The sequence below is a fragment of the Xiphias gladius genome, chromosome 12, assembly GCF_016859285.1.
Source record: "Xiphias gladius isolate SHS-SW01 ecotype Sanya breed wild chromosome 12, ASM1685928v1, whole genome shotgun sequence".
NCBI lineage: Eukaryota > Metazoa > Chordata > Actinopteri > Istiophoriformes > Xiphiidae > Xiphias > Xiphias gladius.
The window spans coordinates 10,525,218-10,669,396 of NC_053411.1; the positions used below are offsets into that span (position 1 = coordinate 10,525,218).

General features: G+C 40.3%; 4 protein-coding genes and 1 long non-coding RNA gene across 8 annotated transcripts; 4 read left to right on the forward strand and 1 right to left on the reverse strand.

Moving 5' to 3' along the window:
• The first annotated feature begins 1,278 nt into the window (after positions 1-1,278).
• LOC120797658 (regulator of G-protein signaling 12-like) lies at positions 1,279-29,505 on the forward strand. Its single transcript, XM_040141505.1, has 16 exons — positions 1,279-1,574; positions 13,114-13,135; positions 15,220-15,389; positions 16,330-16,422; positions 16,952-17,095; positions 17,723-17,905; positions 18,017-18,164; positions 19,038-19,135; positions 19,405-19,596; positions 19,960-20,033; positions 20,147-20,273; positions 20,749-20,845; positions 21,107-21,165; positions 21,656-21,767; positions 21,995-22,555; positions 28,313-29,505. Exons 1-16 carry the CDS (start codon positions 1,548-1,550, stop codon positions 28,597-28,599), a joined length of 2,394 nt encoding a protein of 797 aa, XP_039997439.1. The 5' UTR covers positions 1,279-1,547; the 3' UTR covers positions 28,600-29,505.
• A 1,366-nt stretch (positions 29,506-30,871) lies between these two features.
• LOC120797119 (hepatocyte growth factor activator) lies at positions 30,872-43,380 on the forward strand. Of its 3 annotated transcripts, XM_040140421.1 has the most exons (14): positions 30,872-31,208; positions 31,312-31,375; positions 31,804-31,897; positions 33,696-33,769; positions 33,899-34,042; positions 35,191-35,322; positions 36,682-36,792; positions 37,372-37,546; positions 38,330-38,427; positions 39,253-39,517; positions 40,492-40,631; positions 41,065-41,205; positions 42,194-42,336; positions 43,055-43,380. In XM_040140421.1, the coding sequence occupies exons 1-14, from the start codon at positions 31,143-31,145 to the stop codon at positions 43,226-43,228; spliced, it is 1,821 nt and encodes a 606-aa protein (XP_039996355.1). In that variant the 5' UTR covers positions 30,872-31,142; the 3' UTR covers positions 43,229-43,380. The 3 variants fall into 3 exon arrangements, with proteins under 3 accessions (XP_039996355.1, XP_039996357.1, XP_039996358.1); XM_040140423.1 differs by lacking the exons at positions 37,372-37,546; positions 38,330-38,427; XM_040140424.1 differs by lacking the exons at positions 33,696-33,769; positions 33,899-34,042.
• A 1,226-nt stretch (positions 43,381-44,606) lies between these two features.
• Positions 44,607-82,376, forward strand: LOC120797618 (protein Dok-7-like). Of its 2 annotated transcripts, XM_040141438.1 has the most exons (13): positions 44,607-44,760; positions 44,861-44,906; positions 46,432-46,662; positions 49,771-49,971; positions 56,903-57,022; positions 61,719-61,817; positions 62,170-62,975; positions 65,734-65,782; positions 65,961-66,554; positions 67,812-67,900; positions 70,289-70,358; positions 77,398-77,577; positions 80,595-82,376. In XM_040141438.1, exons 1-13 carry the CDS (start codon positions 44,707-44,709, stop codon positions 80,729-80,731), a joined length of 2,676 nt encoding a protein of 891 aa, XP_039997372.1. In that variant the 5' UTR covers positions 44,607-44,706; the 3' UTR covers positions 80,732-82,376. The 2 variants fall into 2 exon arrangements, with proteins under 2 accessions (XP_039997372.1, XP_039997373.1); XM_040141439.1 differs by lacking the exons at positions 44,607-44,760; positions 44,861-44,906; positions 46,432-46,662 and having other exon boundaries at positions 49,812-49,971; positions 61,703-61,817.
• On the reverse strand, positions 65,694-83,271 carry LOC120797627. The gene is made up of 3 exons (XR_005708554.1): positions 83,218-83,271; positions 66,360-66,421; positions 65,694-66,094 (listed from the first exon to the last, which is right to left on the reverse strand). It is a non-coding gene; the product is annotated as an uncharacterized LOC120797627 (long non-coding RNA).
• Positions 83,272-107,515: 24,244 nt separating this feature from the next.
• LOC120797621 (alpha-2 adrenergic receptor) lies at positions 107,516-116,846 on the forward strand. The gene is made up of 2 exons (XM_040141444.1): positions 107,516-107,573; positions 115,555-116,846. Exons 1-2 carry the CDS (start codon positions 107,516-107,518, stop codon positions 116,844-116,846), a joined length of 1,350 nt encoding a protein of 449 aa, XP_039997378.1.
• The last annotated feature ends 27,333 nt before the right edge of the window (positions 116,847-144,179 follow it).

Here is a 144,179-nt window from a genome sequence, read left to right on the forward strand (position 1 = left end):
ACAGGCTAGAAACTAGAGCATGAGAACTTATTTTTTCTGTTGAAGGCTGTGCTCCACTTCTGAGAGAATACAGATACTGAATGATCAACCTATCAAGGTAAACTGTTGACCTTAAATGACTCCTTGCTTATACATATTCAGTAATAGTGCAGGTACAAACTTTAGGGCTTGAAGTGTTTGGTTTTTGCAGCACTTTCTAACTTGTGAGTTACTGTGAAGGATGTTCCTAAGGACCTTTCTCATGGCAAGTTTTGCAAAAAATACGTGATAAGCTCTCAGTCTGTCCATGCATCTGGACTCACAAGGACACCGTGAGACTATTTTTGAGTTCACCATCATTGCTCGGGGCAGACCCTTGTGGATAACCCCTGTATGTGGCCTCGCTGCATGTTGTAGACAAGCCCAGAACAATTTGGACGCGTGGTGCCGTGTTGCTTTTTCCATGGTCGGCAGTGTGCGTCACAGTGGCTAGTGCAGGAATGAGCAAATGCTTGTTATGTTTCTTCGCATTACAAAGACTCTAACACGTAGCTTTTGCAACCCACGCACCGAGTCAGAATAGCATAAATATACTCTCATGCTTTTCGACACGTTTTGATGTGTTGCCTTTCTGGTTCAGTAGAGGGAGAAACTGCTTTCTATGTTTGTGTTTATGCTGATTCGTTTGCCCTGCATCTTATGATGAAGAGTGTTTTGATGCATGCTGAGCTTCTGTTTTCAGATCCCCTTATGATTTGGCATGTTGAAGAATGTGCTGCTTTGTATCTCCATGTCTTACATCTATGCAATACATGTCAGAGCCCCACTGCAAATGCCCCCACATCCCACCACTCAGTTCCACCACTATGAGCCGATTTCTTCTTCATCACGGACTCATTGTTTCTTGCTCCAAACAGATTATTTGAGTCTGTGTCGCTCGGCAGATGAAAGTGTGTTCAACTTTACGGAGATGACACCATTAGCAGGCTGCTGTGCCTGTGTTCACACTGACTCTGTCTTCTGATGTGTTGCTACATGTGAAAACATCTGTTAATGTGAGTCCTTAGCATATGCACACTGTTTTATTCATGTATTCAGGTATTCTAGATGCCTGCCAGGAAATTTGGGGCACCTCTTTCGCTGTGTGAAGTTTCTTCTTTTAGGTGTTGAGACATTAGCGGCTCTTGTTTGCACGCCTGCGGGTAATAGATCTATCCTGTGGGCGTAGCAGAAACCAAGAGAAGGCATAAAGACACAGAGACAGGGAGAGAGGTAAACAGAGAGGGAAAGCGAAGGAATTTAAAGCAATGAGAAAGGAGGGAGGGAGAGGGTAGGAGAGCGAGGAACCGGCAGCAGAGGAAGAGAGGGAGCTTTTGAACTCCCAGTAGCTGTCAGGATTTTCGGCTCTCCTGCACACTCTCTCCTCCCCCATTGAGCGCTGTCTCTCTGCACTGCAAACACTGACTCACACACACATCGCGGAGCTCTAGCGGATGGCCTCGTTTACACACACCAGGTGTGTGGAGCAGCGCTGAAGACGAGCCAAACACACTCACACAGCGCCATACATGGAGCAAACTTTAACTCTCAACTCTGTAAGTCTCGTTGTGAAATCTTGAAGTCTTCATTATTTTGTGTGTCTTTTCCTCTATTTGGTATGCCATCTTCATCTTTCACACTAGTTGTATCTTCCCTGCTACCGTTACTTTTCCTTCTTTGGGCTCTTTGTAGCTCCTGTTGTAGCCTTTGAGCGGCATACAGTGGTTAGCTTGTGTGGTCTGTCAGAGGAATGTTTTGAGGAGTGCCAGCTGAATTCTCATGTTCTGTATGGTACACACAGCGCTGCTGTATACAGCGAAATGTGGTCTAGTGTCTATATCAGGATGAATGATGACTTTAAATTAAATTTTGAAGTGACCCAGGATTATTCTTGTAAACTGCATGGGCCTTTGAAAGAGTGTGCTCTGTTGCACTCGCCGTTAGAAGTGACCCCTTTTGCAGTCAACTGGTGGCACATTGCTGTGAGAGAAACAGATCAGAGGTTGTTGTTGTCAGATAGAATTAACTATCAGTCTATATATTTATCAGTGAATGTTCAGTAACACATTGTTTGAGGTGGTCATGTTAGAGCAACAGTTAAGTTATTTAGTTTGAACTTGAAATGGTTCCCTGGCTTTGTGTGGGCATGTCGCTACTCTGATTCACTGGTCTTTTTAGTCGCTTATCTGAAAGCAAGCTTTGCTAAAATACATCCTCTTTTTTTACACTGCATGATCTTTGTTGCTCATTCAATATTTCAGGAAGGAAATAATAAATATTATATGCAAGCAACAGTCAAGTTGTTTTATTATTAATATAGTAATAGTTGCTAAAATTAGATGCCATACTTAATTATCTCCTTATTTTTGATGTGGGTGTTATGACTTGAGAAAATGAGCAGGAATAGTTTGTTCCTGGGGGTCAGCAGTAGAGGCAAGAGATCACAACGCACTTTCATCTCAGTGACATCACATGTCCAGCTCTGGAGTGTGGATGGACAGTTGCGCTCACAAAATGTGTCCTCAGGCTACCATTATAGGATGCAAAGACTAAGCAGCCTGACATTTTCTAAATGTCTCCACTATGATCCCTTTTCTTCTTTCCTCCTCCTGCAAGACATTTTATTACAATTACATAGACTGTTCTCTCCAAACCCACCAACTAGAAAAACAGTACATTAACACAACAAAAGTTGAGAAGAAGTTATTTAACTATCCAGCTGCTGCTTGCTGTATGAATATGCAACAGCCAATAACCAGATGACCAGATGTGGCTGTGGTTGCTGAGTTTGCTGTTTGACCAAGCTGTAACCACGGAAAATACCCGCTGCCTCGCCATCTCTGGACAGAGATGCACTGCAGTTCCACTCTTGGCTGTTGTGACACTAACGCTATGACATCATCTATTGACATTCATGATTATGATATATCTTTTTAGTTAACCACAGAGCTCTTCAACATCCCCTGTTGATTGGCTATAGGAAAAGCTGTCTGAACCAGGATTTCTATGGATTTAATACACAACATTTGCAAATGATTCATTTCCCACTCACTGTTTACCTTCCCCAATCGTACTATTATTAAATCCCTCTGCTTTACTGAAAGGGAATCTACTGCCAAGGGCGTGGAGGTTACTCAACAAGGAACGGCCTTAGAACTGCCAATGTCTTTTATCACCTCCCTAGTAACAGTTTAGACATGTCTGGGATAGAGTGGGCTGCTCATCATGTTCGACTCCTTACCTCACACCTGTTGCTCAGATGACACGGGTGCATTTGCTTCAGGTCTGAGACATTGAGCAAGAGATCCTGTCTCGTTTTAACTGGAGAGCATTGCAGGAAGGCTCAAGAACTGAATGTAGTTGGTATCGTTTTGGCCTTGTGTTGTTATAAGATGCCGTAGAATCAGTCCAAGGTCTTGTCTACTTCGCACTGTGGAAGTCATAAACATGGAGGCTTGGGGCTGCCAAGTTACTCTCCCTGTGATATTGTGAGGATCTGGCTTGGCGCTCTACTTTGGCAGCGTAAACACTAACTTTTCCTCAAGAAGTATTTCTCTAAACATCTTCATCCTGTGGTCAACGTAAAGAAATATTATATTTCTGTCTATATGGCTTGGTAATCGCATGACCTCCTCGAGTAAAATGCCACATGTTTATGTTGTGTCCTGCATCATGTGTCATGGTTCTTCCAAAGAAGTAAATGAAAAGGTTGCCCTGAAATGCAAATTGTGTATTGCTAGATGATCGTTATACTGTGGTATATACTGTATGCTTAAGCAAACGGGCCCAGCAGAGCTATTTTATATATGACAGAAATACATAAGTGTATTTTAGGAGGGATGTATGTGTAGACAAGGCATCACACTCAAGTCTCAAATTGCTTTTTTTTTTAAAACTTTTTTAACACTGTGAACATTTCCATGATATATTTTCCATGTCAAATAACAATAGAGGCTCAATGCCAGCCTATAACCCTTAGTCTAGAGGGATAAACTTAAGACAAACTTGCCATCACCTCTTTGCCAGTCTCACTCAACCAGCTCAGGTTCCTTAAATGATCAAAAGGACCTCATACCATGTAAGGTCCATAAGACTTGCACAGGAAGTAAACAATTGTGGCAGTTCCTTGTCACTGGCAAAATATAGCCTTGTACACTCCCAGGAGATAGATATTCATTCATATCTTGGCCTTATCATCACACAACAAATGTGCCCAGGCACCCAGACTTTTCAAAACAGTGTACACTAAGCTTTCGTGTAAGTTAGCTTGGTGGAAAAGCGGGGGGGCTCATGGGTCTAATTATAAGTGTCAGGTTTCAGGTTGGAAAGTCCATTTCTGGTGGTTTTTCTTGAAAAGAAGGAGAGCAGTAGGAGGGTGTGGTGGCATCTTATGTGGTTTACTCAACTAAAGCCCTCCAGGCTCATGTGAGCAAAGCCCTTTCTCTATGATAATAAATTGAGATGGGAGGGGTCTTGGTCACTGGTTTTTAGTTTCCCTCTCTCAAGTTTTTTTTTTTTTTGTGGGATTCAGTTGTGCCATGTAAATCAAATTTATTTTATTTGTCACTCATTTTGTATGTAGCATTTCCTCCAACCAGCCAAACAGTGACATGCGAATAGCCAATAGTTTGTTACTTCAACACAACAAATTGAGTTAATGTCATGTTTTCATGCATGCTTTTGGGCTTCACAGTTGTAGTGAATGAGTAGTAGTGACTCCGATGCAATGAATTGAGGTTCAGTCAGAGTTAAAATCGGTTAAGACCAGAATTTACATTGTTATAAGATGGGAAAAACAAATTCTGATATTGGTTAAAGCGCCATATTCCTGACCCTGCAAGAAGTAGGGCAGCAAAAGGAAAGAGGTAAAAAACTTCATTCAGAGGAAAGCTAGCACACTGTGTCGGCTTTTTTTATCAGCAGCAAGTGGGTAACACACAGACGCACACACATCGGTGGCACTGCACAAATCATAGTAATGCCACTTTAATCCAGACAGTAGCAGAGCCATACCCATCTGCTGTGGCCAACCGGTTAGAATTGGGGAACAGGCAATAGATTACTGCCGATCAAGGGGATTAAGAGATGAAAAGCACTGTGACGGTGGTCTCTGTTTGCATGCAAATCACTCGTGTCTTTAATGACATCAAGAGCAACTCATTTGTTTATTGAGCGGATTACATTTAAAAGCTGCCTCGACACAAGTCTGGACTCTTTACATGCCTCAAGACCTAGGGCCAGACGTGCATCCACCCAGCATCATTATAATGTCTGAGGTAGGATCCTTATCTGTTTGTTAACTGAAAAACCTTTTATTAGATTTGTTTTTTAATAAAACTCCTCAGAGATCAACATGATTAAATCACAACTAAAATGTTTGCTTCCCTCTCACGTCCTAGCATGTAGTTTCAAACCTATACACACATAACATGAGGAGTTTTACATCTGAATTTGTTACCTGCCGAAGCTAAGTAGTTATTTAAAGTAAATTTTCTCATTTTTTCTTTTTATGTAAATCTTTTCCTTAAAAAAGTGAATAGACCTGCCAGTAGGGTGAGATTACGACTGTGACAAAGAGATTCAAAGGATGCTTTTTTCACCCCTGTATCTTATAGTCTGCTTGTTGGTAAAATGTAAAGGTTATATGCATATATGGCTTAAATTTGGGGGGAACCCAGTCTTTTTTGCAGTAACTATTATGATATATTCATAACTGCAAAGCCACACATCTAGAACTACCATTTTAGATGCAAAACACCATTGTATTTCATCTAATATTCAAATCCAGGATAATTTGAGCAGTGTTGATGGAGGTTTTTGCCATTATCACATGATACTATGTAAAAACTAAAACAGTTTCAATATTTAAATTGACTTCAGTATTAGGGTCATTTTGACAAGTAAAAGTGGATCATTTCTGAGGCTCTTGTTACAAAATTAGGATTTCTCAATGGAACATGACAGCTCTTCATTTGCTGAGTGCAAATCCTGAAAATATGTTGTTGTGTGAAGTAAATCAATACAGTTTCACAGGGACCTGAAGGGATGCTAATGCGTTCATGCTGTTTACCATTCCTGGTCCCTTAGCATCACATAAGCATGCTGACCTCATCAGATCCTTGCTAATGTGGTAGAGTGTCTGGCAGATTTTTGGTCACAAACAAGATTTCCCACAATAAAAACACTGGATTCAACTTCTTAACCTCCAAAAATCGAGTTGTCTTTAGTCCGTCTAAACTATCTTCACTTACAGATATTTTCAGAGAAGTTTCATAATTCTCTACATCAAGTCTGTCTCCCGCTCTCTCCCACAGTCCTTGGTTGGTTGGGAAAGAAATGTCTCTTCCATCTTATCAGTCACCCCACCCTCTCCCTCCCTCCCTCAAAAGGAAGTTGCCTTCATGCAAGGCTCTTTCTTGATGTTATTTTCAGGGAATTGTTTGTCGTCTGCCACAGATAGCAGGTCTAGATTATTTTCCGTCTTCGGTCATGATTGCCTGGTGTAGAACTTGACATGCAATTATTTAGGTCTTATGACAAGAAGTGCTCATTGTTCCTGTAAAGCCTGTCTAGAAATGTTTTACAAATTGATTAAATCAAGGCTCAGAGCTCACGTGAAGCCTTTTTACTTTGTGGCAACAGACTCAATATCTTCAGTTAGCTACACTAAAGCAAGGAACAGAAAAATGCTTTTCCTGCAGGCATTTTTTGAAAAGTTCCAACAAGCTTTGCTCTTGTTATGTGCTTATAGATGTGCTCACCTGGCCGTACTGAACATTCTGCCTTAGGGGTGTCAAAGGGCAAAAGTAGACATGAAGGGCTGAAGTAGACTGTTCTCTGTCCTGTGATTTTGTGACCACAGTTATGGATGACTCAGCTCAGCACCACGAATAGCTTCTAATTACTGCATGGCTGATTTTATCTGCACATGAAGGCATACACATTCTTTCTGTGTTGCAGTTCTGCAATATACCATAAAGTATAAACTATGTAGTCAAATACACAGTAAAGTTTTAAATGAACACCATTTTGTACTAACAGGAAATGATATAATATATGTTCTGATGAACATCAAACTGTGAGTTTGGAAAGCTATTGCCAGTTCAAATTTGGAAAGAGAAAGCAAGATTCTCCAGAAATGTAATACTTTATTTAATATTTTTGAGATGTTCCTGGAGCTTTATCAACGCTGTGTGCAAATTAGTTTTAATTTTTCCAGCTGTGAGTAGATCGTCTATTTCTTTTTTGCTTTGCATTGTGGGACAGTAATGTCCTTTAAAAGCACACTCAGAGATGAAATAAATTGATTCTACTCTGATCATTTTGTCCCTTTTTCTGTATGAATGCAGTATGCATCAAATGAGGTGCTCATTGTATCATCTATGTCCATGTTCAGACTGACTTTAGCCCTACATGAAACATGCAGCTATCTAATTCATTTCAGTAGGCTCCATTGACGCGGCGGGTCTGCTGACGTGGAAAGCTTCAGCAAAAAAATTAGGGTATTGGCAAAAGAGGTGAAGCTCAACTTATGCTGCAAATAGGGATTCACAGATCCAACTTTTTCAGTCCTGATACCGATACTGATAAGCGGGCTTTGGGTATCGGCCAAGTACCGATTTATACAACATGCGATTGCAAGTAGTCGTAGAACGTGTTGACAAAGGAAGAGAAAACAAGAAGCACCTCAAAACAGCTGACGCTTCGTTTTTAGCTCCCTCCATGCTATGTTAGCTCTCCTTCCAGTGAAATGTACGGGTCTACACCCATGTAGATGTAACCATAGAATAACATAGAATTGAATTGAATATAATGGCACCATAGACGGGCCCTATTGTCACTGAAACCCGATCCAGCTATCTGAGTCAGTATCCAATATCATAATCAGATCGGTGCATCCCTAGCTGCAACGCAATGTGATGTCATCAGGCAAGGCATTGTGATGATACATACAAGCACATACCCCTGGGGAATTGATTTGCAACGTGAATGCGAAATTTCTTCTGTTTACCTTGATATCATTGCAACAACAGACAAATGATGTGTCATCATGATTACTTTCCCTAATTTGAAAAATTCTCCCTCGTAATATAATCATAATGGCTGTGCAGTATTTTGGCATCTAAAAAGCCCTCAAATTCATGGATCTGTTAATAAAAGTGGACTTTGTGTATCATATTTCATTGCCTCACCAGTATCTAAAGCAACACGCCCCCAGCAACACAGCCCTCTAATTTTTTTTTTTTTTTTTTTTTTTTTGAACGCAGTTATCAGTCTGAACATACATTAAGAGACCTTGAAACCTTTGTTCTGGCAGTAGAATTGGGAGGCTTTGTCAGTAACTTATAATATCCAAATTTTGAGGACCACACTCACTTCATACAGTGATTGATCGGGTGTGTGGAGGTGTGAAAGTAAGCAGGTTTGAGTGCTTTTCTCAACCTCTCTTTTTTCAATCTTCATACAACTTCGTCTCTTACTTTCAGGTACAACATATGAAAGCCTTTGAGGAGAGACTGTCCAACAGTGTGCATCGTTATTTATGCGCATTTGTACATTTCAGTGCCGATAGACATACCATACAACCTAGTGCATTTAACTATACTAAGACCTTTTCTCTCAATCCTGCCTCATGTGTCCTTTCTCTTTCATGTATTTACATACATGAACACATAGCTCTCCTGTGGGAATTAAGATGTAACCTGTGATCACCCCCTGCAAACCATCAACAAAGACAGGCACATATTACAAACATCAAATTTCCAAAGTGATAGACCATGTCAAATGGAATGAAAAAGAAGAAATCTACCATTAAAAGCAGGCTGTTAATTAACACTGTATCTAATCCATTATTTACGGCAAAATTAAGTCCAAAAATGCTAGCTCATTTGCCACGGGAAAAACCTCAGAATGAGCCACCCATGCTTTAAGAATAATAGTTGGTTCAAAACAGTCGGCATGCTGATTGTAGAGATTTGTCAGATATGTGGAGGCACAGTACTGCAGCAGAGACAAGGAATGATGCCAGAATAAAAAAAAACAATTTTCCTTTTTCTGGTACATGACTTAAATTGCTAGCAGAAAACACCAATTGACACGATTACCGTTGGGGGCGTAAGAATGGTGCTCTGTGACAGCAGATAATGAAGCTCAGAGTTCAGTTCGTGGGCTACCAAACTTTTATTTTGATTAAACAAAATTCATCTGGTTTCAATTTAAACGGACTATTTTTTTCTCTCTTTCAAGTAAAGAGAGAGTGCCCCGACTGGAAACAAAAGAGGGGGGAAGGCCAGTGTGGTTTTGACATAGTGAGTGTGTGTTTTTGTGGTGGGGGGGTTGATTCATCTGATTCCTTCATGCCACTTTGGCACAGGATTTATGTATTGTCGGGTGGGTTGCCATGGCAACAGCTGCAGAGTAAGGAAATCTTTCTTTCCTTCTTTGTGCACCCCTCCTCCTCCTTTTTCTCTCTTTCTATCCAGTACTTTGTCAAATTTCTGCCTCTTTCTCCCTCCCTCTCTTTCCCTCTCTCTGACTTGTACAGACATGGTTTGCAGAGTTTTGGGTGGGGAATGTTCAGGTATGCATTCACACACACACACACACACACATATTCTGTCTGTGTGCTACTGGTGTACCAGACCAGGGAACAATGAGTCTCAAAAAGAGACTTTCCTTCAAGAGGACCTGGAACTTCAGCACTGTAAGTAAACTGTGGTTTGCCAACCGAGACTCCTCTTCCTCCTCTGTATGAAGCGAGGAGACTCCTTTTGTTCAATCAGCTGTTTTTCTCATTAATCTCCCTCTTTGTCGCTCGTCTCTCTCCCAGTCAGAACAGCTGTTTGAAGTGGCGAGGCCTCATGGTTGTTTATTTGCGGGGTGCTAGAATCAGCCTTGACTTGTGTAAAACTTTCAAAGAGGTTTTTTTTTGTTTTCTTTTTTTTTTAAATCTGAGTTTGATAAAATGTTGAACTGGGTACATCTCAACCCAGTTTTTGAAGGCAGGAACACGCTGAAACTAGCCGAAAAGATAAAAGAACTCACTTTTAAAACATCTGAAATTCACTTTGTCAGAGGAGTTAAAGGGTCACACTAACATTCGTGTGAATGCAGTTTATCTTTCAAATGATTTACCACTAACGAAAGTGTTTTTTAGTTGTGATGTCTCACTTCAGATCATGCAAATCATCGGTGTGATCATCTGCGTTCCTTCAGCATGTGGTGTCTCGAGATGCCAGACTGTACGGCGTAGGGGCTGTACCACAGTAAATTGGAAGAGCATTTTCCGACTGGAGAGCCAAATCGGGCTCTCTTCGGGGCCAGGGTACTCACTGTGACTTGAATTCTGATTTTGTTCATTTGGTTGATAACGACCTAAAATGGACAGCATTCCAGCTGGGAAATAGGTTATTTACAGCTTAGCCTTATATGAAAGAGATCAAAGAGGGCCTGTAGCACTGCAGAGCCACCCACAGTGGACCAGATTGTCACCAGAGGTGTCAACAGAGGTGATGGTGTGTCTGGGTCATCACTTCGGCCTCATTGAAGCGGACTTGTGGGTGAGGAAGCAATAACAAGTTGAAAAACACACAGTGGTGTGTGTGGTCTAACCCCTGCGGCCTCATACATACAAACATACACACACCACCCTCTTTATGTTTGCCAGCCCTGTCTGGTCAGCTTTTACAAGTAGGATGTGTAATAATGTCGTATTTGAGAGAAGTACTTAAACAATCAGTCAATCAATTTATTAGTTGATCTACAGATTATTAACAAACAATAATTTATCATTTAGGTCATTTATGAAGCTAACCAGCCAAACATTTGTTGTCCCCAGTCTCTCAAATGTGAGGATTTACTAGTTTTCTCTGTTTTATATCATTGTCAACTGAATATCTTTGGGTTTCGGACCGTTGGTAGGACAAAACAAGCCATTTGAACATGTTACCCTGGGCTCTGGGAACTTGCGACATGCATTTTTTTGTCACAATTTACTGTCATTTTCAGAGAGCAAACAATCAATCTGTTATTGGAAAAAAAATTTAAAAATCAGTTGAAAGTGAAAATAATTGTTAGTGTCCTCATTTGAGAATGCAAGTAGAATTTGTTAGTAGAATTTGAATGAAGTCTAATAAATTATGTGATGCACTTGCTCAGATAAGTTGCAGGGTTTTGCAATATTTCATTCATTGATTAAATACTTAAGCATGCTTATGCAACTTATGGCATATTTGTCATCGACATAATTATCCTCTGACACAAACGTGGCTTAAAAGATGAGACATTTCATCAATTGTGTGTGCAATGAGAGCATTCATTATGATTTATTTTAACTTTCCCACTCTTAGTGTACATGACACTCCTTACACTCCTGTAAGTTCCACTCCTACAAGAGGTAGATATTTATCATATTTGTCATCTAAGAACTAAAATCTCTCCATATATAGGCTTTGAAAGTAGTATTGGCTCCTAAAGCATTGATAAATACTGAAAACAACAATTCAGAATTTCAAAGTTTCAGCCTGGAGACCTCTTGTTTGTTCAAAAACAAAATTTACATCAGAGTGTGTGATGTCAATCTTGTCCTTTTAATTGAACCATAGTCGCAATGCTCTATATATTTAAGAGGTTTAGCTGTTTTTAGATCCAAAGGGACAGACAGATGGAGTGGGTGTTCTCTCTTTTCTCTCTCCTCTGTTTTGGCTTCATCTTGGTCTTTATTCTACCCACCTATGATTACTGTACATATGCTGGCCACTATAGAAGGGGTGGCTTTTGGGTGTTGACTATATGGGGTTGGACTCAGCAGCAGCAAAGTTGTAAAGAGGCTGTGATGGACAATTAGTGGTTTAGTGGTCTATGTCTGATAGAGCTTTTACATGTGGTCACTCCCAAAATGGAACAAAGTGTCACGTAAGTGCACTTCCCCTGCCTTCAGTTGGCCAGTTGAATAGGCTGGTCCACTATATGTCTGGACTAGTTCTGAGGCTGATTGATCAAGCTGAAAACTACTCATTAAATCAAAACTCACAGCCACTTGGAAATTCTACTATGAATAAAGTCAGACTGGAAAAAGAAAATACTACCTAATGTTTCACTCTCAAAACTAGCCTCTTCAGCATCCATCATTTTTGTTATGTCTACGATATTGCAGCTCTACAATCCAGTATTATGCAATTTAACTAAAGTGCGAACTGTATGTACTACTCACACCAAAGCTCAAGCCTGGATATAAGAGCCTTGTTTAGATGTATTATCAGCCTTGAATATTCACACTTTGAAGTGGCAGCTCAGAAAACACTCTTCTGGAAATAGTCTCCCTTTTCAAATGAATCTTCCAATGCACTGCTTTTTTGAGTGTTCTTGGACCAAGCCCTAAGATGTGCCTCTCATATCCTCCCCTAAATTTAAATGTATTTACAACAGCTTCACAGTTTGGGCATTAAAACTCTCTTTATTAGCCTAACCAAAATTATGCAGTGTTACAGAAGCCAAATGCTGAGGCAGTGTTTACTAATTGAAGAATTGCAAGTAAATATTTGTTGAGACATGGGTGGTGTTTTATCGAGCATTATTCCTTGGCTATAATTACACCTAGTTATGAAAAGTGGTCACCCAGTGAAATTCCATGCCCACTAGGAGTTCTTGTGCTGTTTTCCCTTCAGTCAGGAACATCTACACACGCATAAACCACTCATTCCCTGAATTAGCAAGTGAAACGAGGACCATTACAGCCAGTGATGGCCTCTCAAGTAGCTCTGCATTGATGAGCTCTGATCTTTGTGACCACAGTTAGCAGGAATGCACACATTCAAGGATGTGAGTGTGAGGCTAATATAAAATGAGGGGTGGGTCCTGGTGTGGAGGTGTGAACAGCTGTGTGTGGTAGCAGCCAGGGGTCCACCCACTTACAAATTGATGTTTCACAGTAGCACACACACGCACTCACGTAGAAACCACAAAGACACACACCTCAGAACTACTGATCGGATGTGTGGAGAGACACCGCTATCAGCACAGTCCTCAGTCTCTTGTCTCAGCACAGGAGGTCATGAGAGCAGCCTTTCACTCATGTCTCTCTTTGTTCTCTTTCAGTCTGCTGCTTCTTCAGATGGTGGTGAGTACCATTCCTTTATTACTACGTTTAAAACACTATTCTCCACAAAAATATAATCACTAAACATGAAGCCTTGATATTAAAAGCGGAAGAGAATTCTTGCTATGCTATGGAGTATTTGTGATCTTAAATTTGAAATAAATAAAAGGTGTTAAGATTTTTAAGCTTTTCCTTAATCATCCCTTTTTACTAACATAGTGAAACTTTTTCATCTTGTCTAGCTAGCAGTGCTTTGTCCATTTTTCTCATTGTATGTATTTTTATTTCTAATTTTCTTCTCCACCCTCAACACAGAACTTTCTAGTTGCTTAATAAAATGGTCTCATAAAAAGACTTTTAATGAGGATGATGCATTCACTGTAGGCAGCATGCCTCATTAACAAAGCATGTTTGTTGAGCGTGTTTTGGGTCACAGTCGGTGCTAGTATGCATGCTGTCTGGTCCGCCTTTTCATAGCAGTTTTAATAACATTTGCTAACAGGCTGACCTAGGCTGGGTTGTGGAGTGCAGCTCAGCTCCTTTCTCTGTGGATGTGGATCAGACATGCACAGTTTGCTTTTTAAAGCCAGCTCATTAACTGAGCTGCACAGAGTGTGGTAAACATGGATCCCAAAGCCTCAGTCCTAATACATTAGACCAAGTCTAAACAAATGGCTTTGCAGTAGCTATAGACAGAAGCTATAAGTTACACAGGGAAAGCGGTGATTTGGCCTTTTAACAAAAAACACAATTCACTGTTCGTAAAGTTGTCACATTTAACCTAAAGCCTGTGCAATTTTAAGGGCACATCCACTGATTCAGTTGAACTAAATGCTAAGAAAGAAGGATAAACTAAATTCTGAAAGGTTGCGTAGAGGCCACATTAGTCATAATCTGAAAAACCTAACTGTAAGGCTTCTATATATCTGTAACCAATCCTACTTTGATCCTTTTGTTTTTGTGTTTTTACTGTGCACTCCTTTCTTGGTTCGACGTGCAGCTCTAAAGTGGCCATCTGCTGCCATAATAGCAGGTACTGCGCAGGCTCAGGCCCCCACTTTAGTTGACCAACAGCTCCTGGATCCTCACTCACTCTCCCTCCATGTCTCCCTTTAATCAACCGTGTCTCCTCTCTTTCTTCTTCTCTCATTCTTCACCCTCTTTTCTCATCTTTTATCAGCTGGGTGACATCTGTAATTTTCTTCATGGAATGCAATCAGATCTGTTAATCCTGTGCGCCACATGTTCCCCATAAGATGTTTGAACTTTGCAGTTCACTTATTGTGTAACATTTTCCAGTGAAAGGTGTAGCAAAGGGAACAGTTCAGAGCCATTTGCTTCCCTTTCAAATCCCGTGGCATTGACATTATAGTCTAATCCATGTTCTATTTATAATTTTGTATGGTGCAGTTATAGGGCATGTTTTGATTCTCCATTGTGTCAAAATAGTTTCACGAAAGGTTCTTCCCTTTTTTAACTCCAGTAGGATCAAGACTGTGATTAAACTGCGGGGAAATTATGTGTCTGTTCATTTAGCTACAATTTCCTTAAGTTAAACCTATACTCTTAAGAAAATTGTTGAAAAGACTGTAGTGAGCTTTAAGTGAAGTATTTGAGCTTGTAACATTAGCACAAAACCAGAATCTCATACTGTTCGGACAAAAAACTGTGCTTTTTATTGTTTTGCCTGAGGCATCTTATTTGTATTTTCACAAAAAAAATCATAGACAGACTTTTGTGGGGGCCCTTTGAAAATGTGTTTTTATATGTGTGTGTGTGTGTGTGTGTGTGTGTGTGTGTGTGTGTGTGTGTGTGTGTGTGTGTGTGTGTGTGTGTATGTGTATAATTTTTTTGTGTGTGTCTTTGACAAAGTATAGGAAAATATATTGGAGCTCAATTAAGGCATTACTCCAGATTGCCCTCTCAAAAATCCAGATGCATAAACAAATTTAATGAAATTAAAAAGTGCCAAAATCCAAATATCCACAGGAGTATTAAAAGGTACAAGAGGGCAAACTGGATGATAACTCTAATATTCCCCCTGACTGGCATTACCCTTTAACATCAGAGCTTTCTAACCTTGCATTGCTCTTCCCATCTTGTAGACTATGGTGGAGTTCAGCTGCAGGGATGCTGCAGCCAGAGCAGCCTGAACAGCAATGGCAGTCTTCCAGGAGCAGGAAGCCATCGAGGGGTTCCGGAGCAGCGCGTGGCCAGCTGGGCTGCCTGCTTTGAGCGTCTCCTCCAGGATCCAGTGGGCGTGCGCTACTTCTCGGTAAGCTGATGAAAAATTTCTCAAGTTGATTGAATCCCTACTGACCAAAGGTTTTGTCAAAAAAGGGCGATATGAGGTGTCTTGCTATGTCAGAATTAAGATATAAGAGTAAAACAGAGTTGGTCCCATCATGGTTGTCTGTCGTTAGGATTTTATTGATTCTATATATTGATTCTGTTTCTTACTGAACCTTTTTTTGAATCAAGGTATGTTATTTGAGTAGGAAAGGAAACTTAAATATGTTGGAAGCAAAACCATCCTTAAGAATAAAAATATTCTTTCGAGTTTAAAATTTGTTTTTACTTGTGCCAGGTGCTTTTGCATTTTCTAATGGTTTGTCATTATGACTGTTATGACTGCAATTAGGGGCTGCGTTAGTATACAATGCTAGAGTAAATGTTTTGTCATATTAGACCACCCTCTTTCATGCATTCAATTAGTTTCATGCAGTTGTTACATTTCGCTATAAAACTAATTTTTGATGAATCTTTGCCAAACTTTTAAGTGTTGCCCTATGTATGATAGCTAATATTGATTGAAATACAGCTGTTGAAGTGCATTTCTTAACAAGTCCTAGGTTTGTATCACTTTGGAGTAGGTTCAAGTTCAGAACCAATTCTCAATATCGAGCTTAGTGAGTACAAGCATCTCATTTATGTTACCATACCTCCCACATAAAATATGTGCCTTCACAACACTCAACATTAAGTTCTGTCGTCCCAGAACCACCTCCCTCCTCACCTTCCCTTAGGACTGATCAGAGCTGCACTTGCCTACACCATTCTGCGCCTACACTTACACCAATCTTGTTCACAGCATAACACCCAATTAATTTCTTTCCTCACTACTGGTCTCAACAACAGCAACAGTACTGGGAAGAAGACAAAGCGATCACCAGTTTGAGATCTTATAGAAACATTTGGACTGTGTGTTTCCACAGGAATTTCTAAAGAAAGAATTCAGTGAGGAGAATATCTTGTTCTGGCAGGCCTGTGAATACTTCAGTCATGTTCCTGCAACTGACAAAAAGCAGGTAAGTCCACAATATGCAACTACAGGTACGGAAAGGGCTTTGCGCCTTCCATACAATGGTCCGGTGTGAACTGGCAGATCATGACATTGTTAAAAAAACATGGTGTACACTGATTAAATTACAGCACTGGTTCCAACTTAAAACACAATAAAAATATATGTGCAACCCCTCATAACCAGTTTAAAATGAGTCAGTTGTTTCATTTGAATAATTTGAGATGCCCAAAGGGATCTAGAAAAAAAGGAATGATTAAAGAAACAATAAACATACTTTTCTGTAGAAGAAATATGTTTTGACTTTCTCCTCTCCCCTTAATCATTTCTGATCCCTAATATTTATTTTGTCATCCCATTAGTGGGTCCCGACCCCCAGGTTTAGAACCACTGCTTTGGAGCACAGTAATATAAACACTAATGGGGCTAAAAGCAAAGGATCAACCCACAACAGATGACATCTTTAAGCCCAATTAGATTAGAGTAGATTAGAAGCTGTTTTTGTAATTCTATATTTCCAAACATCTTTCTTGCAGCTGTCCCAGAGAGCAGGGGAGATCTACAACAGTTTCCTGTCCAGCAAGGCCACCATGCCCGTCAACATTGACAGCCAAGCCCAGCTGGCTGATGACGTCCTCACCTCCCCGCGGCCCGACATGTTCAAGACCCAGCAGCTACAGGTACAGACAGCAGTCAAGTTCATTATTTGAGATACCACAGTCTGCTGGTTGATAAATAATGTGGTGTTTCTGCAATTATTCCAATATTTCATGTCTTTGATGTAGGCCTCCTTTCGTTTTAATTATTAAGTTGTTCCATGTGAAAACTGGAGATGAAGCATTTTTTCTAGACAGAATTATTTGGAAGAATTCTGTGTGCAGTGGGGGGGTTTGGTCTCACCTAGCCTTTAGTCACTTTGCACAAGCATATTGGGTTTTTTGGAGGCCATCTGGGTTTGTTTACAGAAGGGCTCTGACACTTTACCAGAGAGATAAACACAAACTGGCATACACCCACAGAGTCTAGAGCATACTGTACACACAGGAACATAGACATGCAGTCAAGGATCTGTATATTTTCAACTTGCACATAAGCATGATAAAATGTTAAGACACCTATCATAACATGAGCTGTAACCATATGTTAACAGTAGTAGTTATCTCACTCTTGTTTCTGCATGTTTATTTCCTTTTTGTGCATCTTCCTCTCATTTTCTTTGTCTCACTTTCACTAACCCTCTTTCCTTATGTCGAATCATCACTGATTTTTTTACTTTCAATCACCCCCGTCTTTCTCCATGTCTCCAGATCTTCAACCTGATGAAGTTTGACAGCTATTCAAGATTCCTCAAGTCCTCCCTTTACCAGGAGTGTATGCGTGCTGAGGTTGATGGTCAGCCCTTGCCTGACCCCTACCAGATCCCCTGCAGTCCTGCGCCATCCAAACACAGTGCCAGCTCTGACCGCTCAACCCTTTCCACTCCGAAAAAGGTGCCACTAGAGATGTAGACTGTTTGAAAGGGATTAGTGATAGAAATATATGGGTCATCATCAGTTCAATGCGGCAGGTTAAGTACTTATTATTTGTCTTCCATCCCACAGGAGGCCAGAAAGCAGAGGTCAGGGAGGTCACTGAATGAAGACAGCAGAGATGAAAGCGCTGACAAGAAACGTGGGATCTTCTCATGGTCCCGTAACAGGAGCTTTGGAAAAGGTCCAAAGAAGAAGGAAATTGGAGACATTAACCTTGGTGAGAAATTAATTACCAAGCATGTTGTTGCCTTTTGGTTACAAATATCCTCGCTTTTAAACCTTTTGCAACAAACAAAAGACACAGAATTGCTGCCAGCTCCGGGGTTGCTGTGAGCTACATGCAGGGGAGGCATGTAGATACACAGCTGCCCTGCAGTGTTCCACACACACACCGCTGGTACACTGGCAAAAACACACTTGTTGCAACTGTTGCATTTTGACAAAGTTAAGAGAGTATTACCAACAAAGAGCCAGCGTTTTAAAGGTGGCAAAATATTAACATATGGTCAATATGGTGATGTGAAACTTTTGTTTCAATTTTGATTATTATAATACCATAATAAACTTTAATTCTGTCTTATTTTAAAAGCTGGAATTGACTAAAACGTAATTTTCAGATTTTGTTTAGACTTTTAAGCTTTGTGAGATACATTAGTTATGACCACTCTTCATGTTTGTAAATATCCTCTGAAAGCACAAGGAGTCATACAGGTATACAAAATATTGTATATATCACGCTTTTTAGTCAAAAATTCAGCTTAAAAAGTCAAAAATTAAGCTACTACACATTTCACACTGGTGCTTTAACATAGACGTCTCTCTTTGAATGTAGTTGCACTTAAATTTAAGTGAACATCCTCTGTTTACTCACATATCTTGTTTGATGAAATACACCTTCTTGCCTGCCAAGATTTTGTGGTGGCAAACTATATATATATACTATATATATAAAAATCAAAAATGTTGTTATTAGTCATGCTATAGCTTGACTAATAACAATGGTGTAACATACTGTAAGGGTCACTTAATGTGAGTAGTGTGCTCATATTTCTTATCTGCATCGGCTCATCCTCTGTGCTGTTTTGTGCAGACTACTGGGGCAGTAATGGGCGGAGGGAGTCCCAGGGCTCCTTGTCATCCGGCACCAGTCTAGAGATGGCCACTTCCTGCTCTGCTGGCAAGATTGAGGTAAGATTCCTCTGGGCAGATCACCATGGCAACACAGAGCCCAGTTTCTGCTGAAGCCATCATAATAGGCCAGAGTTGTTTTCCCTTTTTTTTTTCTTTTTTCTTTTTACTTGTCAGCCCACTCTTTTTTGTTATAGATGGAATAAATCAGAGGGTAAAGAAAAACTGTAGCTACAGTTGCAACTGAATTTATGTAATTCTTAAAACCTTAACCCTTTCCTTTTTGCTAAATTAACCCTTTGAATCTTTTCTTAACCTTCTATCATCAGTCTGATAATCGCCACTCAGTCGGAGTCTGGGAACGCTCTTCTAAACATTGCAGTGTGATTCTGCCCAGCGGTTCCTGCTCTTCTATAACTCTTCGGCCCGGCGCCTCCATTAGAGATCTCCTCCACGATCTTTGTCACAACATTAGCGTCAACATTGCAGCCGTCGACCTCTTCCTGGTGGGAGGAGAGAAGGTGAGGGAGGCAAACATTACCAACAAATTACTGTCAAATGCTAAGAACATCTGCTGCTAATAGATCAAATGGCAGAGCACTGCTTCAAGAATCTCTTGAATGAATTGACTCAACTCTGTTCATTATAGATCGAACTTTGGTAAATACGGTATGACTGCACTTCTTTTGCACTTATTTTGTGAGGAGTCATTGTGAGAACTTAAGTGATAAAATCTTTTATCAAATTGAAATGATTACAGATGATTTAAGTGGAGAATGTGTCTGAGCTACTGTATAAAGATATTATGGTATGCAGTTTTCTGGGTTTGTTACTGGGGATTTATGTGTTGCTAATGCGTAGTTTTATGCTTTTTTTTCTCATAGCCTTTGGTGTTGGACCAAGACTGCATGACCCTCAGCTCACGAGACCTAAGACTGGAAAAGCGGACCTTGTTTAGGTACCAACAATCAATCAAACTTTGACTGGATCTGTCAGTTTCCTTCGAAGTCCACATTTTTTCCTATGCTTTTAATGCTGTGATATTTACTTTTGCTCTTTTTCTGCTCTTAGATTGGATCTGGTACCCATTAACCGCTCCGTGGGCCTGAAAGCCAAACCTACCAAACCAGTCACTGAGGTCCTACGTCCCGTGGTGGCCAAATATGGCCTCCACCTCAGCGATCTTGTGGCCAAAATAGTAAGTCGACCCCACTGTCTACAATGCCTTAATGTGTTTGAATCTCCTGTGTGTCCAGACAGCAGCCTGTGCAGTGTGTGATCGTGCCACAGGGTGGAGTATGATGGTTAGGGGAGGGAAGCGACCGCATCCTTTTCCATCTCTACACGGTGGTTAGCACTCTGACTCAGCCCAGCCTCTGAAGATGGAGCACCAGGACTATAATTAAGAATGACGACATTCCTCAAACATGCCGACTCTTTTCTCCTCCCCTAAACCCCTGCCAGATGATTTATTTTAGTCCTGTGGGTTTCCAGGCATTATATCTTTATTATATAGTGAACCAGAGCTGAAAGACAGTTTATAAATTAAGCAAATTCTCATGCACTTAAATAGTAACCATATTCTAAGATGTATTAAAAAGCAACATATGTAGACTTCTGCAAAATTGGTGAAGATACTGACACGTTGACCATCTAATTTCGATTTGTGTTAGAGCGGAGAAACTGAGCCTTTGGATCTGGGTGCCCCCATATCCAGTTTGGATGGCCTACGAGTTGTGTTGGAGCGAACAGACCCAGCTTCAGGGAAAGGTAAGACCATGTTACACAGTGTAAACTATATATATTATCAAATATTCCAAACTGACAAAAAATAAAAACTTCCAGAAGTATAACTGCCAATTGTAAATCACGTCCACCTCTGTTATTCCACTGATTAACACATTCAAGTTTTGCAGAACATGTCTCTTATGTCTAAAGTGTCCTCTCCTCCCCTCTATCCCACTCTCTCCTCGTCTGGTTCTCAACCTGATTAATTTTTCATGTTTATCTCTCTGTGTCTCTTTCAAATAGACAAATCCAAGTCTTCCTCCCTAAAAAGCCACCCTCCTACCAGGAGTTTCTCTGCAACGGTAAGTACTCATGTCATCTTTGTTCTCATTTAACATTGTGCTAAAAAGTCCAGATGTGGTGTTTTGTCCCTTTCTCTTGCTGTGCTGCTTCTGCAACGTTCATTATCATTTAATAGTGGCCCACATTGACCTTTATTAACATTTAGCCAATGCTAAACCATCAGTTGGTGTTTATTTCTTTTTTTTTTGTATTCTTCGCCCTAACACTGCCTGTGGCTGACTCACCCACTCATATTTTTCCGTGCTTGAGTTATTGCACCATATGTAGGCAGATCATACTTGGTCTAGATGCTAGCAAGGTCAGTAAAGACACAGAGCCAACAGATGGACCAGTCTCATCTTTACTTGAAGGTCTCAGTAAATCTGGACACTCTGCTCAGTAGGGTGCTTGGCAGCTCATGCTTAGCCTCCCCCTTACGACCCCCCCCCCCATCCCCATCCCCATCCCTCCATCCCCTAACAGACTGCATTGTTATTGTTGCATCTGCAGGGAGATGAGAGGTCAACACCAAAGGACTTTTCTGTGAGAGCAAGTGGACCAGACTCAGCACTTCCAGGGGAAAAGAGAAAACAGAAAAAGATTAATATAGATGAAGCTGAAGGTAAATCCCCCTTTTCCGTCTTTCTCTCTCTTTTTTTTCTTTTACTTGTGGTGGATTTCTTATCTTTGCTTTGCCTCAGGACTAACTGATATCTCAGCTCTAGAGCATTATTTTAGGTCAGTTCTGAGGCTGCTACGCTGCATGTTAAATCCAACTAATTATTTTCTTCCAGGTGCTCACCTAGTTGGAAAGTTTAAGTGAGAGAAGTTGTTTGATCTGTTTTGCAGAATTCTTTGAGCTGCTGAGCCGGGCACAGAGCACCCGAGCCAACGACCAGCGGGGACTCCTGAGCAAAGAAGACCTGGTGCTTCCCGACTTCCTGCGTCTGACCCCATCCACCTCCTCCTCCTTCATCTCCGACTTGGCCTGCTCCACTCCTGAATCCCTAAAACAGAGCCGAGAGAACGGCATCTCTTCACGGGGTCCCCTCACCTCCAGCCTTCGTTCGGAAAGCCTGGACTCCTCCCCCAGCTCCAGTGCCAATGGACACTCCGGAACCAGGCGGTGCCTGCTGCCCCCTCCTCGCCACCCATCTTTCGGCACCCACCTGTCCCCCATCCCCCGGCCCTCAGACACCCGGCCAAGCCTCCGCACCGTGGAGGAGGACACCCACACTGACCTGACACTTGTGGGTGAGGGCGACATCAGCAGCCCCAACAGCACATTGCTGCCTCCGTCACCATCCCCCATGCCGTCCTTCGAGAGTAGCCTGCCTGAAGCCAACTTCACCCCACCACCAACCTGCTCCCAGTCTCAAGACACAGGTGGAGAAGGAAAGTCAAGTTCAGGTATTTCTACAGTGTAATAAACCAGTTCTCCGTGTGTTTGCGTGTGTGTCGTATGTGCATGTGTGCGCTCTTTCCGGTGGTCTAAACCCGACCACCTTCATGATAAAACTCCCTCTACACTGACTCTGATGCACTTTAATGACAAATTGATATTGACTCTTTCTCAGTTTGACAATCATTTAAACTGATGTGTTTTATTATACATTGCAAAGCATGTGTGTGATTGATCTTAATTACACTCAGATCATGGTGTAAATAGTGATGTGTATATTTTGTTCAGTGAGTAACGTTTACTTGGATGTCACTTCCCACACCACAAATTCTTGGGCTCACCATATGACTGGAATTAGTTTATTCCAGTTAAATATTTTAGAATTGATTTTGTAGGTTTGGGTGCATGAGAATGCTGATGTAACTGACTGCAGAGCTTATGAATATTAATAGTATATGCATAATGCATACAGATTAATGATCAATATTTGACAGTACTGTAGTCAGTAAATGTTGTACTGAGGATTATAATTCAGAGCACCTAATCAATCGAAAGTCAGGACATTAGCAGCTGTGTTTCCAGGCATTATGGGCTCATCGTGTACAATTACATCGCAGGAAGCCAGACCCATGGAATTGTTTAACAGTGTTGGACATGCGAATGCTAAACAGTCATTACAAAACAAATACTGTATTCCTCTCCATCCCACCACCTTTAGTTAAGTGCAATTCAACAATGTCAGTGTCAAAAAGCTTTTTTTTTTTCTTACGCAACTCTCTACAACTGGTGAGTCATTAAATGGTGTCAGCTCCTGCTGTAACAATTTGAGCAATGGTGAAAATAATTAGTCACTGAAGGACAAGAGCTTCTGAGAACTGGTGACATTGTTGAATTGCCTGTCATTCTTTATCCTGGTCATTCACTCCCTTTCTAGATGTCTGTTGTAGAGAATCACTGCCAATAAACTCTGTACCTGTGATTGAGTAGATCTAATAAATGTTAGAATTGGAAATCACTCTCGTCTGTCTTTTTACACGTTTGTGAGCTTAGTTCTCTCGCCCCCCTCCTCCCACACCGCCTCTCCTCCTCTCCGCCTCTGCATGCCTTCTCCTGTTCTCCTTTAGCTCGGTCTCATTTTGTCTTATGGCTTCCTGCTCTCATCAGCTCCCAGTTCTCCGTGTACTTTTCTGTGTGCGCTCGTTTCAGAGTGCCGCTGCTCTCTGTGTGTTTTCTGCTCAGATTGTTCAATGTGGCGTGTTTGTGCAGTCTTGTCAAACATTGCTTGGTGTACCTGCTTGGTGATTCATGTTGTTTTTTCTTATGGGGTCGCTGCTCCATCGTGTGTAGCTTTAGTGTGGAATTGTGGAACTCTTTAGTCTGTCTTCTGCCAAACTTGTGTTTTTGAAGCATTTTTGAGGGTTACTTCATGGTGTATGAAGTGCAAGCTCAAAATCCTCTCCTGCAGATGGATTTCATTTTCTATTTCCCGCATTGACTTGTCATTTTTCCCACTCCTCCACTGTGCTTGGGATTTTAAGGTAAACAATCAAGTGGTGAAGGGATTCGTAATGGCATTGATTCATAATGCACTTGTGTGTCTGTGTGTTCAGATATCCAATTAGCGACAACACGTATTGATACTGGCTTTAAAGAAAATCCCTGGAAGCCACTTTTGAAACTCTACAAAAAAAGAAGATAATCACGCTCAACATGTTTCCCAACAGCAATGCCTGCTCTTTTGCTGAGTCTTCAAAGCACTCAATTGAAGGGGCACGGACATGTTCACTCTGACCTTACTGTCTTGTGTTAATAGCTAGGCTTTAATGACAAGTGATATATGCACAGGATAATGAGGAAGGATCGAAGCCTTTCAGCTCCTCTACAGACTCGCTCCTCTTTTCTGGCTGCCGAGTACATGAGCCTGATTCTTCCCACCACCAGGCGCCATGGTAACCTTATCCACAAGCTGACTGAGCTACAGATAGAAACTGTCACTACTGGTTTACATCTATCTCCCAGTCTATTTGTGTCTGTCTCTCTCCTTCTCCAACTGGCTAAAATAGAAACATAGCTATGATTCAATACAGCCAAATTTTTTAATACTGTTTGCGACCTCTGTATGGCAGGACCTGCTGGGATTTGCAAACGTGGAAATGCAGCTACGCCTCCATATCACCACTGTTTAGTGACTTAATGAGGTTGTCACATTTGAATTTGAGGGGAAAGCCATGCTCACAGGCACAATGATATGTTCAAAAGACAAACACCCACTGAATAAGGATAAATCCATCAGTCCAAACAAGTCCAGTTATATATGGGTTAACAGCGTTTTCTCCTCTTTTACTCTCAGTCTGCTTGATTCAGTCACTGCAGACCCTCTCCAGTTTGTGTATTACTATTAGACTTACGCCCTCTGCTGTTCCAAGGGAATAGATATAATTGCTGCTGAGGTGGATCAACATGGCCCTGAATTCAGTTTTATTCAGACCTTACAAAACAGGTTTTCACAATACCAGAAGGTGTATATTACCGTATTAGAGAACAGGTTCGTGCCAAGTGTTGTGACTGTTCGTCATATGTGGGATTGTACGGATGACTAAGTATAAACATTTGCATCTAAAACAGGCAAGTACCAAGAGTCTTTCTGGCCCAAAGGTAGTTTACTGCATTTACTTGGCATATAAATTGTAAATTACCCCCCTGATTAGACTGTAAAAATAAAAAACAGAAGGGCTCTGGTCTGTATCCAATTGACCAAAACTGCCGCACTATGTTACCACAATCATTTCTTAATCGTGGTTGTAATCACTTCTCCCTGCCGGGCAAGCATCGGGTCTGTAGGGATTAGGACGTCCACTAGGGGGCGACATCACACAGCGTAACTCAATTCATACGAAACTGATTTGAACCCAGTACATGGGGTATTTGGTTGAGTTGACAATAAGGCTGACCTCTTCATAAACTAGAGCTAGATGCAGTGTTTATCGCCTTTGGATAAATAATAACAGTAAATTTGTAGCAAAGATTATACTGAGATTGTGTTTCCTTTCCCTCTTAACGGTCAAGGTCGGAAGTTAGTTGTTTGGATTTTCTTTCAGAGGAAAGGTTTGGCCCATACAGACAAGATTAAAGGATTCCTTAGTGTCCATGGGACATCTATCTCAGGACCAGGGTATCACCAAAAAGTGCTCTGCAATTACTCTGTTTCACCCAAGGCAGCACATGGCTCATTTTTCCCCCAGGCCCGCTTCACTGTCTCCGTCCCGGTGTGTCTGCATCAGCTCTCGAAGCTGCTAGCTGCTGACCCTGGGCCAGCCTTATCATCCATCTGGCGGTCCGAGGAGGACTCGATCCAGATCTTTGGCAGGCAGCCTCAGAGAGGACTGTAGCTGGGGCCGCTCCAGTCTGGCTTTGTCTGTCTCAGCGCTCTGCTGCTCACCCACAGGAGACACGGCCATGTAGAGTGAATGTGTCAGGGAGTCATTTTTACACATCGCAGCAGAGTCAGCAAGTCTGAAAGCCGAAAACATGCATTAGAAAAATCTATAGTTACATAACGGAGACCTGACGGGAAACACATCTATTCACGTGAGGTGCTGGCTTGCAGATAAGGGAGGAAATATGGAAACTTTGATTAATTGATTAATCGATTAGTCAATCCACAGAAAATTAATCCCAAACTATTGATCGAGTAGTCGTTTTAGTCATTTTTCAAGCAAAAATGCCAAAATTCTGTAATTCCAGCTTCTCAGTTTTGAGGATTTGCTGCATTTCTTTATCTCGTGATCCTAAACTGTGCATCTTTGGGCTTTGGACTGTTGGTCAGAAAAAAATGAGATTTAAAGACATCACCTTTGGGTTTGGGAACTTAAGACTTTGAAAAGATTGTAGTGTTTTTTTTCTGACATTTAGACTAAACATTTAATCAAGAGAGTTACTGTCAGATTAATTGATTATGGAAAAAAATAGTTGCAGTCCAACTATTTAACTTGTGATTCCATAGTTTTATGAGTTTTATGAGCATTTGAAGCAAAAAGTAATTTTTAACTTATAATATTGATTTTTAATACGTTTTGTAAGCCTGAAGAGATAAAACCATCCAGGATTTCACATGAAAATAGCAATTATAAAGTAATTTTAGGTGATAAAGGATATTATCATCTCTCTTAAATTATTAATCATCTTGTGAACCCTTAGGGGGTCCCGACGCCCAGGTTGGGATTCACTGGCATAGTGAATGGACAAGCGTGGCATGGAGGATGTATAAATTCATGGATTTGGAAGTACAGTGTTTTTTATTTTTTATTTAATTCAATAATTCCCAAATCGACATTAGCTCTACATACCAACATCAACACATCACATCCTGCGGAAAGCCCTGTGACGCAGTTTTGTTGTTACTCAATGGCGTGACTTTGTCCCAAAACACAAATCAGCATTGTGTCCTTCAACTTGAGAAACAACCTCGGCAGTTGTGAAGTCCTTGTATTTGCAGCTCTTGGTTCAATTTGGTCGTTCACCCTGTACTTTGCTACAAGTCAGTCGTTGCGCCGAGGGTCTGTGTAAGGTCAGCTGTTCGAGCTCACAGGCTGTGTTTACGTATGCCCTGGACAGCAGTGAATCACAGCCAGCGGAGTTAGGAGAGTCTATCCCTTTCAAGTGTTGTGTTTGAGTCACTCGGGCCTCGGTGTTTAGAGTCTGTGGGCCGACAGGGTTCACATGACAAGTAGAGAGTTTATCACTCATCATATCTGTAATGCCAGCATCCCGGAAACTTTGGCTTTTAGCCCCTCAGGACAGGTCGGTGTTAGAGCCCCCATGTCCGACACGCCCTCTTTAAATTTGGTTTTAATGTTTAACAAGCTGTGGCCAGGGCCTTCTGATGAGGTCATGCAGCTCTGAACAGTTCCAAGTACAGATGGTAATGCTGAAATATACAACAAGGCAGGGAATTAATACATTTCATCCTGGTTTAGTTTCATTAAGTTCTTTCCCATGAATTGGCAAGCGAGTTCAGCAAGTTTGAGCAAAAGCAGTTATGTCATCGAGTTTTTCATGACAACAGCTGTCCAGATTACACAACCTTACAGTTGTCGGATCATACAAACACATTAAAATGATGTGTTCAATCAAGTGATGCAGAGTTAAAAATGTAAGTGCACCCACGCGATGGGTGAAAAAGTTTCCATTTCTTAGGCCCTCTGAAGATATAATGGAGTCATGCACAGCATCTGGTCATCAGGCAGTGTAATGTGAAGTCAATGCTCAGTCGCCTGCGGGTCCACGTGAGTCAGAGATGCACAGAGATGACGCCGAAGTACGTTTGGGCTATTTGTATCTCTGTTTAGTTGCTGTTATTTATTTAGCAGCTAAAGAGCCAGATATTTTTGTAAGGAATCGGTGGAGGACAAAACTGAGCTTACAGTAGAGTGAATATTGGATTTTCATTTGGCAGGTGGACAAAACCACATAAACTCCACAATGAACGATATAACGATGTTTATATCTGCTGAAGATAGGTGAAGATGCTAGGTAACAATTTGCTAATGTGTTTGGTAATAATGTGATAATCTGTAAATGCTGTGTTTAGCTCTTTCTGCTGGCCCCAAGTGGCCAAAAAAAAAAAAAAAATCAATGAATGCAGCTTTAAGTCTTTGGTTGTTTTTCACAACCACCGTCGCAAAAATTCAAACAGACATCTTGGCTATCCATAACACGTCAGCTGATCTTAAATCTTCTGTGACTTTCTGTGCTCCAATCCACAGAAGGAAGAACAGAAACAACTCCCAACATCAATTCACCCGCCGCCCGAGCCGAGGCCGCACCGAGGGTTCAGGAGGTGATGGATGTGGAGGGAGTGCATCTAGAGGAGGGAACACCGGAGACATCCCAGGGAGAGGATCCTGAACTCAGCCTGAGCTTCCAGGGCTATGTCGCCGAGCTGCGGCAGTGCCAGAGCAAGATGAGGAACGCCCAGATGCCCCCGAATGGGCGCAATCCACCAGAGGACAAGGACTGCAATACTGACCTTTTCAAGGCCACGATTGTCTGAAGGGAATCCCCACTGCTGCACTTTTTAAGCCCGAGGCACTGTCTTTAGAAAGAGACTTGGTCTAACGATGGGCTGCATGTAAAAAGCTGTCATTTTCCACTCCAAAATAACAACATTATGGTGATAGATATTGTATATTTCTTATGAATTCCCTACATCTTCCTGTTGATTCTTAGTACTGGTCGTAATTTTGGGACAGTGACACATTTTTGTTATGGTATAGTTTAATAATAATTAAGCACAGAGCAGTTCTATTATGAGCCACGTTAGATCGAGGAAAACCATGGAAGAAGCTTGAAACACACTTTTGGGTACCGTTTTCAAATGAGGCATACATTACCAATTGTTCATAAGTTGTAATTAATGGGTTTATTATAAGCCATTGCCTGCATATAGGCCTCTACTCCGTTACATCATTGAACAATATGTATCGGCCAAAGGGATTAACCATTAACTAAGCTATTTATTACAATTTGTAGACATGTCATAAAGTTTGACAAAAAGATCTGAACTCAGTGTCCACTTACTTGATTTTTCCACCAGCCTTCTGCTAAGGAAGACTGTGAGATGCAGTGAAAAGCTCCAGAAAAAGCTAGTAAATGTTCCTTTATTTACTAATTATCTCTAAAGCATTACTTAATGATTTGTTAACCATGAATTAATTTATTAGTTACAATTAATTAAGCTATAAATTGCTTTATAAAGTGTGCCCTATTACAAAGTGGTACCCACTGTTGTTGGACCATATGTCAGGCAGGACCCTGTTTATAGGATCAAATGGGAGGCAGATCACAATTTTCTTTGGATATTTAACATTTTCCTGTTTATATCTTCTTCCTTATGTTTTACACATAAAACATGAGAGTGACTTTATTGCCTGTACTTCCTACTTCTGTGGTTTTGAGGTTGTCCAAATGTCGACTGATTAAAAAAGCTTTGATGGCTGTAATTTCAAGAAAACTCTTTTGTACATTGCATATGACTAATCCTGGTATTTCTGACAGCAAGGAAATCCTCTCCATCCCACTCTGACCTCAAGCTCACTTTGTAAAAAAAAAAACAAAACAAAACCATAAATTCTCCTCTGTCGTAGTTTATAACCCAACGTCTTACGTAAGACATTCATAGTCTTGAATTGACCTTCTTGGCATATTTGGCCAGCTAAATGCGTCTGCTACGCCAGCATTGTCAATAATTAACGGTATAGTTGTCTTAGTAGAACATTTCCTCTGAGAAACCGAAACAGACTACCCTCACCTGGGGACTGGTTACCCATATGGACGTTCTCTTTAGTCGTCCGGCCTCCTCTTTGTATTTTTAGCTCAGCATCTGGAGAAGGGATTATTACAGCTGGTGAAAATTGGAGGTTAGATTATGGGGACCGGGGAGTTCACCTTGACACAGCATGTCACTGCTGGAATGCTGACTACACATGGAGCCCACAGGGTTAGGCTCCTCATCTGCATTCTTCCCTGATTTCGAAGCTACTGTCAGTATTGAATTCCTCATCAGAACAGTAACTTTCCACACCTCCGGATCCTCGGTACTCCCCCAAATGGGGCTTTTTTCTTTATCTTGAAAAATTTCAGAATAACTTAGTCAGCCCTCTGTGAAGGTTTTGATGTCTGGACTGCTTCCACCCTCTGCTATTCTGCCAATTCCCATGTCAGCTGCTTTGGCGCTGTGTATGTCGGGACGCTTATTTTGAAGGGCAGGCACACCTGTATTTCTTCAGTCACATTTTGCAACAATTACCCAAACTTACCCACCCTGATGTGGTGGATGTCCTAGTCACTTGCAGCTAGTGCGAGATACATTTCGACCAGAACAAAGAAGAGGGCGAACAGCACAATTACAACAAAGAGGACTTAAAGTGACATTGTAAAAGGGTAATAATTCAATACATTAGCTCAGTAAGACAATGTTACAGTCTTCAGGCATCACCTCTGGTATTCTAATGTTAGTGTCATGTCCTCTTGTTTCTGTTCAAATTAAACTGCTCGGTTGTTGGAGCTCCCCGACTGACAGAAATGGACTTCGGTGCCAGCTTCTTGTCAAAACCTAACCGACAACATACACCATCACAGACAGTGAAACAAAAGTTGGTATTAAGTGACCCGGGCCGAAAGTAACTTCCCACCGAGTGACGACCCACAAGGTGCCCCGGGGGCCCGGCCGGGGAGAGGAGGGGGGGCGGTCTCCCGGCCCACGCCCCTGCCTCAGCCTCTGGAAAATGTCGGTCTCCCGTCTCCCTCCCGTCGACAGCTCGCTATGATACACCCCTTGACGTCTGCAGAGAAGGTGTCGGGGGGAACACCAGCCGCCAGGTTACCTCGCATCGACGAGCCCGCAATGACGCAACGGATTTACTCAACACAGCCCCAATGCTGTGAGGGACGGGAGAACACTTGCCGGGTTTCCCACGTTTCCTATGACCAAAAGCGGGCCGAGGACTCTGAAACTGACAGATATAACGTGACTGACACGCGGACCCGCTTCCGATTTCAGGAAGCCAGCCTCTGCGGACACCAGGGGAGAAGCCGATGCAAACTTTGAGGATGGCATACATGACATTGCTCTTCCTACCTTGTGTTCTCAGTGCACGGGTGGTAAGTTTTGACCACGCTGCTCACTTCTGCGCGTCTCCTCTATCCACGGTGCGTGCGTAAAAAGCGAGAAGACAGTCAAGTAACCCACCTTCCTTGTTTTCAGCGCATATTCGTCCCTGGATATGAGACAGCCATCTCCAGAGAGCCATACAGGGAGAGCCGGGCAGGTACGTTTCTCCGCAGTCCTGTGTTTAATTTAGAGGACAAAGAGGGAGGGAAGGGGGGGGGGGATGCACGTTGAACTGGGGGTGAATCTGATATATTTTCAGCCGCAGTCACTGATTAAGTTGCTGGCGCAACGTAAATCTAAAACGTGCGGGAGTTAGTGCCTGTGTCTGTTTACCTGTCATTTGACAGCATGATCTCACTGTCTGAAGAGAGGATCAAGGGTTTAATGCCCCTGCCCAGAAAGCCGTGGACAAAGTGAGAGCAGTTTTTTTTGTGTGTCAGATGTACAGAGGGAAACTGCACAAATGTTTTTTTTTTTTTTTGAGACAGTTTCTGATTTCACCGTTTTTGTGTCTCGCCCAATCTGTGTTCAGTGAAAGTCACTAACCAACAGTTGTTTTTTTTTCTTTTTTTGCTCCGCTGCCAGTTCTTACTACGACGGGCAAGGAATGTAAATTCCCATTTCGCATGGGTGGAAGGCTTCACCATCACTGCATCACCATCCTGTCCTCAAGACCGTGGTGAGTCCTCATCCGCCCCGCCTGTCTGGATTGCCACTGTTTTGGCTACACCAACAATCACTAATGCTGCGTGTGGTCACCCAAAGTTACCACACGCTTGGATTGAACAGAGGCGGCAACTCGACACCTGTAGAAGTGCCGCCTCGTCAAATTTGGTTCACACTCACAAACCAAAGAGCTTCTCTTCATCGCTCTCACAGGTTTTTTTTTTTTTGTGTCTGATTTTTCCTGAGGTGGCATAACCCTAAATGAACAGAGACGCTGGTATTTTCCATCATACAGTGCACGATTGGCCGATGCAGTGTGTAATTGGGGTGTGTAGTCGCACCTAATTACAGCTCGCAGCGATGATGGATTTTTGCAACAGTGTCAACAGGGAACATAATGCAATTTTTAACGAGGTAATGAGGTGACTGGCTTTAATGAAATGCTCACTATTGAATCATTTGTTGGCGTTGTACTGATTTATGTGTCACGACTAGCACGTCAACATGCAGCTTTTAAAGGTGGCGTAAAAATTAAACGTAGAAACTTCCTCTAAAACTGTGACCATAGAGGAAGTTTTTAACACATTCACTGCTTCATACAGTTTATCCTAAGGGTGTGTGAACAGCTGTCACAGTGAAACCATCATGGGGGGCGTTTTGTTTTTTTTAATCGCCTCTGCTTTTGACACAGCAGCCAAAAAAAAAAAAAAAAAAAAGACATTTTTTAATTAGATGTTTATTTTGGGGGGAAAAAAAGTGAAAGAAAGAAAAACAACCGACTTGCTGAAGGGCTTTCCCCGTCATCGCTCTTTAGAGCTGAGACAGGAAGAGGGTGGGTGCCAGCAAGTTGGAGCAACATGGATGCAGTTATTGTATATGTGCAATATGACCCGACGTGTTCTTGCGATGTGCTCGTGAGATTAACGTCGAGATAGGTTTACCAGGCGCAGGATTATGCTGACGTAACTTCACTCGCGTTAAAGGAGTGGATGATTGACAGAGTTAGTCAGTATTGGTTGATTATTGCAGAGAGTGTGATTTTTTTTTCTTCTTCTTCTTCTTCTTCCATTTTTAAACTTGCTGGCTGCTAAAAGTGCATCACAGAGAGGTTGTTAAAACATGGGGTAAATACAGTGTAATACATTGTCAGAAAAATCAATTGAGAAACAGTTAATGGATGAAAGAACCAGATATGAACGTCTGCTTTTGTCTGCAAAAACACTAAGAGTCAAGACTAAGAGTCTACATCCCTGATGGCAGCTCTGTGAGGCTGGACCTAGGCACAGAGGTACTTTGGGCTGGATTGTCACATGCTCACAGGGACAATGCTACCATGCTGACTTTTTTTTTTAGCAGGTTTAGTGTTTGCAATCTTGGTTTGGCTTGCTAGCGTGCTACAATGTGCTAAGTAGCACTGAGCAGTATAGCTGCAGCTGATGGGAATGATGGGACACCATGAAGGTGCAAGATAAAAAAAAAAAAAAAAAAAAAAAAAAATCATCCAGTCGTTTTTGTCATATTTCAGTCTGGACTAACAGTGGTGAACGGGCACTACGGCCATATTGCTACCTCGGCCAAAAATGTTCTCGTTGACTTGAAAAAATTGCCCACAATGACCTATTACAGGCAGAGATGTTAAAGGGAGAGATAAGGGACTATAGCATTATCTCTGGCCGTTGACAAATTTGTATCGTGCTGCAGTACCTATCATCATTTTGCCCAACCCTGATTTCACTTTAAATTTTTCCTTGAGCTTGTAATCCAGGTGACGTGCCAGTGACTGTACTATGTGTCTGCTTCCTCTCTCTCAGGTGCTCTCTTACTCATAATTTTGATCGGGACTGGCAGGGAGGCTTCTGTGCACCAGAGAAAACTCAGCCAAACGGTCGGTGGACTGAAAACCCCCCGGTTCATCCAAAAGCAGAAAAATATATTCTTTTGTCATCATCGGAAATGCCCCGTGTTGCCGTATTTCATCCTCCGATTGTGGTTTTTCCTCTCTGGTGTGTTTCAGTTTTTGTCCACACGTCTCGCAGAATCACCGATCCGTGTCGAGTGAATCCGTGTCAGAATGGAGGCCTCTGCACGCTGATCCCACAAAGAGGCACATTTGAGTGCTCCTGCCCTGAGAGCTTCTCAGGGAGACTGTGTGAGCAGAGTAGGTAGACTTTGGCGATTACTGTTATTTTAGGAGTTAAGAGTATAATGCCTCTGTTTTTTATGTTTAGCCTTTATTCAGTCTTTGTGCAATATTAGCAACAAGTATGATCATAGCTGCCCAAACTAGGCGATCCATTTCTGTACACATGAAGTCTTGAATTCGGTTTTTTGTCAGATTGTCTTCGCTCTCTACTCCCTGAGTTGAGGGTTTTCATATCAGTGCGCACAATAGGCTGCTGACAGTCACAGGAGGAAACACAAGTCTTTGCCAGGAAATAGTCCCTCAAAACATGTCACATTTTACACATTTTATCATCATGTTCGTGTTGTTTAAAGGAAACATGTTAACGGGGTTAAGAGTTAATCTACTCGCGATTTCACTCCATTTACTCATTATTTCTTATTTTTCTTATTTTTAGACGTGATGAAAAATGACACTAGTTTGGCAAAATAGCTTTTACATAAGACCCACTTACTTGCTTTTTCCAGTTCTTTTCACCACATATCATGGTCTTCATCAAGGAACAGAGTTTGCTTAGTTGTCATGGAGACAGACAATATATGACCCCCTGTTGTCATGATGATAACTGAAACAACTGGATGACTACTGAGCAAACTCAATTGACTGATTAAGGCCGTGAGATTGGTTAAAAGCCCTGGAAAAACCTAATAAGTGGACCTTGAGATTATTTGGTTGAAAAATGGTGGAAAAGTTTATGTATACTGTTTTAAAAATGTATTTCATATGACATGCTTTGCATAATACTAGAAGGTATAGTGGTTACATTTAAATTGTGTCTTGTTAAAGATCAAGAATCCTATTTCACACTCCACTTCCTCTTTCACTTATCTCTGTTAAAGGGATTTCATCTTTAGTTCCAGACATGCCAAAGTAAAATGGAAAAATTGGTTATGACTCATATGCATGTAGGTTTCCCTTTGCATATGAAGTCATTTAAATTTCTCACACTACGAAAACAGTAAAACATAAACATAGCAACAACACTCTGCATCCACATGCTTCCACTCTGAAAACATCTCACACAGCTCAGCCATCCAACTTTGCCCTGCACGGTCCACTGAGCTCTTCAGTCTCCTCTCACATTTCAACCTATTGTCTTTTATGTGTTGTGTCGGCTTTTTCAGAGAAGTGCTTTGAAACTATACACCTGCGCCATTATGACATCGGGGAGTCTTGGGGACGAATTCACCTCCGTAATGTGGAACAGTGCACATGTGTGGCAGGGGAAATCACGTGTGAAAGAGTTCGCTACACAAGTAAGACGTCAACTTTTGTTCTTCTGCTCCAACTGTGTCTAGTTTTTGCTCTGGGGTCAGCTCTTGTTCCTTTTGTTATTCACTTTCACAACCTATTGAACTGAAATGTGAACTAGGACTGGGATAAATTTCCAGCAGACACTTTACATTTTTTTTAAAGTAGTTTACACATCATGTACATCTGATCCCCCAAACCTTAAAGTAAAGATGGAGAAAAACACGACCTCCAAAAACTGATTTTTTTGGTTTCGCAACTTTTTCATGCTTCAAAAAAGTAAAAAAAAAAAAAAAAGGATCAAAAGAAATCCTTTTTTCTCCCTCCAAAATCACCCCCTAGCAGAAGATATGAAAGACACGTCCTACCCCTTCTTTGATCACAGAGTAACCTGGCCATGAAAGAAAAGACAAATTATATGACTCACTGTGACTCAGGAATGGTGTGTTTGGACACACCCATGGGTCCACGAGGTGCTTTCATTTTAACAGATTCCCTTGCATAATGGAGCGAGCAGCAGTGAGGGGGTTTCATGCTCCCTTAACCAAAACTGTTTGCAGTCATGATGGTAGGGGCTAATCTTGCAGCGGTCATGGAAAAAAATCCTTCCTTTTAGATAAATGAAGCTGAATGTGCTTTGACTTCATTTTCAGCTGATACTGGACGGTATTTTTATTTTTCTGTGCGGAGATCAGCTTTATCCGTTGGTTTATTTGAACTACTTTAGATGGACCCAATGCAGATGTGGCATCACTGTTCTGTGGTATATTTTTACCTGCATTAATTAGTTTTTTTGGCCACTTGGGGGCAGCACAAAAAGCTGTATACACAATATTGACAAATAATTACCTTATAAAGTTGTTATGGTGCATGTTTTAGTAAATAGTTGCGTACTTACACGTCCAACAGACACACATCATTAACATTCATCTTTTTTTTTTTTTAATATTTTGCCTTCACCAAACTCCTGATGGAAATATCTGGCTCTTTAGCCGCTAAATGCTCCACTGTGTTCACGAGCTAGTCGCTGAGGGGAACTGCAGAGTTGTGTAATAATTCTCTCTGGGTTTGTCGTTACGAGCGACCCCCGTGACACTTCACACCATTTTTCGGTCCGTCATTAACATAAAAATGTCGATGAGTGCAGCTTTAAATACAGCGAGCTCCGAAACAAAATAATAATGTAGCGATGCTGAAATAGAATTATTGATTAATAAATTTATGACACTAAAACCTTTGTTGAGCCTGCAATTTAAACTCATGAAAACATATGAAAAGAACTAGTGAATGCTGGACACACAAGAAACATATGGTTTGCAATTGACGGTGTTAAGATGTCACGTTGCGTGTCTTGATGTGTCCAGTGTGCCGACTGAACCCTTGTCACAATGATGGAACATGTCGACTGATCACAGCCACGGGCAAGGAAGTGTGCAGCTGCAGGCGCGGCTACAGCGGACCGCACTGTAGCCTCGGTGAGTAAAAGCAAGACCGTATGATGCTGTTTCCCTCATTCAATTAGAAATGCAAAGTTTGCTCTGACTAAATATCACCGATATGATCACATAATGCTGACATCGGGCTGAAAATAGGACGATAGGATTCACATTTTGTACTGGCCGCAGGGTCTGGATCATCAGGGCAGTTCTCCAATGTATTTATCAGGCAGTTGAATGACATTCTTTATCTGTTCCCTTTTGAGTATTTGTCGCGTTCATACAGTGCATGCGTGTTCATGCATGTGTGCGTGTGAAAAGGGTCTGATTAATGGTGGCAGGTGAAGACATGAGCAAGCTGCTAAACTTGTCCTCAGTTGTTGTAACTGTTAATGCATACAGAGAGGGTTTTTTTTTTTTTTTTTGAAGACTTGTTCTGACTGATTACAGAGTGAGGGAAAGTGATCTGTCACCGGGCAGATACTCATCTGCATCCGGAAACAGTCCGGTTGCATTCCTGTTGTTTACGTACCTGTGTTATGCTGCGGAATCGAGACCCGATTGAGATCGCTCTTGTGTGCTGCTGCCTGTGGTTTGTGTGTACGCATGTGTGCGCAGAGCCGGAGACAGAGTGCTATAACAGCAGGGGCAAGGGTTACCGGGGGCTGGTGAGCATCACGGCGTCTGGCGCCCGGTGTCTGCCGTGGAACTCAGACCTGCTGCATGACGAGCTCCATGTGGGCACGGTGGTTGCATCGTCCCTCAGGGGCCTCGGCGAGCATTCCTACTGCAGGTGCGTGTGTGTCGAGACTGCTGCTGTAGAATTCTGGAAGCGTCGTGGCAAATGAAAGACGCATCTAATTATGGTTTTATAATTATTATTATGACTTATTTGCAAAGCCAGATTTCTTTATACTTTAACTGTAAGATCTATTTTAAGGCTGAAATATCCAATTTTTTTACCCTGTGCTACCAAAGCTGTTTGCAAGTCCTACTCATCTGTCAAGTTCATGTGCCAACACTTGTCACTCATATGCATGAGCCCTCAAATGACCTCTACTCAGCGGCAACCAGCAACCATAAAAATCACCACAAGCTTTAAAGAAGCACATAGTGAGTCCAGGCTGTGTATGATAAGACATTTTTTTTTTTTAAACGGGTCTTATCTCTGGCACATTCGCTCCTCTTCCATTTCTTAATGCTACCAGTTGTTGTTGTTGCTATGACTACCCGGCCGCCATATAGCACGCCCACAGCAAATGGTATGGGCCCTAAAATGCCCCTAACATCAAATAAAAGCCCATTTCTCGGGGCTTCGTATAAGTGAAAGCAAAAATTGATGTGTGAGTGTGAGACTTGGACAGAGATCAAAACCAGCTTCCACCAGTTGACAGTGAACAGTGAAGGAGTGCCTGTGAGCCATTTAGCTACTGTTTTGTACCGAGTAATGCTTGGTGTTGAAAACAGCGGTGCCACACCTACACACACTCTGTCCTCTGTGCTTGTGTGTGTGCTTGTGTGTGTGTGCGTGTGTGTGTGTGTGTGTGTGTGTGTGTGTGTGTGTGTGCGTGTGCAGGAACCCAGATGGGGACAAGATGCCTTGGTGCTACACACTATATGATGGTGCCATCTCCTGGGAGTACTGTGACATCCCCTCCTGTGTGATGCCTCAGTGTGAGTTAAAAAGGGCAAAGGAAAGTTTTGTAGTCTTTTTTTGTTGCCAGCGGGTCAGCGATTTTTCAGGAAAACCTGTTTTTGAACTTAATAGCATCTGTAATTCACTGGCTATTCATGCCATTTAGTTAAGGCGTCACATGTAAGTATGTAAAGTATGAAAAGGACTTTTCATGAAGTCCACTTGCTGCATCTTTCCATGTCTTCATTGTCTCAGCCTTGATTAAATGACACAGCTTAACACCTCATTAAATAATAACGGAAAATCACGAAACATAAAGCTAATCTCTCCCGAGCCTCGCTGCTCTGAAAAAGCTGAATTCAGCCGAGTGGACTTGTTTGGTGGCGGAGCATTTTTTTTTTTTTTTTTTTTTAAATGTTGGCTAGATGAGATCGGGGGGTGATAAGGCATGAGTCAGAGTGAATCAGCTCTGTCGTGTCAGGTGGAGCCAAATGTTTATATGGTGACTTGGGATTTGGCACAGATGGCCGTCTGTCAGGATGCCGGGGGTTTGCAATGTGTCCACAAGCTGGTTCCATCTGTTGTGTCCTCCTCTACATATGATTTGCAGCATGAAGATGCTCTGTTGCCCTGACATCTTTAGCCTATAGAAGAGCTTTTTTCCTTCTTGCAGGAGGGAATCAGCCAGCAGCAAAATCGAAAATATTCAGGAGAGCTATTGAGGATTTGTGCTGGCAAAACATCCTAGGTGTTAGACCGATGTGTGGTGATTTCGTTTGCTTTTGTTCTAGTTCTTGTTAGAAAAATTGTAGTTTATAGTAATATTTAGTAATGCATAATCACACACTTGTTTCCTTGTGCAGATTCTTCTCGGAGGATTATCCAATTTAATAACCTGCCCGGCATTAAAAAACCGAACCGCCACAAGCCAGCCAAAAAGCCTGTGTGTGGGAAAAAGCACAAGAAGAGGCTGTCGATAGCCAGGGGGCGGATAATGGGTGGCAACTCAGCTCTGCCAGGGACTCACCCCTGGATGGCAGCAATTTACATCGGACAGTCTGACTTCTGCGCCGGCACCCTCATCTCCTCTTGCTGGGTCGCCTCTGCAGCGCACTGCTTCTTCCGCAAGTATGTCATGGATGCATTTCAGCTGCAATGGATGTTTTATATTTATGTCACTGCGGAATGAGTAACGGTTTTGTAGGACTTCTTAGTCAACATACCGCACGTAATGTCATTGTTTTATCAAAATGTGAAAAAAATGTCTCCAAGTGCCTCAGAAACTTTGAGGGAATAGACATTTTGTGCCCTCGGGAGCCATTTTCAGTCCTTGTCTGGAGGGCTGAGAGCTCACTTTGAGTCAGCGATGTAAAAAACATCATCGTTCAGAAAACATTTTTTGTTCGGAGCGGGGGCATTGTTCTCTCCAAACGGTTTTCTGAGCGCTGTAGTTGAAGGAGCGGTCACAGTTCGAAAGGCACGTCATTTAACGACTCCGACCCCTCAGCTTCACAGCTTTGTGGACATACTATATATAGAGCAGCGTCCAGTTCGAGGAAAAACTAAAAACATCACGTGCACAGATGCTATTTACAAGAACATGCGTACATTTGCTCCTGATGTCAACAAACAGGCATCTGTTGTCAATGTTCAAGTTCAAAGATCTTTTATTTAAAGCATTAAATCATTAAATTGGACAGCAGAGTGCAAAAAGCCATTTTATCTTCCGAAAACCGCAGTTTAAAAGGGGTATATTCAAGGCTTTCTTTTAAATATACATTCACTGAATCAAACAAGAATCCACAAAGTTCATTACATGCCAAAGTGCAAACCCTCTGGGCAGTATAACTGTACTAGATACATTTTTGGTGTTCTACCTGTTGGATTTCAGTGTTTCCTTACAAACGTGGAATAGACGCCTTTTGCAAACGGTGGTGGTAAAAGAGAGAGAGAGGCCAGGGCATGTCAGGACTCACCGTATGGAGACAGTTCACAGGAAACTCCAAGGAAACTCCAGCCAGCAGTTGTTGACTTAACCTGGCTCTGGACCAAACTGGTGGACAGAGAGACAGCATAATGAGTGCAAATTTTTTTTCTTACAGCCCACTGAAGTCTCAGCTTCGCGTGGTGCTCGGCCAGCAGAGTTTCAACGTAACCGGTCCCAACACCCGGACGTTCGGAGTGGAGGAGTACATCTTTCCAAAACAGTTCTCAGTGTTTAATCCAACACTACATGACATTGGTAATCACTAATTGCACGCGCGCGCACACACACACACACACACACGCACACGCACACCCACACCCACACCCACACCCACACGCACACGCACACACACACACACACACAAACAAGATACACAAATACCAGTGACTAACATAAACTAAAAGACCTCCTTTCCCCATTCAGAAACACACAAACTCACCCAAGACCTCAGTGTGTGTACACAGCTGTGCGTCACTAAACAGCTGTGTCCCTGTGCCCTCCCCAGCCCCCGCCCCCGCCCCCGCCTCCGCATGAACACATTCACAACCTCGCAGACACATACACACTCACCTACAGCTGGGTGTGGGGGTTTCGTTGGGCAGCGGCGTCTCCAAGTTTGCCATCACTTTAACTACACTTCTCAAAGTCGCTTCGCCTGCTTCATAACGTCGCTTTTTCTGTTTGGCAGTTCTGGTCAAACTGAAGAAGCAGGACGGGCGGTGTGTGAAGAGGACCCCGTTCATCAGGCCCATCTGTCTCCCAGACAAAAGCATGACGTTCCCCGACGGCTACTGCTGTACTATTAGCGGCTGGGGACACATGCATGAGAGTGAGTGATGAGGTGCAACGCCAGTAAATGATTAACTCGTTTGTATGTGGAACTGTCAGAGCAGAGTTTTGTCTTCAGTGTCGTTGTAGTTCAGTGTTAGAAAGATTGTCAGTCAAGGCCCGGGATTGGGTTGCGCCAGCTATTCGCAAATCCGTGACCAAGTTTGTGTGTAAAGTTCTTCCAAGGTTATTAGAAATTACAAGCTTGTTTTGAACTAGTGATTTTCTAAACCAGGTTGTACCATTAAAACTTAAGAAACGTCTTAGCTAGTGCAGACTCAAGTCATGTGTAATTCGGTCACTAGAATATTTTTATTTAAAAGCATTCCACAATGTAAACAGGAAGTGACTATCATCATCAAGCATCACAAGCTGTAACGTAAGGTAACTTGGATTTTTTCGGGGAAATTGGGGATTTTAGCAAACCTTTGCCTTCATCCTGGGAAATAATGTGGAAACACATTTTATGGGTCTGTAACTTCCCAGTAAGTCTCTCGGAAAGAGCAACATAATTCGGCACTAATTATAGGGCAGCTATTCTAGTTAGATTGTAGTTAGTTATGTCGAATTTATACGCAGTTGTTGATTTTTCACTACGAGGCCCTGCACACCCACACAGCTCCTTTCAATTGTTCTGGCTAATTAGACCTCTAGACGGGTTGAAAATTGGGTGCAGCTATGTTAGAAAACAATGCGTCATCAAACTAATAAGATGACAAGGTAAATTGTCCTTCCTTGACGGCTGACGACAAAGCTAGCAGCAGAGTGAGGGAGATGTCAATCGAGCCCAGTCTGGACACATCCCACACAGTCCTGAGAAGAGTTGAATCCGGCAACCGAAGTGCAAACGCTTGTTTGGGTGGACCGTGGGTGTGTCGGAGCCTTGAATACAACTTGTAGACAATATCACTGAACACCTAACTGACAAATCCAAATAACAGTACACTTTACAGCTTTCTTTTTGGTGCTATTTGTGCTGTATTTTACAGAGGCAGACAGGTACTCCAGTCTACAGGAGGCTGGAGTCAGACTGATTCCTCATGACGCCTGTAGGAAGCCAGAAGTCTTCGGCAACCATGTCACCGCTGACATGATCTGCGCGGGGCTCAACGGCTGCGTCGACGCATGCCAGGTGGGAAAGCCTTTCAAGGCCCAGTGCGATTCTTAAATCTGACACTGCCGCGTGGAAGCTTATGTCCCAGCACAGAGTCCAAGTAGAAGCGGCTCTAAAACTAAAATTGAAAATCAAGTTTGCTATGTAACAGTTACACCTGGCAGTTAATAGGTGTAAATACTCAGTATGAACTAAGCTTTACGCCTGAACAAGTTCATTTTTAATTTAGTGTTGCGTAATTCTAACTTAGCTAACTACTTGTTTTTTTCTTTAACTCTTATCGCTCTGGGGAGGAGTACTGGAAATTGTGACTGATCAAGAAGTGTATAAGAAAATATACTCCCAGAGCTTATCTAGTTGTTGACCTCGCTCGGCTCTGCGCGGGTCGACATCAGACAGAAAGTTGCTCCAAGGAATAAGAGTAATGGAGCAGCACCTAAGATGGCAACAGGGATTCCCCTGAGTGAAGGGCTCCCGGGGGGGGGGGGTTGGTGAGGGTCTGAAGTCTGCACAGAGGTCCGCAGTGCAGGACTACCCACACAACCTGCTGTGTAAAATGGTAAAGCTCCTTCCTCTTAAGTTAAATGTCAGAGTTAACTGTTTACCTCGTGGGTAGAGTGCAATTTCTAGCAACACATTAGGAGGAAGTGTGTGACTCAACTGTTTACGCGGCTGCGCTTTGTGCACGTATGTTTATACACGCGGACTGTATCTACTTACGCGTGTGTTTCCCCAGGGCGACTCCGGGGGCCCTCTGGCTTGTGCGAGGAATGATGTCAGCTTCCTGTATGGGATCATCAGCTGGGGAGAGGGCTGCGGCCGCTCCGGAAAACCTGGCGTTTACACTAGAGTGGTGAACTATATCGACTGGATCAATTCAGTGATCAGACGCAAACCCAAGGCTTCATAAATGAAAAATCAACTGGACACTGGCTTTGATATGAAATATTGTACTGTATTATATTGTAACTGTTTTTTTAAAAATGTTTTTTATTATAATGCTTGTGGAAGTTTATAGGTTATCTTTTAACTGTGAAACATTTTGTGACTGAATAAACCTTTACTGACTTGATAAAGCTTTGAGTGCCTTTGAGACTAATTAGATTACTATTTAAGGCGTATCAAGTACTTTGACAAAAGAATCGAAATTCAAGGTGCAGTTACACCCCCCCCCCCCAAGCTTTCAACTGTATGACATGGTCTTTTTCATTAGATGGACTTTGAGATGGATTTGCTGAGATGTGAGCTCAGTAGCTGTAATATATATATTTTTTTAAAGTTAAGCATCAAAGTTCTTTTTTGACCTTGGACACGGTCGTTGGACAAAACAATCCGAGCTCAAGGTCCACTTACTGTCCTTTTCAGGAGCTTTCAACTGTTGTTCAATGAAGAATCTAAGGGCAAAACTTAAAAATGATGCATTTTCACAACTGGACAAAATATATTTCTCAAACTCATACTTAAGATTATCTGCAGATACATTTTTAAATATACAAAAAGGAGTAAATAAAATACATTATTGAACACAAAGCTCTGACATCAAAACTTTAGAATATAAAAAAGGGGAAAATGATTTTTAGTGCCCTAGATTTATCTCACATACTTACAGTTGATTTTTTACTTTTATTTTCTATCTCAGCAAATCATACAATTTGACGTGGCTTTACCATGTTTTACTTCCTTCAGTTTCCTGCTGCCAGCTACAAATACTTTGAAATAATAAAAAAAAAAAACACCACCACCCCCAAAACATGAATTAGAAAAAAAAAAAGAGGGCGAAGGTGTAATGTGTGCACAGGGGTGTTTGATAAGGGGGGGGGGTGAAGGCATGAGAGCAGTTAAAGAGAGTGTAGGATGGGCTGAATCTTATTGCATTAACATGGTCATTAAATGCCTCTACCCGTTTATATTAGAGACTTTTCGGAACTCAGTGAATGTCATGAGCTGGATCCATTTCTTGTACGAGGCAGGTTCAGGTTTCACATATTTTCACTCAGTTTTCTAAATGAATGTTCTCTCTCTTTTTTTTAAAAAATATGTATAGCAGGTGAAAGTAAATGCTGCGTAACGCTCAGAGGTCTTCACGAAAAGTGTCATCCGTGGTATGAGAACCGTGCGGGTGCTGCCTCCAGGAGTTCTCCCCTGCCAAGGGCAGGTGGTGTGGAGGGGCCCAGGTGGCAGCAGCATGGCCGGCCGGCCGGCCGGCTGGCTGGCTTGCAGGCTTGCAGGCTGGCTGGCTGGCTGGCTGCACAGACGCCGGTCGTGCCATTTACCATGTGTCTTGCTGGGGGGCGAGTTTGCGCCCCACGAGCGGCGAGAGCAGCTATTTTGAAAGTGACCCCCTCATTCAGGCAGCGACTCTGCAGCTGTCAGGAAGTATGACTGAAGATGACGGATTCGGTTGTCGTGGAGGGATATGCCAGACTCAGAGATGGAAAAAAGGTGCTTTGCTTGACGAAATTTGCGGACGGATGTGGCGGGAGCACTTCGGCGCACCTTTTATCTGTGCTTTAAAAAAAGTTTGTTGTGCTCTCTTTTACAGTGGAAAACTAGGTGGCTCGTTCTTCGCAAGCCGTCGCCAGTAGCAGGTAAAAAAAGAAAAGAAAGAAACCAAAGCAAAACATCGACGTTTACCGGTCGCACTCGCACATTTCGCATCAGTTTCTTCCTACGACTTTTGTGCGAATGTGACAAAGTTTCGCGCGGCGTGTAAAATGAACGAGTGCGCACTTCAGGCTGCGCCACAATGGAGGCAGATACGTTGAAGCGTATCAGGTGCTGCGCTGCCCGCGTTTCCCAGTTGCGTGGACCCTTTTCCAGCCCCTGATGGGGCCCGGGCTGTCTTGGGACACTCAAAACCACGGGCCTCGTCTGCGGGCTCAGCGCCTTCTGAAGCAGCGTTTCCAAAGAATTTCCCCAAACCTGTGGGTGGACACCGGCGCTCAGAAAACCGGGCACAGGGCGCCGCGTTTTTGTGTGGGAGATACCTTGAAAAAGGTCGCGTCCTTCCAGCGGGGCAGCACGAAGACTGTGAGGGGGAAAAAACAAGAGCTGCTTTGGCGAATGTCGGTCAGTTTTTAGCGTAGATTTCGGCCCCGAGCTTCAGTGTCCAGCTTCAGATCTTTACTCAGATGTTCGTCGAGAGCGCTTCTTTTTTCTTTGTGCAAAAGTGTTAGTTTGACAAATATTTTTCTCTACTCACTCACAATCTTGACTTTCTCGTGCAAAGTTTTCATGGTGTGCAAAGGCAGACGTGCGACCTTTTTTCCCCCCTCCAAATTATCTCTGAACATCATTTCACAGGCTTAAAAAAAAAGTCTTACTGACCCGTATTTGATCCCATTACAGATAATGTGCTAAAGACTGATAGTCTGAGCCCCGCTGTATTTTTAGATACGTCGTGAATGTGCACTTAGTGAATCTGGACTTGCTATTGAGTCACATTTAATGAGGAGGCTTCAGGTTGCCTGAAGTAGAGTTTCAGGTTATCTAAACCCTCGAATTAATCAGTTACCTCTGGCCTTTTTGTCTTTCATGAATAAGCAACGGTGGTTCAGAGCGACCAAGTGTCCATATTACATTACACTGTGCCACAGTAAAGTTTCTTTGGATATCTGGTGCTGGACAGCTTAACGTGCTCCACAGGTTAGACCGAGGCTTAGTGCTGCTCCTCCTCCGATCTTTGATGCCAGTGTTATCACAGCTGTCCGTTCTCATCCCGTAGTTATGTGTGTTAAGAGGTGTGTTTGTGTGAAGGAGAGTGATGCGCGCACAGACACACGCACACACACACACACACACACACACACACACAGAGTCTTGTTTTGTCAGTTGACACTGATTGTTTGAAGGTGCCAGAAGACAAGAGGGGACACTATAGCACCTACTGTGTGTCAGCATAGCATCTAATTAGTATTTGACAGTGTAACTTTGGGAATTAAATATGGGTTTCGGATTTGCAGTTATTTTTAGGGAACAGTTACGTTTAAAGTAGTACAAAACTGTAATGGTAATTGCAGTTAAGCACCATCTCTCTCTTAAACAGGGAAAAAAAAAAAAAAAAGAGTTTTTCTGCCTTCGTCATGTCTCATATTAACTCTCTGACTCCTCCAGACTGTCTCGTGCTGCTGGTTTTTAAAGACAAGTCCGACAAAGCGCAGGGCAACAAGGAGAGAGCCTGTGTCACCTTGGAGGAGATCTGCGGCCTGGAAGCAGGACAGTGGCATGAGGGTGTGGCTTTTACTCTGGTCATCCTCTGCCTGAACCAGACTGCTCTACTGGGTTTCGACAGCAGGGAGGCCCTGCAGGCGTGGGACGTCCGCCTACGGTACAGCCTAGGAGAGGGTGAGTAAACCTGTTGTTGCTTTTAGCTCATCTGGTGTATCACTTCCTTTTCCCTTTTTTTTTTTTTTTTTTCCGTTAAAAACTTTTCAGAAAAGTTCAGTGACTCAAAATCTTACAAAATAGCGCTATATTTGACCTCACTATACTGTAGTCTAAGCAATTCTCGGCAACCAGATTAGTTCATCCATCAAGCTGGCAGGTTTCAGTGTTTGAAATTCACTGCAGTCAAATTAAAATGTCCCGTAATTTGCCAAATCTATGGAAACTGCAGGTAATTTTAGTTTCACGTAAGTAATTCTGCATCTTTCTAGAGATAGAGATCCAAAGTTCACAAGTCAAAGGCAGAGCGCAAGGAGAACAAGTAACTGTAACTACCCGCAACAGTTGTGATATAGCCTGTACGAGAAGGTGTTCAAATGCAGTTTCAAATGATCTACATCGCTGGTGGACCTAATGTCTATAGGTAGTTAATCGATTTTCGAGACATTTGGTAAAAGAAAATGTAAAATAAAGCCCGTTTCCACCCACTGCCGTTATGTGAATATTAGGAGATGGTCCACCAGGATGAACAGTTGGGTGCCATTAAACCATCGTAGAAGACGAGGATGCAACAAGATGAGACAGTTAAAAGAGCACCAGTCAAACCACAAATTATGAAAAACAATGTAGAAATTAGTGGAAATGTGGCATTCTTGTTTGTTTCATGTATTCATTTAAGGAACGTAATGCTCGCATTATCACTCCACACAGATTTGATGATTTAGTCTGCCGCTACTTTCAGTCTCTTCAGTGGACGTTTCAGGCACATGGCCCATGTACCTAGAGATATATTCGCTAAGTCTGTTTCTGTTGCACTTTTTCACATTTTGCTTTTGTTGATACACCAACTCCTCCACGTCAGCGTAAAAACTTTATTGGGATTATTTGAGGATTTTATTCTGAATTTCATGCTTCTCCAATTTGAAAATGCGCATATGAACAAGGGGATGGAAACCAGCCTCGGAATATTGCACGGTCTGTTGACCACAACAGGAAAGCTCGACCCTACCCTACTACTCTGGTCAGATGTCCTTGGAGCTTGATTTATGAAAGCCCTACGGGTCTTGAGTGGGAACCTTGAATACACTCCTGTATTTGACCCGCAGAAAGTGAAATGAAGGCCAGACACAGGATAAAGGGTGGCTCTAGATAAGCAGCAGTTTCTGCACTGATGATTTATTTAGGCACGAGAACAACATTACAGCCTGGATGGATCAAAGGCATGAATAATTGACTAAGTCAAGGTGTGGTAGACGAGCATAATTTAGAAAAATGTTGAAGTTGGAAAAACAAGACAGTGACTTGATATATTGTTTGAGTCTGATCAAAAGTAACTCCTAGGTTTCATAATGACAGAAAGTTGCATCTGTCAGCAATTGTTAATCATTGTTTTTTTTTTTTTGACTTCACAAGATGCAGTTAGTTGTTGATGTAGTTGTTCTAAGTGATAAAAACAGTTCTAATGAAGACATGTGCATCAGTAGGTCTACAGAAGTTCACTTGTATTTGATTTGATAGAGCTGTGCGATCAAATTGGAAATTTACAATACTCATATATTAGACATTAGGGCTACCAACTGTCCTTTAAAAAACTACAACTGTGTCGTCATCCTGTCATCTGCTTCGTATTTCTACCCAAAACAAAGTTCTGAGCCCATAGAAATAAAATGTTAATTTGTAACCAAGTGCAGACACTCATTGACATGTATACAGTATACTGTGTGGATCTAATATGTAAGTTATATAAATGATAAACAAATGGGAGTTATTAATAGCACTAGACTGTTCAGCTGGCGGCAGGAATCCAGCTGAATTTTAAAGCAGTCACTAATGACAGTGTTACGGGACCTGAGTGTGTGGAAGAGGACATGGTGCCTAATTTGGCATTTGTTTAGGTTAAAATATATATGTGTGTGTGTGTTTGCTTTTATAGATGCACCTGTGTCTGTTCAGGCTTGTGCGTGTGCTGAGGGATTTAGATAAAACTGTGTGTTGTCCTTGTGTGTGTGTGTGTGTGTGTGGGTGGCCTGATGCTTAATGGCACAGAGTGGAGTGTGTCCAAACCAGCAGAAATGTCACCTGCCAGCCTGTGTGCGGAGCTTTTGTTGTCGTGCGTGACACCGTATGAATCTTTCTTAACGTAAGTGATGGCGTGACGCAACTGGCCGACATTTCCTCGTCATGGCCTCCATCTGTCTCATCTGGCCATGTTTGTTCAGCACAGTAAACGTCTTTGACTTTTTGCTTCTTGGGAACTCCACGCATGAAATTCCCCAACCTCCCAGGCAGAAACACAGCACTAAATCTTTGTTAAGATTTGTTATGCTTAAGTCTAATTTTACATCCAATTTTCGTGGTTTTGTATTAGCAACAATGCACAGACTTGGGTAAACAGATGTTAATGACAGGCTTTAATTGATTGCATTGGGCTTTAGACCTGAGCCTGTTTGCATCTGTTTCTTCTTTTTTTGGTGAATGTGATCAAATCCATGCCAAAGTAATCATTATGTAAAGACATTGTGTTTTCAATCCACTGTAAAGTGTCACTCCAGTTCTTTTCAATCTGCACTATACTCCTGATGGAGTCTGACTATAATCTTGGTAGTGTGTTTACTGTCCAGCTTCTTACATTTTGATTACAAAGTTCTTCAGCGAAGTGCAGTCCTACAGTGAACCGTAAAATTCACAACAAATGTCAATACCAATATAATGATGCTCACTCCAATGACATGGTGACATTTTGAAAAATACAGTTATTTGTTTTTGTGCTGAGAGTTGGCTGACGAGATCGATACCACTCTCACGTCTGTGAGATACATATAAAGCTAGGACCAGCAGTTGGTTAGCTTAGCTTAGCATAAAGACCATGTGAGTGCTGTGTATAATTTCATGTGAGACGTGTAAAAGTGCCTGTTGTGAAAACCAGTTTCTAAGTTCTAGATGAAAATCATCTATTAACTATTTTTCCTTGGTACATTGACCATTTCTTTTGCTGCACAACTCATTACAGTGAATGTCAATACAACGTCAATTTTCTTCATAGCTCTACCAGCTTCTCTGTTTGCTCAGTTCACAGATTCAGTGTTGGAGTCTTACCCGGGACTAAGTTGGAGAGCGGACCTGCAACTCTTCATTTGTGCAACAACTTACTGGCTCTGGCCCGGGACATCCCTCCTGTTATTATTGGCCACTGGAACCTTCCAGACCTGCGCAGATATGGACCTGTACCCAATGGATTTGTGTTTGAGGGAGGAACAAGATGTGGCTACTGTGAGTTCATTGCTGCTTATATTTTTGTTTCTATGCTACATTTGGATGTCTTAAGTTTAGGTAAACTGGCTATTTAACTTACGTCTGGCTCCATAAAAATTATATTTTGTTTGGCAGATTGTTCTTCAACGCATCGAGATAATTGGTCATTAGGCTGAACTAAAGGAACTATAAAAACAGTTATAAGATTAATGAGCAATGGACATTTAGTACATTTAGTTAAATCATTTAATACCACAAAAACAGTGAGTGGTTAACAAAATGGGAGGATTACAAAATGGAACATTAGTAGCAAAATTGAGACAGAAAAATAAATAATAGCAAGGTTAAATAAGACTAACAGAGTCTCTGTACAACCACATTAAACACTATCTTCATCATCTCATGACAGTAATGTCTCTTAGGTAGAAATTGGGTTGCACCATTACAAGCTAATTGCTCCTTAAATCATGATATGAGCCGTGTTTTCCTCATGTCTATCATTTGTCTAGCACACCAAATCATTTCTGGCTGGGATTCAAGATGATTCATTTGTACCTTTTTGAATCAACAGTGTCTGTGAAAGAGAGGCTCCTCCACAGTACAGTGACTGTCCCAGTACAATAATATCATATGCAACTGTGAATTTAAAAACGTGTTTTAGAGCCAGTTAGAAGAGGGAAACAAGTTCTACCCTTCTAAGTTTGAGTCTTCATTTTTGATAATTAGGTTGCTCTGCCTTCACTATGGTAATGTGGTTTGTGCAAAATATAAACCTTTTTCTTGTGAAAGCAGAAACAATGTTTTGGTCCTGCAGTCCAGAGACAATTGATCATTCCGGGCTGCGTCTCATTTCCCTTCAGGGCCCGTTTTTTAGTTAAGGATTGTTTGGATGAAAACTCATCCCGTCAAAACTGGAGGGTGATTAGTTTTGATCATGCTGTTGTTGTCTGTAATGTCAGGGTGAGGAATAATTGATGAAGTGTGGAAAAACAAGACACCAACCAAGAACACAAAATTTGTCACAATCTAGATACGGTTGTGGGATTATATTTAAAAGTCGTATTTTTTTTTTTTTGTATTATGGTGCTCATATTTAAAGAAGCTGTGATGCATAATAAAATCTAGTTCCTTTTGATTCAGTCCACCCCTCAGAACGTTGGATGGATTCAAATCATTATGCCATCGTGGATGTTTTCAGTGCTGATTCCTGTGTGCAATGCTCCCACTTCCAACTGGCATCTCTCAGCACGGAGAACATCTGTGTCAACGTTAGGATTAGTGGGTTGAACTGAGTCACTGGAGGTTTTTTCCTCTCTATCTGCTCGTGCATCTGGCCTCCCTCAGGCGGACACATTAAGAAAGATGCTCAGTCGGGTTTTATGAGACAAAGAAAAAAAGAGACTTCAGATGTGTTTTTATGGTCAGAAGGATGAGATGTGCAGATGTCATCGAGAGGATTGTAGGATTTTCAATAGGTACTTGTTTAACTGCCTTTTATGTGAAAGGTGTGTGATAGTAACTTTTATAGGGCAACTAATGGCCTGTAACTTAGTTTTTCCACTGCAGTTGTTAAATTTTTTTGGCACTGGAATATTGGTTTTCAGTTTTTCACATTAGTCTTCAATTCCGAGTTGAGGAAGTGTTTTGCTGGCTAATAGAAGATCCATTTGGAATTTCCTGCGCTCACTTTCCCTGTTTTGCCTTGCTACACTATATCGGCAAAAGTATCTGGACACCCTGTAACTTTTATCTGTGGTCATTTGTCATAGATCCACTTAGTTTAAATGAAGGGTGATCTTAAATGCTGCAGCCTACAATTATTATATTTTAGTCTAGTGTTTCCCAAATGTTTTTGTTCAAAATACCCCAACATCCTTATGAGATGGGTTCAAGTACCCCTGGTGACACTGTGGCTGCATGTATAAAGTATTAGTAGACATAGTGATCCTGGATTTCTTGGTGTGTATGTTTGGTTTGCTCAAGTTGGCATTTGTACTTCTACCACTTAGAGTGGCTCAAGCCAGATGTTTTAACCAATTATCCTTTACTTAAAGCTATTCAATTCACCTGAGGCATGTGATTGGCAAACTGAGGAGTCAGGAGTCCAGTGCAGTCATAACTGGTAGTTTGTTGTTTATTGTGATTATTAGTGTGATTATTATTGTTAGTAGTGTATTTTCCTCCCAGAAACAATTAAGTGGGGAGGGGGCAGTGTCATCTTTGGTATATTAATTTGTCAGGTTATTGTGTTTTGTTGGTTTATGCTTTTTCTTATTTATATTTTTCCTTTTTTTTTTTACTCAGTCAACATTATTACTGATGCCTCTTCTTCATTACAACTTTTCTACAAATAGGAGAAATAAATCAGTCACTCACCTGCACATGTAGTGTCAGTTCAGATCAGCTGCAGAGCAGCCACCCGCAGCATCCCCCAGCACCATATTCCTACTCTCATGTTATACCTAAAAAAACTCACATTTGAAGTTGCTCATCATCAACCTGTGAAAACATCAAACTTCCAACAGTCAAAGATAGTCAAAGTTGGCGTCTTAGTCATAGCTCAGTTATGAAATCCTACCAGGCCGCGGCTTGACTCTTCTGCTGGGCTGCTGACAGGACTGTCAGCCGGACACTGGAGCTCAGAGTATTGGAGCAGCCAGCAGAAGTGAGTCACGCTGCCTCACACCATCCTGCATTGTGCTGCCCTCCGTTTCCATCCCCCATGTCTACTTCTGTCACAGTAATTTTTTTGGTTCAGTTATTTTAAAACAATAATTGGTTTGTAAAGTTCAGAACCTGCCACAATGTACCTGCTTTTGATTTTCAGACTGCTCCTGCATTGCTCTGTGTACTGTGAGGCAGCTTTAAAAAAAACATGTGATGAGTTAACGCAGGTCTTCTCAACTGATGCACGGACTGGTCGACTATTTTGAGACATTCGTGATTTCCAACTTTGTGGCGGAAGTTTGGGGAAGGCTTTGGGGAAAGCCCATGACGACATCGTTTTCTGAGTTTGGTTTTGGAGGAAATTGCCTGGAAAGTTAAGTGCAAGCTAGGTCTTATCACACAACAACAGTGATGGACCTCACTAATGCTTTTGTGGCTGCATGGGAGCAAATCTCTGCAGCAAGGTTCTAAAACCTTTTAGTAAGCCTTTCCAGTTGTGTGGAGGCTATCATAGCAGCATATCAATGTCCATGGTTATGGAAGGTGATATTCAAAAATAACAAATCATGGATATGATATTTGGGTGTCCACATACTTTTGGACAGGTGTAGTGAGTTCAAGCAAGTCCAAATATTAGTTTTAAAATCGAAATAGTTGGCTGTTATTTGTTAATCTGATTTGTATAGCTGAGTAATGGAAACCATATGATGTAAAAGGCAGTAAACTTTTTATCACTTGTTCTTATCTGTTTATAGTGTTTTGTTCTCTGACTCAGTACATAGGGTATTAAAAAAACAGCTGCTTCAAGGCAACAAGACCTCCAGACTCTCCAGAGACCTGCTGGAGGAAATTATTCAGTCCATGCAGGATCAGCCCTGCTGAGCCCAAAAATCAGGGTCATGCATCACTCCAGACAAGTCCAAAAGTTGTTCCTAAGGAATATGAGTTATCCCCAAGCTCAGTTATAACACTCATAGCTGTGTGTGTCACTGTGATATGGTAAACTGCAGTTTACATCTTGGAATAGACATGAAACCATTAAAGTAGAGGCGACCGTATGTCAACACCTGGAGGGGACAGACACAGACACGAGGGGAATGCCAGAGACATCAGAGCGTCACGGACACACGATGACCCCACTGGAAACATGACACTTGACATTGTGATGTGTGATTTATTTAGCTCCATTAACTCTTCAGCAGTGGATCTCACATAATATGAAGAAGGTCAGACATCACTATTACTTTGATATCAAAAAAAGAAAAAAGTTACAGGAATGTCAACATGAAGGTGCATCTAAGTGTTTGCGTCTTGAAGGGCGTGCATTCCTGCGACATGTAATCTCTCGGCACAGTTTATCCCCAGCAAAGGGAGAAATGGTGTAATGGTGTTGGACCGCTCACTTCTGGCTGAAGCAGCTGTAGAACTGTACATTTGTCTGACCTTTTGTCCACATCCTATTAGATAATTCATCCTCAGTGTTTCTAGTTTTCCCGTAGGAAATGCGAACCAATTAACCAAAGTGTGATGGCGAGGATTTATGCGTGTATAATCAACAAATTGAAAAAACAATTAGATAGATGCTTTAGTAATGCCAATGGGAAATTGGAGCAATCAAGTCAAGAGTCACAAAATAAAACAAACAGGAAACTCAAAGCACTAGATATTAAAATAGAATTAAAAATAAATAATTAAAATCTTAATATGAAACTGAACAAACTCTAAAAACTAGATTGATAAATCATTCAATTCAATCATTAAATAATCCTTAATCAAGTAATTTATCAAATAAAAATGCCAAACATTACCTGGATCCAGTTTGTCGAATTTGAGGATTTGCTCCTTTTCTTTGTTATATGTCAATGTAAACTGAATATCTTTTTGGTTTTGGACTGTTGATCACACAAAACAAGAGCCCAATGTAGTTTTGGTGGACGTTTTTCACAATTCATAGACATTTTACAGAATAAATGATTACTTTAGAAATTGAAAAAATAGTCAGCATATTAATGGATTATGAAAATAATTGTTAGTTGCAGCCTTACTTGACAAACTGTTTCTTGGGTTCTTGAATGATCAGAATGATACATTTCCTCAAACATGACAGAGTCACTAATCAGTATTCTTTATTTACAATTGGTCATTTGATCCATTGTCATGTGAAAGGGCTTTTTCATTGTGATGAAACCATAGAGAATTATCACCTGATTCCAGTTTCCCTTCGCTCTATGTAGGTTTTTAGTTTTTTTTTCTGTTTGCTGTTTTGGTTTTCAGTCCTGCACCTTTTTAGTGTTTTGGTTCACTCCCACTGACTCAGTCATCGGCCTTGTTTTCAGTCGCAGCAGGCAGCTGTCTGCGGTGAAAAAGCCTTAAAACCTACTGTGGCTACCTGTCCCGTCAAAATGGCTGACATAGTTAAAAACTAGCTGGTGAATGTTGTGGAGCATTTTGCGCCTAAAGAGCTAGATTTACTTAAGGAGTTGGTGGAGACCCAAACAGAGCTAAAAAGAGAGTGAATATTGGACTTGCATTCATCAGCTGGACACAAACAAGACTCCAAATTAATGCCAATATTGCTGGATGCTTGAAAAGATAATGGTTTGCTGACATTTTTGCCACAACAATTTGATAATGATGATATGGTGATAATATGTCAGTGTTGTGTTTTTGTTGCTACATTTACCTGTTGTGTTTGTGCTGCTTTTAAAGACAATAATTTCAGAGTAATTAGCGCTCTTTCAGTACTGCGAAGGGGATAGTTTTTTTTTCTTGTTATTTTTTTTTTGGGGGGGGGGTAATTTTGGGGAGAATTAAACTACACGTAGTTAAAATGTATTTATAAAGGTACTTTTACTATTGAGGAAAAAATGCAAGTGAAGATGAAGGCAGTGTTCAGTGGCTTTGAGAGAAGCTGCCACTGGTTCTTTAGACATCTAGGAGTTTGTCTCACTTGTGAATAGAAAGCATAGTACAGTGTATAACAAACTATCCCTTTAATGTTTGTGTGCATGGATGACTTTGCTGTTGTAAAAATAAAAAGGCCAGCCTAGGCTCTCCGTGCCTGTGAAGATTCAAGCTAATTTACACTTACTGAATGTAATTTAATGTTTTTTGCTACTTTGTATGGATGATGTGTTTTATCACTTTTTAGAGGAGAGACCAGAAGGTTCAACTTGAGTTGTTTTTGTTCATACACAGAATCTTTATCTTGTTTTAAACTAAACAAGCCCTGCCACCTGTTCTTTGTTTTGCTTTTGTGGGGTTTTTTTTGTACTCTAGCCATTGGCAGTGCACCTGATGTCCACTCACCTGCTGTCAAAAGCACAACATGTTGAACGTGTATCCTCACAAAAAGAAGGTATGAAGTGATTGAATTCAGCATCTGATTCTAAACTGGGTAGAATCAGATGCTGATTCATCTGCCACAGCGAATTCTGAGTGAGATACTTCTTAATCAGATCCATATTATAGCAATGCTAAGCAAGCAATACATCTTCAGTTTCGACTGGTGCAGACATCTGAGCAGACTTTGCTGCTGATCTTTGACCCCGTTCATGGCCAGGGGAGTGTTGGGAATGTGATTGAGGCCAGCTTTGAGATGGGTGGTCTCAGGGACAGGGTGACACAACGACCCTTTTATTGGTGGCACCTTGTAATGGACAGCCAGTTGTATCGTCAGAGGGAGGTCAAGGGACAGCTGGAGAGCATGACCTCTGACCTCTACATCATTATATCCTCTTTGATGACAGTATACATCAAAGTGAAAGACAAATTTGCAGCCATAAAAAGGAAATTACTTTTTTTTTTTAGTGAAATTTATAACAGCAACCGTGACTAAGGCTGGGTATCAAACCTCATTAACAGTTATCAAAAGTTAGCAATGATTGATTGGACGCATTAGTATTCTTTGTTTACTTATTCTGTGATCATATAGTTCTTGTTTTAAATCACAGTTTGACACTGTATTTTGTTTAGGCACAGCTTATACAGTTGCTTGGTTGGCTGCCTTTGTTAAAAAGAAGTTAGACATTTTTCACTATTTTTAGTCCAAACAAAGAATGGATTTATTGATAATGAAAATAATCTTTAGTTGCATCCCTACTAGATATCAGATACTCTTACTGAAGAATTTCAAATGATACCCAGCCCATCTTGTGATAACTGTCTTAGTCATTTGTACCTGTAGAGTAAAATTTTACTAATTACAGTACATTTGGCCTGGCATTGTATATTTCAGTGCTGCAGAAAATAACATGAAGCTAATAAAGTCTGCTTTCCACAGGGGCCGGTGTTTTTCTGCTCTCATCTGCTGAGAGCGAGCAGATCAGCTTTCTATTCGACTGCATCGTCAGAGGCATTTCCCCCACCAGAGGCCCTTTTGGACTGCGGCCAGTTTTGCCAGGTCAGTACCAGAGGCATTTAATGCTGCTTAGCTGGAAAGGACTGGAAAACCTACTGCACATGAGAAATCTACACAGACAGGGAAGGTTCAGTTGTAATTACTATTATTTAAAGTGAGAATAAGCATCTCTATGTGATGCTTATTTGGATAAATAATAGCTCTACTGTTGCCAAGGAGTATGTGAAAACACTTCAGTCAACACTTGCAATTATAATTGTAGCAAGCCCTGCATGGCTACCCTCCCGTTCTTCCAGGGATTTATCATAGCTGTGAGGTGTGCTGCCTTCCTGGAATCCAACCATTTTTGGCAGAATGAGTCAGAGGATTGCTCTGTGGATGGATGTGCTTTGATGGGACTACATTATGACTGACAGCTGTTTTTATGTAATTGGGTAATCCTCCTGTAGCAATTTCTAATTTCAGTGAAACTCCTGACCTAAGTGTACTGTGGTGAATGTACAGCTTAGGGTCACCTCAGACATCGGTAAGAGGATAACTACCGTAATAACTGAGGCAGCAAATTCAGTTGTCACCTATGTATAGTTGAGCGTGAAGTGCTACTGGTGGGTGAACTGTTCGATGGGAAACCTCCAAATAGCCATTAGGTTGTTTTTTTTGTTTTGTTTTTGGTACTATTGATACAGCAGGGTTGTCTGCCAGGATTTCATTGTGTCAAAGAAGCCAAGCGCACTAATTAAATGTTACACCTCATATGTGAACATCATGATCTCCATTTGCAAATATTTTAAAACTAAATGACTAAGTGTAAATGACCGAGGAGTTCATTGGGTGCAATACTGCAATACTTAGTCTGTAACACAGAGGTTTATCCGTATAATGAGCATCAAGCTCCGGCCTGTCCACCCTTTGCTCATGTATTCTCCTGCGCTGCTGCAATCCCATTGTGTGTGTTTTTTTTTTTTTTCTTTTTTTTAAGTGCATGACCTACTTTAAAAGACATTACTATTGTTTATTTAATTTCAGTGCTGAAAGAAGATTAAAAGAAAATAATCCCCAACAATTTTGATAACCAATTAATCATTAGTCATTTCTCTATGCCAAACTATTTCTGGTACCAGCCTCTCAATTGTGAAGATTTTCAGCTTTTCTTTATTGTATGTGATGGCAAACAGAATATCTTTGGGGTTTGAAGTACCGATCAGATAAAGACGCAATTTGAAGATGATCTCTTAGGCTTTTACGGAGCAGTGTGATGGAAATTTTCAATATCCTTTGGCATTTAGAGACCAAAATGTAATGTTTTGGTTCAGTGTCACCACCCGTATGTAATTTCCAGATGCAGGGGTTGCAACTATATACTACCTGCCCAGCACCAAACGGCAGCTTGTTTCCACAGTCCCAAAGTGCCAAAAAAAGTGTTATTGCAGCTATAAATTTAAAATAAACTATAAACTCTAACCTGTCACCTGGAAAAAGGAATGCAGGAACCATATACCTAGTTAATCAGCATGCTAAGGCCCATGTCATGTACACAAGTGTCTTCAAACTCTTATTTTCAAATCTTCTATGTCTCTGTATCCACCATATACAGTCCAAAAAATAAAAATAGTTGAAATGGTTTCAGATACAAAGATTCTTACAAGAAAACGGTCTCATCACTGTATCTTATTTATGTGACTTCTGCTATTTCTGTTATTATTATTTTCTGTTATTGTAACACATTTGCATTCTAGATCTAATATTACTAAAGCCATTATCTGCTCTCCCGCGGTCCACTATAACACCTATGATTTTTCCACACTAGCATTTTTAAAAAATCTTCTCACCCAGTCTGCAACTCAACAGTAAAGCAGAGCGGGCAGCTGTGGGGGTTTGTCGATATTCTGGTTCTCACACATCTCGCCGCTCACTCGCAGGTTGAGCTCATGCTCCTATTATTGTTGCACGTAGTAGAATAAATAGCAGGGAGGATGTTGGAGGGGGGAGCAAGGGGTCAAAGTCACAGTTCACACAAGCAGAGCAGCCAAAGCCTCCTAATCACTCCGGGCATGTATGTAACCTCATCCACAGGATTCCACTGCTGCCTCCCCCCCTTCATTGCATACTTGGTCACCCACCACTCCACTATTCCCTCCTATTTCTCTCATCTTATACTATCTTATTCCTCGGTGCAGCCCTGAATTGTGTCTCTGGTTCTCACTTGCAGTTCACTTCAAAGTCCTTGTCTGGTGTGTCTGTCCTACATAGCTACAGACTAAATCTCTCTGCCTCTCTGGTAGTCACTCTTTTGATTGATTGCCGTGACGTTCCCAGGCTCAGTTATACGTTTGTTAGCCTTGCGTGCTGTAGCATTTCCACCTCTATCTGGTCTCTGTTTAGTCTTGGGGATACAAACTTCATTCACATGGAGCCCATTTTACATTTAATCATTACAATGTTTACCTTGAAACGTGGAAAGATAATTTATCAGGTTTAAACTAAGATTTGACATTTATTGGTTATCGCGCTAGTTTAAGGTATATTTCCAGGAACTTTCTGTTGTCCACTAAGTGCTGTCACTGTCAATTTATTTAGTTTTGATTCCTTATCTCATAACTATAGCAAAACATTTTTGAAACCTGTTTACAGCTCAGTGCCATCTTTGCCAGCTACTAGAGCCAAAGAATCCTAACTTGGTTGAAGGGGAGGAGGCGTTACTGAGGCTTAGGTGGAATGAGCGAGGCGCAAAAATACAGTTGAGTGTGATAGGCTACAACACCTGGCAGTTAAGCATGTATTACACAAGATGCATGCCTTTTTGATCTCTTTGGCTGCACTGCATTTGGTCGTGCTGGCATGCTGCTTGTTACACATTGGCAATGGCAGGGAAACCTGCTTAAATGGAGTGCAGGTGGCATATGTGGCAGCAGGAACAATGGTGAATCTCTGTCAGCTGATAGTCAAGCAGCAGCAGGTAGTTGGGATGCTGCGGTAAACGTTTAATTTCATTTTTTTACAGCTTTTAAGCACTAGTAGGGGCAGTATAAAACCTTTTTTTTTCTATTTGGATGCAGCCAGGACAAGCCACGTGTAATGTCTTTATCAGTTTGTTGTGTTTATGATGCCGCAGGTACACTTGGTGCAATTTTATTTATATGCAACACACAGCCTTCAATTCAAAAACCACCAAAACACTACAGCGATGCAGAACTGCCATCAATAACAAATGTTCTCATGTTTTTGTCATATTAAGAGGAAATCATGTTTTTATCATGACACAAAAAGTTATAATGAACAACATTGTGGCTAGATTTTACAAATATTAAGTGTGGTTACAAATATGAAGCATTTATTTTTACACATTTAAATGTTTGTACAAACATTTTAAACATTAAACATTGAAATTTTAAGGTTTAAACTGTCAAATCTTGGTTTGAATCTTACCAATGCTGATGGTGGGTTGACCTCTACACCAGACTGCAGTAAGTAGGTCATCTTTGGCCAAATTCATTTCCTGAAAATGTGAAGTTATATCTCTTTGGATTCTTGAGAGGAACTGTTTGCATCCAGGGAATCTATGCCTCCTGATGTTTGTATGTTGTACTTCTTGGTACACAACAGGGGGACAAATAGCTGTAGTCTTCTAATTTGAGATAGAAGTTCAAAAGGAAAGAGAAGAAATTCAAAATCAACAATTTTTGAAATGTTAAACATAAAAATTCTGAATGAAATTTTACTTTGTCTAAATTACATTGCAGTAAGGGGGCCAAATACATTACCTGAAAAGTAAATCAATTTGGATTCTTGAGATACGTTGCTGCCTAATCAGTTTTTCAATCGAGAATATCTGCAGTTGTGAGGTTTGTAAGATGTACATCTTGGTAAACACCAACAGGACACACAGCACTCTGTCTTCCTTGATAGTGACAGGCTCTCAAACGTATTACTACATGAGACAACGGACACCAGTGGCAAGTCTCTCTGAAGTCATCTGATAGTTTGTCCCAGTGTATTAATTTTTAATTTGAGGACACTTTGTATACTGCAGGTCAATACTCCACATGTAGGACATGATCTTCACCATTTAGAGTTAAGGCACAGTTTGGTACATTTATCCCATTAATATTGCACGCTCAGATAGATTAAAAAAAAAAAAAAAATCGATCCAGCGTTAGAGTTGACCTTGGGGGTCCAAGGTACATTAGATCCTTGCACAGCACCAACAATCTTTAGCCACCAGCAGCAGAGCGCGTACCAACAGAGCCATGTGGCAGCGCTATTAATAAACCCAGTAGTGTTGCACAAATGCTGCAAGGTGTTCCCCTGTGTGACCCTTTTCTCTGCCCGTCCAATGCTCTGTCACACTAACAGACCAAAAAAATACTACACACCGCTCGTAGCAAAGTGTTTGTTGTTCTACTGTTTATTCATGTCAATGAAATTTTATTTTCATGATGCCACATACAGATGAGTGAGACCCTTGTGGTTTAAAGTGTCCCTTCTTGTTTCTCTGGAATAGCTGAATGTGTTATCACAGCTGTGTCACCGCAGTAAGAAACGCTCAGCTGCGTCACTTTTGATCCCATATCTCAGCGACAGTAGCAAGACTTACTGAACTTAACTCATCACTAGTTAGTCTGATGTTTCCCAGCCCCTGTAGGAGGTGATTGTTGTTGTTTTTTTATGATTATGGTGATTTCTCAGGCTACAATATGAGTTGTGGGTGAACTTATTGTTCAGATGCTCTCTCTGACAGATCCTAGTGCCAGTCAGACCAATTCGGAGGAGAAGTTGAACCACGAAGCTCAGGAGCTGGAGAAACGACTGAGTATGCTCTCTCACAGGAGCAGCACAGGTATAAAATAATACTTTAATTCTGTGCTCAGATTAAAGTAGAAAAAAAACAAGTGAAACTGCTCCTAAAAAGTTTTCCTATTTCACAGATCTTTCTGCTCTAAATGTGTATCTTTGATTGCATAATTATCCCAAAGCAACCGTAATCATTCATTGAGCCCTCTTCCCCGCGAAGAGTATTAACTGGCGTTTAATAATGTTTTATGTTTGTGATGAATACTGGGGAGAGAAGTGGTTGAGGAAAAAACAAGTGTAAAAATATTTTGATGCTTTAATATACTATATTGATGAAAGCAGTGTTTTCTGTTGATGAAATTTCATTAATTTTATTTTAATGTTGTCCTCCTTCGCAGCCTCGTCCGCATACTGCCCGTCTGCTGGGGGAGACGACCGCAGCATATCCGGCTCTTCTGACACTTCAGACACCAGCCAGTCGGACTGCAGTATTGGCAGCCGGCTGGCCATTTGGACTGAACCGGCGTCCGTTCCATCTGAAAACGTCGGCCACGTGGCCGCCAAGGTGGCACTACAGAGCATCGAGAAGCTTTCCGTCAGCCAGGGAGCTGGAAGTCGGCCTGCACCCAAGCCCCCCCGGCAGCTTCAGGAAATCGGCCGTCAGAGTTCATCTGACAGCGGCATTGCCACCGGAAGCCATTCCTCTTACTCTGGAAGTTTCTCCTCCTACACTGGCAGCCTGGATATAACCCCTGGGGAGGACTTTGGGTCTGTTTTCAGCTTGCCTCCCCATTTGGCTCAAGACCTGAGCCCTTGTACTTGCCCCACTGTTCCTGGACATGAGTACCAGGTGCCAACATCACTTAGGTATCTCTATGACACTCCTAGGAGTCTTTTACAAGAGGGAAATGTTGGCCCCCAAGACAATGAACCCTCTGCTCCAACTAAGGACAATGCTGCCCCGTCAGGCCTCACAAAAGAGTCAGCAAAGGGGGATAGAAGCAGAGTCACGACTTGTGAGGGTCACTCACAAACTACTGAAAGACAATCAATAAGTGAACAGTCACAGGGTCCTTCACAGGAGAGTAAAAAACACAAGGTAGCGCTCTCCAGTGAACATCCCGACTCCTGTCACATCTGCAGCTCTCTCACATCAGTGTCCAAAACCATCATAGCCATCTGCTTGGTGTGTGGTGGATTTAAGGTAAGTGGGGACACACCTTTTTTTTTCAATATTTTTTTTCTCTTCTTTTACCCTTTGGCCTGAGGCAGACTTGGCTTAAGCACAGCAATAAGTATAGTTCTATTTTTGTTGACCATCTTTTAGTCTTAAAACTTAGAAAAAAGAGCCATCTCTCCCATTCAGACGGTCTCACAAATGAGCTCTGTTGTGTAACGCGCTGTCATGCAGTGGCAGCATGTGCGAACAGGCCTTATCATCACTGTGTCATCTGTTCTGCGGCTCACTGTCAGTATGACCCTGGTGGTATCGTGCAGGCTGATGGTGATGCCGCTCTGTGTTTGGTTTCAAAAAGAACTAACAGTCCCACGGCCCATCTGTCTAACAAGTTAGCATTTCAGCGGCCAATTGACGGTGGCACTGTCACTGTATCCAGCAGATTCCGACCTTGTTAGTTGTGAGTGGCTTGCAGGTTTTCTCTTTTCACACCTCTACCTCCTATTTATTGCTTAACTTAATACTGTTATGTTAGGGCAGTGCTCTCTTTTTTATGAGAGGTATGTGTTAACTCTAAACTGAATGTCATCCAAGTTTTTAATTGCTGTTTTTATAAGCAATATGCCAAATGAGCTTCTGATGAGTTGCTTGTCTAGCGAAACCCTTTCAGTCTGAGCTCTGAGGTTTAGTTGTCTTGTTCTTTCGGAGTTGGTGTGGATTTCTTCTTCAGAGTTTGATTGATCTTACTTTTGGGGCTGCAGCTAACAATTAATGTCATTATCGATTAATCTAGTTGTTATTTTCTCAGCTGTTTGGTCCATAAAATGTCAGAAAATTATTAAGAAACGTTTCAGTTTCCCAAAGCTCAAGTTCACATATTCATAGAGCTTGTTTTGATTGACCACCAGTCAACAACCTAGAAGGTTCAGTTTAGAGCTCCAATAATTAGTTGTTGATCTGCTTAGTCGATTAGCAGATCGACAGAAATTTGACAGCAGTTTAGCTGATTGATCCATCATTTTCAGTAATTTTGACACAAAATGGCAAAAACCCAAGGGTTCCAGCTTCTCAAAGGTGAATATTTCCTCTTTTTCTTCGTCTTCTATGTTATCGAACTGAAACTCTTTGGGTTTTGGACTGTTGGGCGAACAAAACAAGAGATTTGAACACACAAACTTGAAATGGGAACATGTAAGAGTTGTTTTTTCACAATTTTCTGGTAATTAATCAAGAAAATAATCAGCCATTTAATCGATTAATCCATTAATTAATGAAAATAATTAGTTGCAGCCCTAATTGTTTAACATCATAGGAGTAAGCCAATATTCACATTTGTGAAGTTTGAAGCTGAGATTTTGCTTAAATAATTACTTGAATGATTAATTAATTATCAAAGCAGTTGAACATTAATTCTGACAACCGATGAATCAACTAATTGCTTCAGCTGTACTTTGTTGCTTTCATTGTCTAGTCTTGATAAGTTGCCTTAAGTGAAAAATATAGTCAAAGTTGCATTAGATTTTAGTATAAAACCAGTCATTTATGCCAGGCTGTTTTATGTAGCGTTATCATTATTACCAGTTTCATATCTCTGTATTTTTCTCTGATGCCTGTGATGATTTACAGTAAATATCTTCTTGCACATTTAGGAGCTCATGTGTTATAAACACACAAGCTCCTAAATGTTGATTATATTATCTGAATTTCTCTGGAAAACCTTATCATTTGAACACCCAGGTTTGTTCATGTCAGTCACTTTATTGTATGCTCTTAACTTACAGCTCCACCTGCTGGTAGTGCATTTAATTAAGAATGCAAATTGCAATTGATTACTTTTCTTATGTGTTTCTGGATAAAGTATCTGTTCTCTTTTGTTCCCTTCAGTCAGTCTTTAGTGAACTAAATTAAACATGAGTTATTGGCCAGAAGCTGATGGATCAGGCACGAGCAGGGTGGGAGGTCCATTTATCAACCGCAGCCTGAGCAACACAATCCATCCGTTGTGTTTATTGGCTCGCAGTTCAAGAGCAAGTTATGCCTCGGCGCCAGCGACAGCCGTGGCCGGAGGCATTATGTTTTCGGGTTGTCTGTTGATCCGTCTTTCCGTCCGTCCCATTCTCGTGAACGCAATATCTCGGGAACACCTTGAGGGAATCTCTTCAAATTTGGCACAAAACTTCACGGCGATTCAACGATGAACTGATTAGATTTTGGAGGTCAAAGGTCACTGTGCCCTCAGAAATCACGTTTATGGCCACAATTCAAGAATTCACACGTTAATTATGATAAAATACACTTAATACCTTTTTGTTAAATTCCTTCAAAGTCTGCACTGCATATATTATGAGTCTGGACAGACTGGTTGGTGGAGGCATACAACTGCAAAACGGTAATTGTAGTTTAAAAAAAAAAACCAAAAAAAACAAAACATTAAACCATAGCTAAATACATGTCATTTCACATTTTGGGATATATTGATAAATTCATGGAGATCATTTTATCTTAATTATACCATAATTGTCCGTCCATGGTTGTCATCAGACTTAAATGTCAATCGTAGGAGAAAAATCAAAAACACTGGACCTTGATTTTTGTGATGGATGTAGTCATATATATATGATATATGATATGATATATATATATATATTAGATATAGATGCAAAAGCCTTTTCCTCTATATTTAAACACCAGGCCCAGATGTTTGTTTACTGTTGTTTGTTCATATTTCACACACAAACGCTTGCATAAAGAATCTAATTAGTATATTTTCTTTATCATTTCACAGGGGACAACGTGTATCCCTGCAAGTGGTTCAGTGATGGCTGCCATGACAGGTAAGTGAAATCAGCTGAGATATGTTCTGCACAGTTCATGCATTTTCTTTTTCATGCACGAACAGATTTGATGCATGCTTGGACAAACCACAGCCACAGCTTTCTGACCTGATTTGGGACAGAAATCAAAATGTGTTGAAGGGTTCTTGCCTCCAGAACTATATTTTCAATCCATCAGATCAAAGTGTTGACAAATCAACATCCAGACCCAGCACTGCCATTGAATGCAGTGTGGCAGTGAAGAGAATTCTGGAGAAATCCTGCGCTTCTCCTGGCTCTGAAAGCATCCACAGGATGAATGAGGATTCACCACTGCCAAAAAAAGGAAGAGAGAAATTAGCCAGTCTCTTAGCTGATCTGCTAGGCTTTCCAAGTGCGGATAGGCAACCAGAAGCAAAGACAAACGGAGTGAACTTGTATGAGTCAATGAGCCCTGCTTTTGGAAATGAGCTCAAATCGGCACCAACTGGTACCCGTGTACCGTTACAAGATTCACAGCAAGACGGAAGAGCTGTCATTTATGAAAACTGTTTGAAGTGTCAGAGAGAGCGCTGCCACCCTCCTCCCCGGGTCGTACCTGCTGAGATGTATCATAACAGGAACATTTCTGCTTCCCAAAACTTTGCATCTGGGCTGCACCTGGACAAAAGCCAAGAACATGAAGTAGCTGTTAATGAGGAACTGCTCTATCAAGCTCACAGTGATGGATCACAGAGCGAAGACGGGCAGTGTCAATATGAAGCGATGAATGGGCGCTCAGTTACCAGTGAAGGTAAGAGGCCTCTTCGCCAGTTTCCTCCTTAACTGATAACAAAGCTTCTACGATTCCTTTGGTGTCCTTTTCCTCTTCGGTCCTTTGGAATGGCTCTTCTTTTTGATTCTGTCCGGTTCCTCCTCTTTGTCATCAATAAAAAAAAAACACACTTTCCTCCTGGCTTCTTTCTGTTTTATCAACAGCTTGTTTTCTCTTCACATTATGTGATGTTTCTTTTTGTTGTGTTGATTCTACTGCTGAGCTCTTTGAGAACTACAGGGAGGTGAAGTTACTGAAGAGCATATCATATCAGAAATGTCTAGGCTCTACTACAAACTGACCTATGGTGGATATTTAAGGATGACTAACTTTGATACCGCTTTCTCATAAGGCCCCAGTTATAAAGGGTTTATAAGTTGTAACTAATGGTTTTATAATAAGTCATTTACTAAAGGTTTATAGATTAGTTACAAATCCTTAATGGGGCAACTTTTATGTTGCAAGGTTGTTAAGTCATTAGACTGTAAGACCAGTTAAAGGGCTGCAGAGGATCCCAACCAAAATGTATAACTCATTAAGCATTTATTAATGGATTATTAACATTTATAACTCCGTTCTTACCAAGTATTTTTCACAACCAAAGTTCTTATTAGTAAATGATTTATTAACTGTAATTAAAGCTATTAGTTACAGCTTCTAATTTATTTGAAAGTGTCTGCAAAAAAATCTAATCATGATATATATTGGCTGCATTTTATTCACTAAAAAAAAGAGATGTTGATCTGAATGAGTTATGAGTGTGCTGTTTTCCAATCTCTTAGTTTATTTTTTAACAATTTTTCATAGGGATCCCTTAAAATTGGTTGGTTAAAAAAATTATATATGTGCAAATTACAGTCAGACCGATAAATTGGCCAGGTTGATATACTGGCTTATATTATCTTATTGTAGATGTTTTCTATCAGTATATATGTAGACTGATAAATTACAAAAAATTGCAGGTATTATCCATGGTTAATACATCCCTTAATCCCAACACCAGGCAGCAGTGGGATGTTACTTCCCCATGTGTAATAGTTAGTGGATTGATTTATCATCTCACAATACCACAGTTATTTGTTCTCGTCACTGGATCTGCAGGAATTCATGCATTTATACCCAGTGCACTTCATCTGCTTTGTTTCACAGAGTGGGATTGTTTTCTCCACTGGCAATTGGCAGACAAAATTTTTGTTTCATACATTTAAAACACGCTGTATTTTTCTCTCCCACCAGACAAAAGGCTTAATAGCAAAGAGGAAAGACGCAGAGCTGATCCTGCTTATGAGATCATGGAGAGTCGGGCACTGGAGAGGAACTCTGAGGTAGGCCAATTAAAAAAAAAACTCTGTTTTATGATATCAACTGCTAACACATTTTGACTGTGTGATTCATTGTGCTTTCTGGGAAACGTCTGATATTATGGGAATTACAAGTGATTGGGATTATAGAAATGAATGCTGGAACCATAAGATGTAATATATGTAATAGAACAACATAAATTTTGTTCTCTTAGCATTTTATAGTTCTGAAAAAGTCCAGTCCAGTAAATTATCCTGTCGGAGATTTGGAACAAGCCATTAAAGTCTGTAATTTTTCTTAGGCTGTGTACTGTATTTATTACACATGCAGTCCCTCCACATAATCTTAGCTTCAGTGTGTTTGTGTGATGACACACATTGTTCTCAAAGGTGTTCATTCAGAAGAGAAGTCAACAAGCACTACAGTAGAATTGGACAATATGACCTCAACAGTACACTCAGTCGCCAGTTAATGTTGTTTTATGGAGGTGCTGATTCAATTTTGTGATTATTTTAGAGGCTGTAGTTTGTGGTGCTGTTGAATTGTGCTGGTGTTTGGAGGATAGATGCCGAAAACAGTTTTCCTTCATTCATGAAAGTTAGGGTATTTGCAGATCTGTTGTTCAAGATTTCATTAGTTTTATCTAGGTGTACGTAATTTATTTACCCAGATAATGAAAAATGTAACTTTATAAAAATACATTGCTGCATGATATTTAGTTCTTGCGTTGGTTCAATTTTTGTATGTTTGTCCTGGTAAATCACTATATAACCAGTGAAAGACTAGTCGTGGACTTTCACACTGGAACATGGACTTCTGGTTAGATGTCAGTGGTCGTTTTAGCTATTTTCAGTTTCTAATAATAGGTCAAAATTTTGGAAATTCACTAATTCATCTTCTAAGAGTTAGGTGAGAAGATTGATACCACCTTCAGTGCTGTGAGTTAAGTACGGCGCTAGACCCAGGAGGCTCAGTTTAGCATATAGCTTAAACTGGATTTATACCTCTGCATTAAGGAGCTACGCTGTACCTACAGTGGGTACAGAGAAAGGCACCAAGGTTACGCCATAGCTGACGTGCCTCTTTAAAATGTAACTAAACGTCAGGGTTATGGCATCAACAGAAATACCATTTGCGGATGGTTAAACGTAATTAGTTACCTGCATTTTTGTATGAATTTGTCTTAAAATATGGTCAGATCCCCATTTAAGTCACTATTGAACAAAGTCAATCTATTGTAATTAGTTTCAGTCAAATCATTGTATTGTTCTTGTCCATACAGAATATGTCATTCAAAATTTAGTGTAGGTTGGTAAAAGTATGTGAACCCAGAGGCTAATGACTTCAACTAAAGCTAACTGGAGTAAGGAGTTATCAAACCTGGAGTCCAAATCAATAAAACCAGGTTGGAGGTGTGGGTCAGAGCTACTTTGACTTATAGAAAACACTCAAACATTTTGAGTTTTCTATTCACAAGAAGCATCTGCTGATGTGAGCCATGCCTTATGAGAAAGAGATCTCAGAAGACTTACAATTAAGAATTCTTGATTTGTATAAAGCTGGAAGGGTAAAAAAGTCACCTCAGAGAGTTTAGATATTCGTCAGTCCACAGTTTGACAAACTGTCTATAAATGGAGATGATTTGACGACTTTCCCTTGAAGCAGGCATCCAGCACAACGCGGGACTGCGTAATGGGGTAAAAAAAAGAACAGCAAGGAGCAGCTTAAGGCTTAAAGGAATCACTGGAGCAGGTTAACATCTCTGTTCAGAGTCTAGCATACACCACAGAGGAGGCCAGTGCTTTCCAAAAAAGCCATCACTGTGCACCTAAAGTTTGCCAAAGAGCACGTTGACACTCTGCAAAGGTGCTTGGAAAATGTTTTGTGGACTGGTTAAAAACTGCGGTCCAAAATTCCTCCTGAACGTTGTGCACGTCTCATCTGCAGCTACCAGAGGCGCTTGTTTGAGGTTACTGCATCCAAAAGCGGCGTTGACCAGTCATTACAGATATCCACTTTTATGTAGCAAGCTCTTTATTACTGATCGTGATGATGGTTCCATCAAGGAGTCTCTCTCTGTGTGCTCAGTGAGACAGAAAGCAATGTGGCTGAACTCCGCCACTAATTTTCACACTACAATAGATGTGCTTTAAAATGGGTGTCTGGAATCAGAGATTGTAGGGCTGTAATTTGAGAGGCATTGCAGACAGTGATTCCACATGTAAGACATAGCCCTGAGCTCTCAGTAAATCCTGAATATCAGCCTCCGTCTATAAATCTCCTGACATGTCCACTGAGCTGTTGAGGAGAAAGTCTTCATCCCACTTCTTATGTAATAAACTTTATCTGCTGGGGACAGTCACTCACTGCAAATTATAATCAACAGTGCATTCTATCTGTGTGTCTTTCAGACAGAAGACAAAAGCAAGTACGAGTTAATGGGCAGCTGTGGTCAGCAGAGGTTCCTTCAAGAGACTGAAGGTGAGTGAGACTGACATCATGACATTAAACAGCACAATGAGATTCGTTGGTTTAGTTTTCAAAAAAGTCAGTCAAACATATGCTGATTGTCGTCTCAAGCAGCACAAATGGATTCAATTTTTTCCTCGATGGACCATTTTACTTATTTATTTATTTATTTTTAAAGCGCTCTGCACGTTTTCAGCTGTTCACTACCCCGGCTTCTCACAATAACCACGACCCACTAACGGAAAGTGAATTAAATTGATGACTCGTACGCCTGTATCACACGTTTCCTGGTGTGCATGAATTGATATGGATAAATAAATAAAATGAGGCTAATTCAGAGTCTGAAATTGCAGAATGGCACAAGGCATAACATCCATGAGGGCGACGTTAGGAACAGACACGTACACCGCACACATATGTTTACTTGACTTTTTCCAGGGTAATTGACTGTGACATTGACAGGAAGCTGTTGACTGTGACATTGGCAGGAAGCTGTTTCCATGAATTGGCTGCCTCTACATAGTACGTACAGTGGTGAGGGTCATGAGAGTTTAATGTATTATTATTACATTCAAGTTATAGAATTCAGCATCTTTTTTTTTCCAGAGAGATAAATCCCTGTCATTTTTTTCAAAATCCAAGAAGGTTGTTCAACTGCACTTGCTGTTGTTTTGACGTTTATTTCCAAAATCCTCAAAGACTATTTCTGGATGTGAATCAAAAAATGCTGTGTCCACACTGTGTGTGCACAATAAAGCAAGACTTAAGGGTCTAAAGCCATGCCAGCAACTCTCTGAGGCTGTAGTTAGCATTTACCTCAAGGCATCTCTGTGCCTATTGCCAGCAAGCTAACATGCTCACAATGACAATGTTAGAGGTTTAAAGAGTGAGGCTGGCAATATTACATATTTTTGGTTTTAATAACATTACCATGTAAAGACCAAAAACAACAATGTGTTAGCCCATCTCACAAGTCTGTCTGACTTCCCCAGCATGTGTGTGGCTCTCATCTCCAGTCCCATTCACTCCTATCAAAGGTGTAAATCCTTTAGAATTGGGCACAAATATATAGTTTAATTAAAAGAAATAAATAAATAAAAAATAACTGAATCAAAATAAGATACAGTGCCCATGTTAATGAATCAAAATGTCTCCCTTGATGTATTTTTAATAGTTGAACAACAGTTGAGGTCTGTTACACAGAGGATAAAAGAAGCAGTTCTTGCTGGAAGAATCCATTTAAATAGATAGTCTTTACGATTCCAGAAGGAGACTTTTAGTGTTTCCTAATGGGATCTGTCGACAGTAAGAAAAACTGAATATTACCAGATTTATTCATTTATCTTTTTCCCAAGTTGCTGCTGAATTTCATTAGTTTGAAGAAACATCGAAAAATGTGTTATTTTCCATCGCTTTATATTTTCATACATAACAATTTGTTTATACATGCACTTTTGTATCATACAGTGTGTCACTTCTGGCCAGGGTGTTTTATTTCTTCCCCCCCCAAAAAAAAAAGGGGTCACTATTTAGAAATCAGGTTAAAAATTGTATTAAATGAGCGACACATGGAATAATTTTTCCTCGGTTCTCAGCGAGTCTTTGAGGATTCTGAAATACCTTCAAAGTAGCATTGAGTGTTGTTAAGTGATCTACATGTTATGTTATAAAGAAAAGAGAAACTGAATCTTAGCTCGGTGACTTGAATGTAATAACAATAACAAAGCACAAGCCGGGGCTACTCATAGGTGACAGTGGAAATTATTAAATTTCTGATTGTCAGAGATGAATCACATACGGACCTGTAAAGCACTTTGTAATTTGTATTGCCATTAATTTAATTTAGAATAAAGGACTCGGTTCAGTGACCTCTCTTTTTCATCATGTAGTGGAGGGCTCACTGCAGAGTGAACATTCATTTCTTCATTTGCATTTTATGTAACCCCATAAACTTGAGTTACATAAGAGCCAATTGTGTCAAGAGATAACGCACAGATACGTAACCAAACAGAGAGTGCAGTGATGTGTGACAGGATACCTGCCCTGATGTGAGGTGAGAGGACAGTTGTCAGGGGACATTTGGCCACTTTAGCATCCCACGCCCAGAAACATACCCTCAGTCTAACGCACACCTGCTCCACAAAGTCCCAGCAGCTGTCACACTGTGGCACAAAACCCATCAGTCATGTTCATGTGCCTACACACACAGCTCGACTCCCATGTCGAATTTCCCATCATCCTGCTTCAGCAGGCAGTTAATGGACGGGGACGCGCTGGAGGTGGGCCGGGTTTACGTGAGGATGCAGGCTGGATCATTTCATGCCTTATCCTAATTGCTTGGTTTGTAGAAACTGGGCTCGGTGGTGAGAACTTGGTCGTGAATGAATTGGCCGTCAGTGGAGGTGTCTCTCGGTACTAGCCAGAAACACCATTTTGAATTGATGACCAAAGATTTCACATGTTGCTCTCACAAATTCTCAGCTTTTGTAGAGGCATTTAAGGCATCAGATTCAAATGAAGTCCCTGTCAAATCGTTAAACAGCGTCTAGCCTCTTTGCACGGATGATGGGATCTCGGATAGGACGGTGTTTTTCAAGTGACGTTTTTGTAGGCAGGTGCGACTGGGCAGAAAGACGGGCTTAAAAAATGTCTAGGAAGAACAGAGAATACTTATGGTGGATAATTTTTGGCATTTGGTAATACCATTTCTAGAAGAGGTTTGACATTTTTTACTGAATACAACAGTTGGCATGCCAGAAAAAGTTTGAGAACCTCTGTGCTACAATAACTTGAGAAAGGTGGAAAACCAGCTTAACCAGGTGTCCTACCCTGAAGACACAGCTGTCATTGGACCCATTTTTCCCTAAAAAAAAAAAATCACTTGATTTTGTTGAGTTGGGGTCACTAAGATCAGCAAGGTACTGCCTCTAACATGTCCCCTAGGGGCCTTTGCAAAGTGTATTATTGAAAAGTTCCCCAGCCTTACGGCTGTGGGCAAACCCACTGTTGTAATAGCGGCCATTATAAAAACACCACAGCGAGGGCTGCTTAGTGTCTGATCAATCAGGTATCAGGCCTCTTAGACGTTGCCAAAGGCTGCACCCACGGAGAGTCTGCTGGCGTCTAATGGCTTCTCACTGATTGTGTGTGTGTGTGTGTGTGTGTGTGTCCCCTGGGGTTCATGCTTCTGAGCTGCTGGGAATGGTCACCGCTGCTGCCATTTAGGAAGAGTCAATACCAGGTGAAATCTTTTTTGTCCCCAAATGTTAGATATTACCCAGCATCTGAACAAAATTAATAGCACACGTACATAATTACAACACAGCAGTAGCTATACAGATACGTATGAATCCATGACAATCTTTACATTGACTTTTGAAACTAAAATAATGTATATCATGCAGTGTTTTATAGTTTTACAATCTGATTCTGGCAAAAGACAGTGTATGTACTATTAGAAATAAATTCATTTTATTTACTGCTAGAGGTGTATATAACAACTGTTTTTCTAGAGATGACCTCATTAGTGTTTCTAGCTGTGAATGCCCTCAGCTGAACTTTTCCCTTGGTGCACTCCGACTGCTGTCGGGGTCATCGAACACATGACAGAAAACAGATTTCACTGCTACATCTTCTAGGATCTAGATATTCTCTTTAATCTTCAAACGTCAGTACTTCAGCAGTAACTGGCACAAAATAAGGTAAATGGATGGTCAGATCAGCTGTGTGGGGTTTTTTTTAATTTTTTTATTGCTATACTATAGATCAGGTTTGTTTTTGTTATGAGGTGCTGGTGCCTAAGAGGACTATCACAGTAAGAGTCTGAGCTCTTTGTGTTTATTGGATTGTCTCTACGTCAGTTTTTGCTGATGTACAGTGCTTTGAGCGGTAGTGAGAGTGTTTTTATATTAGATCTGAACTGATGCTGGATTTTTGAGGCTGATAAATATTTTAACATTACAAAAATCTGATGATGTATACACAGTATGTAACGTTAAACACGTAAGATACGAAACTCAACTGATTTAAGTGTACATTCATAAAGAGGAGGACAAAACTTGCTAGGAGATTTAACTGTATTGTCATGGCAAGCAAAATGGATTCTGGTTAAAAATGTTTGGGACATCCTTGTTGACTACTAGAAGAACTCATTGCTGGAATATTAGACCTGAATGATGATTTAAACCAGCTCAGAAAAAAAAGTGATACAAACAAAATGAATACGTTGGTTTACTGATGGAAAACTATATATTATATTTGCACACCTGTGTGGCCACTACGTTCCACGTACGCGACGTAAATTTTGTTTTTGCGAGAGTCCAGATGCGGCCCAGACTTTGACTACAGGGACTGCACGTGCCGACAAACGTGTGAGCTCATGTATGCAGACTGCCAGTGTGGTCCAAAAACAGCCGCATGCGTGTCCACCATCTGCATTCATTTTGAGTATATACGGCCCTTACCATAGTAATATGGTAGTAGCGTTTAATCTTACCAAACACCAAATGTAAAATGCATCTTTGGCAGGGTGTGACCACCATGCCTGGTCATTTTTTTTTCAATACCTTAACATTGAGTTCCTGATTTATACACAGATTTTAATCTTTGCCCAATTCAATATTTGAACAATGGACAAACCCAAAAAGCATGTGTTAGTTTATTTCTCTTTCTTGTCTCTCAGTTCTTTTTGTATACAAGTAACATCACTAATAAATGCTTACCGTATATAACTGTTCAGGAGAAATTGAGTATATCTTGCTTTTCATTAGTCACAGGGGAGAACAGAAGTATTTTACTTGTGCAAATTCCTCAGATATTCTTGAGTGTACTTTACCCTGTTATTGAAGGTTGTAGCTATCTGTGCTGGTGTTGTATATGCAGGTGTTTAAAAAAAAAAAAAAAAAGCTTTGGACAAGGCATGTTTGAGCTCGACTGTGCACATATTTTATGTGGTTGCTCAGACTCTGTATGAACAAGATAGTGAGCTTAACAGCATTTGTGCAGCCAGCAGTGAACTCCACTCTGTGCCTCTTTATCCTAGGTGGCTTTTAGGTTTATAGCCACACAGGACAACAGGAAGCCCCTGTCGGCTTTACCCGACAGGGGCTTCCTGTTGTCAGTGGAAACCATTTCTCATGCACAATAAATTGCATGGATAACGCACTTTACGCAACACTGTGGCTATAGTTTGTGTGTTTGACAGGAAAAGCTAACGGCTTAGGTGACATTTATTGTTAGTTTTACCTGACACCTTTTTCTGCTGACTACACTGTCTGATCAATTGCATAAATTCTTCAAGCAATCCCTCTTTTTCCCCAGAATATGATACTACTTGTGTTCAACATCGGTTGGTGTTAAAACCACCTGTTTTTCAGTATATTTTGCACATATGTAAAAGCTTTTTAACAGTTGTTTTACTAATTTTAAACATATCTGTAGTGTGTTCGTCAGTACATTGCAACAACTGTTTTCGTAAATCATATGAATATGGGCAGGTGCACACCGGTTGGCTCAGAGTCGGTAGTTATCGTTTCAGTATTAAATAATTAGGTTAAAATGATTTAAGATGCTGCAAAATCCTAGCTTTTTATGTTTATTTATAATTCAATCAGGCTAACAAAGCAACCAGGTAGAGTGCACTCAGTGGACTGTGGCCAATTCAGCTCATCTAGAGATAATGTGCAGATTTTTTTTCTCCTCCCTGTGACCAATCGATTGGTTGTAGAGTAGGTAGGATTTCAGTCAACCAGGATTTTCTTTAGTTTTACTACAGCCCTAGAGCTTATCTGGATTTTGAATTGTTTGCAAATTTTTTTTTTTTTTTTAACTGTAAAATTGGAAAAAAAAACAAGATAGGCTGCTGAATTACGTTTTACAAACATTTAAGTACTACTGTTCAAGTTTTACTAGAAAAATAACTATCAACTTGTTTTCGTTAAACCAGGTTGTTTGCTGAAGAAAAAACCTTACATTTTGGTCAGTAAGCTCACCAGAATGGTTTTCAAGGAACATGACATAAGATATGGATCTCTGTACACACTTTACAGCAGCACGATAGAAATAACAAAATAGCTTGATGGTTTAACTAAAAGGGCAATAAGTTAGAGTTTTACTACCACGTAGCACAAAATGACTTTAATGTATCTCATAATTTATCTGTGGGGCCTATCAGCTAATTATGCACAATTAGCCTCTGGGGGGAAAGGGCAATTCTCTGAGATACACTGTGTCCCAGTGTTACTGCTGATCCCCTATCTGCTTCTGTGCTTTCATGTTGAAACAGAATATTGTCCCTTTATTGCAGTTGTCTGTATTTCCGAATGACTCTAATTAACATGAGCTTCAGGTGTTGCTCAGCCTGGAGGGGAAATCTTCTAGCTTTTGATTACGGTTATAATGACAAAGTGTTAAAATAGCACCAGCCTTATCCGTAAACTCTTCATCTTTTAATTGAGGTCATAATGACAAAAACAAATCCTGTTTCAGATAAGTGTTAGTCTAAGAGGTTTTTATTGATTTATTTTTTTTAATATTTTCAATATTATCGACAAATCCCATTAAAAAGACAAAAGTCAAGAACGAATTGATTCTACGTATTGTCTGTGTAGCCACAGCATGGTACAGCTTATTCCCTTGTGCCATAGAGCCCCAGTGTTGTCCGCAAACTATTAGAAATGCATATAAGAGCCATAATGTTGCATTAAGGTGACTTTTTTTTTTTTTATTACAAGGAACACAGCTAGTGTAAAAAAACAGACATTCAAAATACGGGGAATGGGAAAAATACCTGGCTATGTTCACTGTAATGAAGGAATAGTTATTAAATGCAACATTATCGTTCTTTTATGTGTTTTCAATAGTTTTAAGATGACGCTGGAGAGATAGTGTAACCTAACAGGCTGTGGCTACGCAGACATATCCTGTCAATAGGATAATTACTTTTGGGTTTTCTCCTCAGGGGATTTTGTTGATAAAAATAACTGTTCACAAATGCAAATGAACAAAAGTCCACCTGAGCTAAATTAACACAGTTTTGCTTTTGCATTGACAGGGGCAGTGTTCATTTTCCCCTCTGAGGCACCACTTCCTGAAAGGGCTTGCAGCGAAGGTGTGACATATGTGAATATTCCTGTTAGTCCCACATCCAAGAAGCAGCTCAACTACATGGAGCTGGAGCTGCAGGAACCAGTGCCTGGGCACCGAGGGACTGTCACACATCTGCCAGCTCAGAGTAAGGATGCATCTGAAAAAAGCTCTGATAAGTAAAAGGGCCGGTCTCCAAACAGTTTGTCTCTAAAGCATCGATCATCTGTTCCAGGTGACACCTGTATAAACCGTCCGCATTTTACCTTATTCAAACAGCAGCCATGTTTAATATCAGTCATGGAGAAAGATACACTTACTTTTCTATAACAGGATGCTTCATAAAATCATTTTGCATCAGTAGAACTCAAGAAAACTAACAGGTAAAGTAATAAACTACTTTATAATTATAGATTATGATAATTTGGTATCAGTTCAGTCTATCTGGACATGTTATAGATTTAAACTTCATGTAAGTCGTTGAAACAGAGTTTCCCAACTTATGTGTTCAAGTAGTTATTTTCTGTGACTATTGCGTCATATTTTGAACCGTTACTTCCCCTAAAATTTGAAAAAAAATGTCCAATATTTTGGTTTATGAGCAAATAAGTGCAAAACTAATGTCATTCTCATCAGCCTCAGCTGTACTTTGTGTTTAGCACGTTAGTATGCTAACATGCTAAACTAACACACGGTTAGGGTTTGGTATAGGTAACATTATGCCTGCTAAACATCCCCATGTTAGCACTGGGTCTCACGCAAGGACATTTTCGTATTCTTGTTCTAAAATCCTCTTTAGTTTTTCTTGTGAGGTTTGTTCCAAGTTGGATTCCCCAAACTCTCTTAACTACACAGACTGATGCAGACCACCTATTCATGAGGAGGTTTGCAATTGCCAGATTTCATCATTAGCTGCCTGATCCTCTTTGTTTGTGGGGAAAGGTTCATTCACAAATATGTCTCACAAACCGACAAATTAAATCAGAAATTAGCAAAAAAACACATTACAAATCTAGCAGAGTCAGTGGTCCTAAAGGGGGACACCAAACAATTAGAAAAATGTTAATTGAACATCTGTCATCGGGGCAGCGCGGTACTGTGACGGAAAGGTTTAGGCTACATAAAGTTAGATGCTAAAAGGCGTCTTTCAAAAGCAAAGCGGTCCATGACTAATATGCGAGGCAGTCAAGGGGATGACAGTCACTGAGATATTCGGTTAAAGAATATGACAGCCTACAGTAGAGGATGTTACACTGACAGGTGTGACCCTGAGGCGGCTGTCAGAGTGAAAGGGTTTTCCAACAGCCGAAATATTTAAGATACTGTGACAAAATACACCAATTAAAATACTGAAATCTACAAAACCTCTCAGTAAATTGGCAACCCATGGTGATGAGGATATGGTGAACAGAATACTAAATTTGCATGAAGTATGTCAAATATACTTGTTAATTAAACTCCAGGTTCATTTTAGGTATTTCATTGGCTAGTTAAGAAAAACCCCCAAAAAACTCTTTATGCTATTATTAGATCCTGCTCCACTGCACAGATTTGTAGACTCACGTACAAGAGCACTTCTAATCAGTATTAGAAATTCATGAAAATAGAAGAGGTTTGTTCACACTTTGGACAAGGCTTTATTTGTGCTTATGTTATGATCTGCGCAGCATTATGGGAAATACATTTAATATATTTTCTGTTCAAATTCTGCACACACTTATGAAATAGCCAACTTGGGATAAACCGGGATATCAATATCAAGAGCGCAATAAAAGTCGCTCTAGAAACATGATTGAGAGGTTAATATCTGATGTCAGCAATATTCATTAATCTGTCACCTGGGAGTGGGGGCTGTCCTATCTAGCCACTGGAAGGGGGTCACAGGGCATTCAGATCACAGATGTGAATTCACTGGCTCTAATGGGATCCTCCCCCGGGGACCGTTGGTGTGTAGTGAGGAGCTGGTTTTGATTTCCACGACTTTATGGGACTGTAAAACACATAATTCAAAACAGGCGGCAACAATACCATGATGTACATTTTAGTGAGATTCATTCATATGCTGCTGGGATTAAACCCTGATGTCTTGCTTATTTGATTTTCACATGAGGAAGGGCACCATATTATGGTAATGCTAGTGACGTGCATATGGAAGACAGAGCATGAGCGGAATCTTAAAGGCTTCAGATGACTCATTTGCATATTCTTCTGCTTTGTGTGGTGACTCTCTGTCGCATACCTCAACCAATCAAGCTGGCAGTGAGGGCAGAGATCCACCTCACTCTGAACTCTGTTGTCATCTTTTTTTCGACGTTTCAGTCCTCAAAATTCAGGATTATTTTTTAATTTTTTTTTTTTTTAATCAAATGATTCAGATAGCTACTATCGCTTCCGACAACAATCTCCTTTATTTTCCTAAAAAGAGCAGAATTTGTTCTTTGGGCTGCAAATGACGATTATTATCATTAACAGTTATCTTATACTCAAAGGAAGACTTAGAAAACCGGAACAATTTAACATCTTAGAAGCTGGAGTGAATTTTTGCCATTTTGCCCTAAGAACCTTTACCTACTTAAAACTATTTGTTGATTATCAAAATTGTTGCAAAATAAAGGAGTAGTTTGATGTTTTTGGAAATACGCTTACTTGCTTTTGCCGAGAGTTAGCTCTGGTACCTTTCATATCTGATTGCTGTACGCTTAGCTTAACAGTCTGGCTCTTTTTCGAAGGTAACAAAATCCGCCTACAGAGCCAGGCTAGCACCACTGCAGCTAGCTAATTAGCATGTTCTATCTCGTTTTGAATCTGTACAGAAATTGAGGAGTAAAGACAACACATTCTAGTGCTAGTTGCTCGCGACTGAGAAATAGTCCCACAGTCAATAGTCATATTTAATTATTTATTTTACTGATATCAGAGTGGTATCAAGCTTCTCTTCTTACTTGCTGCAAGAAAGCAAATAAGTGTATTTCCCAAAATGTTGAAATAATCTTTTTAATCGATTAATCCTTATTGTTTCTGCTCTATTTGCTACCACAAGCAGCTAACTTTGTTGTAGCAAGCCAAAAGGCGAAGTGTTGAGCGCACCAATGATGAATATTCAAATATTAGACTTTCTATGACTGAGTTAAAGGTAAAATAGGATCTGGTTATGTGTCTTGACAGGAAAGAGCTCCACCAAGTATGCCCAGATTGACATCACTGCCACAGAGACGGCCCATAAAGTTGGTACGCAGCACGCCCTGGGTCGGCAGGAGGGCCTGCACACTCTGGAACTGAGAAGAAAGGGGACGCCACATTGACTCCGTCATCACTGAACTGTTTATCTCTGCAAAACGTTTCTGCCCAAGACTGGCCCACCACAGCAAACTGTACAGGTTGCAAGAAATATGGCTCTGAGGGTTGTTTTTTTTTTCCCAGTCCTGACTGTTCCTGAAGGATCCTCTGAGATTTACTGTGGGATTCCTTCTCAGATCTGATCCATCTTTTGAATGCAGATTTTTTTTTTTTTTTGGAAGTCTCTCAGCCAATCTTCATATACCCTAATCCCAGCAAATGTCATCTGCCCAATGTCCATTTTTTTAGATTCAGTCAGACTTCCTTATTCACAAAGCGACAGCAAGATGGAGCCTCCTTGAAAAAGTTTGGCACAGGATCAGGATCCACATTTCAATCCTTGTCTCTCTTTGTGGACTCGGGCATCTCATTAAATGGCATTATGTCAGCCTCGGGCAAACTTGGAGGAAGATGTGCCAGTCCTGAGCTGAGTCACCAGCCCTGATAAAAACCCCCAGAGCAGAGGCATTTCACAGCTCACTCGGGCCATCCTTAATAACATGCAGTGTGCTGTTTTTGTCCTTGTTTGGGAGACCGAGGCAGGGTGGAAGCAGAGATGTTGTTTATTCTCAAAAGGAGTTCACACTCACTTATTCCTCAGTGATCAGTAATTCCACATGAACAGTAGCTGAGCAAAACTCTTTTCACTATATTCAAATTAAGGAAAACTTTTCATCCAGTCTTACTCAGAATACTGCACATTTCAGGCTAGTTCATTGTTAAAAGATGTACGTTGATATAAGTTAGAGCAGGCTAACTAATCGCTCTGCATGATACTTCCACATTGTGCATGGCGACTCTTGTTTGCCTAGGTGTAACTAATGGATTTGTGTTTATCATATGAACAGAATCTCAATGCTGCTACTGTGTGTTTTTTCTGCTTCACAGTTTATATAGACTGAAATTTACTGTGGAAAAACAGTTCATAAATTCAGCAAAACAGAGAGGACACACTGATTATCTCTGGATTTTTTAAAATTGCTCATGAACAACAGATGTCTCCAAAATTGACTGTCTGGCACTCTTGGCCATCATTTTTCAAAATTATGTATTTGAATTTTTTTTTTTTTTTTTAACTTGAACTCTGAAGTGGTTAAAATATCATCCTTTCAATTAGTATTCCTTATTTTGTGTGCGCCTGGGCATTTTTACCGAAACTGAAATTATAAAAACATTGTTTTGGGTAGAGCTACTCATCTTAGTCAATATATTGTTTTTCTGTCATACTCTTTATTTTGTTATTTGTAAATATATTTTATTTCTATTTAGGTGATGAGGATTGTGTATTCTAAAATATACACGTGAAATCATAATGTATGTACAGTAAGGATGTAATACTGTTTTTCTTGTAAATTATTTATAACTAACTACTGCTTTGATGTGTGTGCTCAGGTTTTCTAGAGCTGGATCATATATGGGACTCCCCCCCATGTACAATTGTAAACCAGTTTGGTACCATAATATATAAAGCAGCCTTACAATTGATGTTTGTTTTCATTCAGAACTATGATGGAGCATTTTAATCTAGACTGATAAACACTATAAGACAGTTAGCACCAATCACGTTATCAAAATATGTGACATTTTGAACTTTTAGGCTCTGGAGTCTGTAGTGTGACTTATATAGTAATTGATTGAATTTATGTATTTAAAAAAAGCATTTGTTTATGTATAACATTATTATAAATGTGCATTATTTAAATGCACATTTATAGCTCAAAGTAAACAATAAAAAGATTACATTTTTCAATTAAGAACTTTCTTATTTTGACTTTAAATTATGGAACGATAAATTAAAAGTATCAAATCAGATTTCTAAAGATTTAAAATTGTTACTTATGCATCTGTGTAATGTCAGACACCTTCTGGTGGCCATATTAGACATCTGCATGTGTTGACCAACAGTATTTTTTTTAAAAAAAACAAAAACAATAAATATACTTTATAATTTTGGTTACTTTTGTGTCATTTGACATTTCATTGCTGCATGCCAATAAAATATTGAATGCTAAGAGTTAGTAGTTATATTAAACCAATCACTGCTGGTGGACGTAAAACACAGTTACCGATGCGTCAGCGTGGGAATGTCGCCACAGACACCAGATTTAAAACTCAGAATACTGTGAAACACAGAGAGACTTACCTGGCACTGATAGTGTTAATCAGCATCGTGTGAAGTCGTTTAGCAAAGGTTTGAATGTAACGTTAATTTGTATGTAAAAAGTCCCACACTCCAGCTTTAACCTTAAAATTAGCTGTTTGCACTGTAGCTACCAAAGCAAAAAGAAAAGTTTGATGAGGCTGAGATGAAACTTTATAAGGTACAACTATTTATCATTTCATGTTAAACAAGAGTTTACCGAGTAACATTAATTTAGAATTGAAAGCAAATCCATGTCAGACTATTTAGTTTTACTTAATGACCTGTAGTGCCTAGTGCTTTAGTCCTTACCTTTCACTCGTTTTTTTTCTTGTTGAATACAGGAGGTGGATGCAACAAACACCTGTGAAATCAAACACAAATATTACATTTGTTAAGCTTGTAATTGTTGAAACTATGGTTAAAAAAAAAAAGCATTGATTGATAAGTCATTTTCTGATACCGTTCCATGATCTATTTGCTTACAGTATTTATGACTCAAGCGACTCAGTTTGTATCCGCAGTCAAAAAATCTTTGCAGGAAAGGATATGGGGGCTCCAGCTTGGCTGTTTGAAAGAGCGCTTCGGAAGATAAACAGTGTATTTTTCACATTATTTTCATTGTTCTACAACCCAGATGGTAAAAGGTTGAAATTAAAAGCTTCCACACTGAGGAACTATTAATAGAGATTTGTTCCTGTTCCATTTATTTTCAAGATGGTGATGTATAGTCAGCCAGCTCTCAGAGACACATGATTCACATTGACTTGTCACACAGTCACTAGCACTATGGACATTAACTTCACTGACCTGGAACGAAACCATATGGTGCAGCGAAGTGTTACTTGGAAACTCATTTAGACATTAAAATTAGCTGGTGAGAACAGAGAAATAAAGCATAATTGGCTGTCTCTGTGGTCAGATATTGATATAAATAAATTAATGTGAATGGCATTGAGAAACTGGTGGCAGTAGTTTAATGAACTATGCAAAGCCACAGACAGCTTGTGCCTAATTGCAGTGCATGTTTTCAATGAAAGAAACAGCAGTTTAGTTGTTATGGGCAGAGTTTTAATCTCCCCCACTGTGCCCACCACACGGCACAGGTCTAATTCAGGACTCCCATCTGTCTACCAGCGCTTCAGACTTGAGCTGCCTTGGACTTGAGTGAGTCTTAAGTCACAAAAATGAGGGCTTGTAGGACTCAAATTTAGGACTTGAAACTTGACTCACTAAAGACTTGACTTAAAACTTGAAAGAAAAAATATCCCAGTCCCAAAATCTGGTAATATCCCAGAACAAAAGATGGCAACAGGGAGACCTTGCATGGCCGCATGTGGCCTTAAATATTAGGCCTCTGCATTGAAGGGACCTGGTCTCAGCTGTGTAATAAATACTGCTGGCATACTGTAGCTTTGATAGGAGGATGTTCAAATAAATTGTCATTTTACTGGTGAATAGATTTGGAGTTGCCCTCTTGGAATTGAGGATCGGTTTTACAAGTCTAGAAAGGACTTTTGAGAGGACTCAAGACTTAAAATCCTGAAACTTGACTTGGGACTTTTTTGAACAAGACTTGACACTTCGCCTCGACTGACACGAGACTTAATGTGAGACTTGTGCTCTGACGTCTTGAACTCGTGAGAAGTGATTTGACAAGACTTCATTGGACTTTTCCCAACTGACTTGAGACTAGCCTTTGACTTTCCATAGAAGATTTAAAAACTATTCAGGAATAGTAAGCATAGTACACACGTCAAGAAAGTTACAGTAGCAAGAAAAAGAAAGTAAACCCTTTGGAATTATATGCATTTATCAATTAATTGGTCTTAAAATATGGTCAGATCTCCATCTAAGTTACAATTCTGAACAAAACACAATCGATTGTATCTAATAAACAAAGCTTTGTATTGTTCTTGTCCATACTGAATATATCATTCAAACATTCAGTGTAGGTTGGAAGAAGTATGTGAGCCCCGAGGCTAATGACATCAACTAAAGCCAACTGGAGTCAGGAGTTATCAAACCTGGAGTCTAAATCAATAAAACCACACTGGAGGTTTTGGTTAGAGCTACTTTGACTTAAAAAAAAAACAAACACTTTGCTGTTCTCAAGAAACATCTGCTGATGTGAACCATGCCCTGCAAACAAGAGATCTGAGAAGACTTTCGATCACATCAGACAGCCGTTCACAGCAGATATCATAATATGGCTGAGCTGAAGTGGTTCTGTAGCAAAAAAGGTCAGAGATTCCGCCTGAACGTTGTGCAGGTCTGATCTGCAGCTACCAGAACCGGTTGAGTGAGGTTATTGCCAGTTACTGAGTTTCGACCAGTTATTAAATCCAAGGGTTTATTAACTTTTTCCACCAGCACTGTGAATGTTTAATGGGTGTGTTTCATAAAGACACAAACAAGATTATAATTGTTTGTGTGTTATTACCTTAGGCACATTGTGTTTGTCTGGGCTTGTGCCTTAGATGAAGATCAGATCACATTATACGACAAATTATTGCAGAAAATCAGGTCATTCCAAAGGGTTAACATACTTATTCTGGCCACTGTACAATGGGTTTAAAGAACAAAGGCTGTGGAGGCAGTTTATAAAAATCCAGGGCCATTCAGTTCTGTTCTCTGCACTGGTTCAATTATCTGAAATCTCTTTCTCCCCGTCTAAGAAAATTACATCTACTGAATAAATAATTGGTAATTGCAAATCAAATTGTCTGCTTTACTTTGTCAATCTTATACATACTTGTCAGAAAACAAATTCAAACAACTCAATCTGTTTAATTATTCATTCAAGGTCATTTTTTCCCCTCTGCTTTACGGTACTTCATCACTGACCTCGCTGTTCCTTTCATATGAGTTGGAAATAAAGAAATACAGACTAAATTTCATAAATTATTCAGGAATCGTGAGAAAGGATTATTTTCAAGCAACAGCACTTTAAGGCCAGACAAGAAAATCCTGCCACAAAATGCATTAATAATTTAACATTACAGTACAAAACATTAAATACATTATTGAGTGTTCAGATAAAAGTAATTCTTGAGCCTCACTGAATATACCTTCAAGTTAAATGTTAAGAGTGTTTTTACATTTTAGGGGGGGGGAGTAACCGTCAGAACTTCTAAATCAATTCAGGGCTGTTCTGTGGAACTTAAAGCTGCACTAATCAATATTTTAATACCAACAATGGATAAAATGACTGTGATGGGAAAGGGGTCGTTTGTAGTGACACACCCACAAAGAATTATCGCAAGACGCTGCCGTCCTCCTCAGCTCTGTGGAGCATTTTAGCATCTTTGGGCACATTGTTTTTTGTTTTTCCAGCCCGCAACTTCACTGTTTCGGTTCACCCTTACCTCCCAAAGCGTTGTTTTGGGTTGCAGCACGCAGCAATCTTTAGCACAAAACCTCTGATAGACCGATTATGTTCTACTTGCCCAGCACCAAACGGCAGTTAGAACAAAGTTAGTGACCAGCTGGTGAACAGAGCGGAGCATTTAGCAGCTACAGAGCCAGAGTTTTTTGGAGTCCAAAACAGAGATAGAAATAGAGTGAATGTTAGCCTTACATTCATCAGGTAAATCTGGATATTTAAATAGGCACAACTACCATGCTTGCATAGCAACTTTGGGGGATGAGAATTTGTCAGAGTGTGTTTACAACTCGTGCGGCCCCAAAATGACCACAAACAAAATCAGCAATGCAGGCTTCAATAATTTCATGGGTTGGACAACCCCAGTATCAGTACAGTACATGACCAGCACATAAAAATAACAACTCTCATTGCGCTGTCACATGTAAAAATGAAACCACGTAAGTCTTTCCACACCTCAGCCTCAAACTGCACAATGTAGTGGAAAACCTTTTGTGCAAATACATCAAGTGACATAACAATATCCAGCCAAGTTGGACACAATTGACTGAGGTAATGTCACTCCTAGCATATATTGTACATAAATACAACGACACCTTAAGAATGCCTCGCCTCTTCAAGACCAAGACCAAGAGGATGAATTTAATTTATCTAACGTCACAAAACCATTAATTTTACTGTTCAGGCAAACATTATTTCCCACCATCAATCTGCTAATCATCGTTTTTCACGACATGATATTGTTATTCATGTCCCTCTTATCCTCTTGTTTCAGTCGGTTCTCATTCTGTTAAGTGCGTAGCAATAGATTAGATTACAGAAGCACAGGTTCTTCAGGTGGTGTCTGCCAGAGCAACAGACAGCATAAAGGACACTAAAGTTTGTCATTTGCAGGGTAAATGTCTTTGCTTGCCTTGAGATTCACTGTTCTGATATAATGAATGATCAGACTGTGCAGAACGTTATTCTTTGACTTCTTTGACTTCATATTGTTCACACAGGTGAGACTGTGCCCTTGTGGCACATGAATGGAGTCATAAAAAGCCTAGAAGTATTTGTTTTGGGTTTTTGAAATAGCTGGCAAGCACATAACGTCACAAGTGTGGAGTCTGGCTTCACCAAGTGTTGAACAACGGTCTCTTAACTCATGCACTGGTGCTTGAACCCACAACCTCACAGCTTTGAAGTAAATGTTATGCTTCCACAAATAGCAGCTGATCGGTTTATCTGTCGGAAGTGATTTGTTGCAAATGATCAAAGCCTGCAGGGTTCAGTAGCATTTCCAAACGGCAACCCAATAAACTTGAGCCGTTGACCTTTTTGCTCTGGTCATTGGGCCCTGGTCATTTGGACTTGTTCAGCCCAACTCGATTATGACCCCTAATGTCTCACACAAAGAGCCTGTTGCAGTCATTGCCCACAAGGCATCTCAAGAGGAAACGCCTTGATCTTGTACTTTTTTCCACTATGCAGGCTATGCAGGCTTAATTCTCCTTGTGATGCAGCTGCTCTGCTGCCTGATACTTTCTTGATTTCTTTATTTGTGTTTTTCTTTCACTTTAAAATGTGCTCATATGCTGATAATAGTCTATTGTAATTTGCTAATCACATTATTGTTCAATAAGACTCCACTATTCCAGGCGTTCAGCATGGTTTAAGGACAGCTAGGGATACACACATCATCATTATCACCACACGACCTTACTGCTGAATGCCGTGGAGACTGAAAATACACACACACACACACACACACACGATGTTAATGCGACACACTGCCATAAGTGTTTTTCTTCTTGAATGTTCAAAGGGTGCTCTTCAGATCACTCCAAAACCCATTTTTTCCCTTTTTTTACTTGCTGGCTCAACAATATGAATCCCTAAAAATTATAATTCAGCTTCTGCCCAAACCAAAGACAACTAACTACCCCTAATTATCTCTACACACACACACTATTGTTTTTTTTGTTTTTTTTGAGTGGAAATGATTGAAATGAGATGATAATTTTTTTTTTTTTTTTTTAAAGGATTTTCGGAGAGTAAAATCTTCTGCCCTGGGCCTGATAACACCTCAACATACTGGACATTTGGATTTCATCACTCCAGCCAACAAATTTGATCTCTCATTTATCAAGCTCTCGTTATCTGTTGAGCTGCTCCAGGCTGCGTTTCCAATCTGTAGTTATGATTCACTCACTTAGAGCTTTAGGAGGGATGATCACGGTGCCAAATATTGATAGTATCCTCTCTGCCCAGGCGTGTAACATATCTGCGGACTCGAAATCAATCATATTAATAGCAAGAGTCCAATGAAATGGACGCACAGCTGCTGCATTTTACTGTCTTTAAAAAATTGGAAATATTTTAGTAAAAGCACTCAGTGTCTGATCTGCCTGACACATCAGGGTGAGCTGTATTGCTGTAGTAAGCTTTGTTTGGGTCTGAGTTACATAATGCACCGAATGGGGACTGTTCTTTATCTTTTAGCATTTGATAACAATGAATGCTCAGCCAAACACAAACACTTCAGCCTGATCATTTGATGCTCATCATCTACTGACTGTTACTAAAAGGACAAAAACAACAGAAACTGTCAAGTGTCTCCGAGAACAAGTGCAATAACAACAGCCTATTTAATTTCATCACTACCTTGGCACTAGCGCACATCTTTAGGGTTTTTTTTTTTAAACCACCTTTGTTTTGTCTATACTATAGTGATTTCAATTAGTCTTTTGTTCAAACACAGTGAAGCACTGATGGCTAAATATGATGATCCTGCTACTCAACTACTGTCAGAGGAAGGTGGATGTGCAAATAATTTTATTCTAAAACAAACAATTCTTTTTTTTTTTTTTGCCTCTCTGTACTTTGCCATCAACTTATCTCACCTAACCTCACTCAAAACCTTGCCGTGCTGTCTTTGCTTTGATATTATTTTCAGGTAACTTTATCTACAGTTGATTTTACTGTCTGTGTTTCTGTGTTTTTCAAGATGTAAACATGTATCAGATAAGCTGCTTCAAAATGCAGAATAATTATCACAGTGAAGGCTGCGCAACACAATATGACGCAACTCCACACGATACAAATGATCCTTAAAATGAAAAATGATATTTTGGGGGGGGAAAAAAAAAAAAAAAAATCACTTGTTCCACACAGCCTCCTGCACAACTAAGTCCAGCCATTAAATCGAGATTAGATATTTTGTTTTCAGGATCTTAAGAGAGCCAAATCTTGTTAATTTAAGCAAATAAATTATTTTTCTTCTCGGTCCCACATGGACTTTGTAGACTGCCTATGGTATGTCCTGAGAGCACCCAGATAGATTACGTTGCAGTGCATTATTACACTATACATTATAGTGCTACATGTCACATTAATCATTGAGACTGTGCACAGCATGCACTTTTTCCACGGGAAATTCAGAAAGAAATCCAGATTCATTTGCATCCTTTGGTGGCACGAAACTCCATCTGGGTGGGTGACACTTCGCGTCCTAAGGTGCACTTACTGTATGCAGGATATGTAGCACTTAGTGCCCCCTGGAGCAAGGCCTTGACAGCCTGAAATGAGGATGCCAGGAGAGTCTGATCTGTGTTATCACTCCCTGATATGATGAGCTGAATGACATCGGTATCTAGCGTTTTAAGGAGTGGCACCCGAGCAGAGGCCATGTTGCTCTGTTAGATTATGTTGGACACGTATTGACCGACAGTAACTTGCTCAGGAAAAAAAACTCTATTATATGTCTGTCCGGGTAGACAGTGTGGGGGCTTCATAGCCCCAGCTTTATGTAAGCCTTCTCTTTGCATGGACTATTATCTGGCATGGATTATTACCTGGTAACATTATAGTGTTATTAAAGATAGTTATTTTATTAATGCTATTCTAGAGCACAGAGGTTGATGGGATTGAAAGTTGGATAAATAGAAAATCAACTGCCTTTGTCATGGGACTTCTTCAGGTTAGCGTCTTCGTCGTCCCTGCTGGGCCTTTCAGTAAACTGAAGGGGAACCCGGTGCGCATCTGCCTGGGGCAGAACACGTGGCCCTTTGATAAGCTCTTTGAGGCTGAATCAGATGAGACACTCATCACACACACACAGAAAGACTTGACATTTTGGAGATGAGTCACAAGGTTTCAGCGGCGTAGGCTGTGAAAATAGAGAGCCATTGCTCAGCAGAAATGTTGGTAAGATTAACTGTATGTAGTCAGTGACTGTGACTCGTGCGCAGACACTAAAATACTCCTGTACAAATCTGGCAACGTTATGATGACGCTTCTTATTGCAGAGGGGAAGATTTACCGACGGGGTCACTCATCTCACTTGGTCGCCTCCCTCCTGCTCTCTTCCCCGGTTAGACTTCCCGAACCTGAATTAACTATAGGTCATTCACTCCATTTTCCTTTTGATGTCTTGCTTCTCTGCAGTGCTATACTTTTCCTCATCATTTTGTTTGTCACTGGGATTTTTTTAAGATGTCTGAGGTCAATATACAGACGTTTTACGTGCATGTATTTAAAAGAATTACATATAGCTGATACCGCTCTTATAATTGCATGCTTACGTACAAGGCTTACGTAATTATAGGCATATCACAAGTGTCTGTGGTGCCATTTAAAACCTTCCAAAAGAAGCAGTCAGACATCCTCATCTTTTCTGTAGTTCGATGCCTACTCAAGAAAGACAACAGATGCATTAAGAAAGTGCGTCATTGCCCATCAGAATGGACTGCAAAACAAATATTAACCTGTTCTTTTAAGGATTGCTGGTCCTTTTTATGTCTTTGGTAGTTTCCAATAAAACACAAAAAGGAACCTGAAATAAATTGTGCCTTCTACACCAATGAACAAAAATCGGAGTAAAAATAGCAGAAGGTACAGTAACACAGTGTTAACCCATCATTACCGTCACACAATTGTAGGCCAATGGTTTAAGACTAGCATGACACAGCTTGATGCTGCTGTTATTGAAATCAAAGTTTATTCAAACTAAAGTTGTTTTTTTTGTTTTTTTAAAGCCACTTAAATCTTTTTTTTCTCCATTTTCTCCTCCCTTGCACACAGGAGAGGATGAGTGGAAGTTGTCACAGCACGCCACCTCAAACAAACCGATCTGAGTGACGGACCTACTCAGCGACATGGCACCTGTAACAGTTTGGACTGAACGCTCTCGTGAATGATCGGAACAAATGTATTTTGATGCAGGGTTTCACAACGGGACATGGACATGGCGTGTTGATGAAACATAATGGCTGCTCACTTACAGTGGGGATATTGACGTGGAGTGATAGTAAAAGAGATGAGAGAAACCACAGATACCGTATATTCTGCATTGATTAGCTTTCACTGCAGACTCACAGAGCTGTTGATCCATGAGAGATATACTGTTGTAAATGTATTAAATAGAATAAAACTGTAATGACTGTCTAAGGACGCCAGTATCGGTTGCTATCTCACAGTGAATCTACAAAATGATGACAATTTTTAATGGCAACATTGTAGAGCTTATAAATTAGGTTATATGAGTGAGGTCGGTTTGTTTTTTTCTTTATTCCTACCTGTAATGTTTCATTGTAAACAAAGTGTACACTGAGCTCCCTTAAAACAGTGACCCACATTGGAACTGCTTTATGGCCAACTCTCAGGTGAGCATGTGATCTTTAAGGAATAGCTAAACATTATCAATAAACAAGATCAATACAACAAAAACGAGATATTCATATTGATGAGTTCAGTATAGAGCTACAGCCAGGAAGTGGTTAGCTTAGCTAACTGCATACCTAACATACAGATGTATGAGTGGTGTGGATCTTTTCATGTAAATCTTAGAGAGAAAGCAAATGAGCAGACTTCCTAAATTGTTGAACTACTCCTTTAAGGGTAAAAATGTCAATTTTTATATATTTTCTTGCAAGAACAAAGCAGCTCCAAATAAATAAAAATAGCAGCGACAATTAGGTTGACTTGGTCAGATGCTTTGATTTCTGGTTTGGTTACACTCTGCTCTGCTCATGCTTGTGGGCATGTGTGTGTTTGTGCATGTGTATATGAATGTAAGTTTTTGGAGAAAAAAAAAAAAAAAAAAAATCAAGAAAAAGGGTTGATTATGTTGCTCTGTGAGTGTCATAAGGGAAAACACTGAAACAGAAACCACCCTCTATTATAACTGCAAAGTTTGGTTGCTGTTGTCCATCCTGCTTATAAAATGGAAAATCCGATAACCTCAGGCTTCCTGGCTGTCCTGATAGAGACTTCATAATGGTTTACAGAGGGGGAAAGAATCGATATTGCTGCCCCCACTCTGGGCCAGCAAACCATCACTTGAGAGCAGACTGTACTTTTGTAATCTACAAAAGGATGTCCTGGGCTTGAATGGGCCTCTTCGAAACCCAGATATTGATGGTTCCAAGCAATCTGTCAACAGCAATCCGGAGCCATTTGCAGCAGTGAGCAACCGTGGACAGCAATTCTTTTTCCATTTCTGCAAAATGTCATGCAATTTCGGACCAGGAGTTGTATCAGTGTTCTGCACTGCTCTGTAACTGGAAATCAATGTCCTTGAATAGAATTGTTAGAAATTTTGATGCGTTGTGCATCATTTTTCAAATAGTATCATCTCACTGATACAGATTCTCTCACCTCAGCACCTTGATACTGGAATATTTGCTGTTACCTCATGAAAGAAGGTTAAGACTGCTCATAGAAAGGTTTCTTTATATATTCATCAACAAGGGAAAATAAGTTTTACAACACTGGATTGATATATACACTAACAATTAGTAAAAGCGGCTGTATAAACTAAAAGTATCTGGAGGTACAGCCAACAAATTAAAAGCAGAAACCAAGAACTGTTTTTGAAATCAATATTTTGACAAATTATTCATTAAAAAACTACTTTTCTATGGGTGCACCGATGCAGTGTTTTATTAATCATTTAAATCCACTATTCCTTATTATCTTACTTGAACAAACAGCTGATTCAACTGATACACTACAACCGTTAACTGTTATACACTGAAATATTTCAAAATAAACTCTCGAGGTTGTAATTATTGGTGAAGCGAGGCTGGGCACACTGATTCAGTGTTCAGCGAGTGGAAGATTTCTTTTCCTTTGCCTCTTAACAACACAATTTTCAGTCTAATTATCAGCCGATGCTGCCTGTCATTGCCAAAAAACATGAATTCCAACTCAGACCTTTATCTCAAAATGGTGTTCATTTTTAATTTAGCTAATTACTGTGGAATAAATGTGCAAGCAGTCTCATTAAATTAGAGTGAGACGTTTTATCTTACTTTTCCCCTGACTCCATCTGAATTCTTCCTTTCTTCTTCTTCTTCTCAAAAAACATCATCACTGTTGTACTTATTTAACACTCAGTTACTATGCTTGATGCCACAGCTCAAGATGAATATTCACGGAGGCCAAGTTAGGGGTCATACTGAAAGACCCGTATTCATCAGCAGGTCGGACAGCAGGTTTAAGATTAAATTGGTTTTTTATTTGCCACTTTTTTTTGCCTTTGCTTGACTTTGGGGATTATTATACTTATTTCATACTCATTGTGTGGGTATGTATTGTACATGCATCTTGTCAATGCTTATACGCATTATTTTCGCATGGCCACGAGAGGCCCCTAACCAGGTTGGGTTGGCTTTAAAAATGTACATTTATTGGTCATATTGTGACACTATATCTTTGTTCAGAGCTCTTAAGCGATGGGAACACGGTTAACATTTATCTGCACTTCATATTTTGTTAACATCAAAGTGATGCTGGCGGTTAAAAACTGTGACCTTAGGCCAAGTAATTGAATCTTTCAAAGTTTTGATCACAGTGGGATGAGGCATCGCACACTGATTTTAAAAGAAAACTATCAGATTCAGCCCTTGAAGGAATTAGTAATACTTAACTGAATGGGAATTCCCATGTGTACAGGTTGCAAGTGAAGTATCCTTTGCTTGTCCTTTGTTCAGCAGGTAGTGATAACCGTGAAACAGCAGGAGAGCTTTCAAGGCAACAATCACTATGGCAGGTTGTTACGCTGTCTGGGGACAGGGGCAGATGCGCCAACTCTTCAAAGAGTGACCTCTGACCCTTTTTTAACCCAACCCACCTCTCAAGAGTCCTTGAGGCAAGTATAAAAGCAGCCGAGTCAATCCGAGGGATATCAAAGAAAATACTAAATATGCTTTGGCTTGGAAAGATTTTGTTATGCTTTGGGATTATTAATGCTCAAGCGAGCAAAAGGCTGAGGCTTCTCAAGATGCAGACTGCAGTAATGTCAGAAAAGAGGAAAGTTTAGGGTTTTGGTGGCATTCATTTTTGGGATTCAATATTTAGAGACAAGTTGTTCAAAAGCCTGATTTGTTTATTCAAAACTTGATATTCCTCTACATAAGAAAGTACTCTACATAGTAAGGTATTTCATTAATCAACAGAAACTCCGCGCCTGCAGCACTGGGAGGCCTATGGCAGTTTTTGTTAAGAGAAGAAGTAAAAAAAAGCTCTGGAATCTATTATGGCTGACTGTAAACACATAGGTCAAAAACTTTTAATGATTTTAATCTTTGGAGAAAGATAAGCCACCAAAGAGCAGACGGACACTTGTCTCTTCTTCAAGAGAGCAACAAAGGCTCTTGACTGTTGATCCTCAGGCTTAGTGGTGAGAATTATCTTTGCTCAGACATGTTTTAGCACTTAGATCTAACCCCTGTTTTCAACAGGTAAGGTTTAGAGAATCGTGAAGGGAGAAGGCACATGAACCTCAGTCTATCACTCTCAGAGGGTGAAGCAGCTGCAAAAACAGAGTAAGAGGTATGGGGAGGAGTGTTTGACTTTGATAGAGGAGAACTGGGTGTTTTTCCTTTGTATAAAATAAATTGCTGGCTGAAATACCTTTCTTTGTTTCCATAAAGAACCAACAGCGATCATTCACTATCAGCAGGCATCGCCTGGTTATTTTGCAGAAACTCCCACACTATCAACCTTTCTGCTGGAACTTTATCTAAATTCAGGTTAGTTATTTCAATAACTATGTATCAGTTACCTTTCTACAATAAAACCCTGCCCCTGTCAGTCAGCATTTCTACAGGTTAAAGTGAGAATCCTTCAGATTCTCATGAAATATACCCTGTTTTGACACTATTTATGGTCTGCATCTTATCAGCAACAGCCATTCAAAGTTTTTACATTCTGTAATTACTTTTCTATATACTGGTGTTCACTGTTAGGGACAGAGTCCCCCGTTCTTGTGCTGAATTCAAATTGCCGACCTAAGAACGAGGGATGCACGAGAAAAGATGCAGCATGTAATCTGTATAATCTCATCACATTGATATCAGCCTCACTGCCTACTTACTCTCCTGCAGAGCTGTATGAAATGAATGCAAATGCTAACCGAATATTTCGTGCTGCTGTCGCATTAAAAATGTTCAGCTGGCGAAAGACGGCGGGGCAGTCACAGGAATCGCAGTGTATTTGTCACGGAGGTTACCGCTGACTGTGATTGTTCATCAAAAATTCATCGACAAAACAAGATAAGGTGACAGACTTCAAATCGTTTTCTGGGGTTAATAAGTGACGAGACATAATGTGTCTTTTATTTGCATCCTCATTTGCTATTATAGATTACCCTCCACACTACATGGGAGCACCTGACATGACCTGCAAGGCAAGCATGGAAAAAAGGCTTAAATATATGAGAATCCATTTCTCCCCAAAAAGTCTAGCTGTATAACTGTTAGCGAGATGGGGTAGTCAGGTGAAACCAACATCACTTTCTGATAGGGAGTTACAGGCAGAGGAGAGGGAACATGATCCCACAGCAGTTCATCTTCACCAGCGTCTAAAAGACTTTACCCAACCCATAATTTCTTGAAGTGGCGAGTCGGAGCCCATTACAATTTGTCATGCACTGAATACTTACGAGTATGTACAGTTGCTTTGGAAAGTATTCTCAACCATTCACTTTTTGCACACTTTATTATGTTGTAGATTTGATTTTAAATCAATCTACTCTCAATAACCCGTAATGACAAAGTGAAAACGTGTTTTGAGACATTTTTTAGACCAAAATTTATAAAAAAAAAAAAAAAATCAAAAACTGAAATCTCTTATTTACAAAAATTAAGATTAAAATTTAAAATCGACAAAAAAGTGTGCAAAAAGTGAAGGGGTCTGGATAGTTTCTGAAGCCACTGTATGTATTTAGGAAAGATGTCCATTGAGTGAAATTTTCCGAAAAATTGCAACACATTGGCTTATGTACAGTAGGAATTATTCATTTGCTAGAATTTCCCTTGCGCTCCTTTCACAACGACACAAATATTAGCTGACATTTCAGGAAGTCAACAGCTATCTGGATTTCTGAGCCTGGCCTTTCCATGGCTTGACATTTATCCTGCACTTGATTGGTTGAAGGAGAGGAAGTACTATAGCCTCTTATGCACTCCCTACCTATCGCTTGTACTCCTTGTCTCTTTCAATTAAGGACTCTGCCCTTAGGGCTGCCTAGAAAACGCTCCAAGGCTTTAAAGCATCTTGCATGGCCTCACGGTAGCCACAGATTTAGAATTCATGGCATTTCTGCTCACATGCGAAGGCATCAACACGCAATCGCGTGTTGTTTTGGCAAATCAAGCAGAATGTACAACACTGAAGACATGGACTCACACGATGTGCGCAACAAGAAAATGCAAACGGAGAATTTCATCTTGAAACTTGAAACTGTGATGGTTGGTTTTAATTAAATACAGAGAAGATGAAGTGCATTCTGTGCATAATGAGTACTATGATTCGTAACAGCCCTAATCAACTAATAATCAACTGAGTGCATCTCTGCTATCAGACCTGAGGCATGTGGAATAAATTTGTTAAGCAAGGGCTTTTCATGAAAAGATGGATTTAGGAAAGAATTGAACCCATTTCTCCCATCTTACCATGAAATCCTTGAAAGTCAGGAGCCTATTTTTCAAAAGTCCTTAAATCCAGCTTCGTTACATTATTGCTATTCGAGCGGATTCAGGATACATAATTGACTTGGTAAATGCTGCTTCATTTAAAATGTCGTATATCAAACAGATCATGCCCTTAGCAGTACTTTTTGATTAATCATTGGTCTGTATAGTACAGTCTGGTCTTGAGGGGATGATATTCACCAACAAAACTTGAGCACATACGACTATAAATGTCACTGTAGTTGACTAGATGTTATTGATAATAGCAGGATGAAATGTGATGAGTGAAAAAATGACACAGCTCTCAAATAAGGATCATAAAGCTCCATCTGCCAGCACACAACTCTGAAGCTATAGTTCACTGTGCCATAATGTAACATTCATATCCAGTAGAAACTCTTTTCTAATATCCCATGTAACACTTAGGTGGCAACATTTTGCCATTGAAGTGATATATAGAGAACTAACAGATGGCTACAATGCAGTCGTCTTAGCCACACTAGCAGCATGGCTCAAGGGATCACAGCACTGTTTGGTCACTCCACCACTGGTCCAGACTGAAATATCTCAACAATTACTGGATGGATTGCCATGAAATTTGGCACAAACATTCAAGATCCCCGGAGGATGAATCCTTAAAGGTTTTAGTGATCCCCTGACTTTTTTCCTAGAACCACCACGAGGTCAACCATCTACAAAATGAAATGGCACAAAATCTGGTACAGACATTCATGTCCCCTACTGGATGAATTGTGATGGCTTTGATGATCCCTTAACTCACTCAATGCCATCATCAGACCAAATTTTTAAGTTTCTCTAATACTTGGACTTATGATCAAATATCTGCAGAACTAATGGCCTTCGCATCAAACTCAGATGTACTTTTTGCTAATTAGCAAATATAAGCATGCAAACACGCTAAACTAAGATGGAGAAGATGATTAACCTTGTATGCCGGCTTAGCATCAGCAGGCACAAATCAATTCCACTGTACGGGTACAGTGGAATTTTACAGTTCCACCATACTACATCCATGTAAATCAGTAACATGATCTCATGGGATTGCATTTAAATTTTCATCCATTAATGGCTGTTGATTTACTACTATTAATAGTGCTTACTACTAAGTATGATTCAAGAGGCAAATATATTTGCCTCTTTGTATCAGTTAACAGACCTTTGAACCCAACAGACGGTGATAAATTTTCAGTGACACAACAGCAATCAAAGTTTAGCTCAAGTCTTCTGCTGTTAATGAGTGACGATACTAATGCCGGCGCCAGGCAACTGAGTCAAAGATATATTAACCCTCACTTCTCAGTGTTTTATTATTTACAGGGTGAGCTATTGTTGCACGGGGAATTCAATTTGTGGAGTGACGTTGCCTTTCAGGAATGGTGATGAAGAGCACATCTGCTCACACATGCGCCTTCCCTCTGCTCGCCGAAGTGATTCGAGCAAGCGCCTTGCTGCGAGTGAGCAGATAGAGTTGTGAGACATCAGAGGGATGGCAGTGATTCATTATGTCATTTTCACGCAGCATCAGACATTATTTACACAGATGGTTCAGACGATTCACTGATGTATGGCATTGCCAAGCCGCTCACAGTTCAATGAACAGAGTAGTCGGCCTTGTTTACATCACCCTCTGTTCCTGCTCACAATGAAAGAATAATGTCAGGGTACGATACTGACCCCCCCCCCCCTTGCCACCGAAATCTTCAGTTATTTTATGGAAATCTTCTTGTTTCTTCTCGAGAAAATGTAACTCTCTCCCTGCAATTGGTAACTCAAGGGCTTTAAAAGAAAGAAGAGTCAGTGTATAATTATGTTTGAGGCTTTAAAACACATAATTCTTACAAAGTTGGTTGCTTGAAGATTACAGGAGTGTTAATGTGTGTATGTAAGTTACGTTTGAAACCTATTCTGTAATGTCCTTTGGCTGGAATTCTTCAAATCTAAATGTATTTTCTAAGAACATATGTACTTTATGGATAAGATATATAATAGTTTTCGTGAATTGTGTGGTTATTTCAGTTATGCCAGTGCTTGCAAGTGTGTCTTTTGTGAAAAGTCTGATTTTTATGCAACAATTACTTTACTCCAAGACAACTTCCTCTTCCAGGAGATAATAAAAGCTACCTTGAACTTTGAATTTTGAGAAAAGGGCCGATAACTACCTGTTTTAAGTCGTCAAAAGTCTGTTTTTGCCAATAAAGTGCCACTTTTAAACCGCTGCCAAAACCCATCCTCTTAGGTGCGTTAGCAGATTGTTTCAAGCAAGCACAGTCAGCCCATTAACAGCAACAACTGCATTAATATTAATCTGGATCTGTTATCTGCTCTGACGCTCTGGGCTGAGGGAAAGCCCAGTGCACTTTAAGTGACAAATGGCTTTATCTTTATAGTGGATCTACATTGTCAACATCTACTGCTGGTCCTTGTCAGTTACAACATCTTTCATCGCAGGTGAACACAAGCAAAAAACGTACCTTGTTAGTTAAGTTATGTTCAGCAGACGTACGAATGGCATTAAACTCTGCAACTCTATTTCCTTCATTCTTTGGATAATGTTCAAATCATGAAATGTGTTAAAATGCCCAGGAAACAACTAACTTGAAAAACGAAGTTATTAATGGGTTCTAATGCTTTTAAAGGTTTGATCACATGAACTGGTGTTCGCTAAGCCCTGTCCCCTTAGTGACTGTCACCACACCGGTCAAACCTTCTGTTCTCACACGGCACAGTTTTCAGTGATTACAGCGTTAGATATACCATCTTATTTCTTTTTAAATTCTGACAGAATAGGTCACTGAGAGAGAGACAAAAGGAGGTAACTCGTTTCTAGTTAGCGGCCCTCACTTTTGTGGGCTAAAATGACAACTGTCGGCGGCAGATTTTATTTGCTGAAGTTAGCTAGCTAACTAAAACTAAGGCTGGCTCCATGAGTTGGTTGAAAAGGCAGTGTTCAGCTGACTTTTTAATATTTCCAATTAATTTTAACATTAATTAATTAATTAATTAATTAATTAATATTTCAATATTTTCCTTTTAAAATTAGGACCCTCTAAAAGGAGTCTTAATGATGGCTACAAACATAGAATCTTGACCGTGGCTAAAGTTAGCCTACATATTCCAGTCAAAAAGTTAGCATCCTCGCATGTAGGAGAGATGGCGAGAAAGAAATCATGTTCTCGTATGGACGTGTAGAGCTATTTTGTGATAGTATTATGAGTAGGATAAGGAAAACTGTAAGATCAAAGAGTAATTTTTGATATACACGAGACGACAACAACCACATAGGTCATTGTCCCAATCCTCTAATACGACCAATAGGAGCATTTCCTGAATTACCACCCCTATGGCGGCAGGAGATAATCACTGTTGACCTATGGAATTTTTTTTTTTTTTTGGGAGAGTAGTCTCAAACTTCTCCAAATCCAGTACAGAATGGGACAACTGATAGCATCCATGAAAGGCTCTCACACACTGAATGTGCTGGATGTGAAAGGGGCTTTTTTTTTTTTTTTTTTAAATGTAACTTGGAACATTGCAAAGCCATGTAGTTTATTAATGATGCATTTTTTGACACTGAAAGTTACTCTTGGCTACTACTGAAGGCAATAAACTTTTTAGGCAGACATCTTAGTGGTCGTTTGCAGCTCACAGTGGAGCAGAGGAATACACTAAAAAATAATTTCCTTACAATTTTACTCTTGTGGTTTTGGTTTTGGAAAGGCCAGAAAACACTGACCCTCCAAATTCTTTTGTGTACAGAGTATCTCACTTACTAGAGCTCCATGAACATGCAGAGAAATACAGTGTTGACCTGGAGTGTCCATTCACAGTTTCTATGCTATGATTGAAAAGTGATTGTTTGGGTTGTTTAGTGAATGAGAAGTTATGCATTAAATTACAGTTTAAAAAAAAAAATAATAATAATAATTCTCTCTCTCTCTCTCTCTCTCTCTCTATCTATCTATATATATCTCTATATTATATCTCTCTCTCTATATTATATCTCTCTTTATCTCTATATCTCTCTATCTATATATAACACCTAAACATGTATTTATTAAAATGTATCTTCATTGGTATCACAACTACCACCTGCTGCTGTTTTTCAGATCACTGATGGTATTCAATGAGGCAAGTGCAAACCATCTGACCACAAGCTTAGCTTCATGTGCACCATCTCCATGCCATCTTTCTGCTTTGCCTGACTTGTAGATAATCTTAGGATGATATTATGGTCTTCTGCTTTTGGTTATATCCCATTTCATGCCCAGTGGATTGCAATGTTGAAGCCCTCTGATGCTGAAGCGGTCGGTGATGTTAAAGTCCAGTCCTGGGTCACCTTGAGCGGTGCATGATGCTGTTGCCGGACTGCAAATGTAATGTTTTTGAACAATCACAAATATATGGCTGCAAGACTGTAATAGAGCATTTTACCAAACACTGCAAAGACCCCACAGCTGGATCTCATTGGATTTTACATCTGTCTACCTAAACACAGTATATATTATATTGTATACACACAATTTTTCCAACTATCACTCATTCATTCTCCTGTCTGTCAGAGAGACGTGATTGGCAGACACAGGCAGGTAGTAAGGATTATACAGCTGAGGTTTGAATGACAAAATGGCCACGCTTCACTATACAGCTGTCTGTTTTAAAGGAATTCCCGTAGGTTAAATTAAAAACCCAGGGTCCTTGATATGTTCAAAATTTGTAGTAGTGGGGTACATTTTAGAGGTTTATGATGCAACTTTAAACATCTGAAATGTTTAAAGTTGCATTAATCTATTTTATAGCCACTTGTCAATCCTCCGCTATGTTCACCAGCTAGTTACCAACTTTGTCTGTCTGCCATTTGGTACTGGGCAGGTAGTGTACAGGGGATTTATCAGAGCCTTTTTGCTGAAAAAAAAGGTGCCTGCAGCTGGAAATCGGGTTAATGAGAGCAGTAAACGATAAAGAAACTACTAGGTACATTTTTTTAAAAAAAGTACATTTCTTTGCACAGAAGCAAAATGAGCTCACACCCTCTCAATAATAATTGAAATGTGTTGTCGGTTGGGTTTTTACTCTGCACTGAATTTTTTTCATTGACATACTCTTACGCTTATTCTTTCACAAAAAGGTGGCTATTCAGCAAGCACTTTTTATCCTCTGCTCAGCGCCCATGCTGAGCACTGCTTAAGATGAGTGACATGAATGTTTCAGAAGGTCATGACAGCAAAGCAGACGTGGCATATGCTAAGTGTTCCTCTAAGATTGAAAAAAAAAAAAAAAAAAAAAAATCCATGCCTGATCAATTATTCATTGAGTATTGCTTATAAATTCTTAGAAAAATACAAAGGTGAATTTGAAAGTATTAAACTCCTGTTTAGCTTACAGTTGCTAATGATATTATTACGACTAACAGAGATGCCTTTTTTTTTTTTTTGTAACATATAGTCTTTGACCAATTATTATCATAATATAATAATTTACTGATGTTCTAAAAGAGAAAATGTCTTTTGGCACGCCTCCGTCAGCAGCTAGGTCAGAGTCTCGCTCAAGGACACTAAAGCAGAGCAGATAATTGCTTTAAAAATTAAAAGAAATTGACTTGCAAATATCAAATTCTGAGGTTCAGAAATGAATCAGTGTTGTTACTAATTAGGAGCATGTGATATGGAGCAAATTACTGGAGAAAATACAGAGAGGGAACATAAAAGTGTTGTGTTGTTACTGCATCACTGACGCCTGAGGGGTCCACAAAGCTCCTTCATTTACTGTGTTACTCATATATCATGACTCACACTTGTGCGAAAAGGACAATTTGTATGTGTTTGATTCAATTAGAAAAGACATGCATAATACAAAGATAATCACGGCTGGCTTAATCTCTTGAATAACCACCACAGGGGGGAAAAAAAATAGAAAAGGAAAAATAATAACTCATAAATTTACCAAAGCTCAACAAGCTCGAACTGATCGATTTCAAAACAATGAAAGGAAATGGAGAGCAAAAACAGCTATTAGCTAATTTGCTTCCAAACAAGAACCCTATTCACATTTTAATTTCTATGTTAGTCCTTTAACAAGTCCAGTTGAAATGTATTATAACAAAGCAGAGTGCTGTCAACACAAATTGTCAAGCTGAGGTTGTATTCATGTACATATTTGCCAAAGTAAAAAAAAAAAAAAAAAGACTCATGCATAAATCGTATTATGTAAATCTTTAGCAAGTACATTTCAGAGATTTACATGTATGAACTGTAAGGCTAAATGTCACAGTCAACTATTGATTTTTTTTTTTTTTTTTTTTTTACTGTAATTTTCTACAGCCGTCTCAGTGGCTAAATGACAAAGCTTAACCTGACAAAGATTAACTAAATAAGGCTTAAACAAACAGTAATATTACACTGCAGTCACCACAAGTTCATCCTACGCTATGTAATAGGTCGTGTACTGAAAATAAAACACTTTGTCACTTCAGTATGGCCACAAAAAATGCAATTTCTTAAAAATCGATGTTTTCATGACACAAACCTAAGCTAACCTAAAACAAATTATGTGTTAACACTATTATTTATGCTTTCCTCCTACCTATCGGCCACGGCGTGTTAAATGGTTGTTATCTTAGCTATGGGAATATCCATCACCATTTAGTTAGACACGTACAAGGCCGGTGACAGCCAACCAAAGATGAAATATTGATCTCGGTTGTGCCACAATGTCTAACACCTCATTTCTATGCTTTATATCTAAGTATAGGTGACCACCAAACAATATTTTATTCATTCAGTAGTTCAACATCTTAAGTATTTGGTTGGTGAACATTTGTTTTTACAGCACAACACTTTCTTCTGCTCTATGCAAAATGTATATGGCAAATCAGTCACACTTGTCATTAGGGGTGGGTGATGTGGATAAAATAATGATACAGATTTACCTTTTATGATAGTTAATTTGGTATCATTATATCAGAATGTGTCTTAATAAATGTAAAGTTTGAGTGAAAAGACCAAAACCTATAGGAAATTGCTCCTACTAACAATTAATGTCTGTGTACCCAGATCCTGTTATAGCTCATTCCTCTTCACAACAGACCCCATTGTTTTTCCAAAACAGTTAAAAACCTTGTGCCGTTACTACTGGTTCCGTAACATTAAGTGTATTAATCCACAGCTGAAAGTAGTCCCCAACAAATAAACCGTTTACTCCCGTTTCACTGATGTTTGCAGAAAACTACAGTGCCCCACTTGTTTTAGAAAAATTACGTACCTTCTTTAAAATGAAACTTTTAGTTTTGTGACCTGTTTTTTTAAAGATTTACATCTTTAGTAGGACGAGTGTTATAGGTTAGGGAATTCAGAAAGTTTTGAGAGAGAGACTAACTTATTCTTGGTCTTTTTCATGGAATTTGTTAACAATATCAGTTTAGAATTTCAGCCAGTCTTATCCTTTAAAGTGTGGATTTTATGGACAATCAACTGAGAAACAGTTTTATTGATTAAATCACTAGGAGGGTATGTCTGTTTTGTACTAGCTGAGTAAATTAAATTAAAAAAAAAAAAAAAAAAAAATCAGGGTGCTCATTGACAAAACTGGCCACAGTGATCTAACACAACAACAACTACTACATGGATAGATACCACATTATAAACAATTTTTAAAAAATAACAGTTGACATTATTTCACAATATATAGTGTGATATTGCAAAGAGAAAGCTGTAGTAAATGAGCACTAATGGGTTTGTTCTTTCCCATGTCAGATGTCCCTGAATTTTGATTACACTACTAATGAGGGGAGCACTACTCATTTTATTTAGTCATGGAGCTCCGGCAGAATCCCATGGTGGAAAATTGGGGGCTATTCACACCTTCATCCTACTCCGAAGAACTAATGAAAGCCAGAAAAAGTTCACTGCTGTTTTGTGAAGGATTTTAACCAAGCAGAGCTCCAGCTGGAACGTATTGAAAATGTGCATAAATTATGGGAGTGATCTATTCATCCCCAATATTACATTTGCAAATTCTGGTAGTGCAAGGTATTGTACTGTAATTCTCTTCGATATTTCTGCCGGATTTGGACACTCGACTTAGAGCAATGTGGACAAAACTGAGCCGCTCTTCTTCCCTGGGAAGTCCTGCTCCATTACAAGATCTCTCCATTAATATTGATCAAACCAAAGTAACGCCTGCTGGACTACATTTACCAAACCCTCCATTTATCTGCTAGCTCCTCACAGTCCAATTTTACTCACACATACAGCTCACCCAGATAGCTGCAGCCCTCCTGCAAGCTCTGACGTCAACTTATTTCAGCTCACACTCAGCCGACTATTTGCATCCAATTTGAACAACTGGTGTTGTCTTGCAAAGAAAACCAGGCCAAAGCAATGCCATACCTCCAGTTGCTACAGTCTGACATGCACAACCTGGTCCCAACTCTCACATACTCTTTCCGCCCTTAATCAGACCTACAAGGTCTTCCCAAATTTTCTGAACCAGACTCATGGCAAGATAAACCTGTTAAGGGTTGCTCGGGCACACTATTTTTTTTCTTTTTTTCAAATTCTTTGGGCCTTTTATGCCTTTTTTGGACATCAGTGATAGGAAAGAAGGGAGAGAGAGCTCGATTAAAACCAGGAACTTGGCAGTTCATGGTCGCCTTCTTAACCCTTAAACCGCAGGATGCCCCACTTCCCATCCGCCTCATTTGGCAAACGCTTTTATCAGAAGCGACATATTTTTCAAATTTTTGTTTCAGTGCCTTGCTCAAGGCCACTTTAACATGTGGACAAGAAGCCAGGGATTAGACCACCAACAGCACAATTACAGGCTAATCCGCTCTGCCAGCTGCACTGATCCATTATTATTTGCTCATAATTTGCCCAGAGATACAGAGACCAACCAATAAGCTCATGCTGCAATGACACAAACCTGGCAAAAGGTTTTCAATGTGTGTTGGTTTGTATTTGATTAAAGACGGCCTGCATCTAACATTTTCATTATTGTCATTATTGATTGATCAACTTTATATTTTCTTGATTAATCGATTATTCATTTTGTCTATAAAATATCAAAAAATTGTGAAGAATGCCCTTCACAGTTTTGCAGAGTCAAAAAAATCAAAGAAATTCAATATAGAATCCGTACAACTTGATATGAATGTGAGCACGATATAAACTAGAGGCAAAAAATACTGCATTCACATTCCATTAATAAATCAAGTGTGTTGATGAAGAGGTGACTAATATAAGTTTTTTAAAAAAGCAGGAAGAAATTAAAAAAAAATAAAAAAAAATTAAAAATTAGAATTGGATTTTTTACACACAGACCGTCTAAAGGACAGAGCCAAAAGATTAAGTAATAATGCTGTACCTGCCTTGGGGGCAGTTGCCTGCTTTGCCAAGTTTATCCAACTTTGCCCAGACTGACCAACCCCCAGTCTGGGATTCATAACTTGTTCAGCCCTGAAAGAGAGTTATAACTGAGAAAAATTTCAACTTCCCTTGGAACAAATATGAAACTGGACACTTGGTAAGGAGCCAAGCACCAATGCTATTCCTGATCATCACTGACCCATACGTGATAATAGTCTCATTAAGCACCCATTAAAGTACACAGCAATACTGAATACTGTGCCCGGCAGTGATGCATTAAATCACCCATCGCTCCTTAGTTTTATTGGCTGCTAAGCAGGCGGCTCGTTGATCTTTATGACTGGGTTCACTACTATAGCTTGGGAAGCACGGCGCGCTGTGCTCACGGTCAGATCTGAATTTTTGAATTTTAAACAAGAATAATACTGGACAACAGAGATGAATAAGTAAAAGTCTTGTTCCTCAGAGAGATCGTGGTGCTGAGCAAAGAAGTAATTTCACTCAAATATACATGTGATTTTGTGTGTGTGTGTGTGTGTGTGTGTGTGTGTGCGCGCACATATGCATGTGTATAAGAGCTTGCACCTGTAACTTTTTTAATAATTCGGTCCATTCTCAATCCTGTTGCATTGTTTATAAAAGGCCCTGTTCACTGGTTTTTGAACATATCATCAAACGAAAACATAACAGACAGGGGAAGATACAGGGATGACAGTACAACAGAAAAAAAGAACAAGGTTGCTTCAAAGATCAAAGTCGTAGGTATTACAATGTGATGTGGGCACACATGATGATACAGATGGTCATTACAGTGTCTGTTCCAGTGGACATGGTTTAGTAGACTCTAGTTCTAGCATAATTCAGAGCAGAGTTCGTTAGCTCACATGTCTTTCAGGGGAACCGTGAAGCACATACTGTACCTGAGCTTCTCTAATTCAAGATGCTGCATCACCTCCCTCAACAGGAGTGTGGCTTGGGGGTTTGTTGGCATCGACAGTTCAAAAATAATTAAACTACATACTTAGTTGTGTTACTGTTGTATCAGCTGTCCAGAAAAAAAATGGATTCTTAAAAATACACCCTCAAAATTGGATAATTTAGAGCCAAGACAAGTAGGAAAGGGAGGCAGGGAGAAATCTACACCAGTCAGAGATGGAATCTATATAAGGTTAAATTTTAGTATGTTTAACTTTAGACAAATGCAATTAATTAAACACACTGAACTTCATCAGGTCGTGCCACCAGTCCTATCACTTTTACTTCCTTTCCATTCCTGAGTGATTGTTTTCCTGTTGTGAATTGAAGAGCCTGTATCCAAAGAATCTAAATAAATGTGAATACCAGAGTCAACAGTTTTAGATGTTAACTGTGATGATGTTAACGCTTCTGGACTGGACCTCTTTCACCTCTACTGGCCTGGCTCCCATTTGTCAAAATGGGCCTTTTCCACGAGCTAAAACATGTGACAATGATGTACAAAAGGACATTCAGATGATAACATACTACACACTATGGATATCATTTTTGTAAAATCCTCTTTACCCCCATCTACTGCCTATGACAAGGTTTTCCCATCCTGATCATGACAACGCAATGCAATGGCACTCCTGTCCTGCAGGTGCAACAGGATTTAAGATCCCATGTCAGCCTTTCACTTGTTGGGATAACAATCGAAAATCATTTCTTGCTCAGTACGAAAGGATATTTTGGAGTAGCCCCAGCTCTTACTCACATGCTTTCCAGTGCCAGGCCTTCGAAATGAGAAGGTGTTGACAGTCAGTGCAGCAGCTGACTCCCTAAAAACTGACATGAATCTGACATGACACTAACTGCACATTGTGTCTGGTGTAAGATGAAATTACAGTTTGTTAATATTAGCTAAAGCACACCTCACAGTGTATCTCTGACTATATGGGAACAGAAAGCAGAAATCCAAAATATTCCATATATTTTTGTGTGTCTTGCCACGTGTGTAAATACAACTCCCCTGGCCAATAAAAGCCATAAGGGAGAAGCCTCCAACGTCACACACTGCTACTTGAAATTCAGTGAGGAATAGTTGTAGCGCACTTAATGTGAACGATGACTGTGTGTGGGGTCAGCAGCTAATTGAACCAGTAAATTTCCAGCAGTAAATGTAAGATCTCACAAGGCAGATTAAGAGGATTTTGCCAGCTCAGGGCCATATTTAATAAACATCTACTAAATCATTAATACAGCTGTGTGTCAATACTGATTATGATCCACAGACATTTTTATATGTTGACACTTCACTGAATACCTTTAGCTTTTTTGACCCACTTATGATGTGTTTTTAAATTAGAACCTTTGGACTAAAATCATGCCATAACAATCTGTCATATGTGTATTATTACATTATAGCCTGATTTTAATAAAAGGTCTTTATAAATCAGGTCTTAACTTGGGAAATCAGTCAAACCCCCCCAGACACTTAGTTATTAATCAGCTAATTTATTTTTAGGTGCAATATTGCAATATCCAAAGTATTAATACATATTTTGTAGTTTAATTTGGACGACTCGTTGCCCCATGGGCCTGGCGTGAGTTTTGAATCCAGCAATGTACAAGGATCTGGATTATTTTACTGTTTATCAAGGATAAGAATTAATAATGTGCACCTTCTGACCTGTTATTAGGTGAAGAATGCTCCCTGTGAAGCATGAATATGGGAATGATAACAGTTGATAATGGATTGATAACATTCAAAGAGGGTAACTCCATCTGCTGATGAAGATAATGTGACATAATCAAAAGTACCAGAACAGCCACTAAAGACCCTAGTCTGAGGTGAGATTTAAATTTGACCACTGCGGTTTCCATGGTCAAGAATGAGCTTTGAACCTCAATATATTAAGACAATCCCTCCACTTTATAAACATTCTCAGGACAGTAATAAAAAGGCTGTCATTCTTTCACATTTGCTTGTGAGCTGGTTCTGTCACATGGTCTAACTGTTCTCTACAGAGCCCCCAAAGTCCTGAAAGGGGATTTTTTAAAATACTGTTTGTGCATAAATTACTATCTTGCGTAGACAAGATGAAATAACATCAAATGTTGGGACTTTGAGGAATTCTGTTGTCTTTGTTAGTGTAGTACTCTTTGTTTGGGGGCAGGAAAATTATTGAGAACCCTTCCCAAAACCTCAGTTTCACTGGTAGAGGACCATTACCTTCCTGACAGGTTTGTGCTGTTTTTTAGACAAAAGGGAACAACTGACAAATGGTGCAATTAAGACAAAATTACTAGGGCGGGCGAGTTACCCCCATGATTGTTCAAAGGGCTAGCCTTTTTCAGCACGATTTAAATCGTATCACTCAATGGCAATGACTGTAACACAACAAATAAAAACATATGGCAGGAATTTGGATTATTATTAAGATATGTAGCTATGCAGAGGAAGTTATCCTTGATATGAGCTGCTGGTGATGATTGGTGTGCTGGTCAGATCGATACCTTGAATCTGGGTTAGCTCCAGGTGACCAGTGAATCCTGGCAGACTTGAAACATTACATAATTTTAGAGATGACTTTAAGCCTTAATTCCTACAAAAGTCAGATTTAAACATCCAGCTGAGCACTGTAACTGAAGGGAAATGCTTTTAACTATGATTGCTCAAACACAGTGCAAAGAATCAGTGAATTTGTATTTAAAAGACTCAAGTAACCGTCTTGCTGGCAATGCTCTGCTTAAAGGAGGAACTGCCAGAGCCACTGTATGACTGGTCTGATTTTAATAACACGCACATAGAGGATCCATCTTGCTCCACATAAACCAATGATCCCAGCGCATTAACATTGTAAAAATCCCTTTCCCAACGCTAAAGATGTAAATTAAATGAATTATTCCAAATTATTACCTGCAAATACATGTTGAATTAGGGTTGCAAGGCCTGCCGCCCATTATGATCGGGCAACAAAACACTGAGCCTTCGCTCCCTCCCTCACAGTTTCTTGTCGTGCCTCACAAATGCTTTTTGTGCTCATTTAACAATACGCTGCTCGATACTCAGCAGCGCTCTGCAGAGACCATTTGTTCATTCAGCTCCCCTTGACTGGCTGCTCTGAGCAGGCGTCCAGTTAACGCTGAAGACCCCATGTTGTAAAGACAGTGAAGCCAATGTAAATAAGTTATTTTCCACACAATCCTAAGTACATGTGCTGCTATGCATCCAGGATGCTGAATAGAGTCCTATCTGTGTCCTGTTTCCATAAAGGTGAACATGAGCAGATAGTCGTGATGAACAGACACTTACATCTTACAATACCGAAGTAAAGATTTAGGACTATGATATCTTTCACAACTGATTCTAGAGCAGAAACAAGTTAAGGATGATGGACAACCATTACTCATAATTAAATCTGGTCAACGAGAACTTAAAATATAACTATAAGAACTAAATTAGAAAAACTGAAGAAGCAAATTCCCAAATTCCACAAGGCAGTTAGGCTTCAAATTGTTCTTAGGCACAACGCGGATCCAATAAAAAGGTGCACAAAATAAACTAAATATCAAGGTGAAAGGGAAATATACGTAAAAAAACATTAGTAACAATATCTTCTGGCATACAATTAATAGTGATACATAAGATCTAATTAAACCAAACTGGACACAGAAAAACAGAAGAAGCAACACTAATCTAACTGAAGAAAGACTTAAAATAAATGTAAAGTACTAAAAGTTCTTACAGTAATGATACACACTGATAGTCAAGACCAATAAAAGCAGAGCAGTAATTAAAGCTGAAAGCAGAGGCATCATTTCCCATCATCACAGAGTTCTTCCAACAAATATGAATTGTCTTTGATGGCTGTCAGCTCACCTAACCTCCTGCACACTCAACCCATCTTAAACCCTGCAGACCACGGCTACCAGATCAGTGTATCACTATTCCCAAAGCACGCTGGAACTCAGAGGAAACAAAATGCCAAGCCAAAACTTCCTATTACTGCAGCTGTGAGCTATTGTGAGTGTAGCAGTAGGCAGAATGAATTTGACAATACCGACGGTGTGGAAGTGAACTCGGACCTGCAGGTGTGCTGCTGCTGCAGTGGTATGGAAGCTGCTGGCAGCTGTGTGAGAAGGTAGACAGAGGCAGGCTTGTGACTCGAGGGGTCAGCCTTTTAATTCCCTGGACGAGCTATCAGGATGAGGTAAGACAGTGAGTCATACTCTCGCCTCCCTCTGCAACAGATACTGAAGTACTGCTGAAATAGCTACTCAGCTACAGTTGTATCAGGTAAACGGCACAATTAAAAAAATAGAACTCATCACTAACCCTAATTCTTAAACCTATCTGGCTCTATGTACTTCACTCTGTAAGACAAGTTAATTTCAAGATTAGAGCCTCAGGGCGTATCATTGTACTTTCAAATGTTGTTTCATCGTACAACATGGCTATCACACAGCATTTGACACCAGCAATCAAGAGACGCTTGATGCAGGTAAAGAAATACTTCAAAACCAAAGCCGCTCGTTGGTTTGGATGCAACAATACAGCTAACAAACATTACAGTGGGCAGATGCTAGAGGACAAACTTTGAAAGTTTTTCCCACATGGCAGCATATAAGGTATCATCAATACTTAAACAATAACCCTTTTCTTCCTCAGTGGAGTCTGGTTAAGGTGAGTTTTTTATTTGTCTGATGACACTTCCCACTCCTCCTTTAAATAAAGCATTACCACACATTGTCCACATAAACACAGAAACAAACTACTGCATGTAGATCGAGTCTTTGATACGGCAGCTAGGTTCAGTCGACATTTTAAAACATGTCAAGGTACGTCTTGAATCCGTTGACTTGCTTGTGTGGCTTGATGTTCATATGAGGAATTTCCATTTTCAATCCCAGTACTGTAACCTCTCAAGTCTAATTCGCTTGTCTTCTTCTCAAATGACTGCAATAGAAGCTAAGGCTAAACAAATGTAGATTTGTTTGGGATTTTCAAGGATCACATTTAATATATTATGCCTACTCAACTCAGGCTCATGGAGAGGCTTGAATAGAAACGACATATCTTTGAAAGATAAATGCTACTCAGAGATTTGGCAGAGGTCATGAGAGATCATCCACTGAAGAGTCACTTCATTTTACATTTATTCAAATACATACTTCACTTAATGTACATAGACTTTTAGGTCCCTGGATATGATACTCAGCTTCTTCGCTAAAGTCCTTTTTGCGACTGGAGCATCCACAAACGCTTCATTTATAATCTTTGATGTGAAGACCGCAGCACTGCTGTGTGTGTACATGTAAGTATATACAGCGTGTGTGTGTGTGTGTGTGTTCACTGTTGTACTGTTTCTTGTTTAAAAACTCTTTCCTTTAACGAGAGATGTTTTCTATATCTTTTAAAACACAACGGTCGCAGAACCTCTGGGAACAATGGCATCTCCACAGGTTTTCAATGGGGTTTAGGTCACGACTCATTGCTGGACAGTTTAAAACAGTCTATCTTTTCCTTGTCAACCATTCTGTTGTGCCGCTGGGTGTGCGCTTTGGGTCGCTGTTCTGCTGAAAGACCCAAGACCTTTGCCTCAAACCTTGTTTTCTGACGCCACGTTTAACACATTTCCTTCTAAAATGCCCCTGTAATCTTCTGATATCATCATTCCTTTGATAGATTCAGTGCCTCCAGGACGAGACGCAAAGCAGCCGCACAGCAGGATAGAACCTCCATCATACTGCAGGTAGGGTCTTCATTTCATTTCATTCCCAAAGAGCTCTACTCTGGTTCCATCTGTCCATAGAACATTATCCCAGAAAGACTGTGGCTTATCTATAAAAGGTTTTTGCAAACATTATTCTCGCCTTTTTGTGCCTTTCTTTCAATAGTGTTGTCCTCCTTGGCCTCTGCCCATGGAGCCCTACTTGGTTTGGTGTGCTGCCTATGGCACGGGCTGAAACCACTACTACAGACTGCACAATGTCGGCCCGAAGCTCTTTAGATGTCTTGTGTGGTGTTTTTTTCCCACAATCCGCATCAACCTTCACAGACTTCTCTCACCAAGTTTCTTCTTAGCGCCAAGTCCTGGAAGCATCTTAACAGCTTTATGACTGAAACGTCTTGATAACATTATGAACTGTTGAAACGTGGCTTTCAGGATCTCTGGGGAATTTTTATGTTTTTTGATAACACCGTTTCTGATGCTGTCAGAAAGCTCTCTTGTCTTCACCATTGTGAAAAAGAAACTGGAAACAATCAGCCCCTTTTTATGCAGTAAAACTGTCATTCATTGGTTAATTCAGGTCATGGAAACACTGAATATTAAGCGCAGGTTAGTTATTTGTTTTTTATTTTGTTTGAGGAACTAATTCAAATACATCAAAATGATGCCAATAACCGTGTCAAGTGAACATTTTCTGGCAGGATTTATTATTTCACTATACAGAGGCTTTTTGCTTTTTGTTCAGTAACTTTGGACATTTTATTAAATATTCTGATTATACAAAATTGGTTGATTGGCATTTATTTTTGAAGATATTTATAAATTCTTTACTTAAAATTCAGGGGTGCCAGTAATTTCAACAAGGCCTGTACCACTGGTTGAGCCTAGATGCCATTTAGAAAATTTCTGTTATGAAACATCGGTGGTGAAATAAAAACAGCTAAGTTTTCAACATTTTTGGCAGATGTTTTGTTCCTGACCAATAAAACCAGCTCTGCCTGAGGGGCCCATGGCTTGATAAAAACACTAGCAGACGTTACGTTATCGGACAGATCAGTGGGCTTCGTATTCAATCTGTTAACACAATAAAACACAGGTCTCAGAAAACACCAATACATGCTGTAGATGCTCCAGCTGTACCGTCAGGTGTTTGGGTTGGATTCAAACCACTGCATATGTATGCGTGTGTGTGTGTGTGTGTGTGTGTGTGTGTGTGTGTGTGTGTGTGTGTGTGTGTGTGTGTGTGTGTGTGTGTGTGTGAGTGCATGAGCGATTAAAAGAATGAAAAGGTGGAAGTGCGAAGGTGTGCAAGGAGAAGTGAAACGTAGCACACTGTTGAAAAACCAATCTATCTTCTGGTTGTACTGATTTACACAGAGGTGTGTCCGGACGAGCAGCCTGCCTCCAAGCTGATGAGCTCTACTCCAAAATCCCAAAAAGGCCCTCACATCTTGAACTTCCCTCAACTCACACACTCCTCCTTCACTCTCTCTTCCTCAAAACTGCTCCCACATGAAGACACACAACTCCAAAAATGAAATCCTGCCCATGTGTGTGTAATCTTTTTGGTCACACATTTCTCTAGTTTAACTTTGCCTCCTGGTTACAGACAATCTTGAACAGTTTAAAGCAGTAAACGGCTTCATTCTGAGGGCAGCAAAAACATGACCTGCACACACACTTTCAGGTCACAACATTTGGCCACTGTTTGCATGATCTTGGGCTGCAACACCAAAAACAACAATGCACTACTAATAATTTGGATATGGAGAAAATCCGAGCTCGTCCCCGGCCTCATCATATTCCCATAGTATATGAAATAGTGCTCTGTGCCGGGGGCGGGGCAGCAGTGGGTGAGTTTTATGAGAACAACACATGGGGCATTCATCAGGAGCGAGAGCGCACCATGCTGAAGGAGGGAGAGCTGCGGCTGGACGGCACTCTGCTCCGGACAAACAGGAGACGAGAAGACTATAGTAGGCTGCGGGGGAAGATTTTTTTTTTTTATTTAAGTAAGTCATCTTGAGATACGCCTGATCAACAGGCGGCAGATAACCTCCGTTAGGACTCCGGTAATTGGGAATCTTTTCACGCGCGCGTATCCATGCCGACAGATGTGTGAATTGGCCGCGGAGCCGCGCGTTTTTGATGGACTCGTCAGTCATTAAAGGGGTAGATGTCAATTCATGCCAACATTCAACCAGTCCGGGATATCTATAAAGCGCGCATAGTCGGGATGGACCCGTTCAACGCCAGCGGGATGGACGCGTTCACGGTGGTCCATCTGAATTCCTCCTGGAGCATGGACAGAGGATATACTTTAGCAGCGATAGCCGGCATTGCTGCTCTTGTAAGTTTTCTCATTCTCTTTACCGTTGTTGGAAATATTCTGGTGGTTATTGCTGTGTTAACGAGCAGGGCGCTGAAAGCCCCCCAGAACCTCTTTCTGGTGTCCCTGGCCACCGCGGACATCCTGGTCGCCACCTTGGTGATGCCGTTTTCTCTGGCGAATGAACTCATGGGCTACTGGTATTTCGGAAAAGTTTGGTGTGGTATCTATTTGGCTCTGGATGTTTTGTTCTGCACCTCGTCTATTGTGCATCTGTGCGCAATAAGCCTGGACCGGTACTGGTCCGTTACGCAGGCTGTAGAGTACAACCTGAAGCGGACTCCTAGACGCGTCAAGTGCATCATCTTAATTGTTTGGCTTATCTCTGCTTTCATCTCATCTCCGCCGCTCATATCTATAGACCGCAACAACGATATCAGCTCTCAGCCTCAGTGCGAGCTGAATGACGACACCTGGTACATCCTCTCCTCCAGCATCGCGTCCTTCTTCGCTCCCTGCTTAATCATGATCCTGGTGTATATCAGAATATACCAAGTGGCCAAAACCAGAACCAGGGGCATGTCGGGGAAAAATCCCAGGACAGATGGTGTTACCCAAACTGAGAATGGTCTGAGCAAAGCCACCTCCCCCTTCCATGGCGAGAGAGAGAACGGCCACTGTCAGTGCCCACCCCCGCGCAGCCAACGCACCGTCACCATAGGGCCACAGACTGAGGATGCTGACATGGAGGAGAGCTCCTCCTCAGAGGGCAAACACCAGGATTCTCAAAGAGCCAAGAAGGCCAGCCAAAAGAAAAGCTCCCTCTCCAAACACTCCACTCGCATCTCCAGAGTCAGTAACAAATCCATGGACCTCTTTGCCTCTAGGAGGAAACGCCGCCGGAGCTCCTTAGCCAGGAAAAAGGTCTCTCAAGCCAGGGAGAAGAGGTTCACATTCGTTCTGGCTGTGGTCATGGGGGTTTTTGTTGTGTGCTGGTTCCCCTTTTTCTTTAGCTACAGCCTCTACGGTGTGTGCAGGGACTCCTGTAAGATCCCTGATCCACTCTTTAAATTCTTCTTCTGGATTGGCTACTGTAACAGCTCCCTCAACCCCGCCATCTACACCATCTTCAACCGGGACTTCAGACGAGCCTTCCAAAAGATCCTCTGCAAGTCGTGGAAAAAGTCCTTTTAGATCTAAAGCAGAGCTGCTGCACCTTGACAATCTTAAAAGAAATATCAAAGTGAATTTAAAAAAAAAAAGAAGAAGCCTGTTTTGTCTATTACTGCCACTTGTTACTCACTGTTCTCATTGTCCTGTTGTAATTCAATCATGGCAGTGCACACCCTGATCCACCTACTGGGTGCCTCTATAAGCTTCAACATGAAGTATGTTTCCGTTACAGGCTTCCTACAGGCTTTCCTGAATAGCGAGTGCCACCGTTCTTTTATTCCTACTGAAGTGTGCTGTAATGCTTTATAGTGTATCATCATCATCAATCATGCTCTCTATAACATCCACAAAAGATACACACGTGGCTGGATTTGACTGCTAGGAGGCCCCAGAGGCCCCCTCTCTGCGACGTGTGAAATTTTTCTTTGTTTTTTTTTTTTGTGATAGAATACTACTGGGCCACAGATTTTTCGTGTGGTAATTTGAATTTATATATTAATTTAGAAGGGAATATACAACACATACGCACAAAATTGAGAGAATGAAGGTTTTCGGAAACTTGATTTTGACAGAGATTCTTTTCAAGACAGAATCTTGGATGAATGGTCCATTTTTTGGGAAATACACTTATTCGCTTTCCTGCAAAGCGTCAGATGAAAAGACTGCTATTGCGCTAATGTCTGTACTGCAAATATGTGGCTGGAGCACAGTGGCTGGTTAGCTTAGTTTAGCATAATGACTGGAAACAGAGGGAAACAGCTAGCCTGGCTCTGTCCACAGGCAACAAAATCTGCCAAAAGCTCAATTGGTTTGTTTAATCTTTACAAAAAACGAAGTGTAAAAACAACAATTCACTGTTTGACAGGGTCAATATGCTGGTCTTGGCTGAGACCAGTTGCTAGGCAACCAGTGGAAAACCATCATCCAGTCTTTATGCTAAGCTAACTGCCTGCTGGCTCCAGCTACGTATTTAGGGTGTTAATCTTCTCATATAACTCTCAACAAGAACGATAATAAGCATTTTTCCCAAAAAGTCAAACTATTCCTTAAGCTTACATAATAAAGCAACACCCACTCTGAGGCCCTTATCACATCAGTGTTGTGCTTTAGTTCTGCATATCTGTAAAAAGTTTCAATTCAATAAGAACAAGCAAGTTCACACACAGTCAGTCTGGACCTTGGAGTGTTTAACCAAAGTTATTTTCCCTTCTCAAAGTGTTTAATTTAAATAACGTAATGGTCTGGAAGGCTAAAACTAGCCAATATTTTACAGAAAAAGGAGATTAATAAAGAAAAATTTCAGAAAAAATCATGTTAAAAACCAAATATGTTTTTGATTTTCTCTCATGACCCCTCTGATTTATCTTGTGACCTCGTTTGAGGCCTCATCCACTGACTTGGTGGATATACTTTAACCATGTTCTCTCAGTTTCTCCTCTGGTAGCCATGATGTTGTTGGCCATGTCAGCTTTTTACATTTTTGAGGATCTCTGCTGTAAACAGACTCTAAAACGGTTCGAGTGAAGGAATAACAATTTAGCTGTGTTCTGCATGTACCTGGATTCTTTGAGTGTATCCGTGACACAAAGCAAATTCATAACACAGCTGACAAATGGCAAAGCACTACAGCAGACTAACTCAACACAGAGTCTCGGTTACTGATCTCTTATTGGACCTTAAATCTTCGAGATGGCACTGAGAAGGGCTGACACTCCAGACTTTAGGTTATATTGTTTTTATGATGTGCAAAAGAGGTCATTATTTTCACATGGCCATTAACTACTGAGTATTTAAGGTCAAATGCATTTACTTTGCATTTATTTTTCAAGAAACTACCTCTCTTTGGTTTTTGTCTTTTCTTTGCCTTTTTTGGATATATGATATTTTGCAAAGTGCAGTACACATCTTTCCTCTGCTTAAGCTGTCTGCTGTCGTGCAAAAATAAAAGACGACAAAGTCTTATGTCACCTACTGTTGTGGTGTTACAACATGGCGCACCATTGGTGGTTATGCACACGTGAACCACATGCTTAAGTAGCCATTATATAGTTATTAAATGTTGTTTTATTTTTTACAGAGGCAGTGGAAAAGTTAAACAATCATGAGCAGATTGGTAACTACAAAACTACTGATCATCTCTCTCTCTATCAGGGAACTTTAGGGTGATGTTGCACATTTTTAAAGTTCATTCAATATTACGCTTTCAGCAGTGGAAGTTACAGGCGTGAAACTGATGAGGATGCCATGATGGGGTCATAAAAAAGAGTTCATTCCCTCTGGTAGACTGTGGCTATACCTGATTCAGGGTGCTTCCGCACAACAGGTTTGATGCTGGTTCTGGCTGACCTCATAATCTAATATTCCCCCAAGCCCCCTCGGGGAGGACTGAGGTGAAACTAAATTCCCCACACCAACTCTTGTTGTCCAGGTGTGTGCAGCCAAAAGCCATTTGTAACAGGTTACGAGTCCATCTGCTGTTGTTCCACATTGCTGTTTGCAGCCGCCAGAGATTTAAATCCCAAAAAAAATGAAAGAAGAAAAACAGTATCCCAGTCTGTGTAACTGTTTGAATAAAGAGAATAAACAGTGAGGTGTAAAGTGGTGGATGGAAGACTGGAAGTTGGCAGGTACAATATGTCTCTATCAGCAGTCTATGTCCGAAGTGGTGATAGATTTCCACAATACAATCATTTAAATGTCTTTATACATAAACACCGTCATAGTAGCAACATAAATATTATATAACTAAACTGTTCCACCAACCAAAACACTGCTTTATCACTGTCAGAAACGAAACTGTAATTTTATGTTTAAATTGTACTAAAGGTTTTTTACAAAATTTAAATGTTTTCTTCATAAGGTCAAAGAAAAATTAATCAAATTAACTGTGCCGTTCGCTTACAAATTTCTAGGTTTTGTGGGACAGTGCATTCTTCACTGGTATAAATAAAATGTATTTGGCCGCACATTAACCCCTGAGTTTCTGAGGAGCCAAAAACCAAACAGCAATTTACTAGGGTTTACAATTGATTGCAGTGACTCACCGATAACTTTGCAAGCTGCTGAGATTTTTATGGCTTTCAGAAACGCTCTGGCCTGCACTTGCTTTGTAAAGCCAGCACCGAGAGACCAGTTTGTGAGAAGTGAAGGCGATTCATTTCTTCTCCGGCTTGAAATCAAGGTGAAAGTGTCACCAGGAGATGACTTTTCTTTTTAGATGAAAGAAAGTTTGGTAGCTCAGTTTTACTTGGCATAACAATGTTTTCAAGACATCCATAGCATAGCAACCTGTGAAAGTAACCAACAAAATACAAAGTAACTCAACTGATTCTTCAAGAAACCTGTTAGTATACACAATACTCTCACATTTCTTTATAGCTGTTCCCTTGTTATAAATTTTGCAGGAAAAAAAAAATTGGACCCAAATAGATCATACTCCATCACCCTTACACACACATCAACTATCCTGGAAGAATGTTTAAGCCAGTGCTATTACCGTGATGGCCATTAGACTGAGCCTGAAAAAAATTCCAACTGTTTTGGACAGGCCCCAAGGAACAATTACTGGGTTGTAAAGTGATTTTGGTGCGGGAACAGTCGCAATTGCAGGCTGTGTGATGCTGTCTGGCCCAAACAGACTTTCTGCAGCACACTTCTGGTATGGGAAAAAAAAAAAAAAATGACTGTAAGACTTAAAGAAAATCACGAGCATCACTGGGGCCACTTGGAGGTGGCAAGATAAGCCGCAAACAACTCTGACATATTATCACTTTGAAAGTTCTTGTAGCTAATGTATTAGCAAACAGTTGCTGCTTTGCTGTTGCAGCTTTTTCACTGAAAAGGCTGCCTACAGCTGCCGGAAATGAGGTTAATGACAGCAGTGAGACTGAACCAAAAATAGTAAAGTTGCAGACTGCAAAACCAAACCATTGAGCTGAAAGACACTAAAAAGCTCCCAAGAGCTGAGGGGAACTGCAGAGTCAGGAGACAATTTTCCATGGGGTTCGTCATGAGTGACACCTTTCGAATTACACATACTCAAATAAGTATCTGTGATATAAATGTTGTGATTGACGCAGCTTTAACTTTACTTCTAATTAGTAAAGGGCAAAAACTGAAAGAACAAGCGATTTGTCGAGAAATATTTTTGGGCTGAATACATACCATATCTGTGATGGTAGGTTCTCTCTTCCACAAAATCTGCTTCCAATTTTTATAACTCAACAACCACAGCTCCTCCGGGTCTTAGACAAAACAGCACGATCAAACCTCAAATGCTCTAAAAAGCTCAAAGCTCATTTGTTTTGAAGGTGCTGTGTCAGTACACAGTGAAAAAACACCGCATTCATCTACAGTCTGGGCAGTAAGGGTGTACAGGCGCATTGGTTGTACCATTATAAATAAATAAAATCATTCAAGAACCATATTTATAAAATGATTTATTTCACATTTTAAAGTGTGTTTATACACTGAGGTTTGCTGAACCCGTATTAAAGCATTATGACTCCTAAAATCAACATTTATGATGAATTAGCCCATCTGTTGACTTCAGCCAATCATGCATCACAGTGTAGCTGTCGCATACAATGATGGAGAGCACCTCAGACCCTGTTCACAAAACTCCCTCACAACTGAGCTCACGATTCATTGCCTGAGCAGGAGCTGTCTGGCTGTCCGGTCAGACAGCTCAGATATAGGAGTGTGCGAATGACTCCACTGGAAAAAGACTGAAGACCTGCAGCAGATTTTCTCTTCAACTGAACGTGGGTGTTTCAACTTTGTAAACAGGTGCTTTTCAGCCACACCCTTCTATAACCACCAGAAATACCTTGACCGTGTTTAGTGCCTTAAAAACTTACAACTACAGACAAACATATGCCAAAATGTATGGTTTAGTGCTTTGAAAAATAGAATCAGATTTTTTGCTCCATATAAGTAGTGGTCTTAATGAAGATACAACGCAACGTCTTCATCACATTAGTCCCATCAATTGTACAGGGACCTTGACTGGTCCTGTATTGAATAAATAGACGTGTATTAGACCATATAAACAGACAGAAGAAACCTAAAGTCAGAATATCTGCAAGGGACTCTAATGTGAAGATCACAGGCAGTCACTTTATGAAAGAATAAGACTTGTTTTTTTGTTGTCCACAAATCCCGTGAAAAGACCCAAACCAACAATGTGTTAGTCCATCTCTTAATGCGTTGACACTTAGCCCCAAAGTCCATATGATCCTACTAAAGAAAAAATCTTTTAAAAAAAAGGTCACAAACATATAGTTTCATGGTTAAAAATGCTAAACGAATTCCTAAAACAGCTGGGCACTGTGGTGTTTAGCAAATGTTAGTCAAACAGGAGTAAATGGTGCTTTTGTTGGGGATTATTTTCCACCCTGGATTAATATGCATTTGGTGCACTCCTGAGGAATAATAATAACAGCAGGACTATGTATGTGGGAATCATTTAAAATTAACTACAGCGTCCACGTTCATTGTGATGAAGGAACATGCCAATAGAACAACAGTGGGGCTCAGTGATGTGTTGTCCAATATTTTTTGTAGAACCGTTGTGGAAGATTTTCTACAAAAGACTCTGAACACAATTAAAACACACAAAACACTGATAGGGTTAAAGTAAAATGTATTGTAAATTACAATATAGGAGACAAACAAACCTTATCACAGGAAGTCAAAGACGAGTCTCGCAATAGATAGAGTCTTACAATCATCTTTATAGTGCTTCTTGAGACAAAGCACTAATTGGTTATCTTTACTTCAACCCAAACACATCATCCAATAAGATAGAAAAATATATAATGTTTACGTGCTGCCCGTGCACTGGCCATAAATTAAAACTCAGACAGACATAGCTTGGCTTATTTCGATTTATGGTAAGGCCATAAACCCTGGAAGAGACCTTGAAACTTCTACAGGAGCATCATCAAAAGTGAATAAATGATAAACCAACTTTTCCCCTCACACAACAACAATGGAGGTTTTGCAGCTTGTTGGGTAGTTTAATCCATAATAATGCCTTATGATTCATAAACTAATCCTATGTTTTGTATGTAAAATCTTAATTTGTTAATAGTAAGTATAGCAACTGTCAAATAAATGTAGTGGGGTAACAAGTACAATGATTCACTCTAATATGTTATATAGAATAAATAGACAGTGTCATGAAATAGATATATTCAAGAAAAACACAAATGCCTCAGATAAACAATAGTTTTGCAGAAGCTCTGCATTGACTTGTGTAACTGTAAAATCACATCTGTAAACACTCCAACTGCCTCATCTGACAAATGATTATTTATCTCTACATTTAGGCACTGCACTGTTTTTATTATCTTGTGTTCAGGGAGCAACAGTAGAACAGGCAGACCCTTAAAAACCCCTTAAGTCACTTTTATTGTTTTGTTTGCTCCAGTGAGCTGGATCCAGCCTCGGGGAAGGCATGAAGTCAAACAACACGGCTGAGATTGACTCTTCTGAATCACAAAGACTATTGCAAGACCAGATGCAGCTGTTCAAATCCAATCATATATAATGAGATATTTTTCCATGATAACAGTGTCTAACAATGTGGCCAGGGCTTTTTGTCAAATCTAATTCATAATTATAATTGCAGCCTGGAACTCAAAACCTGAGACACAGTGTGAATTTGATGATAATTACTTATGCAAAGGGTGAAATGGCACTGGAAACATAGATGTACTTTATTATCGCATAATGGGACTGTTTTAAATGCCAGAGCTAGTGTTTTTACACTACAGAATAAACTAGAGTTATCATTAAGACATTTGGACCTTTAGCACAACAACAACAACAACACAAAAAATAAACCCGTTTACAGGACTCAACCCCTCTTTAATACACCATCATCAGATGGAAATATAGCTGTGCAACTGTCAGCTACACCCCTCCAATAGATCACATCTTTTGCCATTGTTCTGTGTCTTTGAATCTATATTAATTGATTTTTGGCCACTTGGGGGAAAAAGAAACAGTTGCCTATTTACACACGCAGCTGGCATGCATTTGACAGTAGTATCCATTTGGAATTGTGTTTCCGGCCCACTGGCAAATGTTAATTCAATATTCACTCTCTTTTAGCTCTGTTTTTAGTCTCTACCAACTTCTGAGGGAAATATCTGTCTCTTAAGCCTCTAAATGCTCCCCTACGTTCACTGGCTAGTCACTAACTTTGCGTGCTGTTAGAAGCTGGGCAGATAGTATACAGAGGGTTTTTAAGACTTTTTTCTCTAAAAACAGTTTAGCAAAAAACATTAGTGTACTTTAAAACTTTCTAACATTGAGGTTAGTCAACCAAAATCCTTCTATTAGAATAAGAGAGGTTATTTGTACAGTTCGCATTTGTAAAAGAAAGTAATTGATTTGGGTATTTTTCCCAGTGTTAAAGGTTAAGGGCAGATATAATATATTGTATATACCCTACTGTAGCTACAACACCTTTACTTTTCACTACGAATAATGTACTGTCGTTTTCATAAGGACAATATATTCAACATAAAATAGAGCATTTTTACATTATAAGATACTAAATTCATTTTACTAAATTTTAATGGCCCAAATCTTATAGCATTGCAAGACTTATAAGGAAACAAAAAGTCTGTATAATTATGTTTGCAGCAGGAATATGAGACGTTTTGTCTAAAAAAAAAAAAAAAAAAAAGAGGAACAAACAAATATAAGACTGAGCAAAATTGCACCAGCACTTCTTGAATTACATTATAAAGTTGGATAACAAAGACATCACTGCCAGCTGTGCCTGGCTTTAAGCAACACACAGTTTTAGATCTGTTCCATATGATTTATTATTGCCCAATGACCCCTTCCATGTAATTGTATCCAATTATCATGAAAAGTTTTGCTCTTTTTTGACTAGACGGTCAACAGTTTGCAATATGCAATATAATAACATTTACCAGGAGATACAAGCATCTCTAGTCTCAATAGCAGCAGTGGTATCAGTCAAGTTATGGGTCAGTGAAATGATCAGCTCCCTTCTCAGACATCTTCAGCTCAATCAGGATTACACTTGTGTGTCACACCAAGAACCATTTAAGAAACAACCACTTGAGAGCTTAAACAGAAGACCCAGAATAAACTGGTGGAAGAAAGACAAAGGTCAAAGAATGTGAAGGTTTGAAGTCATTGTCCAGTTGAATTAGCCAAGGCTCAAAGTGAATTTTTAAAGAGATGACCACATGACATCACCATGGAAATGTAAAGAAAGGTAAGGAGCCACAACACAAAACGGATAAATGTTTTCACAAGGCAAACACAAACACTCAAACTTGAGACAACCGACTGCCACATAACATTTTATACTGACGAAAGAATGTACATAAAGATTGCTGCATAGTCTAATGATGCCAAAACACCTTCATGAAGCATCAGCAACTTCATTTGCACAAGTGTTCCTCATCTCTCTTTTCTGACGACCAGTGTCCTGGAAGTGACTAACCGATTGGAAAGACAAGAAGCACTACAGATGGAGGCTTTGCCTCAATTTAGTTCCTATTAACTACTCACTGTCATTTCAGAGTTCGCCTTGAATTCAAGTGGCTATCCAAAAAGAAAAAATTAAACTCCACTATGCAGTGGGTTACCAATCTTGACTTGTGGATATCAGACGCCCACAGCACAACTGAAACTACGAATACAGCAGAAACGTATGAAAAAGTGTGGAATGCCATGTTTTTTCTAATGCTTAGTCTCCTTTAATGCTCATATTTTCCTGAGCTCCTTGCTAAGTGATATTACAGGGCTGTAGCAACCATTGAGCACATCAAGGTCATGTCCTCACAATTTTTTCCGGGAATTTAGGTATCAGGAACAGTAAAATAATTATATTGTGAAATTATTGAAATTTTGGCCAACAAATGTTAGCCTCAAGTCAAATATTTCTTATTGGGGTAGAGTTGCAATGGGGAAATTTGGACTTATTATTTCTAATATCCTGTATAAGTGGCCCCAGATGCTGATTGTGGCGGTGAAAAGTCTTGTGTGATCTCAAATGCTTGGAGAGAAATGAGACGCAGTACAAGATTAAAGTATTCAACAATGCACTTTATTGTCAGCTTTTTCTAAAATATATCTTTTTCATGTTTTTAACAGCTTTATAACAGCATTGCAAAACCGCGACTTGACTTCTTTTTCATTTGAACAAAGGCTTCAAGAGACAAGCCGCAGTGGCCTCCATCAGAGAAATCATCTCTACGAAAAACTTCTCTCTCTGTCACCCACACAGAGAGTGAAGTCTTATCCTGCCCTTGCTGACTAAGTCAAACTGTGGCTGGCACAGTGTTTGCTGTTTGATCACTGGATTTGTTTCAGCACCTGCAGGCCCAGCAATTTGGCTTTGGCGTCCTACTTTTTTGCCAGCAGGAGGACGGCAAGCCCAAGAAAAAAAATAAAAAGAGTATGTACTGAGGAATAACACAAAGCGCCGCAAAATTGTTGCTTAGACTTTCAGCCAAACAAAATTACCCTGAAACTTGAATGAATGATAACACATCAATTATATCATCATATTGGTTTCTTTATTTCTTTTTACTGACTGTTGACTTGTGTGTGCTCTCTGTTAATCCAAGATTAATCCAAACATGCTTCGTCAAAGAAAAAGTGTTGACTCAAGCCTTTGCTTTAAATGTTCTCAGTCAGATGCAGGAAAATAAACTGCAAATGAGTTTAGAAGACAGGAGAGGATGGAAGTCAGCAGGGAGTACAGAGGATTTATTGATGTAGCAGTTTTGCCAATTCATTGCATTCTGCATTAATGGGAACTCAGCTTTGGGCAGGTCTGGGAGTTTCAGTTAATGGAGTGCCTGATGCCTCATCCCGAACCACACAGGCATCTGAGATTTCATCTTCCATTAAGAATTGTTGTTCACTACTGAAACAACTGCTCCACCCCAAATTGAATATTATGTTTTATATCACAGGCAAGGCCATCGGGGAAATCAACAGATCCTCATACGATATTCTGGGTTGAAGGCTGAAGTCCCCCCCCCAAAAAAAAAAAAAACCCCACTTAAAACTTATGTTAGCTTACTTCTACAGTTTTAGTTTTCAATCATAAAAAATTCCTCTTGTTTGTTGAAAATTTTATTTCAACTGGGTTTCTGAAGGGGAAACTTTACACCCTCACCTGTAGCACAAACACTACACTGATTTCAGTGGAAGAAGATAACCCATGCTTAACTGGTATCAATCACAGCCCCGTTAAACGTCCACCAGGTCATATTTACCATTCACCAGCCATGGTCCGTGATTTAACACTTACGAGTCTTATGCGTGATTCCACAATCGCAGCTCACTAAACACAGACTGCTGATTGTAAACAGCCCAGTAGATTTTCCGCAGTGTCTCTTTCTCCTTTGTCCTTCACAGGATTACCCACATTCCTTGATAAGGTTTTACTTCTGATCCATTTATGAGAGGATAATCAATCTTAATTTATATCTGTAAGAACAGTGCTCAGGGTTGTTTCTAATTTGCAATTCAAGTCAGGTTTTTAAAGAATATTAGGAATATTAATGGATCAGCTGGTTGCTAGTTTTTTACTGTATGTAAATCTATCAATTTTGAGCAATTCTATATCCCCTATCCCAGTGGACACATTTCCCCAGTGCATGCTGCGATGGCCTTGACTCATTCAACCCCCTAAGCTCCCTCAGTGTCAACTGCCCTGAATGGCAGACTTGTGATTTATAAAAAATACAGGATATCTCCTTCCCAACAATATCATTGTCTGACTAAAATAAATACTGCTGCAGACTCTGCCTCTGGGAAAAAATGTCCTAACCATGCTGGCCCGTGCACAGGCCCGAGAGGGGACAACTAGCCCCATTTATCAATTTTGAAATAATGAATAATTTAAAGAAATAATTTTGGCTCACACTCCAATGATATATGACCATGAGAGAAACAGCCCATTTGTTCGCAAAGATTTTAAGTAATAAATATTATTGGTATGAAATGCAGTATTATATTTAAGGAAAGTTCATTCTTGACATTGGAAACAGAGTTCGACAAAAAGATCTGAACTCAATGTCCACTTAGTCAGTCGTTGTGGAGTTTGTGGCTTTTGAGTTGTGTCGGCCGCTGTTTCCAAAGTTGAGAATGATCTTTCATCCTCAGCTTTTAATCAAACATGGATGAGAAGTCAAAAGTCTGAACAATAAGTGGACCATACAGCGGGATACAGTCAAAAGCTAAAATATGCCACACACAAAAAAAAAAAGTGCTTGAAATATTAATTTTCACAAGCAACATTTGCTTGTTCAACATAGTTTATTCTGCGTCTGCTGCTTTTCTGAGTCTTTAGTTGATATGAGTTTGTTCTCTGAGTCCGATCTCGGAGCGGGGAAATGTGACACTGTTTTTCAGTATTCTCCAAAGGTAAGACTTACCAAAACAAATACATGTAGTATTTCATTTTATGTGAATCACAACAATTTCTGCTGAGCCTGTTAAATCTGTCTTTAGCATTTAGTGAAGATTCTAACTGAAGGAGCTAGTTAATTTAGTCTACACTGAGGAAGATCTTAAGCAACATTTTTCAACAAGCTTGTCAATACGCTCTCTTCTGCCAAAATGTTCACTTCTACCTTCTCTGAGCTGAGAGGGTCGCTATTTGTGTATTTTACAAAGTAGGGGATGGACTTTGCTTTTATTACATTTGAATTGGTCTGAAAAAAAAAAAAAAAATAGCACAAAATTTAAATGGCTGCAACGTCGACAAAAATTCAAAGGCCAACAGAATAAGAGTGGAACCTTATCAATACCCTCGGTTTGCAAGAAGCCTTCAGCCTCCAAAAAAAATGATGGACAGAAGCTGACCCAAAACAACACAAAGGGAGACTGAAAGTACAAAGTGCTGGACGGTTTGTAAAGGTGTGAAGTTTGACAGACTCAAAAGTCTGAGGGTTTTAAAGGGAATGCTGCCAGTATTTTATCGTAGTATTGTTACCAGTGTTCAGTCTTTTCTGCTGCTGTTTCTTGGTGAACAAAAGCAGATGTACAAAAGCTAATTAAGCACATAGATCCACTGGAGAGGTCCCAGGAGAATGTAGTACAGATAAAGATGAAGGCGACCATCATCCAGAACCTTTACTATGTCCTACTGAATTAGAGTGATGTAGGTGCTCATTTAAAACCTGCAGGTTTCTGCCTTTTTTTAAAAGATTGGGTTGCTTCGTGGTTAAAAATGGTTGTGCTTGCATGTGTCACGTCATATAATATGCTCACAGTCATATTATATTCTTGCTCATGCAATGTACCCCAGAGATTAATTAAGTCTAACCTAACCTAACCGCTTTCATACTGGACTATATTTTCTGTAAGTAGGTATTTTAACATTTCAATTGCAAAATGAAAAGACATACAGCCTCTCCTCCAAAGACCGTGTATGTGTTATAATTTTATCTGAGCATTTCCTAATTTCTCCCACGCTGTGGCAGAACGGAAGCAGAAAAAAATAATTGGATTTCTGATTCACGTAAAAGGAAAAAATATGGTTCTGTCTTCTGAATGTAACAGTAACAGTATGGGGACTTCTGATTACCTGTCAGTCAGTGAACAATTCATAGGGTCCCTGCTGCGTCTTTTCCATTGCATACCTATCAAGTTTTTGTATTTCCAGTCCCAAATTCTATGCACATCCTGTAGCCTTGTGAGTTCTTGTGTATTCACACAGCGGCCTCCACCTGCACACTGAGATGAATCAATGACTGAATAGCCAGATTTCCCTGTTGGTTACATATGTGTTTATTGCAGAAAGCCAAAGTGACAGAAATGGGATTTTAGGCTGAAAAGTAATGCGATTAAAACGTTCTTGTCTTGATGTTATTGTGATAAATTTGTAGTAAGATATGACAAACCACACTGAATTATGCCCTCTGTAGTCTATAATGTCTTCATCTACCTTGTGTTTGCACAGATGAGCACTGAAGATGTGATATAGATACCCTCGAGATATAGGTCATCACAAGTCATTATGAACTGGAAAGAAAACTTCATCAGGTAATAATTATATCAGTTGTTTTCCATTCTCCGGACCCTGTTCTTTAAATAAACCATAAAGAATAATTACAATATCAATTGCAATTTATATGAGGACTCCCATGAAGAACGCGACAAATCCCCAAGCGTGAGTGTACATATGGAAGGCATCGGCCGTGTTGTTAATGGATGCATGAAAGTAAGAGTGAAAACCCCCCGAGGCCATCCAGCATTCGGTGTTCCACAGCTCCTTAATTACTTGGAAGGCTGAAACTTAGCAGATGGAGTGGGTAAGACAAATTAGTCCCTTAATCATGACCTACAAAGATCTGTTGATCAGCAGGAGAACCTTGTAGACGTGTCATGTGATGTTGGCAGCAGAGCCATTAAAAGTGACCCAGAATATCTGACAACATGGTCACATCCAAGTCCAACAGCGCAGTTATTAGTGAAATTTAGTTTACTTGATATTTTTGAAACAATTGGAGCTTTTATCTACTGATTTTACTTCCCACACAAGGTGGCTGAGTGACTTAAGGTAAGTCTTCTGTCTTCTGTTTGGACTTCGCAGTGCTTGTCTGGGTTGGTCAAGGTGTTCCAGTTTCCTCCAGCACTCTGAACACATTCAGGTCGTGAAGATTTTACCAGAGGTATAAATGTATCTTTGTTTCTGCTAGTCCTGTGGTAGTCTGGCACTATAGGCAACCCTATTGCATTTATATAAAATTAATCTGAAAAGCAAAAAGGTAATGCCCACTGGATTATGTTTTTTAATCAACATAATGAGGAGGTTTTGCTACATAACATACTATCTGGTATGTCACAAAACTGTTCTTACTAAATGTATCAGTAAAATGCGCACCACCTTAATGCGACCCAAGCACAGTACATTAATATAGCATTTAATTCATTCATTTACAAAAACGTTGCCTCTGAACATAATCCAGGCAGTGATTACATTTTTTATAACAATTTAACTGGGAAAAACAATATAATATATATATAATATAGAACTGTAATTTCTAGGAGACGGTGTTGCCAAAGGTGTCCTGACCTGTTAGCAGCCAGGCAGAGACAGGAGAGATGTTTCGGAGAAGTTCAGTGACAATGAGGTTATTAAAAGATACAGTTCTGACAAAAAATGGCAAAATGTTTGTGATTGACCTTGTGAGGGATGCACTGACTTCATCAACAAGGTCCTTATAACCATACACTTTTTGGCAATAGGGCAGACGCAGCTTTGTGACAGTGATTATTCCGGCAGGAATTAATCAAACTTTAGAGTGCCTCAGATACTGCTCCGGTCCATTAACATCCCCACCACTCAGGATAAAGTTGTGAAAGGAAAGTGCAGCAAAAGCTTTATTTTAGACAATGTGATTGGATAGGGCTCACTTGGGTAATTTCATAAAGCACAGTCAAATTTCTTACTCCTTTATTGAGTTAGAGTTGCTTGCCAATGTTAACATATCGCCTGCTACAGTATGCAGACGGCATCTTGGTAAACATCATGATGTGACTTATAATGCTCGTTCATTTTTGGCATAATATTTTTGTATATATAACCTGGATAATTTAGTCACTTCGGTTATTTTATGACACAAATTAAAAGGTTAAAAAGTGGTGCTGCTTCAAACAACACTTATTTGAGAATCTACAGTTCAAGTAGTGATCACATTTTCTACTTTTTGACTTTGCGAGTGTCGTAAAACAGTAACATTTTCTCTCAGGACTGATTCCTTTCCTGCAAGTATACATACAGTAGGATGCTTCAGAAAACAGCTCTCAAGTCCTACTCTGAGGTAAGAGTGTATTTTGTCTAACTTTCAATGCAACTTCGTGGCGGCATTTTGAGATGCTTGATAAAATGCAGCTAACAGGTGCTGCATGGATATTAACAAAGCCTACGAAAGGGTCTGGTTATTGAAAGCTCAAAATGCAAAACAACATAAAAACACGACTGAGTAACATTTCAAGCACACGGTTCTTCATCAGGCATCAGGTTGCTGACAGGAACACAGTAAGTATAGAAAAGGGATGGACGTCCACAAGGAACCTCATAGTCCCCTATTATCCCAATGGATAACGTCACTCTCAAAATGCAGGCTTCCTAGAGGCTCCGAAAGTAGAATGGGAGGCAGACATTTAAAGTGCAAGTCCTGTTAAAAATGCTTGCTCATGGTGGGAACTGTTGAGTTTCTTTCTATAATATTGTGAGCTTTACCTTACTCTGTAAAGAGCCTTAAGATAATATATGTTGTGATTTGGCACTATATAAATAAAATTGAATTGAATTGACTTGACTTGAATTGAATTGAATTGGTTAAACCTGCAAGCTGTGCAGCATCTTTGGTTAAAATATTACAGTCATCGGATTAACCACGTAATTATCTCATATTCTAATGCATGAAAATATAAATTTGTACATTAAAAAAAACCAACAGGTTGAAATTGGATATGGAATATCGCTCAGAGGGGAAATTAATCTGGCTGCAGAGAACTCAGAGGATGCTTTTTAAGCCAGAAAAAAAAAAAAAACAACTCTGATATCACCTGGAACAGCAACAATTTACCACAACCGAAATCACATTTCTCCTTTAAAACCACTCTGACAGCATCTCCAGTACACTACTCCCATAAAGTAGACACCATTGCCACAGAATAATCCCCATAACAATTGACAAGAGCCATAAACAGAAGACAAAACACCAGCTATTGTGGTACATGCTGACTGCTGAGACTGCTGAGACATGATGGAATTTCCCAGCTGAAGTGTCCAACAATCAAAGGCCTCCTGTTGTCAGCAGCTTTGACTTTAAAAATACAGTCACTCCTCGTTAATATCAGTTTGATGCATTACACATTATATTATGCACATGAGATCACAATTTTCATTCTTTTTATTTTCTATTTTTTAGAAGATCTGAGAAGACAAGCTAATTCAGCAACTGCTTATGATCTACTGCTCAGTCCTCTTATTTTTCATTTCCTCTCAGCAGGGATGAACCGTCTTCATTAGACTGATCAATGCGGCAGCTAATGGCAATGCAGTGTTGCTGTCATCACCTATGTCATCAGGCGATTGTGCAGCTTTACGAGTCAATAAAGCGAATGTCAGTTTGCTCTGGCTGCAAGCGAGATTCGGCTGAAGACAACGCTAAACCATACGGTTTGTCTCGCTGCTGATTACCTACCGTTTCTCATCAGGATGGGATTAAGAGGCCAAGATGCCACAGCTACACCCGCACTGGATGATTAATTGAAGAGATCGACTTGTCAATCAGCAGTAAACTTTAATGACATGACTCTCTAAGCCTTACATTCTAATTATGAAGTAACCTGGTTCTCTATGTGCAATCGCCAAAACAAGGTTTTTCACAGTTCTAAGGAAAGGCACATAACCCATTTAAGAGCAATGTTGCTGTTCACTGTTGGAAAGCCCATTGTCATGGATTTTATATTGTTTGTAGCCTCTGGAGAGCAGCTATTATTTCTGCACCTGCCTCAGCTGTGCCTGTTATCTCTGCAAATCCTCACTCTGCACTGAGTGCTTCCTGCAAAAGGTCAACTAAAGGAGGACGGGGTTAGTTTAACAAAAATAGATGGCTGATAGGAGGTATGGATTCTCGATTAGAAACAGAAATATATTTGCCATAGATTTTGACACCCGCTTTTCTCTTTGTGATGCTTAGTGATTTGGAGCTTTTGACTTTGGAGCGGTTTTATCCACAAGGTTATTGTTTATCAAGAAACCGCATGTATTTCTTTACCTCATGCATAATATAATGCCCACACTCACACAGTCAATGTCAGGATAGGTGGTTGCTGGTAAATAATTCAGCAGCACGGATAGGAACAAGTCAAGGTCTATGCGGGGATGGACCGTTTGAACGAATCCTGGTTGCTAAGAAATCTGTTTAGACTTTACTATTATGCATTAAACTGAACTATCACTGATAAAAGTTTGCAGGTTTGGTGCGGATTTAAAATGCAAATGTGCCGTGATTATCATCTGAAAACTACAATCAGTCTGTGACCAGGACAAAGCTTCACTCAGCAGAAACGGCAAGAAATGCCTTTAGGTGCAAATAAACTATAGGAAGAGAAGTCACATAGTCAAAATACACCAGATTGGATTTAATTACTGCCTGTGCCATTCTGGTGAATACATACAGTACAGTCTGTAAAAGCTATGGATGGGAGGATCACTTTCATTAACCCCCACTAACCCCCAGTCGTTACAAATTCATGCCGTGGAGCCAAACAGTTTTCAAAGTCACAGAACTTTATCCCGGTGTTTCCAAAGATACCAAATATGTCAGGCTAAATTTGGGGGAAATGCTTGTAAAACAACTTAAAACATCAAGAATATTTTCTATTTGATAGAATGCTTCTCTCAGAGTAATATAGCTTAGAGTTTGGACAAACTCATAAAGATACTGTCAGTCAGTGTGTTTCCAACCTTAAAGCTTCTTTAACATTAAATGAAAGGCAAGACTGGATGGTAAGGGGTTAAATTTAAAATTAAAAAAAGACTTCGTCTATAGCCATGAGGTAGACATGTCTAAACCAAATTTCATGGCAATCCATCACAACAACAAACTTTTCATAACACACTGAAAACATCATCACAGTGAGAAGTACACTGATTCTCATCATTGATTTTCCTGCTCTGTAATCTGAATGTGCCCGTGTTGTTATGCATAACTGCACACACTGCTGTCACAGCTGCTACCGGCAGGGTAAAAACAGAGGACTTCTGCGGGATTCGAGCGCCTCTGATTAAGTTTTAGGTCTGTGACAGGTACGCTGACCACCTGTGGCCTCGGTGCACTGTCAGAGCCAGGTGGAAGGGAACGCACGGCTGCAGCTGGCAGACCAGCACTCTCAATTAGCAGGGGCAAACTAGGTGACCGGAGCACCGTTAGGCTGCGAGTCGCAGCACCATCTGGGAGGCTGATAAGGAGGTAAAGGGCACCGTGGTATTGTGCTCCCTGAAGATCAAGGGTGGAAGAAACTGAAACAGTTGTGATGTACTGCGAGAAGTCCCCAATTTAGCTCCTCTAAATACAAATAATGCTAAGAGAGGGAGTGATGGATTATGAAAAATGTGACGTGTAAACAAGTCTACAGAGCTGAAAATAAAGATACTTAAAGGAACAAAAAAGAGGTAACAAATGCAGTCAGTGTTCAAACAACATATCTTCCCACAATTATGGATTTTCTTGTATTTGTTTCCAAGTGTTGGGGGTCAACAATAATGCGTTTTTAGCACAACTCGTAAACCAAGTGGTTCTAAACCAAAACCTTTTTAGGTTCTATGTCTTGGAACATATATAGCACCCCTAAATGGTTCAATATAGAACCATTTTCATTATTACCACTGGGGTTCTTTATGGCTCTTTATAGTGACCCCTTAAGGTTCTCCCATCCACCCACTAATCCTGGCTGACAGATTGAAAGAGCAGTTTCAACTGGACTCAAAGCTAATTACACGGATTTTGGATTTCCTTACGGGCAGATCGCAAAGTGCATCCTGTCAGAGGTGTGTTTTACCTCTATTGGCGCACCACAGGGCAGTGTGCTCTCACCCTTGCTCTATATTTTTCGGCAAATACCCTGGATAACATATAATTGAATTTGCGGATGACACTGCCTGCTGGAGCAGGATGGAGTCTGGTGTGAGGCCTCGCAAATGAATCTCAACACATCAAAAGCTGATTTTTTTTTTTACTGTAGACATGATACTCCAACGCCCAGCCCATTAATCATCAAAGGAGAGGAGATTGAGTTGGCCAGGGATTATACATTTATTGGTCTTATTAGGGATCAGAAATTATCTTGGAGTCAATGTGCAAATGCTATTTTTGAGAAGGGCAAACAGCACATGTACTTTCTTATAAAAAAAAATTATTCACTCTATTTTATAAATCTTTTATTGTTATTGTATGCTGGTTTGGCCATTCCAAAATCATTCACCAGAACAAATTGGGAAAAATTGAGACCAATGGGAAAATCATGGGGGAGCAGTAGGCTGGCCTTATACCACCTTTACCTGACCCGGCTGACTGAGAAGCCAGACAAGGTCCGCTTGGAAACATCCCAGCCAGTCCCCTCTGGTCGGAGGAATAAATAACCCAACATTTGAACCAACTGAGCAAAAAATTCATTTATTGACATGGCAATAACTCAAATAAAATGAGGCAGCCATGGGGAGTCTGGGGTAATACACTAGGGGGTTGTGGAATACATGGATATACAGGGATGTGCAGTAAATTCACCATTTATTTTTAATTATAATTGTTGGTATAAAGTTGATATGCACTTTAAATGTCTGCCTGGACTGTGACGGTATTTCTGTTGGCTTTTATAGAGGAATGGATTATTTTATCCTGTGTTTACTTCTATGTATTTGATGTGCCGTTAATGTGTTTAACATTCTGTGCTGTACTATAAAATGCCTTCTCAGAGAACATTAAAGTTCTTTCCAAATAATTAATTATAAAATAACAACAACGACCATGGTGATAACAATACTTGATTTGTTTTACAAAAAATAATTAAGCAGTCCAAATCATCTTGAACACTAAAAGAGCAACAGAATTTTGGTAAATGGCAGCAATAACGCACGCACTCACAGAGACAGATAAATTAATTACACAACATTTAGGCCATAATTTGAGTAGTGTTATACATGTAACATTGGTGAAATCAAGGATATAAACATCCAGCTTGGCTAGCTTACCTGTATGGCTAATTGTTAGCATTAGCGTTAATGAAATTTATGTTATAACACCTGAGAGAAGACATACTCGTGGAGCCGTAGCCCTATTACGAAGCTTTCCATATGCTTAGTGAGCCAACTAGTTTATTTAAAAATACATTAAAGTTAAAGGGAGCTTGAAATTTTCAGTTGACAGTCAACATCAGCTTAAAAGTTTAACTAGCAAACAGTCAGCCTCCACTGACATTTAACTTATACATACCTACCTAACACATTATTCAGAGCATAATTTGAGTCATATTTGTATAGCATGTCGAAATGCTCAGGCTAAGGTAATAGAGACGGTTATAGTGAAAGAGAAATGTCTAAATAAATATATATGAAAGTGGGATACCACAGATTTTAATTATAGTGCTTTAGCTCTCCATTCCGGTAGCAAGGCAAGTCAAAATAAAAGGTTACGTTTCGTGAGCAAATCCAATATTGAACCTTTAAGTGACAAACAGACCTTTGACATGGGCGATAAAGCCCAGGGTTCCTTTCTGAACCTTTTTATGAGAGAACTGTTAATGGTTTGCAAACCCTGCTCCTTCTGTTCTCTCGAATAGATTAGACCAAAACAGACAAGATGCACAGTTAGAAAGGTCCCAAAAGACTAGACAAAATCAAATGTTATTCTTCATCAAAATTCAATTCACAATTTAACTGGAACAAACAATTAAATTCTTGGTATGTGAATTTAGTCATACAGCACGTGTTGTATCATCCCTGCACTCAGAGAAGCGATAGCTGCTCATGCACCAAGGTTGGTGACTCTGCAGACCCTGCTCTGTGCTTAATCTATCTGTGTCTTGTTAACCAACATGTTTTGCATCGGAGAATGAAACAAATTTCTTGTGCTTGGCGGTGTTTGGGCTGCTGAAGAAGAAAGACAGCTGGAGGCAATGCAAATGACCGAGTCTAACTGGACTCCCAGGAACTGCCTCCTGGCAGAACCCACGCCGACCGCACACTGATTTTAAAAATCCTGCTGATGAAGCCCAGTAACGCTAATTTGCATCATGGTGGAAGTGTTCTCCTCAGAGAAGAGATAGCTTTGTTTAATTTTTAAATTATTTTCACCCTGTTCCTCTCTCTGCACAAGAACCTCGTGACAGGAGATATTCTCCATCTAACGTCCTCTGAAGGACTAATTTGCTTTGACAGGCTGTGGAGAGAAAAGGCATGCTGTATGCATGTGAAGGAGCCCTCTGTCTACTTGTAGTGAATTAAGCTGTACATCATGCACAGTGGCCTAGACATAGCCTTAACCTCCGACGTGAACCCCACCCTGTCTCCAGCCAGCCATGTACAATGTAATTGACAGAGACAGGTACTTGTCTTAATGTTCGATCCAGGCAGGTGTTAATTCTGAGCAAAAATGCAGGTCCACTCAATAACCAAACTGCCCTAACTGTCGTCGTCTGTTGACTTCAGTGACAGCTCGGGGGGCCGTAGATACTGGCTGTTCAATTTGATCAATTTGATCATGGTGCTGCTGGGTAATGTGTAACTCTCTCGGGTTCATGTCCAACTTAAAGAGGACAGTACTGACCTTGAGTCATCCATAAACAGTTATCATTAGTCTCCAAAGTCTCCAAATTTATAGCCATCTGTCCTCTGACATGTTGATTTAGAACTTAATAACATGATTTAACAGTAAAGAAAAAAAAGTCAATTAGCAAATTAAATCCCAATCGAGCATTTTCAAGACAAAGAGATTGTGATTAACGACCACCACCGCCAAATGTCTTAAATTTCATAGGTCACACAATGACAACTGAAAAAAATCTGCTGATGAAGACGTAGAGATGCTATTGAAAACAACAATACCATTTTTATCAGTATCATGTTTCGCTGCAAATGTTTGAGGTATTGTCTTGTAAGGTGTTAATGATATGTTCGTCCACAGCCCAATAGTATGGGGTTTCTTTTATTTTGTCCGCCACTTAGACTAAATACAATACAGTCAAACCCAAAGAGCCATCATGGCAGAAGAGAAGAGAAGATCCATGAGAAAATGTACATTATTTGAAGAGAAAGGTGTGTATGTGGGTGTCTCTCTTCTCTAATGCCAAATATCTCTGTCTTTATAAGGATGGCGCTGACATTTTCTGCTCAGAGACATAATAATCTCAGGCAACGAATAATAGTGTAATTTTGTTCTGCAGCAGCTCATACAGTCTTCTTGATAGATGAGGCTTCCCCCTCTTCCTCAAGTAAATTATCTATTAATGAGCTTCCCTCTGATTGGTTTTTGGCTGGCACTGGAGCTTTATAGCATCTTGGCGTACCACGGGGAAAGAAATAACAACCATGCAGTCACAATCCTTACTGTAGTGTACTATGCATACTAATTGCGCCTGGTGTACAGCATGGGGTGATGAATGCCAGAAAGCTGTATTACACTGTACAACACAGGGTGGAAAGAAAGAAAAGTACATTATTCTCTCACTTCTTGTCACATTCAAAGATAAATATTAAACTTTTCACAGTTTTACGCGATGGCTGTACTTAGAATTTATGCGGCGATTACAATTTTTACATGACAGAACACACATTATTAGACTACCAACAGCATTAAAACACGTATTGAGGGTCAGCAAGGGCCCAAGCAACACATTTCTGCCCAGGCTCCCCAAAAAAAAGGTTAATCCGGCCATGCTGCTCTGCCCACTGATCAGCAGGTGCTTATGAGAACGAACTGCGCGTCTACCAAGCTGATGCAAGGTTGAGTTACCAACTAATGGCGTGGTTTAAGTCCCAAATATGAGGCTCGTCAATGATTTTAAACAATGACAACAGAAAGATAGTGATACAATATCGTCAACAGTCTACATGTTTATCCCACAGTTGCTTGTAATTACAAGCAATTACAAAAACACACAATTCAACAATGACACTCAGTAACGGCCCCAGTTGGAAGCCTCACATTGCCGTCATCTGCTCAGGGCTACCCGCACTGAATCACCCAGAAACAGCCATAAGAAAGATACTGTCAGGAAAAACAAAACCAAAAAAACAGCTGTTACAACACTGCCACCCAGTGACGGAGCAATGATGTTACAGACAGACAACCGGTCCATCGGGGGGGGCGCTGTTTCCCGCTGTCACTGAAATGTCTCCGGTCCACTGAACACTGCAGCCCCATCCATAAGAAGGTATCGTCTTCAGCTTTGTCTTTAGAAAGGAAACGTTGTAGAAATACATTTTCAAATTTTAATGTGGCTCAAAAGAGAGTTGATGACCCGTATGCGGACTTCTCAAGAAACAAATACAAATGCTGAACTCGTACTATGTACTATTTGTCCTCGGTCCCTCACAGTGGACGTGGTCAGAGATACAAAAGGAAACGGCTTCTTTTACCATTTTGCAAAACATAGTTTTGAGATCTCATTTGAATCCTCCCAAGACCTGCTTTCCCTCTTCTCTTCTGGACTCGCTTGCTGATTTGCCAACAAACCCTGCTTTGCTGCCCTCAGCCGGCCGTGATAAAAAAAAATGCTTCACTGCTGTGACGGATAGTACAATGAACCCGGTTTGATGAGTAGATGGTTCCAGACTTGGACTGTAGAAGTTTGCACACGGCGTTTCTGTGCCTCCTTCGAACGGGTGAATTAATTTTCCCGTGCTGGTGATTTCCAGCTGTGTGCCCGGTTTTTCCTCGGCCCATTACTTTTCCTAATCACGACTTATTGCGCACAAATAAAACCCCTCAAACTGAACTTTTAAACCGGCCGAAGCCGGAACTGTCGTTCTCGGTCGGGATTGTGCCTTTTTTTTCCCCCCATCTACATCACATGAGATGCGATCTTGTGATATAAACCAGAATAAAAGGTTCATCACGAACAGCCAGCGTACATGAAAGCCTTGTTTTTTTTCTTTTCTTTTATTCCACACATTGAACTCAAACAGCACATCACAGTAAGAGGCGTTTTAAGGCTCCCAGCCTTGAAAACGGCCCCGGGCGCTACAGCGACCTGCCCCACTGACTCCCCGAGAAAACTGCTTCAAATTAGCCCGTTTCTTTCATGTCACGGAATCAAAATGATTAGCGCACAACGCTGCAGCAGCGGTGGGAAGTTCAAACTAGAGGTGTGCGTTGGCCATTTCAACGGAGCCGCCCATCTATTTGTTGAATACGTTTGCTCTAACGGGGAACACGTGGGCATCAAACACAGCTTTACGGTTCAAGTGTGATGAACCCTGCAACTCGGCCTGTTTACCGCGAGCCAGGCCGGACTTTTTTCTGCATGTATATGTGTGTGTGTGTGTGTGTGTGTGTGTGTGTGTGTAATACACTGAATTTTTTTTTAACCAAAACAGGCGGATTATTTCACAGGGTTTTATATTAATCACAGTGCGTCAAGAGGGCCAGATGCTTTGAGAAAGATAAACTACAGAGATCAAACTGGTGTGTTTTAGGAAAATCTACAGCCTCTTTTCTTCCCCTGATGTTACAGGGGTGAGTGTGTGAGTGAGCGGTGTAAACTTTACACAGCCTAACGCCTCAAAAATAAAACCATGGAAGTAAACATCTAATGAAAAAATATCAAATATAGCCTACATATCCACACAATTGCAATTTCCTGCAGCGTTTTTATAACGTAAACCTGATCAGTTAAGCGTTTGATGTGTCTATCAATAACTTGTCTGCAAAAAACGCATTGGGGTTTTATTTTGTCTCCTCCGCTCAGAAAAAAAGCAATTGTTTCAAAAAAATCATTTTCAAATTTAATATTTCTTGCTGCTCAAGGAAGGAAAACCCCTCAGCGACTCGTGTCTGAACAAAACTAACTGAATTATTCCCTTAAAAAAAAAAAACACTGTGGTGGAGCAGAAATTTGGTGACAAAAAAAAAAAAAAAAAAAAGTGTGTAGGCTGCATTAAAATGGGGGGAAAGGGTCAAACGTCAGACTTCCCCGCTGAATCATTTCATGTCCCAACGAGCAGGTGGGAGGAAATCCCTGTCTAGTAATCTGAGCAGTAACGTGCAGGACGTGGGATTATATACAAAATAAATAGAAAATGTCCATTTCACGATTTCCCCCTTTTTTTTTTAAAAATAAAATAAAAAAAAAACAAACTCGCAGTGTAAATGTCGAACGAGCCTTCTACGTAAACTGCTCCGGATTCCTGGTAAATTCTCAACGCTGAATGTTTTGGGGTTTTTGGTTTTTTTTTCCGTTTGTTTCTTCCCCTTTCACATATCTGGAAACATCCCATAAAACACAAGGGGCACGAGAGAACCTCGCCGTCTTTGCCGACGCCCCTACCCAATGAAACATTCAACTTTAAAAGCGAATGTACCTTAGGGGGTCCTCGCTGGGAAACGGTGCGACGGTCGCCTCCGGATCCAGCCCCACTTCTCTTCGCGCTTCAACTGAGGTTCGGTTTGAGCGAGGTTTGGCCCCAAAAGATGCGTTGGTAAAAGGCGGACCGACGGGTTAGAGGTCAGAGTTTAGTTTCAAACACTGGCCACGTCCTTAATCAAATTAAAAGCTGTTTAAATTGGTTTTGTTTTGTTTTAATAATATACTTATAATAAAATAAATATTTTCCTCAAATCACCGGTTCAGTGTTTTAATGCAGGCGCGCCATTTAAAACCAGAGCTCCGATCTGTGTTCTCCTCCCAAACACCTTTAGTTGGTCGGAGTTTAAATTCTCAGCCAAGTGACCATAATTCCGGCCTACCTATATGTGGAGTCGTCTTCTTGTCCAAATATTTCATTGATTTTAAAAAATTTGCTAGAGAGTAAACGTGTCAAGTTTTTTTTTGTGTGTGTGTGTATTAGGCCCTTAACATGACCGCAAGTTTGCCAAGGAAATAGATTTTAAATAAATAAATAAGATGCTGTTATTGAGCAAAATGTAATCGTATAGCTATTTAAAAAAAAAAAAAAAAAAAAAAATCCCTGTCACCTTGTCACGGTGGTGGTCTGAGCCGGGGTTGCGGGTTGGATTCCCGGGCCAGCAGCCGTGTGTGTACTGGCGAAGCATGCGGACCTGCGTGACAAGCGCAGGGAAACCAGAACTTTCTGTGCGAACCGCCCCATCAGGCCCACATTAAAGTGGACTCTTTCATCTTTCACGCCGCTTCCGGGTTTTTTTTTTTTTCTTGCCCTGCCCCTTCGCACGCAGGCTCTTGTTTGATCATATCAGATGCTCCTCAGGCTCCGCGGAGACTTAACACTGATTTTAATGAAGGAGAAAAAACATTTTTTTAGTTGTGTTTCATAGAGGGAAAAAGAGAAACACAAGAAAATTATTATTAATTATACAGTGGATCAAATGAAAGAAATGCATTTCATGTGTGTGTGTCTTCTGTGTAGATTTGGATGAGTGCTTCCACGGATTTATTTATTTTGTTTCCCTTTTTCTAAACCCCGTACATCAGCTTTATTTCTTTATTCAGGCACTTATCTAACACGACGATCCACGCAGGCTTCTCTCGGTATCCGCTCTTTTCCTGCATGTTTCTCTCAAGTGGTTGGTAGAATATCGCTATTAATTCAGGTGGAATACTTACAACTGTTTTTAGAAGTGAATAATAATAATAATAATAATAATAATAATAATAATAATGATAATAATAATAGACACTCACATGGCAACTTTCCTCATTAAATGTAATTCAGCAGGAGGAAGGGGCGGAAGTCCACAGGCAGGACTGGCTGCAGCTAATAGCCTGTGTACTCCCAGCTATCCTTCAGGGCCATGATTTATTGAAAATATGGACCCTGTGTATAAGCTAATATGACAGAAGTGCTTTGACCTCGGGTGGGGGGGGGTGATGTGGGGGGCAGTGCACTCTCCACGGACGTCAGCTGCTACCTTGAGTGTACTCCGCTTCTTTCTCACGCGATTCCTCTCTTCTTTGAGGGTCCTCAGCTCCGTGACCTCCTCTCTCTCTCTCTCTCTTCCGCCTTTCACGACCAACAGATTTTCATTTAATAGTTTGCATGTTGAGAACGACCTGAGCCTCGAGAGTCCTGGGTCAGACAGAGTGTACGCGCGACAACACTTGGGAGAGGAGAGGACACGTGGGGAGTAGAGGCTTTATTTTTAGGCATCTGTCTACTTTAAGAAGTTTTGGGGTTGTTGTTTTTTCTTTAAAGGCCTTTAAAAGTTTGAGCATTTATCAGCACGTCCTCCTGCCGTTGTTATTTAGCTGAGATCACCCCAAGACTCAGGTGACATTTGAACCCGGTTCCTGGGACAGCTAAAGGCATTAGTGGCATTACATGGAAGCTGATGTTTTCTCATTGATCTGATGTCCCCTAAGCCTCGGTGTTTGTGCCGGGCCCGTGAAGTGCTCCATCTCTGGCACCCCCTGAGGGATAAAACACGTTTCCTGTGTAGATATATCGTGAGCCTGGCCCTACCTGCTGGCGGCTGCATTTATCTCATGTGATTACCCTTGATCGCTTTAACGTGCATGGGGAAAGAGCCAATGACTGTTAAAAGGTGCAGCCCCGTTTTTTTCCCCAACAGATGCTCTTTAAACGCGCTTTTTCTGAAGCTAAAATAAATAGTGGGACACCCATGAGTCCAT

Coding starts and splice junctions, on each gene's coding strand:
- LOC120797658 (XM_040141505.1), top strand. CDS start 1,548: ATGGAGCAAACTTTAACTCTCAACTCT. Junction 19,597..19,959: donor TCCTGGTGGGAGGAGAGAAG/GTGAGGGAGGCA, acceptor TTTTTCTCATAG/CCTTTGGTGTTGGACCAAGA. Junction 20,846..21,106: donor AGACCCAGCTTCAGGGAAAG/GTAAGACCATGT, acceptor TCTTTCAAATAG/ACAAATCCAAGTCTTCCTCC.
- LOC120797119 (XM_040140421.1), top strand. CDS start 31,143: ATGCAAACTTTGAGGATGGCATACATGACATTGCTCTTCCTACCTTGT. Junction 41,206..42,193: donor CTGGGGACACATGCATGAGA/GTGAGTGATGAG, acceptor TGTATTTTACAG/AGGCAGACAGGTACTCCAGT. Junction 42,337..43,054: donor GCTGCGTCGACGCATGCCAG/GTGGGAAAGCCT, acceptor GTGTTTCCCCAG/GGCGACTCCGGGGGCCCTCT.
- LOC120797621 (XM_040141444.1), top strand. CDS start 107,516: ATGTCTTTCAGGGGAACCGTGAAGCACATACTGTACCTGAGCTTCTCT. Junction 107,574..115,554: donor GAGCTTCTCTAATTCAAGAT/GCTGCATCACCT, acceptor AAGCGCGCATAG/TCGGGATGGACCCGTTCAAC.
- LOC120797618 (XM_040141438.1), top strand. CDS start 44,707: ATGACGGATTCGGTTGTCGTGGAGGGATATGCCAGACTCAGAGATGGA. Junction 46,663..49,770: donor ACGGTACAGCCTAGGAGAGG/GTGAGTAAACCT, acceptor CTGTTTGCTCAG/TTCACAGATTCAGTGTTGGA. Junction 65,783..65,960: donor AGTGATGGCTGCCATGACAG/GTAAGTGAAATC, acceptor TCAATCCATCAG/ATCAAAGTGTTGACAAATCA.